We start from the raw sequence: 144,179 nt of genomic DNA, 5'->3' as shown, positions 1-144,179 counted from the left end.
GTCCTATTTTGCCACGAAGCTTCCAGAAGACCGGAGAGTCAACGAAGTGGGGCCACGAGGTGGCCAGGAGGGTGGCCGGCGCGGCCCCACCCTTGGCCGCGCCGACCTGTCTCCTGGGCCCCTCGCGACGCCCCCTGACCTACCATTCCGCCTCCAAATAGCCTTCGTCGCGAAACCCCCAGTACCGAGAGCCACGATACGGAAAACCTTCCAGAGACGCCGCCGCCGCCAATCCCATCTCGGGGGATTCAGGAGATCGCCTCCGGCACCCTGCCGGAGAGGGGAATCATCTCCCGGAGGACTCTACGCCGCCATGGTCGCCTCCAGAGTGATGTGTGAGTAGTCTACCCCTGGACTATGGGTCCATAGCAGTAGCTAGATGGTTGTCTTCTCCTCATTGTGCTTAATTGTCGGGTCTTGTGAGCTGCCGAACATGATCAAGATCATCTATCTGTAATTCCATATGTTGTGTTTGTTGGGATCTGATGAATAGAGAATACCATGTTATGTTGATTATCAATTTATATCTATGTGTTGTTTATGATCTTGCATGCTCTCCGTTACTAGTAGATGCTCTGGCCAAGTTGATGCTTGTAACTCCAAGAGGGAGTATTTATGCTCGATAGTGGGTTCATGTCTCCGTGAATCTGGGGGAGTGAGAGAAACCTCTAAGGTTATGGATGTGCTGTTGCCACTAGGGATAAAACATTGATGCTATGTCCGAGGATGTAGTTATTGATTACATTACGCGCAATACTTAATGCAATTGTCTGTTGTTAGCAACTTAATACTGGAGGGGGTTCGGATGATAACCTGAAGGTGGACTTTTTAGGCATAGATGCATGCTGGATAGCGGTCTATGTACTTTGTCGTAATGCCCAATTAAATCTCACTATACTCATCATATTATGTATGTGCATGGTCATGCCCTCTCTATTTGTCAATTGCCCAACTGTAATTTGTTCACCCAACATGCTATTTATCTTATGGGAGAGACACCTCTAGTGAACTGTGGACCCCGGTCCAATTCTCTATACTGAAATACAATCTACTGCAATACTTGTTCTACTGTTCTCTGCAAACAATCATCATCCACATTATACATCTAATCCTTTGCTACAGCAAGCCGGTGAGATTGACAACCTCACTGTTTCGTTGGGGCAAAGTACTTGGTTTGTGTTGTGCAGGTTCCACGTTGGCGCCGGAATCCCTGGTGTTGCGCCGCACTACATCTCGCCGCCATCAACCTTCAACGTGCTTCTTGGCTCCTACTGGTTCGATAAACCTTGGTTTCATACTGAGGGAAAACTTGCCGCTGTACGCATCACACCTTCCTCTTTGGGTTCCCAACGGACGCATGCTGTACGCGTATCAAGCTCTTTTTCTGGCGCCGTTGCCGGGAAGATCAAGACACGCTGCAAGGGGAGTCTCCACATCGCAATCTTTTTACTTTGTTTTTGTCTTGCTTTATTTTATTTACTACTTTGTTTGCTGCACTAAATCAAAATACAAAAAAATTAGTTGCTAGTTTTACTTTATTTGCTATCTTGTTTGCTATATCAAAAACACAAAAAAATTAGTTACTTGTATTTACTTTATCTAGTTTGCTTTATTTACTATTGCTAAAATGGGTACTCCTGAAAATACTAAGTTGTGTGACTTCACAACCACAAATAATAATGATTTCTTATGCACACCTATTGCTCCACCTGCTACTACAGCAGAATTCTTTGAAATTAAACCTGCTTTACTAAATCTTGTTATGCGAGAGCAATTTTCTGGTGTTAGTTCTGATGATGCTGCTGCCCATCTCAATAATTTTGTTGAACTTTGTGAAATGCAAAAGTATAAAGATGTAGATGGTGACATTATAAAATTAAAATTGTTCCCTTTCTCATTAAGAGGAAGAGCTAAAGATTGGTTGCTATCTCTGCCTAAGAATAGTATTGATTCATGGACTAAATGCAAGGATGCTTTTATTGGTAGATATTATCCCCCTGCTAAAATTATATCTTTGAGGAGTAGCATAATGAATTTTAAACAATTGGATACTGAGCATGTTGCACAAGCATGGGAAAGAATGAAATCTTTGGTTAAAAATTTCCCAACCCATGGACTGACTACTTGGATGATCATCCAAACCTTTTATGCAGGACTGAATTTTTCTTCGCGGAACCTATTGGATTCAGCTGCTGGAGGTACCTTTATGTCCATCACTCTTGGTGAAGCAACAAAGCTTATTGATAATATGATGATTAATTACTCTGAATGGCACACGGAAAGAGCTCCACAAGGTAAGAAGGTAAATTAAATGAAGAAACCTCTTCCTTGAATGATAAGATTGATGCTATTATGTCTATGCTTGTGAATGATAGGACTAATGTTGATCCTAATAATGTTCCGTTAGCTTCATTGGTTGCTCAAGAAGAACATGTTGATGTAAACTTCATTAAAAATAATAATTTCAACAACAATGCTTACCGGAACAATTCTAGTAACAACTATAGGCCATATCCTTATAATAATGGCAACGGCTATGGTAATTCTTATGCGAATTCTTACAACAATAATAGGAACACACCCCCTGGACTTGAAGCTATGCTTAAAGAATTTATTAGTACACAAACTGCTTTTAACAAATCTGTTGAAGAAACGCTTGGGAAAATTGATATACTTGCTTCTAAAGTCGATAGTCTTGTCAACGATGTTGATCTTTTGAAATCGAAAGTTATGCCTCATGAAAATCATAATAATAAAATTGTTACTACAGCAAATGCCATCCAAGTTAGAATTAATGAGAATATAAGATTGATGGCCGAATTGCGTGCTAGGTGGGAAAGAGAAGAAAATGAAAAAGAAGATAATATAGCTAAAGTTTGGACTATTACCACCACTAGTAATGCTAATGCTACACAAGTTGCTGCACCTCCTACTAATAATAATAAAAGAATTGGTGTTAGCAATGTTTCCACTTCTAATGCAAAGCGCGAAAAACTACCCGAAACTGCTAAAACTGCTGAAACTGTCTGTGATAAAACTGCTGAAATTTTTTCCAACATTGGGGATGATGATCCCATTGCTTTAGATTATAATGGTTTGAATTTTGATGATTGCCACATCTCTGAAGTTATAAAGTTATTGCAAAAACTTGATAAGAGTCCTAATGCTAGTGCTATAAATTTGGCTTTCACGAAACATATTACAAATGCTCTCATAAAAGCTAGAGAAGAGAAACTAGAACGCGAAGCTTCTATTCCTAGAAAGCTAGAGGATGGTTGGGAGCCCATCATTAAGATGAAGGTCAATGACTTTGATTGTAATGCTTTATCCACCGCTGAAAAATTGTTATTTGGATGTTAATCTTGCTGATCATTCTACAAAGAAACCTTTGGGGAAAGTTGATAATGTTCGCATTACCGTTAACAATAACCTTGTCCCCGTTGATTTTGTTGTCTTGGATATTGAATGCAATGCATCTTGTCCCATTATATTGGGAAGACCTTTTCTTCGAACTGTTGGTGCTATCATTGATATGAAGGAAGGTAATATTAAATATCAATTTCCTCTCAAGAAAGGTATGGAACACTTCCCTAGAAAGAGAATGAAGTTACCTTTTGATTCTATTATTAGAACAAATTATGATGTTGACACTTCGTCTCTTGATAATACTTGATACACACTTTCTGCGCCTAGCTGAAAGGCGTTAAAGAAAAGCGCTTATGGGAGACAACCCATGTTTTTACTACAGTACCTCTATTTTTATTTTGAGTCTTGGAAGTTGTTTACTACTGTAGCAACCTCTCCTTATCTTAGTTTTGTGTTTTGTTGTGCCAAGTAAAGTCGTTGATAGTAAGGTTCATACTAGATTTGGATTACTGCGCAGAAACAGATTTCTTTGCTGTCACGAATCTAGGAAAAATTATCTGTACGTAACTCAGAAAATTATGCCAATTTACGTGAGTGATCCTCAGATATGTACGCAACTTTCATTCAATTTGAGCATTTTCATTTGAGCAAGTCTGTGCCTCAATAAAATTCGTCTTTACGAACTGTTCTGTTTTGACAGATTCTGCCTTTTATTTCGCATTGCCTGTTTTGTTATGTTCGATGGGTATTTCGATTCCATTGACTTTCAGTAGCTTTGTGCAATATCCAGAAGTGTTAAGAATGATTATGTCACCTCTGAACATGTATATTTTGATTGTGCACTAACTCTCTAATGAGTTGTTTTGAGTTTGGTGTGGAGGAAGTTTTCAAGGATCAAGAGAGGGAGATGATACAACATGATCAAGGAGAGTGAAAGCTCTAAGCTTGGGGATGCCCCGGTGGTTCACCCCTGCATATATCAAGAAGACTCAAGCGTCTAAGCTTGGTATGCCCAAGGCATCCCCTTCTTCATCGACAACATTATCAGGTTCCTCCCCTGAAACTATATTTTTATTCCATCACATCTTATGTGCTTTGCTTGGAGCGTCGGTTTGTTTTTGTTTTTGTTTTGTTTGAATAAAATGGATCCTAGCATTCTTTGTGTGGGAGAGAGACACGCTCCGCTGTAGCATATGGACAAGTATGTCCTTAGGCTCTACTCATAATATTCATGGCGAAGTTTCTTCTTCGTTAAATTGTTATATGGTTGGAATTGGAAAATGATACATGTAGTAATTGCTAAAATGTCTTGGATAATGTGATACTTGGCAATTGTTGTGCTCATGTTTAAGCTCTTGCATCATATACTTTGCACCCATTAATGAAGAAATACATAGAGCATGCTAAAATTTGGTTTGCATATTTGGTCTCTCTAAAGTCTAGATAATTTCTAGTATTGAGTTTGAACAACAAGGAAGACGGTGTAGAGTCTTATAATGTTTACAATATGTCTTTTATGTGAGTTTTGCTGCACCGCTTCATCCTTGTGTTTGTTTCAAATAGCCTTGCTAGCCTAAACCTTGTATCGAGAGGGAATACTTCTCATGCATCCAAAATACTTGAGCCTACCACTATGCCATTTGTGTCCACCATACCTACCTACTACATGGTATTTCTCCGCCATTCCAAAGTAAATTGCTTGAGTGCTACCTTTAAATTTCTATCCTCTACCTTTACAATATATAGCTCATGGGACAAATAGCTTAAAAACTATTGTGGTATTGAATATTTACTTATGCACTTTATCTCTTATTAAGTTGCTTGTTGTGCGATAACCATGTTCCTGGGGACGCCATCAACTACTCTTTGTTGAATATCATGTGAGTTGCTATGCATGTTCGTCTTGTCTGAAGTAAGGGCGATTTACCACCTAATGGTTAGAGCATGCATGTTGTTAGAGAAGAACATTGGGCCGCTAACTAAAGTCATGATCCATGGTGGAAGTTTCAGTTTTGGACAATATCCTCAATCTCATATGAGAAAATTAATTGTTGCTACATGCTTATGCATTAAAGAGGAGTCCATTATCTGTTGTCTATGTTGTCCCGGTATGGATGTCTAAGTTGAGAATAATCAATAGCGAGAAATCCAATGCGAGCTTTCTCCTTAGACCTTTGTACAGGCGGCATAGAGGTACCCCTTTGTGACACTTGGTTAAAACATGTGCATTGCAATAATCCTGGTAATCCAAGCTAATTAGGACAAGGTGCGGGCACTATTAGTATACTATGCATGAGGCTTGCAACTTGTGAGATATAATTTACATAACACATATGCTTTATTACTACCGTTGACAAAATTGTTTCTTGTTTTCAAAACCAAAGCTCTAGCACAAATATAGCAATCGATGCTTTCCTCTTTGAAGGACCATTCTTTTACTTTTATGTTGAGTCAGTTCACCTATTTCTCTCCATCTCAAGAAGCAAACACTTGTGTGAACTGTGCATTGATTCCTACATACTTGCATATTGCACTTGTTATATTACTCTATGTTGACAATATCCATGAGATATACATGTTATAAGTTGAAAGCAACCGCTGAAACTTCATCTTCCTTTGTGTTGCTTCAATGCCTTTACTTTGAATTATTGCTTTACGAGTTAACTCTTATGCAAGACTTATTGATGCTTGTCTTGAAGTACTATTCATGAAAAGTCTTTGCTATATGATTCACTTGTTTACTCATGTCATTTACATTGTTTTGATCGCTGCATTCATTACATATGCTTACAATAGTATGATCAAGGTTATGATGGCATGTCACTCCAGAAATTATCTTTGTTATCGTTTACCTGCTCGGGACGAGCAGGAACTAAGCTTGGGGATGCTGATACGTCTCCAACGTATCGATAATTTCTTATGTTCCATGCCACATTATTGATGATATCTACATGTTTTATGCACACTTTATGTCATATTCGTGCATTTTCTGGAACTAACCTATTAACAAGATGCCGAAGAGCCAGTTGTTGTTTTCTGCTGTTTTTGGTTTCAGAAATCCTAGTAAGGAAATATTCTCGGAATTGGACGAAATCAACGCCCAGGGTCCTATTTTGCCACGAAGCTTCCAGAAGACCGGAGAGTCAACGAAGTGGGGCCACGAGGTGGCCAGGAGGGTGGCCAGCGCGGCCCCACCCTTGGCCGTGCCGACCTGTCTCCTGGGCCCCTCGCGACGCCCCTGACCTACCCTTCCGCCTACAAATAGCCTTCGTCGCGAAACCCCCAGTACCGAGAGCCACGATACGGAAAACCTTCCAGAGACGCCGCCGCCGCCAATCCCATCTCGGGGGATTCAGGAGATCGCCTCCGGCACTCTGCCGGAGAGGGGAATCATCTCCCGGAGGACTCTACGCCGCCATGGTCGCCTCCGGAGTGATGTGTGAGTAGTCTACCCCTGGACTATGGGTCCATAGCAGTAGCTAGATGGTTGTCTTCTCCTCATTGTGCTTAATTGTCGGGTCTTGTGAGCTGCCGAACATGATCAAGATCATCTATCTGTAATTCTATATGTTGTGTTTGTTGGGATCCGATGAATAGAGAATACCATGTTATGTTGATTATCAATTTATATCTATGTGTTGTTTATGATCTTGCATGCTCTCCGTTACTAGTAGATGCTCTGGCCAAGTTGATGCTTGTAACTCCAAGAGGGAGTATTTATGCTCGATAGTGGGTTCATGTCTCCGTGAATCTGGGGAGTGAGAGAAACCTCTAAGGTTATGGATGTGCTGTTGCCACTAGGGATAAAACATTGATGCTATGTCCGAGGATGTAGTTATTGATTACATTACGCGCAATACTTAATGCAATTGTCTGTTGTTAGCAACTTAATACTGGAGGGGGTTCGGGTGATAACCTGAAGGTGGACTTTTTAGGCATAGATGCATGCTGGATAGCGGTCTATGTACTTTGTCGTAATGCCCAATTAAATCTCACTATACTCATCATAATATGTATGTGCATGGTCATGCCCTCTCTATTTGTCAATTGCCCAACTGTAATTTGTTCACCCAACATGCTATTTATCTTATGGGAGAGACACCTCTAGTGAACTGTGGACCCCGGTCCAATTCTCTATACTGAAATACAATCTACTGCAATACTTGTTCTACTGTTCTCTGCAAATAATCATCATCCACACTATACATCTAATCCTTTGTTACAGCAAGCCGGTGAGATTGACAACCTCACTGTTTCGTTGGGGCAAAGTACTTGGTTTGTGTTGTGCAGGTTCCACGTTGGCGCCGGAATCCCTGGTGTTGCGCCGCACTACATCTCGCCGCCATCAACCTTCAACGTGCTTCTTGGCTCCTACTGGTTCGATAAACCTTGGTTTCATATTGAGGGAAAACTTGCCGCTGTACGCATCACACCTTCCTCTTGGGGTTCCCAACGGACGCGTGCTGTACGCGTATCAGGGCCTGCCGAAGATAGTACCCGGGGTTTACTGAAGGCCCACTACCCGAAGAATAAGAAGATTCGGAAGCCCAAGATATTATTAAAGAAAGCTAGAGTTGTAATAGGAAGCATTATTTGTAATCTTGCGGGATGAGTTAGAAACCTTCCCGGACTCTGTAACTTGTACAATACGAATCCCTCGGCTCCGCCTCCTATATAAGGGGGAGTCGAGGGACAAAGAAAGCATCGAATCATTGTTTCTCAAACCCTAGTTTCATAATTGTCGAGTACTTTTCGGCTGAAACCTTCGAGATCTACTTGCCCTCTACTTCCAACTAAACCCTAGTCTACAACCCGTAGGCATTGACAAGTTAATACCTTGTCAGGTGCGGATGCTAACCCGAATGTGGACTTTTTAGGCATAGATGCATGCTGGATAGCGGTCTATGTTATTTGTCGTAATGCCCTAAGTAAATCTCATATTAGTCATCATGATATGCATGTGCATTGTTATGCCCTCTCTATTTATCAATTGCCCAACTGTAACTTGTTCACCCAACATGCTATTTCTTATTGGAGAGACACCACTAGTGAACTGTGGACCCCGGTCCATTCTTTTACATCTGAATACAATCTACTGCAATCATTGTTCTCTGCTGTTCTTTGCAAACAAACATCATTCTCCACACCATATGTTTAATCCTTTGTTTACAGCAAGCCGGTGAGATTGACAACCTCACTATTAAGTTGGGGCAAAGTATTTTGATTGTGTTGTGCAGGTTCCACGTTGGCGCCGGAATCCCTGGTGTTGCGCCGCACTACACTCCTTCACCAACAACCTTCACGTGGCCTTCATCTCCTACTGGTTCGATAACCTTGGTTTCTTACTGAGGGAAACTTACTGTTGTACGCATCACACCTTCCACTTGGGGTTCCCAACGAACGTGTGCTTCACGCGTCATCAGCGATGCTTTGGAGATAAGAAACATCGTGCCATAGGAATGGAATTAGCAAAGTTACTAGAGGCAGGATTTGTAGTAGAAGTTATCCATACTGATTGGGTCGCAAACCCTGTCCTTGTACCAAAAAGAATTTTGAAATACTAAGAATGTGCATCAATTACTCCGGCTTGAATAAGCATTGTACGAAGGATCCGTTCCCCTTGCCGCGCATTGACCAAGGCATTGATTCGATGGCAGGGCCAGAATTTCTGTGTTTTCTTGACGCATATTCCGGGTATCATCAGATCCAGATGAAGAAGTCCAACCAAAAGGCGACCTCGTTCATCACATCTTTCGGCACTTACTGCTATGTCACCATGCCCTTTGGTTTGAAAAATGCAGGTGCCACCTATAACGTATGATGCAGCGGTGCCTGAAGGACCAGATTGGCCGGAACGTACACGCTTACATCGACGACATCGCGGTCATGACCCAGAAAGGATCCGACTTGATCAGCGACCTTAAGGAAACCTTTGAAAATCTCCAAAGGTACAAGATGATGTTGAATTTTCTAAAATGCGTCTTTGGCATACCAGCTGGAAAACTCCTTGGCTTCATTGTTTCTCACAGAGGCATTGAAGTAAACCCGAAAAAATCAAGGCTATCCTCAACATTAAACAGCCAACTTGTCTCAAAGATGTACAATGATTAACTGGTTGCGTCGCAGCAATCAGTAGATTTGTTAGTCGTCTTGGCGAGAAAATACTACCTTTGTACAGGCTACTGAAGAAAACAGACAAATTTGTCTGGGACGACGCAGCAGATGCAACACTTCAGGGGTTGAAGGACATACTCTCCTCCGTACCAATTTGGCGGCTCCGGAAGAGTCAGAGCTAATGCTCCTCAATTTGTCAGCTTCCAACAAAGTCATCAGCCTTGTCATCGTGGTGGAGCAAAAGGAAGAAGGACATGAGTACGGATTCCAAAGGCCCATCTATTATATGAGCGAGGTTCTAACGGAATCCAAACAACGATACCCTCACTTTTAGAAGCTAGCCTATGGAGTGTTCCTAGGTAGCCGAAAGCTGCGACACTACTTCCAAGAGCATCCTATGACGATCGTGAGCAAAGATCCATTTTCAACCATCATCAACAATTCCGACGCAACAGGGCGCGTAGCGAAGTGGGGAATAGAACTTTCCGCCTTCGACATCAACTACAAAGCCAGAACTTCAATAAAATCTCAAATACTGGCGGATTTTTTCATCGATTGGACTGAAGCGCCGGAGGGCACACCTGTGCTGAAACCAGAAGCTTGGTTCATGCACTTTGACGGATCCAAGCAACATCAAGGCTCGGGGGCTGGAGTTACCCTAAAGTCACCTACCGGAGAAGAACTGCATTACGTTCTGCAGATTCACTTCGAAGCTACCAATAACATGGCGGAATATGAGGCTCTACTACATAGACTGCACATCGCTAAGAAAATTGGGATCAAGCACATCATATGATGTGGAGATTCTGACCTGGTGGCACAACAAGTATTCGGAACCTGGAACGCCAGAAACTCTGTCATGGCGGCTTACATAGACGAAGTTGACGAGATCGCCAAGTGCTTCCTCGGATACAAAGTCAAGTACGTTAGGAGATATGAAAATACAACGATGGATATGCTGTCCAAGCTCGGATCCGTCAGGAAACCCATTCCACCAGTAATTTTCCTTGAGCACCTACAAACACCCTTTGTGAAGGGCGCTAACCCGGAAAACTCAGACGTGGCAACGCCTCCGGCTAAAGAGGTGATGGTTATCATTCTGACCTGGACCAAGCCTTACCTGGACTATCTCATCGATTAGGAGATGGTTACATCTCATGTTCTTCATAGTTCTTAGTTCCATATGAGCTACCCTACATGATTATGGCCATATTTGTAATACCTATGTGGTGGATCCTTATTATATCACAATGTGATATGAGATCTTATCATATTATGTGCAAGATGTATTGATAGATGCATATTATGTACCCAGTTCTTAAGTATTTGTTCTGATCCAACTTATATGCCACAACGTGTGTGGGGTGATGTGTGAATTAGATATAGTAGCACGGTTTTAGTGATTGAATAATGACATCAAATTCATGATCTATTATGGTTTTGCCTTTTTCTTTTCTTTTGCCACCTCACTAGAGATAAAGTGAATGCATGTGCTATGTTTGTCACGTGACAAAAGTGATGATCTTGTTTGTTCAAGGTACCATATTTGATATTCAAACATCATATCAAAGTACTCTTATGGCTCTGCTCTGTTAATTCTCAATACACGATTGCATGGAGTTTCCCTTTCTTGTGGAGTATAAGAGAGATGTGTTGCATCATCTCCATGTTAGGACGTGATGCCCATATGAATGTGTATCTTTCACATGTTATTATTTTGCATCTTTATATCTCATTGATGAATTGTTATTTTCCAGTACAACTTAAAAGAGAAAATAGTCAAGTGAACCCATGAACCCGGTCCATTTATTACCATAAAAACATCTTTATATTGCTTTTATCTTGCTTTCTATTTGCTGCACTATTTTAATCTGAAAATACAAAAAATATTTAATTTTCCTATTTGCATCCAAAACCCCCAAAACAATCAATCCTTTTACTATTTTTACTTAGTTACTTTATTTTATCTAGTTTACTTGTTTTATTACTACATATATTTTATTTACTTATGCGAAACCTTGTGCTTGACAACCACACGGTTGGGGATAAAATGGTTTATTTTACTTTGCAAGATTGCTAGAAGAAGAGAGAGAGACAACTCTTTGCTCAGTTCCCCGAGAGTTCGATATTAAACCTTGAGTCACCCTTGTGGGTAAAATTGTTTTCAGAACTACACACTTTGCACTTGGAGTTCCAACGTTTTAAGAGTTTTTGCTGGTATTGTTTAGCCCCATCAATTTTACATGCATCAAGGGGCAGCGGGGGGAGGGGATGAGAGCTCGGGAAGGAGGGCGCGCAACTGGTAGTGTACCTACCTCCCGGGTCCAGGGTGGATAAATACTCACTACGGGAAAACAGGGCTTTGCCGTGCAGCCTAAACGCACGGCAAAGGGGCAAATCGGCTCGGCAAAGCCTTTGCCGTGCGGCCGTGCACGGCAAAGATTGCTCGGCAAAGACTCGCCCGGCAAAGCCGTCTTTGTCGTGCGTCGCGCGAAAATCGCACGGCAAAGGCTTTGCCGTGCGACGCAGCGTTGCCGTGCGCAGTGGCCTCTTTGCCGTGCGGCAGTCTTTGCCGTGCGCTGTGCATCTTTGCTGTGCGGCAGTCTTTGCCGTGCGCTTCCACTCCAACCCGCACGGCAAAGACTTGGCTTTGTCGTGCGCTTCTCTTCCACCCTGCACGGCAAAGGTACGTACAGCAGCACCAGGTGGGCAGCGCGGGCGGCCTTTGCCGTGTGCATGTGGCCTTTGCCGTGTGCATGTGCACGGCAAAGAGTGCCTTTGCCGTGTGCTGTGGCCTTTTCCGTGTGCATGTGCACGGCAAAGGTGGTGCAAAATTTCCAGAATTTCCCTGCTTCCCCATTAATCCCTGCATATGCAATTCACAAATTCCAATAACAGTCCAGATACACATATAGCACAATATATAGAGTATTTGCATCATCAACAACATAGTTCATACACGAGTAGTCCAACAAAGTCCATACAATAGTTCCAAGTCGCATAATTAGTTCATACAAGCAACATCAACAATAAAGTCTCCAACATAGAATGTTCCAAGTCGCACAACAAGTTCATACACAAGCAACATCAACCTTCGCCACTTCCTTGTCCTTCTCCACTTCCTTGTCCTTCTTCACCTCCTTGTCCTCCTACAAGTTCATAGATGCATAAGTGGCATGGAATGGCTAAAATTGACATGTAAGAACTAGAATTGACATGGAAGAACTAGAATTGACATGGAATGGCTAAAATTGAACATAATCGCTAGAATAGACATGAAATGGCTAAAATTCAACATAGTGGCTAAGAATGACTTGGAATGGCTAAAATTGACATGTAAGAACTAGAATTGACATGAAAGAACTAGAATTGACATGGAATGGCTAAAATTGAACATAATCGCTAGAATTGACATGAAATGGATAAAATTCAACATAATGGCTAAGAATGACATGGAATGGCTAAAATTAACATGGAATAGCTAAAATTGACATGGTTGAATGGCTAAAATTCACAAGTGACATGGTATGGAAGAATTAGAAGTGTAGGAGAACTCACCTAGAAACTGCTGCAGGCTCCGGATGATGCCCGTATTGTTGACGGTCAAGCCAGGTGTCAGCGGGCTCTGACTTGGGCGTTGCTGGAGGAGCGCCATCACCTGCGGATCAGGCGCGGGGATCTTCAATATCCAAAGTTCGGTTAGACAGCAAACAAGATTGAGACGGAGATATTAAGTTTACCACTTACCCAGTTGGGGAACATAGTAGGACACGACGTGCTAGGAGCACTACTCCCCGGTGGGGAAGTCACCACGGCCTGGTTCATGAACATCTGCTGGAACATCTGCTGCTGTTGTTGCATCTGCTGCAACATCTGCTGCTGCATCTGCATGTTCTTCCTAAGCTGCTGATGCATCTGCATCTGCTCCTCTTGGTGCCTCCGTTCCCTTTCTTCCATCTCCGCCTACGTTGTGTTGCCGCGATGTCAGTAACATTGCAATGGAAAACATGTAATGAAGCGTAGAGGATCGACGAAGAACTTACCCGTAACTTCTCCACAGCTAGGTCCGAAGCCCGTGGGCGGGTCTCTACCCGAGGCTGCTCGCTCGTACGCCCAGGACGGATCTGGCGTAGAGATGGAATGGTCTTTGGGTCGACTAACCCGTCAGCAATCCATAGGCGGCCACCCTTCTTGCCTTGTCCCGCAAGCACCACAACCTCAACATCAAAGTCTTCGGTGGTTGGGTCGGCGTCTTCGCCGTGCTTGGACTTGAACGTCGAGTGGTACGCGCCACACTGGGCCTCCGCTAGCCCGTTGACCCACACGGACCCCGTTTCAGGATGCGGCTCCCTCCTGGTCTTGGACTTTTGGAAAAGGCCAAACAAGTTTGGTGTCACGCCTGTCTTCACTTCCTGCAAAAGAGTACATGCAAGTAAGTGAAGAGGGACACCCTTGCGGGGCTAACAATAACATGAAACGAAAGAATGAAGAAACCATTTGCTCACCTCTTGCTGCAAGGCAAGGGCTAAGTTCTTGCTGCCCAGGACATGTGATCCACCTCCCATCTCTAAACACTTCTGCTTGCCCTCCTCGTGCTTCCGGGCGTACTCGGGGGATGTCCACCATATGACCATCGCAAGAAAGCACGCCTTGTCTTCCCCGACGTACTGAGGAGGGTTCTACATACACAAGATAGACCCATTATTAGAACATAAACTACATGAAAATGCGGAAATAAATAACACATCGATGCTAATACCTGCAGGTACTGCCACGGTGCTATGAGCGTATCCCGACAATCAGCCTTACTCATCCAAACTTTGCGCTCAGCGTGCCAGTCGCGGACGCACTGGACGCGTGCCTCGTAGTGCATGCCAGTCACCCTCACCCTGCACAACTCGTGTAAGATAACGTCGCACGCAATTTCCTCGCCCTCAGCCCTCGTGAAGTATTTCTGCAACCATGCGCATAGGTAAAACAAGAGGAATTAGAGCAACTATTGGTAGTCAAGAAGTGTTTGAATGCTAAGAAGCCAAAAGTCACGTACCCAGAAGTGGCGGACAACCCGCTCTTGCATGTTGGTGCACTTGCCGCTAGGATCTTCCGCGTAGCTGTAGTGCTTCCAAGTCCAAGCCACATCGCGGCCACCACTAGGGAGATTGCCAATCCCAGGGAAAAATGCTTCCTAATTAGGCCTCCAAGGATGTTCGAGTACTCACGTGTCGGCTTCCTCCTCGGGTCACCATACTTGAACATGCTGCACAACGAAATGCCAAATTCAGTATGCATGTGATAAAAATTTGTATAATGATAAAAATTTCAATAATGGAATGCCAAAATCAGCATGTACCTCTTTCCAGCGGGCACGAGAACAACATCGTGGAAGGCCCAAGTTTTTAGCTTGGGGAGTTTCGTAATCCCGCGCTTATACGGCTTCTTGTCCCGTGGTTCCAGCCTAGGATCGGCTGCAACGTACACCTCCTCCTCGGGCGGATACCAAGCTAGTTCTGGGTTTAGCTCCTGCGGCAAACCCCCCAACCCCTCATCCTCCTCGAGGTCCTCCCCACCGTCCTCCTCGTCCTGCCCACCGTGCTCCTCACCGTCCTCCTCGTCCCCCCACCCCAGTGCTCCTCATCATCATCCTCGGCTGGGGGAGGACTAGGAGAAGGGGTACGAAGTCGCCGTGGCTGGGCATTCTTCCTCCGTGGTGGAGGGCTAGGAGGAGCGCTAGGAGGACGTGTCTGCGACGAACCACTCAAAAGTCCCACAAGCTCAGCCACGGCCTTGATCTTCTTTTTGAAACCTCCCTTTCTTTTTCTTGGCGGCATGTTTCAATCACCTGCAAACACAATGAAAAGAGTGGTTTATTAGTATGCAATGTAAACAGATGAATATTAGTGAAATCAACAATAATGCAAATATATAAGTAGATGAATATTAGTAGATAGATCATAGTTTATTACAAATAGCACATAGTTCAGTACATAGATCATAGTTTATTACAAATAACACATAGTTCAGTATATAGGATAGCCTCACAATTACAACTACATAGATCAGTAGCCTATGTCGACATCCGTAATCGGACCACATGTTTCATCATCATCAGGCTCAGCGAACCAATAATCATCGATGAAACCTGGAGGTGGTCCATTTGGATCTAGGTCAATGCCTGCTTTGAACGCCTCGAGCAAACTTAGGTCTTCTACGGCACACACATCCTCAACTTCATATTCTTCATTGTCTTCCTCCATAACCGCATCTTCTTCTTGCTCATCGTCTACGACCATGTTATCAACAACGGCCGACAAGTCGATAGTGAAATGACCGGGGAGCCCTTCTTCTTGATAAAAATCAACAGTCCTTGTTGAGGGGTCTACGCGGCGGTAATCGTCCTTGTTTGGCGGGGGTGGCCTAATGCGTGAAGGAACCGTCATCACAACATCCCATCCATGTAGACGTTTGGTCGGGTTTCGACACGCGTACGGGAGATAGAATACTTGGAAGGCTTGGGTGGCCAAAATGTACACGTCCTTTCCCTTATAAACAGAGCTTCTTTCAACTTCGACCAATCCAATTCCAGGATCCCGTCTCACGCGACGTGGGTCGAACCAATGGCATTTGAATACGACGGGATTTAGCCCTTTGTCAAACCCGTAATTCAGCTCGTATATACCCTCGACTCTTCCATAGTAATGGAGTCCATCATCACCTTGACATACCACCCCGCTATTTATTGTCTTCTTGTTTGGACGGCTTGTTGTGTATTGGTGGGTCTGGAAGCGATACCCGTTCACGTCATAAGAATTGAACGAGTCGACGGAATGGTTGAAGCCCCTAGCAATTTTTCGTAGCAAGGGATTCATGTCTTTGTCAGTTCTTGCCTACAAGATTAGGACGACAATTTTAGAACAAGAAATGACCGAGAAATGTCGACAGTGTACAAACAAATTTGGATAGGATAGTACCAAACCACAGAACCAGCTACTGAAACCGTGACCGCCGCCCTTATCGAAAATATCCTTGGATTCTTCCGAGGTAGGATCCCTGTGGGTATACCTCCAATATTTAGTCGTGAACTGTCTACAACAGTGAACGGAGGAAGAGTTAGCCACGAACATACGATGAATGTTTGCGAATAACTAAATGGTTAGCACTTACTTGATGTACGGCTTCACTTCCACCATGGTGTTCAAGACATATGAGTGGATCAACTCCCGCTCATGTAAATTCGTTGTGTACGGCTTCGAGCCACTTGACTTGCCGCCAAGCCCTATGAAGATGCTAAGCTTGGGTACATCTTCATTGTTGGCGGCATTGTAACGGAGGACCGGGTTGTGCTTTGTGGGAATGTTGGGATCATAGTGCTTAGTGGTGAAGTTTGCCACCTCCACGTTCAGGACTGCCTCGGCTATGGATGCTTCGATCTTGCATTTATTGCCAGTCATCTGACGAAGCTTTTGTGTTTCTCTCTCGGGACCAAACTGCCAACGGCCCCAATTCGGCCCCCCTTTAAGCATTCCTTCGCGAGGTGCAGGATCATATGTTGCATCGGATTAAAGAACGCTGGAGGAAAGATCTTCTCTAGATCACAAAGCAACATGGGTGCCTGTTCATCCAGCTTCTCAATCACTTTAGTGTCTAACTCCCTAGCACAAATCTGGCGGAAGAAAAAACTCAACCTCGCTAGCACTCGCCAAGTCTTCTCAGGGACATAGCCTCGAATCATTACCGGCATTATCCGCTCAAGCCACACGTGGTAGTCATGACTCTTCAGTCCTTGTACTCGCAACGTTTCAATGTTCAGACCCCTCATCCAATTGGCTGCGAACCCATCAGGGAAAAACAAGGAGTCCTTCATCCATTGGAAGACCTCCCTGTTTTGGGCCTTTGTGAGGCGTAACGGAGCGTGTGGCTTAGTCCAAGTTTTTTGGCACCTTGAGGTGGCTTCATGTTCAACTCGGCCTATCGCACAACTTTTTCTTGGTCAATTTGAGCCTTTATGTTATCCTTCGTCTTCTCGGTGTCCACTATGGTGCTCCAAATGGCTTCACTGATATTCTTCTCGGTGTGCATTACATCAATGTTATGCGGGAGCTCCAGAAACTCAAAGTAAGGAAGCTTCCAGAAGCACGGCTTGTGGGTCCATTGGTGTGTCTCCCCATATCCCAAGAAACCATTCCCATCAGGGTTAGGCTGGAGAGCGTCTAACTCGGCCTTGGTTTCCTGTCCGGTCTTCGGAATTGGCTTCGGTGCATGAACAACACGGCCTTTTTTGAAACTCTTTACATCACTCCTGTATTCATGACTCTGCTCAAGGAACTGTCAAGCTTCATCAAAGCAGGAATACTTGCCACCCTTGTTTAGCCAGAAGAAAGTCACGGCTTGCCTGCACTCCGGACAAGGCCACTTCCCATGTGTACACCACCCGCAGAACAAAGCACGTGCTGGCAAGTCATGCAGAGACGTGTGGTACCAGACATACATATCGAAGTGTTCCTTCTTTGCCGCGTCATAAGTTCGGATCCCGCGATCTTGCCAGCCAAGAAGCAAGTCATCAATCAGTGGTTCCAGATACACGTTCATGTTCTTACCCGGGTATTTCGGTCCTGGGATTATCATCGACACAAACATGTACTCTGATCTCGTGCAGACGCCAGGGGGTAGGTTCAGGGGAATAACAAACACTGGCCAACAACTGTATACCGCAGCCGACATACCATATGGATTGAACCCATCGGTTGATATCGCAATTGCTACGCTCCTCGGGTCACCGGCTTTCAGGGGATATTTCTTGACAAAGTTCTTCCATGCAGTACCATCCGACGGATGTATCATCTTGCCACTGTCTGGTCTGATCCCTTCTACAGCCCACCTCATCTGTTGGGCAGTATCCTCGGTCATGAAGAGCCGCTGGATCCTCGGTAGGACTGGAAGATAGCGGAGGATATTCTTGGCAACCGTGGTCTGCCTCTTCTGACCATCACCATTGGTGTCAACCTCAAAGTACCTAGAGCTTTTGCAATGGATGCAATAGTTTGTGTTAGCATGCTCCTCTCTGAATAGCATGCATCCCTTTGGACAAGCGTGTATCTGCTGAGATGACATCTTGAGGTCACTGAGCAATTTTTTCGAATAGTAGAAGTTTTGCGGCAAGAGGTGCCCTTTCGGCAGAATGCTACCAACGAGGACCAGAAGTTCATCGAACCCATCTCTGCATAGATTCCTGTGGCACTTAAAGGCCAAAAGGCGAGCGATGGCATCTAGTTGGGTAACATCTGTATTTACGTGTAGGGGTTTCTGCGAAGCAAACAAAGCCTCGTAATACTTCTTTGTGTTTTCCTCCGGCTCCTCACTTGTCTCCGCATCCCTAGATGTCTCCGCCTCTACATGAGGGCTTTCAGACACATTACCATTAGCCAAGTTCTCTAGGCACCTATCAAACCCAGTATCATATTCTCTCGTAGGCTGAATCTGCCGCACCTCCTTCCTAGCAAGTTTCTTCGCCTTTTCTCCATGAAAAGTCCAAATCTTGTAGGACGGTTTGAACCCAGACTTGATCAGGTGAAGACTCATAGTTTCCTTGTCCTGTGTTTTTTGGTTGTTGCACTTACTACAAGGGCAAAAAAATGTCATGGGTCTGCTAGGGATGTCAAACGCCCTGTCCACGAACTGCTTGGTCTTTTCTCCCCATTCCTCAGTATATTTCCACGGACCAATTCTGCCATCGTACATCCAGTCACGATTATCCATCCTCTAACCAGCACCAAAATAGACAAACTTAGAATTTATATCAAACATGATCAGCATTTTAATTTTTCCTTTTTTACGCATGCATCAACCTGAATCTCTACTAGGTGGGCTCCTAGCAGCCGCCGGATCCGTAGATTGAGTACGTTCTCCCTGCTCTACCCTGATCCGAGACAGAATTTCGGCAGCACCTCCCCGCTGCTCTCCCGATACACGTCTCGCCAAAAAGCCGAGAGGGGTGTGCATCCGGAGAACAACGGGGAGGCGCTGCCGAAATCCTGACTCGGATCGGGGTAGAGCAGGGAGAACGTACCCAACTACGCATCCGCCGACTGTTCCGATAAATGCCGTAAGAGTCACGCTTCATAATATGCGAGACCACTAATGCATATTTATCCGCGTAACCCTTACGGTCGGGAAAAGACGCCTAGGTAACGTGACATACTTGGTGATCTAGACCCAAAAAAAAACCTAGGTACACGAGAGGCGAACGGATTCTCACCCTCGAAGCGTGATCGACAGCCGGCGAAGAAGACCAACGACCCTCCGGCAAATTCCCCTCCGGGAAAACAGTCTCTCCGAGCAACGCTCCTGAAGCACCCCGACTATGCCGGCCCCTGTGTCCACCTCGAAACATCGTCTGCATAGCGAGAAAACTAATTAGCGATAAAGACCATTTGTTTCCTCTAAATCCGACTATTATAAATACACTATTTCTAATAAATTGTGCCCTAAATCCCATTTCTAAAATAATTTCTATACTGAACTACTCTATTTTTGATGCAATTTTATTTTAACTACAAATTAGCATGCATACTATGTTTTAACTACCCTAAATACAATAAGTAATATGCAAATTTCAAAAAAAAAGTACACATGCACTTACTGTGAGGCGGGCGAGCAGCGGCAGCTCTGCGGGCGAGCAGCAGCAGCTGCGGGCGGGGGAGGGCTGGGCGCAGCTAGCTGCGGGCGGGGGAGGGCCGGGTCGGGCGGGCGAGGAGCGGCGGGGAGGGCCGGGTGGGGCGGGCGAGGGAGCGGCGGGGAGGGCCGGGCGAGGGAGCGGCGGGAGGGTCGGGTGCGGCAGCGGCGGGGATGGCTGGGTCGGGCGGGCAAAGGAGCAGCGGCGGCGCGCAGGGGATGGCTGGGTCGGGCCGGCGAGGAGCGGCAGCGGCGGGGAGGGCCGGGCAGATCGAGGCGGCGCGTGCGGCGGCGGGCGTGCGGCGGCGCGGTGAGGGGCGATGTGCGCGTGGCGGCGGCGCGGTGAGGGGCGGCGTGCGTGCTAGCTGAGCGGCAGTGTTTGTGTGGAGGAGAAGGGGGTCGGGACCGACCGCGCACGTGCCCTTATCCCCTTTCTTTGCCGTGCGAGCTGCCTTTGCCGTGCGGCAAAGGAGCGTTGCCGTGCACAAGGGGGCTTTGTCGTGCGCTTTTGCACAGCAAAGATCTTTGCCGTGCGCTTTTACACGGCAGAGGTCTTTGCCGTGCGTTTGTGCACGGCAATGTTTTTTTTACCATTCAACTTATTTTACTAGTACAATATTCTACTTATTTTGACATAGGGACTAAAGATAGCTATAATATGAATAATATTATAAACTTCCTTCTTGACTTTGATAAATATTTCATCCGAGAAATGCAATCAGATCAATACAATTACTTCATTGATCATACAACTCACATAGAATCTCATCGTACACTAGTAGTGAAAAGGAGATATTCGATAATACAAATACTAGTGACCAGATCGAAATCATAGATAGAATTGGTAGTCTAATAGGCAAAGAAAGGATATGGTTTTAAACAGAAAGGAATCAAGCGCGCGACGTGGATGGCACCGCAGGATTGGGGGTCTATTTGGGATATCATTTGTGATAAGGGGGTGAACATGCTGAATTTGTATGCTACTTTCAAATTTTAACACATAATGTGACAAAATGTGCCAAACCTGGCTTTCCATGTGTATATGGACTAACCAAAACCAAACCTATCAAAAAGTATGTTGGTGGAACCTCGCGCGGTGAAATCTAGGGGGGTAGACCCCCCGAGGCACGCAGACCGCCGTTTTCGGGGGGGAACGACCGCCGGAGCACCGGAATGCCACCAAAACTTGCATGTGGACCTAGGATATGTGTGAAAGTGTGGTGGAAGGTGTGATTCACCAAATGGTGCAAGGCATAGGTCCCATGTGTGACATTCCTCTCTTTCGGGCGATAACACTTGGAAGATTCCTCGACTTGTAGGCTGAAGTGTCCCGCTGCGGGTATACCGGTGGCTACAATGTGACAAAGTGTGCCAAACCTAGCTTTCCATGTGTATATGTACTAAAAAAACTAAACCTACCAAAAAGTATGTTGGTGGAACCCCGCGCGGAGAAATCTAGGGGGGTAGACCCCCCGAGGCACGCAGACCGCCGTTTTCGGGGGGGGGGGGGGAACGATCGCCGGGGCAACGGAATGCCACCAAAACTTTCAAGTGGATCTAGGATATGTTTGAAAGTGTGTTGGAAGGTGTGATTCACCAAATGGTTCAAGGCATAGCTCCCATGTGTGAGATTCCTCTCTTTCGGGCGATAACACTTGGAAGATTCCTCGACTTGTAGGCTGAAGTGTCCCGCTGCGGGTATACCGGAGGCTATAGTGTGCCAAATGGTGTCAAACCTAGATTTCCATGTGTATATGGCCTAAACAAAACTAAACCTATCAAAAAGTATGTTGGTGGAACCTCGCGCGGTGAAATATAGGGGAGTAGACCCCCCGAGGCACGCAGACCGCCGTTTTCGGGGGGGAACGACCGCCGGAGCACCGGAATGCCACCAAAACTTGCATGTGGACCTAGGATATGTGTGAAAGTGTGGTGGAAGGTGTGATTCACCAAATGGTGCAAGGCATAGGTCCCATGTGTGACATTCCTCTCTTTCGGGCGATAACACTTGGAAGATTCCTCGACTTGTAGGCTGAAGTGTCCCGCTGCGGGTATACCGGTGGCTACAATGTGCCAAAGTGTGCCAAAACTAGCTTTCCATGTGTATATGTACTAAACAAAACTAAACCTACCAAAAAGTATGTTGGTGGAACCCCGCGCGGAGAAATCTAGGGGGGTAGACCCCCCGAGGCACGCAGACCGTCGTTTTCGGAGGGGAACGATCGCCGGGGCACCGGAATGCCACCAAAACTTGCAAGTGGACCTAGGATATGTTTGAAAGTGTGTTGGAAGGTGTGATTCACCAAATGGTGCAAGGCATAGCTCCCATGTGTGAGATTCCTCTCTTTCGGGCGATAACACTTGGAAGATTCCTCGACTTGTAGGCTGAAGTATCCCGCTGCGGGTATACCGGAGGCTATAGTGTGCCAAATGGTGTCAAACCTAGCTTTCCATGTGTATATGGCCTAAACAAAACTAAACCTATCAAAAAGTATGTTGGGGGAACCTCGCGCGGAGAAATCTAGGGGGTAGACCCCTCGAGGCACGCAGACCGCCGTTATCGGGGGGGAATGACCGCCGGGGCACCGGAATGCCACCAAAACTTGCAAGTGGACCTAGGATATGTGTCAAAGTGTGTTGGAAGGTGTGATTCACCAAATGGTGCAAGGCATAGCTCCCATGTGTGACATTCCTCTCTTTCGGGCGATAACACTTGGAAGATTCCTCGACTTGTAGGCTGAAGTGTCCCGCTGCGTGTATACCGGTGGCTACAATGTGCCAAAGTGTGCCAAACCTAGCTTTCCATGTGTATATGTCCTAAACAAAACTAAACCTATCAAAAAGTATGTTGGTGGAACCTCGCGCGGAGAAATCTAGGAGGGTAGACCCCCCGAGTCACGCAGACCGCCGTTTTCGGGGGGGGGGGGAACGACCGCCGGAGCACCGGAATACCACCAACACTTGCATGTGGACCTAGGATATGTGTGAAAGTGTGGTGGAAGGTATCACCAAATGGTGCAAGGCATAGCTCCCATGTGTGAGATTCCTCTCTTTCGGGCGATAACACCTTGAAGATTCCTCGACTTGTAGGCTGAAGTGTCCCGCTGCGGGTATACCGGAGGCTAGAGTGTGCCAAAGTGTGCCAAACCTAGCTTTCCATGTGTATATGGCCTAAACAAAACTAAACCTACCAAAATGTATGTTGGTGGAACCTCGCGCGTAGAAATCTAGGGGGGTAGACCCCCCGAGGCACGCAGATCGCCGTTTTCGGGGGAGAACGACCGTCGGAGCTCCGGAATGCCACCAAAACTTGCATGTGGACCTAGGATATGTGTGAAAGTCTGGTGGAAGGTGTGATTCACCAAATGGTTCAAGGCATTGCTCCCATGTGTCAGATTCCTCTCTTTCAGGCGATAACACTTGGAGATTCATCGACTTGTAGGCTGAAGTGTCCCGCTGCGGGTATACCGGTGGCTAATGTGCCAAAGTGTGCCAAACATAGCTTTCCATGTGTATATGGCCTAATCAAAACTAAACCTATCAAAAAGTATGTTGGTGGAACCTCGCGCGGAGAAATCTAGGGGGTAGACCCCCCGAGGCACGCAGACCGCCGTTTTCGGGAGAGAACGACCGCCGGAGCACCGGAATACCACCAAAACTTGCATGTGGACCTAGGATATGTGTGAAAGTGTGGTGGAAGGTGTGATTCACCAAATGGTGCAAGGAATTGCTCCCATGTGTGACATTCCTCTCTTTCAGGCGATAACACTTGGAAGATTCCTCGACTTGTAGGCTGAAGTGTCCCGCTGCGGGTATACCGGTGGCTACAATGTGCCAAAGTGTGCCAAACATAGCTTTCCATGTGTATATGGCCTAACCAAAACTAAACCTATCAAAAAGTATGTTGGTGGAACCTCCCGCGTAGAAATCTAGGGGGGTAGACCCCCCGAGGCACGCAGACCGCCGTTTTCGGGAGAGAACGACCGCCGGAGCACCGGAATACCACCAACACTTGCATGTGGACCTAGGATATGTGTGAAAGTGTGGTGGAAGGTGTGATTCACCAAATGGTGCAAGGCATTGCTCCCATGTGTGAGATTCCTCTCTTTCAGGCGATAACACTTGGAAGATTCATCGACTTGTAGGCTGAAGTGTCCCGCTGCGGGTATACCGGTGGCTACAATGTGCCAAAGTGTGCCAAACATTGCTTTCCATGTGTATATGGCCTAATAAAAACTAAACCTATCAAAAAGTATGTTGGTGGAACCTCGCGCGGAGAAATCTAGGGGGTAGACCCCCCGAGGCACGCAGACCGCCGTTTTCGGGAGAGAACGACCGCCGGAGCACCGGAATACCACCAACACTTGCATGTGGACCTAGGATATGTGTGAAAGTGTGGTGGAAGGTGTGATTCACCAAATGGTGCAAGGAATTGCTCCCATGTGTGACATTCCTCTCTTTCAGGCGATAACACTTGGAAGATTCCTTGACTTGTAGGCTGAAGTGTCCCGCTACGGGTATACCGGTGGCTACATTGTGCCAAAGTGTGCCAAACATAGCTTTCCATGTGTATATGGCCTAACCAAAACTAAACCTATCAAAAATTATGTTGGTGGAACCTCCCGCGTAGAAATCTAGGGGGGTAGACCCCCCGAGGCACGCAGACCGCCGTTTTCGGGAGAGAACGGCCGCCGGAGCACCGGAATACCACCAACACTTGCATGTGGACCTAGGATATGTGTGAAAGTGTGGTGAAAGGTGTGATTCACCAAATTGTGCAAGGCATTGCTCCCATGTGTGAGATTCCTCTCTTTCAGGCGATAACACTTGGAAAATTTATCGACTTGTAGGCTGAAGTGTCCCGCTGCGGGTATACCGGTGGCTACAATGTGCCAAAGTGTGCCAAACATAGCTTTCCATGTGTATATGGCCTAATCAAAACTAAACCTATCAAAAAGTATGTTGGTGGAACCTCGCGCGGAGAAATCTAGGGGGGTAGACCCCCCGAGGCACGCAGACCGCCGTTTTTGGGAGAGAACGACCGCCGGAGCACCGGAATACCACCAACACTTGCATGTGGACCTAGGATATGTGTGAAAGTGTGGTGGAAGGTGTGATTCACCAAATGGTGCAAGGCATTGCTCCCATGTGTGACATTCCTCTCTTTCAGGCGATAACACTTGGAAGATTCCTCGACTTGTAGGCTGAAGTGTCCCGCTGCGGGTATACCGGTGGCTACAATGTGCCAAAGTGTGCAAAACATAGCTTTCCATGTGTATATGGCCTAACCAAAACTAAACCTACCAAAAAGTATGTTGGTGGAACCTCCCGCGTAGAAATCTAGGGGGTAGACCCCCCGAGGCACGCAGACCGCCGTTTTCGGGAGAGAACGACCGCCGGAGCACCGGAATACCACCAACACTTGCATGTGGACCTAGGATATGTGTGAAAGTGTGGTGGAAGGTGTGATTCACCAAATGGTGCAAGGCATTGCTCCCATGTGTGCGATTCCTCTCTTTCAGGCGATAACACTTGGAAGATTCATCGACTTGTAGGCTGAAGTGTCCCGCTGCGGGTATACCGGTGGCTACAATGTGCCAAAGTGTGCCAAACATAGCTTTCCATGTGTATATGGCCTAACCAAAATTAAACCTATCAAAAAGTATGTTGGTGGAACCTCGCGCGGTGAAATCTAGGGGGGTAGACCCCCCGAGGCACGCAGACCGCCGTTTTCGGGAGAGAACGACCGTCGGAGCACCGGAATACCACCAACACTTGCATGTGGACCTAGGATATGTGTGAAAGTGTGGTGGAAGGTGTGATTCACCAAATGGTGCAAGGCATTGCTCCCATGTGTGACATTCCTCTCTTTCAGGCGATAACACTTGGAAGATTCCTTGACTTGTAGGCTGAAGTGTCCCGCTGCGGGTATACCGGTGGCTACAATGTGCCAAAGTGTGCCAAACATAGCTTTCCATGTGTATATGACCTATTCAAAACTAAACCTATCAAAAAGTATGTTCGTGGAACCTCCCGCGTAGAAATCTAGGGGGGTAGACCCCCCGAGGCACGCAGACCGCCGTTTTCGGGAGAGAACGACCGCCGGAGCACCGGAATACCACCAACACTTGCATGTGGACCTAGGATATGTGTGAAAGTGTGGTGGAAGGTGTGATTCACCAAATGGTGCAAGGCATTGCTCCCATGTGTGAGATTCCTCTCTTTCAGGCGATAGCACTTGGAACATTCCTCGACTTGTAGGCTGAAGTGTCCCGCTGCGGGTATACCGGTGGCTACAATGTGCCAAAGTGTGCCAAACATAGCTTTCCATGTATATATGACCTAACCAAAACCAAACCTATCAAAAAGTATGTTGGTGGAACCTCGCGCGGTGAAATCTATAGGGGTAGATCTCCCGACACGCAGACCGCCGTTTTCGTGGGGGGGGGGGGGGGGGGGGAACGACCGCCGGAGCACCGGAATGCCACAAAAACTTGCATGTGGATCTAGGATATGTGTGGAACTGTGGTGTAAGGTGTGATTCACCAAATGGTGCAAGACATAGCTCCCATGTGTGACCTTACCCTCTCTTTCGGGCGATAACACTTGGAAGATTCCCCGAACGCGGTTTATTTGCTCCGAAACCCTGATATGTTGGAGGGGGAGTGAGGACTTAGAGTACTTGTCATATTGTAAAAATATGGTATACAAATTGTATTAATGAAGATGTGTAGTACTTGTCATATTTCAAGAATAAATATAAGCATTAAAATAAGTACAATATAAAGAAAAAATAGAAAATGGAACAAGGCACACGGCAAAGGCAAAAACTACACGGCAAAGCGACCTTTGCCGTGCGACCTAGTCGCGCACGGCAAAGGATTTCACACGGCAACTGTTTGTCCTCTTTGCCGTGCGGGTTTTCATTGCCGTGTGCTTTCCTGTGTCTTTGCCGTGCCCTTCCTCTTTGCCGTGCGATGTACCTCCTCTTTGCCGTGCGCTTGCCTTTGCCGTGTGTTTTGATTTTTTTGCACGACAACGATTTCTTTGCCGTGCGCGAGCACACGGCAATAGGTGGTTGCACGGCAGCGGCTGTTTTTCCCGTAGTGACTCGCGCCTTGCGGACGCACGACCAAAGACCCGCTCCAAATTTGGGCTCAAATTGCTCCAAAACGGACACGTCCGCGGGGCGCGATCTATTTGCACTTACCTGTCGGACCTCATTTTTAGACCGCATGGACACCAACGAATACAAAGTGTCGGTTTACAAAGGCCTCCAGTGAAGATGCCCTTAGAGCAGCTATAGTAGACCCGGCATATCAGCCCCCACATGGCAATTTGGCTGATATGCGGTTTACGCCATCTTTTGGGCCAGACCAGACACCGCATACAGGGTCTGGGCTGAAAAGTGGATCTGGGATGCAACCCAAAAACTTCATCTGCCTATATATATCTTACACGGAGATGTCGATGCGGACCAAGCCCCATCCACATCGCCACCGCACAACCTCCCCGCCAACGACAAATCCACCTCCTCGCCGACGAGCAATTGATGCCCGCACGTAGATCCACCACCGCCGCAACATCATGGTGTTCGGACGCGGGGCTACCAGATTGGACGCGGCAGGAGCACGAGTGAGAGCGACGGGAGCTCGAGCGAGCGCGACGGGGACGAACGCGCCAACGAGAAATCGAAGGCGGAGAAGAAGTGCTCGGACGCAGCACACGTCCGCGGGTCGTACCGGTACACAAGGTACGGGAAAGCGCCGCCGCCCGCGTTCTCCAAGCGGGAGTCTAGCGCCTACCGCCGCCGCTTCGCCTTCCTGTCCTACCGCCTTCTCGTTCTCGAGCTCGCGCGTGCCGGTGAAGATGGAGGTCGACGACACGCCCGACGACTACGTTGACAATGCGGAGCTCACGCGGATCCTCCCTAAGGTTGACGAGGAGGCCAACTTCGCGCCCGACGACTTCATCAACGATCGTGCTCGTGTCGCAGACGAGCCGCCGTGGCGCGGAGAAAGCCGAGGAGAGGCGCCTGGTGGCAAAGGAGCAGGGGAAGGTGTATTGCGACCTCGGCAGCTACGACGAGTGAGGCCACCGCCGCGTCGCCCCCACGACACAAGGCTCCGGTGAGCATCCCGGAGCCGATATTTGGTACATAGTTTGCCGTGGCGGCGAAATTTAGCTCGATTTTTAGGCAAATTCGAGTGGTTTTTGTATGATCGCACTGAACTGTCGAATGAAATTCATGTTCTATCTCCCACGCTCAATCGTTTTTAAATATGCAATTCTGTTTACCGTATCTGGTCCGTGGACGCTTTAGTCGGCCTCCAAATCATGAATTCTTCGAACTGCAAATGCGTATTTGAGGTTTGCGGTTGGAGGATTCTGCTAGGAGTGCTCTTAGTTCCGAGCACACCTTCCAAGCACATCTTCACAACTCTAGGTAGATCGGTCGTAGCTGCATGATTGGTGTTGCTTGTCAGTATGAACAACAACGCTCTCGATCTACAGAACCTCGTTCGACGTCCGGGGTTGTGGAAGCTGCCGGGGCAAGCGGCGGCCGTTACCGGAAGCGATGCATGCCGATGAGGGTGCCGCCGGTAGCTATCTCCGGCGAGCATTCGACGGCCCGACCACCAATTCTCTCCGATACGTGTGATACCGGAACTGCTTGAAAACGGAAAGCAACAGGAAGAAGGGGAATCACAAGGCAAACATAAGTAAGATCAAACGTAAGGGAACCATGGAAGAAAATAACTAGAATGTCGATGGCGAACTGGAAGCTGCTCCTGGAACGAAACTGCAGATCCAGCTGCCCGAGCTCGCTGACCATTCGGAAAACCACTGGGCAAATCAGTTGAGGCTGAATCGGACGTGTGCTCGAGTCACTACCTACCGAATGCGGCGAAAACAATGCCCACGGCACATGGAATTGCGAACGCGATCGTTGTCGGTGGTGGCGCCGCGTCGGGCTCGGAAGCAAAGCCGGCGCCGTGCGCACGCCAGGCGGCCCGACCGACCGGCCGATCATCGGCGCCGCCGGCGAGCGGAGCGCCGCTCGCACAGTGTGTTGAGGGAAGAATGGGCAACGGGAGAGAAGAGGGTGTGGACTGGACGTGTACGCACATGGCTGATGGATTTTGCCACTTTGGCACCTCAGCTCTGTCTGTGTACCGTCTCCATGGACAGAGTACAGACACCTATCTCTGTCTAGCGTGTCTGCCGCCCCCCCAGTCCCCATGGCCGTTCCAAGCTACAAGACGAGCAAAGTAAAGTGCCTGATCACAAAAAGGAAGAAAGAACATCGCTCTTCCAGGATAAACTCCGGCGAGGAAGATCATGCTTTCAATTCTAGTAAATCTGTGAAGACGAAACCCTAACCTCACTGGAGCATTTGCATTTCGGATCTGACTGTGGATCTTATAAGGAAGAGAAATTCCCTGACAAAAGAAAAATAATAGTTATGAGGAAGGCTGCAAGTACAGGAACCAAGAGACATTCCCCCATACGGAGTAAATTTTTGTGCCGCCCCGTCGTCTCCGTCAGCTCCCTCGCCCTCGCTCCCCATGGCCATGAACAAAAGTCCTCTGCAAGTTTTGTACACGACAGACAAAACACACAAGTCTTGCTCCGGTGGCCATGGAAGCTCCATCTCCGACTACGGGTACCAGTACCAGTACAGGAACCTGGCCAACCGCAACCCGATAATCACCACGAGAATAGACCAAACCAGCCCAGAATTCAACGACGAGAAGTCCGTGACCGCGCCCTTGCGTGTTGGAGGTTGGCCTCCTAGGCTCCTACTCTCTCTCCCCCTTTGCCTACGCTCGCTACTCCGGCGAATCGTGGCCGAAGAAGGGACACGAATGCACGGCGGAGGGTTCCCGTCGTCGACCCCCGTCTACTCGCATCCGCCCAAACCTGTACGTCTTTCCGGCCGCCCGCGGATTCGAGCACGGCGACCACGATTATAACTTAGATTACTCCAAAAACAACGACTAATCCTTTCGTCTTGCTTGGATTCACACTCACTGCGACCAGGATCGACCACGACTGCTGCCACTACGTGCACGATTTTTCTTTTCTTTTCGTGATTCGCCCAAGGAGACCGGCATAGGAACTGCGAGAAATCCAAGCCGATCGAAGCCCTTTGCTCGCTCCTGGATCGAACACCGCTACTACCGGGACCGAGCTGCACGAACTCGAATCAAGAACAAGAAAATTTAAAAAAAAAACCCAAGAATCCAAATCCATTGTTACCACGCGACAAGAATGGCCAAATCATCCGTCGATCTTTCCCCTGCCGAGACGGTCGCAGCTGGGATCACCACCATCTGCATCCATCAGTACCTACTCGTCGTCGTAGGTCTTGCCTCTCCTACCTACACACTGCACAAAACTCGTTCACCTCGATCATCTCCTCCCCCGACCATGTCCAATACATCTCCAAAATTACAATTTCCGAAATCCGAAGCACATCCCGTCGCCCCGGAATACCCGAACAAAAATTCGGATTTGAGCTCCAAAATCACAGAAATCCCCACCACTGGCATCAGGAACCTACTGGTCGTGACATCGTCTCGAGGACGGAGGTCCTAGCTACCTACACTAAAAAAAAAAAACTCGTTCTTGGCCAGCTTGATTCCTCCTTCCGTTCATGTCGAAACCATCTCCAAATTTCGCAAAACTCCCATAGTCTCAGCCACAATCTCATCTCCCATTGCCCAAACAAACAAAAACTCCGGATTCGAGCTCAAATTCACGCAAATCCACAAGAAATTTTGTAGCAGGCACCATCATCAGTCCTTTCGTACCACGATGCCAAAACTCGTAACACCCATCCACACCGGCCATCGCTCCTCCGTCTCCATGGACGCGAACCATCGCCACCAGCAAAATCCAACGAACTCGAATCGAGACGGCAGCAGCTCCACCTGCACACACGACGAAGACGACGACGACTTCTTGCATCTCCTTGTAACCTATCCCACGCACGAAAACCTACCGAATCCCAAGAGAAAAATCAGGATCGCGTTTCCAACCGAGTCGCGCTCCTCCTTTCTCCTTGGACTTCGGAACCACATCAGATTAGAACACACAAAGAACAGCCTCCCAACCCCTCCCACAAAAATTCCCCAAATCCGATTCTTCTTCCTCGCCGAACGCATCTCCGTTCCAAGATTTCTTCTTTCCCTGCTCCCTTCCCTTCCGCCGTCTCCGGGACGGCTCGTGGGGAGGGAGACGGATTCCCCGCTTCCCCAATCCGCCGCCGCGAGGGGGCTAGGGTTTGCGGCCGGCCTCCGCCGAATTCGCCGTGATCTCGCCGCCGGGCCGGTGAAATTCGCCCGGGATGATATTCAAGCGGAGCCAGCGGCCGGAGATCCTCTCCCTCAAGCGCTGCAATGCCGGCCGCGGGGAGGAGCGGCCGCGGAAGAAGCAGAGGGGCGACGAGTTCTTCCCCGTCGAGCTGCTCGGCCACGTGCCGGACGCCGCCATCCCCTACGCCGCCGCCGGGTTCCGCTGGTGCGAGCAGCCAGAGGTCGCCTCTCCGGCCGTCGCCGAGCCCGCCGGCGCCGCCGCCACGCGCCCGCCGGTCGTTCGCACGTCGCGCGGCCGTGCCCTGGTGATGCCTTCGCGGTTCAGCGACTCGGTGCTCATGGACCCCTGCAAGCGGGAGAAGCCGGCGGCGGCCAAGCCGCCTGCGCCGCCCAAGCCCGTTCCCAAAGCCAAGGTCAAAGGTGCAGTTTTAGGTCTCCCGTTGCAAGAGGTGCTACACCGTAATAAGGGTCCAATCTCCAGCTCCGCATTGTCAGAGGAGGACGACGATGAAGAGACGGACCGTTACAGAGCGTGCCAGAGTTTTGTTGCCTCCAGGAAGTACTCCATGTCCCTCAGCACGCTCACCTCCTTGCACGACGACGACGATGAGCCCTACAGCAACGGCTACTGTAGAAAGGAGCTAACACGATACGACGAAGACGAGGAAGAACAAGAAGAAGAGAAGCAGAAGGAGTCCCTCCACTGGAGCAAAGCGTTCTTGTATGGCGACATTGTGTGGGCGCGTCTCGGTAAGCGGCAGCCGGTGTGGCCAGGAGTTGTAGTCGACCCAGCTCGGCAGGCTGATGCCGAGGCAATGCCGCCCCAGCCACGCGGGGGTTCGGTGCTTTGTGTGATGCTCTTCGGCTGGTGCCCAGAGTTCGACGATGAGAAGGTGCGTTTTAATTACTGCCTTGTTAGGGCTGCCTCACTTTTGAATTGATGCAACTTTCTCTTTTGAGCTATATTGCTGAATGATTAATTTTAATGATGTGGTGGGTTGCAGAAGTACGTCTGGGCGCGGCAAGGGGGGATATTTCCTTTTGTCGACTATATTGACCAGTAAGTACTAGTAATTCGCTAAAGATAATTTAATACTTCATTTAAAATGCCGCAAACGCATATGTGGAAGGACTTTTTTATCTGTAAGAAGTAGAAGTAATCGTGCCATGCTATAGAATAGCACCCACACGTGCGCTAAGAAATAGCTGTATTTCCGTTTCAGATTTCAAGGGCAGACTGATCTAAGCAGTTGCAAACCTGGTGATTTCCAGAGGGCACTAGAAGAGGCCTTTTTAGCTGATCACGGATTCTCACAAGTGCCGATGGATGACAGATCAGCAGGGCAGCCTGTCGTGTGTCAATCTTTTCCAGCCGATTTAGAAGAAGTGACTGGCTCAAATGAGCTAGAGTGCCAGACACAAATTCAGGCAAGTTGACGTTTTCTTTTTCAGTCTGATGCACAACTATGGATATCTGCATGCACACGAAATTTACCAGTATTTTAGGTCCAATCTTCTGTTGTCTATCTACTGGTTTCCTTGAGAAAGTTTTGGTGAATGGCCTTCTAAGAAACAAAATCTAGCAAATATTACTACTCTATGCATATAGGTAAAACGATGATATTCAGCATGTTTATCTATCACGGAGTACCAATGTCATTCTACTTATTAGCCCTAGATTTCTTAACTTCTAGGTCAGTTGATGACTTACACTTACTATTGTTAATTACCACCATAAGGTCCATAAGACTTCAGTGTTGTTCACGTACTATGATATCATAGTAAGCAAAATAGAACTGAAACTACTGCAGCTATCATGTATGCCCTAGTAGAGTAATTATGTTTGCCTATTTGTTGTACACAGCGGTGTAAAAGAGAATTGCAGTGTGAAAGTTGTGGAAATTGCTTTCCAGATAAAGAGTCAAACAAGTTGGTGTATGTTATGGAGCAACTTGTATGCAATCTTTGTGCTAGGGTACGTATTGGCAAACCTACTTCATTTGTAGTTTCGCGTACCCGCGCCTTACATTAGTTCTTGTATCTGCAGATCTTGAGATCAAAAGCGTACTGTGGGATATGCATGAAAAGTTGGGAACATAAATTTGGCCGAAGATGGGTAAGACCTAATGTAGCTATTGGAGCAATAAATTATTTTTTATGTTTCCAAGCCTGTAAGTTCTAAAGAAGGAGGTGATTAACCAGGTTTGCTGTCATGGTTGTGAAAGCTGGGTTCACGCAGAATGTGACAAAAAGTGCAGCAACCTAAAGGTTTTCCTTTTCTCATAATTGGCCTGGTTGCTTTAGTAATTTACCATCGCTAACATGCTGAATTTAATGCTATAGGATCTACGAGACAAAAGTTATTTCTGCCTTTACTGTAGGATTAAACGTAACTCAGATTTGTCCGGCAAGAAGACAAACTCTCATGATGACAGGTGAGTTAGAAGGCTAGAACCACTTGTTTATACTACAACTCCATATTTGAAAGTTCTAATTATGACTCAAGAGTAACATGCATAATCCCTTTTTGAAACAGAAAAGATAATTCTACACAGAAAGGAAAGCCTGACAGAGTTGCGGTTGTTTGTTTTGATATGGAAGGAAATTACATACCAAGTCTCGAACTGTAAGCACCACTTTTCTGAATTGCTTAGTAAAGTTATTCGCACTTGTGAATGACATTGCATGCCTGCACCACCCTAGTTATTTTTTGTTTTATCTCCCAATTATTATTATTAGCCAGTGAGATTGCTGATTCCTGTTTTTTGGCTTGAACTTATATTTCTGCTTGCCCTTGTTCATTGTTTAGGTTATTTTCACTGTCTGTATGTACCTGTGATATTTGGGTTTCATATATATTTGAACCTACTTATGACTTCTAGAATTTTTCCTTCTGCAGGATTTGTTGCAATTGTGCCCCTTGTAAGGGACAAAAGTTCTTGTTCAATGAATGGGAGAGACATGCTGGCTGCAGAAGTAAAAATTGGAAGTCTAGTATCAAAATGAAAGATACACTGATGCCATTTGGAAAATGGGTTCGTACAATAACCGCAGCATACTTTCGTTTCAACCTTTTCCACCGCACAGATAGATGATTTTAGTTCATGCCCTGTCGTATTGTAGTATTGTAGTATTGTAGTTTATGCTTTGCGCTTCTGTTTTACCTGATTTTACAGATCGATCAACATCAACCAAGTGTGAACTCTGCATATCCTTCAAAACGCTCCTCTCAGAAATTGAAGAAACAGCAGTTACTTGATTTGTTAAATGGTAAACGTGCACTTATTTATTTATTCTTGACGAAAAGCAGTCAGCGGTGCATTTCGTTGATATTTGAAGATCTGTCTCCAAGTTTTTGAAGTGATGGACTTTGAATTTGACATCTTACAGAACCTTATGATCCTGTACATGCAAAATGGACAACCGAAAGGTGTGCAGTGTGTAGATGGGTTGAAGACTGGGATTACAATAAGATTGTGATATGTAACAGGTAATTAAGCTTGTGGTGTTTACAATGTATATCTTCGGAGCGAATCATTTTGAGATATGTACTAAATTCTGCAATTAATAACATTCACATTCAGATGCCAGATAGGTGTTCACCAGGAGTGCTATGGCGTGAGTGGTAATGAAGATTTCACCTCATGGGTTTGTAGGGCTTGTGAAACACCTGAACAAAAGAGGGAGTGCTGCCTTTGCCCTGTAAAAGGTATGTACCTGTAACATCCTCTTATATTTGTGAACTCTTAGTTTTTTCTTCAATATTGACTAGACGAATTAGATACGTAACAGGATAATTCATTGGTACTGTTATCCATATTGAAACTAGGTCTCTTACTAAATAACAGTAGTGACAGCACCATGCCGAGTAAAATAAGTTTGTCAAATCTGATACCTGACAATATCTAGTTGTGAATATTCTGTTTGATTGAGCATTTTGGTAATCATTAACATGTTCTTTACTGACTTCAACACTTCTTTTAGGTGGTGCATTGAAGCCAACAAATGTTGATAACTTGTGGGTGCATGTGTCATGCGCATGGTTTCAACCACAGGTGGCATTTGCTGATGAGCTCATGGAACCTGCTATTGGAATACTGAGCATCACACCTTTGCTATTTATGAAGGTTATATATGTTGATGATATAGCTTAAGTGGCTTAAGATGATTGATCTTCAATAAATACTACATATCTGATAGAGTCATATTATCTTTAACTACATTGATCTTATTATGCTCCATCCTTGTCCATTGCTCCAGATGTGCGTCATTTGTAGGCAAATACATGGTTCTTGTACACAATGCTACAGGTGCTCGACTTATTACCATGCCACCTGCGCATCAAGGGCAGGCTATCGAATGGAGGTATGACTAATACTGTTTGATGCCAGCAGATATTACTTGTGCTATTTTTTGACGAAGTAAAGTTTGCAACTTCATTTATTCATTTTTTAAGGCAGCTGAACTTTACTATGTATCCATGTGTGCAGCTGCACTGCTTGGAGAAAAATGGCAAACAGACAACAAAGAAGATTTCGTATTGCGCTCATCATCGGTAAGTTTTAATAAGTGGAAGCAACCACAAAGTTATATTTTGCTCGCATCATTTCGTGCACCATATTGTCTTTAAAGCAAATAATTCGTTTTTTCTGTTTTTTTTTTTTTGTCTTACTGAAGGTTGGTGTCTTGGGTTTTACTTTTTTATGTGCAGGAGACCTAACCCTGATAATGTTTTGATAATTCAAACTCCTGCTGGAACTTTCTCTTCAAAAAGGCTTGTTCAGAATAGTGTTACTGTAGCTGCTTCAAGACTTATTAGGAAAGATCTTCCGAAGGATTCAGCAACCAAACTTGAAACTGCAGAGAATCTGTGTTCTTCAAGATGTCGGGTTTATGTTAAGAAAGAGTTAAAGGTATGCCCATATATTAGATTATATGTTCTGACCATTTTCTAATAGAATGTGTTACTTTACAGTTGAATGAATAATTGATGCAACTTTATGCTAGCTACAAGATTAGCCACAATACTTACATGTAGCATGGTCACAAGAAACTTTTTGTGATAAAGTTCGGGAAAGTACCTGTTTATTCTAAGGATCTTCCCAAGGTAGCGTAGGTGTTATCATTTCATGCTAATGCCAGTGCTACTAGCAGAAAATTTGTGTTACAACCAGAAGATTTGTGGTTGCTATTCTCTCTTCTGCTGCACTATGGAATTTAGTTGGCTGAAGGAAGTTTTATATTTCCATCCAACTGTTACCTCTAATAAAAATATTCTTTCAATCAACTTCTAACTATACAACCCCAATTCATCTTCTTTTCATGGTTGCACCCATATCGAGCACATAACTACAAGGTATCCAACTCTTGCTGCTGATTACTTTCTAATCCCAACACATCCCACTCGCCAGACTGCCCAGACTCGATTCGGCTTAGGACTCCTAACTCATGCCCCTGCTGCAACTCTACATGTCACTCCTACTGTTTCTCTGCCTGGTGCTTCTGCTGCACTCACTGCATTTCCGCTATTTTTACAAACTGGAAATTTAGTACTAAAGGCCACGGCGAAACTGATACAGCAACTACAAAATGTGTCCACAGCAGTACCTGGTCTAATTGTAATGCATGTTCCTGGCGGCCGGTTAATACGCTTACACCTTAATTCACCACTTGCTGATAACCTTGTCCTTCCGCTTCAGTTCCTCGAGGATAATTATATATTTAAATTAATTTTTGTGAAGTTCAGGATTTGCTCATGTGGTGTTGCTTAATACATAGTGCTCTAGCCACTTTGCTTCAAAAATAGAAATGCAGTTGCTGGTTGAGTTCTTGTGTCGATAACCTATTTGTTTTGCGCCTGATTGGAGTTTTATTGGGATGCAGAGATCTCGGGAGGCAGCAATGGCACACCATGTAAGGGGATCTTGTCAGCACCCCTGGAATGAAATTTACAGTCTGAATCCACCTAGGGTAATTTTATTATTTGTACTCAATGCATGCCTGCTTATTTGACAGCTGTTCCAGTCGTTTAGACAAGTTATTTATGAAGGAAACTTTGTACTCTGCAGGAAGAGAGGGATCCGGAATCCTTTTCTACTTTCAAGGAGCGTCTACGCTATCTTCAGGTTAGTATATATCTGTCCTTGGCTTTCCCTTGTACCCTTTATATTTGTAGTTTAGATCTAATTAATTTCTTCTTATTTCAGAAAACGGAACATAGTAGAGTATGCTTTGGTCATTCAGGAATTCATAGGTGGGGACTTTTTGCTCGTCGGGACATTCAGGAAGGAGAAATGGTACCCCCACAAACACTATTATATGCCATTGAAATATTTTTCAGAACTAGGCTGCACTTGAAATTTCGATGTGCTAGATTGCATGACATGGTTTAGTAGGTTCATCTATATTTCTGATACACGGTTGCCGTGTAACTACTTGAGCCAATTTTTGTACCCATATATGCCCCAATTCCCATATTTGCATTCCACAATACTACATGCGGGTTCTCGTTAATGCGCCGCTGATTTTATTCAACAATTTTCTCATGGTTAGCCTTTTCTATCAGGTTCTTGAGTACCGTGGTGAGCAGGTCAGACGAAGTGTTGCCGATTTGCGGGAAGCACAGTATCGTAGACAAGGAAAAGATTGTTATGTGAGTTGTCTTCCATATCAGTTCACCAGATCTATGGAGTGAACTATTTTATGAATGCTAATGTTTTTTCTATGAAATGAAGAATATGCTATTTGGCCATGCTAAATGCTAGATGTATTTCCTGGCTAGCTTGTTTTATTGATTTGATCACTATTCAAGCCAATGTAGACTATATGCAGTAACTGTACAGAAGGTTCCATGTCTGATTCTCCATTCTTCAGCTTTTATATGCATATCGAAGATGGCATGCCATTAGAAACATGCCCCATATACATCACTATGCATTTATGATGACTTATTTCAGTATCCTCTGATGTTTCATCTAACATAACCTACATCTGTGCTGTCATTTTTACTACACAGCTTTTCAAAATTAGCGAGGAAGTTGTTGTTGATGCCACGGACAAAGGAAACGTGGCACGCCTGATTAACCATTCTGTAAGGATCACATTTTTTTCTTCCAAATCTTATTAAGATTTTAAATAGAATGTGTATGTGATATATTTTTGTTTTCGTTGCAGTGCACGCCAAATTTCTATGCGAGGATTATGAGCGTGGGGCATGATCAGAGCCGCATTGTTCTGATTGCAAAGAGAAATGTTTGTGCCGGTGAAGAGCTAACGTATGTCATAAAGGATTGTTTTTTGTTATATTTGCAGAGGGTCGGTTAATCGTTGTTTTCTGCAAGGAGACTAATCATGTTTTATCTTGTGTGTATTTTCTAGGTATGATTACCTGTTTGACCCTGATGAGGCTGATGATTGCAAAGTTCCTTGCCTATGCCAGACTGCTGACTGTCGCAAATACATGAATTAGGTTAGAGTAGATGTCAATGGGCCATTGCCATTGCCATAGGTTTTCTTTTCTCCTTTACCATTTTCTTGGTTCATTGGTGATAAGCGGTATATATTTACTTGTTTCCCCTGCTCCCCCAGCTATTTTTGCTATAGCTTGTAGAAATAAGTTAGTCGGCTCAGAAGCGTGAGCTTCCATTCCTGTAAATGCTACTAATGTGTCAAATACAATCCTTTTAGTTTAATGTAACCCCAGTTTTGATTCTCTTTTGGTTATGAATACCACATACTACTTGTCATGTCTCTGTAATGGTGGAATGTGGCGGCGATAAAAAAAACAGCTGCACATGAGACGAATGGTGAATCGAGTAGGTATACGAGCAGAAGGGGCGCCTCCATGGAGAAGGAAGGGGCGCTTGTACTGACAACTGCATCCGTTCAGTGGTTTCGGATAGGAGGCAGTAAGCGGGGAAGCGAAGGGAGCGGCAGCACTCTACTCACTCACCAGCTTTTGCGGCGATGGACGTGGCGGGGGCTCAGACCAGCACGCTGCCCTTCCCCCTTGCGCAACCCTGCCGTCTCCCTCAGTCCGTCTCATTCTCCTGCGGCGGCGCCTGCCGGAGCTGGGCGGCGTCCGCGACAGCGGAAGGAGAAGACGGCCGAGGCTACGAGAGGGTGGGCAGGGCATGGACACCCCCAGACGCGCACCGTTCGTGGACCGGATCACCGAGCGCAGCGTCTATTATGTGGGGCGGCGTCAACGACGGCGACGAGCCGAGCGTGCGATCCTCTCCAGGAGCGACTGCGCCGCCGTTTAAAGGTTCGGCACTCGGCACAGATTTGCAATGGTTCCGTCTGAAGATGGACCCGTTTTATTTGGCACTGCAGACGCATGGGATGGGGGAAGTGCAGGTATTAGAAGCTTTAGAGCATCTCATAGGTACCGGCACATCATTCTCTATTTAAAGATGTTGTTTCCACATCGACACCTTTAATTTAATTTTAAATTTCTTTTAATAAAGCAACCGACGAAATTTCATTTAAATTTACATAAAAATTAAACTTCAAATTAGATTGAACCTTAATCTACTAGCCGTCGGTTAGGGCACGCGACGGGCATGTCTCATCATTGTTCTTCCCCTTTGCTGCCTACAGGCGTGCCCACCTCTCTACACTTGTTTCGTGCATCTGGCGGTGGAGCTTGCCGGCGGCGCTGCCCCCGCAGCGTTGCCAGCCATCGGCGAGACTCCTACCGCGAGAACGATGGCGGTGCATCTGCCGATGGCTGGCAACGCTGCGGGGGCAGCGCCGCCGGCAAGCTCCACCGCCAGATGCACGAAACAAGTGTAGAGAGGTGGGCACGCCTGCAGGCAGCAAAGGGGAAGAACAATGATGAGACATGCCCGTCGCGTGCCCTAACCGACGGCTAGTAGATTAAGGTTCAATCTAATTTGAAGTTTAATTTTTATGTAAATTTAAATGAAATTTCATCGGTTGCTTTATTAAAAGAAATTTAAAATTAAATTAAAGGTGTCGATGTGGAAACAACATCTTTAAATAGAGAATGATGTGCCGGTACCTATGAGATGCTCTAAAGCTTCTAATACCTGCACTTCCCCCATCCCATGCGTCTGCAGTGCCAAATAAAACGGGTCCATCTTCAGGCCCTGTTTGTTTGGGCTGCAGCTTTTGAAAAGCAGTTGTAGCTGTTGAGCTGTGAAAAAGCAGCTGTAGGAAGCAGCTGTGAGAAGCAGTAATTTGATGTTTGGTAGAAGTGCTGTGGATGGCTGCTGTTGCTGGTAAGAAGGATGAAATGTCTGAAATGCCCCTAAATGCTGATGAACTTCTATAAATGCCGATTTGAGACGAATTAGCTAATTCCGAGTGTTTGTAACATAATTGACATGCTTAAGGATTGAATTATGTCGATTTAATCATGTTGAAAGACTTCATATTAAATATACAAGACTTGTCCATATGAACCTAAAAGAGCAACAAGTTTGTAACCAAATTACCTCAATTTTGTTGTGTTTGATTAGAAATTATTTTTAGCTTTGGATTTGTTTTACAAATGATTTAAGTTTTCTAGACACAATGTTTGGAATTGATATAGATCGTTTCTTTACATCCATCCACGAAGTATATCGGTATTGTTGGTACCAAATATTGTTGAATTTTGGGTAAATATACCATATACATACACCAACAAATGTGTAGCATATTCGTATAGATGTGTAATACACTATCCTACACACAGATCTATACACACATATCTCAAAATTTCATTCCCATCCAATACACATCACCAATAAAATTTGGAATCATCCATGTACAGAAAATCAAAAAAAAATCAAAAAAGGAGAGATGGTGGGGCTGCCGGTGCCGGAAATAAACTTGATCCCGGTGAGCTTGCAGTGGCGCCCTGGGCCGAATCCATCGGTACAGAATGAGGCAGGGGGATCGTGAATTGGTCAGGAGCTAGGAGGACTCGCGTCGGACGAGGAAGGGAGAGGCGGCGGCTTCAAATCGACGGGCAGGGGCGGCGTCCAGAGCACTGCCGTCGGGGGAGAGCGGGCGCTGTCGATTGGAGGTCTGGCGAGGATGGCGGCGGACGAGGAAGGGAGAGGCGGTGGCATCAACTGCTCCCATCTCCGGCGGATTCAACTGCTCCCGTCTCCGGCGGCCGATGGGGTCGAGTTGTGCCCACTGCGTCCGGTCGATTCTGGACGGGAGGAGCAGGAGGGGAACGGTAGCGGAGCGACGAAGGAGGTCTTGCGCGCCGGCGGCGGGGAACGGCTCTGGCAGCGGCGGGGAAGGCTCTGGCAGCGGCGGGGAACGGCTCTGGCAGCGGCAGGGAAGGCTCTGGCGGCGGCCGGTTGGAACCCTAACCCGTCATATCGAGGACGGGGAGGGGAATTGTGTTCGGGGCTGTCGCTCGGTTGAGATTGCACGGGCCTGGTTTCTCTTATATTCAGTGGCAGTTTTTTGGTTAATAATCCGAAGTGTTGAGGCTAGTTTCGTCGCTGCCAACTCGGGAAGCAGCCAGAATCGCGGGAAGCACCTCTCGTGCTGCTTCCCGGCTGGGGGTCTAGCCCAGTGTAATTTCCTAAAGCGCTTTTTTACCGCGCTTCTCAATAGTTGCCTATTTGTTTGGGCTTTCACTTTTGGACCCTAAAAGCAGAAGCAGAAGTCCAAACAAACAGAGCCTTAGAAGGCTGACCTGCTGAAGGCACAGAAAGTGCAGGCTTAACTCAAGAGAGAGGGTACAAGACGAATCGTCTTTCGATGATTCTGATGAAGAGAAAAGTAGTAACTATGGAAGAAGAACAAAAGCTTGTTTGAGGATCAGACCCAGCGCGGCGTGCAAGACGAATAGAAACTATTGGGAAGAAAGAACCAGGAACGCACGAGTCTCTGAATCCTGTCCTGAGTCAATACAAAGGTTAGAAAGAAATTATTCACATTTTGCTGGTGAAGAGGCTACTTCCAGCCCCAAAGCTCGGGGTAAAGTCGCCGATGCTACATCCTATAGACGAGAGGATCGGAAGCAACAATCGCAGATCTTTTATTAAGGAGATTGGCTGCGGCGATGAGACTCTAGGTGCCTTGAGTAGCTTTTGGTTCCCTCAACCATTGCATATTCAGGTAAGCACCTTTCCTTTTCTTTTACTGCGACCAAAAACCTCTTAAATTGTTAGCATAGCATTCAAGAATTTCTTATAGCACTTGTTGGTCAGTATAACACAGTAGCCAGCATCTTAGTCAATCAATACCAAGTCACTACATCTGTACATGTATGGCCGATGTGCTAAAACGTCCTTTCGTTGACTGACGGCTCATAAAATCGTTTTAGGCTATGGCACACTACTGTTTTGGAGGGGAGGAGTTGCATCATTGCTGATCAAAGTGAGTCTGGCGAGACACTGCCATATCTTTGCCCTACAATTTAAAATTTAAGAAAGGAAGAAGCTATGGGGTTCCACAAATCATCTCCAAGAAACCCACGAGTCATAATATTTGTTATAAAAGTGACAACCAAATAACAAAGAACGAAAAGAAAATCATAGCGGAGCCACATGATTTTAACGTAGAAAACTCTTCCAACACAGAGTTGAAAAAACCACAGGCGACATACAACAAAACTTCACTACATCGGGAGGTATTTACAGACACCGTGAGTTATCTTATAATCTGATAAACCCTAGCCGGCGGCTTGCAAGAGGTATATATAGACGGTGACAAAGATCCGCTTCGGCCTAAGCCTCCGGTGACAGGTCTCGCTTCGCTCGTCAGAAGTTAGCCTCCCTTTAATATGAATTTAGATCAGAACATAACAAACTCCACCTTGAGATAAATTCTATCACGTAGCATGAACTCCAACAATCTCCCGAACAACAAAGAAAACACTTGTTGGCGCCAACAACCACTTGGATTAAACAGCTATACCAACCAAGCTCGAGCAAAGCTCAAACTTGACAACATAACAAGCTTTGTCATCATATCAACAAAATTATCATGAGTATTTATCTTGCATATCTTCAGTTTACCTTGAGCAACAATTGTAGGATAACGTTTTGCACAGAAAACAAAAAATTTCCTACCGCGAGAACGCAATCCAAACCAAGATGCAATCTAGAAGACGGGAGCAACGAGGGGATGATCAAGACTAACCCTTGAAGATTTCCAAAGCCTATAAGAGTAGGCTCTTATTGCTGCGGTAGACGATCACTTGCCGCTTGCAAAAGCGCGTAGAAGATCTTGATCACGGTGCCACAATCGGGCAGCACCTCCGTACTCGGTCACACGTTCGGTGTTGATGAAGACGACGTCCTTCTCCCCGTTCCAGCGGGCAGCGGAAGTAGTAGCTCCTCCTTGAATCCGGCAGCACGACGGCGTGGTGGGGGTGGCGGTGGAGATCTCCGGCGGAGCTTTGCTAAGCGTGCGGGAGAAGAGGAGGAGAGAGGGGGCGGCTAGGGTTTGGGAGAGGGGGTGGCCGGCCACCTATGGGTGCGGCCAAGCTATGGGCTTGTGGTGGTCAGCCCCCTCTCCTATGCCCCTCATTATATAGGTGGAAGCCCCAAGTGTTGGACTACAAGTCTTCGAATATGACCCGAACCAAAAACCTTCCATGTGTAGGGAAACCTACCCAAGGTGGGAATCCCACTTGGGGTGGGATTACCCCCTTCCATGAGGGGGGTTGGCCGGCCACCCTTGGGGAGTCCACCTTGGACTCCTCCCCTTTAGGGTTGGCTGGCCATGCAAGGTGGAGTCCCTCCGGGACTCTACTTTCCATGGTCATTTCTTCCGGACTTTTCTAGAACCTTCTAGAACCTGCCATAAATGCACCGGATCATTTCCAAACTTGGAATATGACTTCCTATATATGAATCTTATTCTCCGGACCATTCCGGAACTCCTCGTGATGTCCGGGATCTCATCCGGGACTCCGAACAAATATTCGAACTCCATTCCATATTCAAGTTCTACCATTTCAACATCAAACCTTAAGTGTGTCACCCTACGGTTCGCGAACTATGCGGACATGGTTGAGTACTCACTCCGACCAATAACCAATAGCGGGATCTGGAGATCCATAATGGCTCCCACATATTCAACGATGACTTCAGTGATCGAATGAACCATTCACATACGATACCAATTCCCTTTGTCACGCGATATTTTACTTATCCGAGGTTTGATCATCGGTATCACTCTATACCTTATTCAACCTCGTCTCCTGACAAGTACTCTTTACTCGTACCGTGGTATGTGGTCTCTTATGAACTTATTCATATGCTTGCAAGACATTAGACGACATTCCACCGAGAGGGCCCAGAGTATATCTATCCGTCATCGGGATGGACAAATCTCACTGTTGATCCATATGCCTCAACTCATACTTTCCGGATACTTAATCCCACCTTTATAACCACCCATTTACGCAGTGGCGTTTGGTGTAATCAAAGTACCTTTTCGGTATAAGTGATTTACATGATCTCATGGTCATAAGGACTAGGTAACTATGTATCGAAAGCTTATAGCAAATAACTCAATGACGTGATCTTATGCTATGCTTAATTGGGTGTGTCCATTACATCATTCATATAATGATATAACCTTGTTATTAATAACATCCAATGTTCATGATTATGAAACTAATCATCCATTAATCAACAAGCTAGTTAAGAGGCATACTAGGGACTCTTTGTTGTCTACATATCACACATGTACTAATGTTTCGGTTAATACAATTATAGCATGATATATAAACATTTATCATAAACATAAAGATATATAATAACCACTTTTATTATTGCCTCTTGGGCATATCTCCTTTAGTCTCCCACTTGCACTAGAGTCAATAATCTAGTTTACATTTGTAAAGATATAACACCTTGGCCTTCCGGTGCTTTATCATGTTTTGCTCACGGGAGAGGTTTTAGTCAACGGATCTGACATGCTCAGAACCGTATGTATTTTGTAATTCATTTGCGTCTCAACGCATCACTCATTTCCAAATGAGTCGGCATTAATTATGTTTGGTCTTCTGGTGGAACCTTAATTCCGCGGTCTGAAATATGTCACTAATATTGTCACACACAATATAGCTTCAAAGTTCTGACTCTGTCGGAACTACACCAAGTTCTCAAAGAACTTCTTGACTTAACATCCTCAGTCATTGTCAAAACAATGACATACTCTGCCTTTCGTTTGTAGAATCCGTCACAATATTTAGAACTCTTCTAAATCTAACATAGACAACTTCTAACTCATTGTGCTACCTTTTAAACAACACTTAGTCAAATTTGAGATTTGAAATTATATTTTATATGTGACAAAACCAATATCGGTGTAACACCTTACAGCGATTTGTTTGTCATTTCTCCATACAAAATTATATATATACTTGGTTCTTCTTAAGTACTCAAGAATATTCTTACTGTTTTTCAATGATCATCACATGAATCATTCTGGTACATGCTCATAACACTTTTAGAGCATAGGACATCTGATTGTGTACATATTATTCATGATCTATAATCACTCATGTGTTTTTACTCATTGAGTGTCAGATACACTCAAGTCTTGTTAAACCTTCACATGATAAGAATATTTTCTTAATATTTCTATATTGAACTACTTCAATATCCATCCTATGTACTTTGACTTAAACTTATTTATGTGTTTTAATCTATCTTCATAGATCTTGACACTAAATTTGTTTCAGTCCATATCCTTTCATTGAAGTTAATTCTCAATGAAATCTTTTAATCAAGTATATAATTTCATCATTTATAACCAACTATATGTCATCTACATAAAGTATTATAAATATGTCTCTGCGCTCCCACTTAATTTCTTGCAAATGCAAGCCTCTTCATCGTCTCTGATGAAATCAAAAAACTCTTTGACTATTTCATCTGGTGAAGATTCCAACTCCGTGATACTCACTTCATCCAATTGAAGTTCGTATACCTATCTAGTATTCTACGGACTAGCAAAACAATTGATTGTATCTTGTATACATTTTTAATACACACTTCTGTTAAGTAGTGTATTTTGCCATCCTATTAGCATATCTCATAAAGGAAATATGTAGTGATTACTAGAATAATCCATATAGACTTTAAGCATTGCTACGGAAGATCTAATCTTATCGTAGTCAACTCTTTGAACTTTGTCGTAAACAACTTTTCGACAAGTCAAGCTTCTTCAAGGATATTTCATCCAAGTCCATCAATTTTATAGATCTATTTACTTTCAAAAAGTATTCATCTATCTTGTATTTCATGGCGTATAGTCATTTTAACGGAGTCAGGGCCCATCATAACTTCTTTGTTTGTAGTTGGTTTATCATTGTTCACAATCAATCCTTTGTCCACAAATCATTTATTTGATCACAAAGTAAACCATACCTACAAGGTTCAATATGTACTTCGATCTCCATGGCTAAAACACTTTGTAGTCATGGGAGCCATGATCGTCGTGGTCGCTTCCGGAACCAATTTCCGATGCTGCGCTACTCTGATCATTATGCTCAGGTTCATAAACCTTATCAAGTTCTATTGTCCCCCCACTCAAATATTTCGCTAGAAAACAATTTCTTGGAAATAAGCAAGTAACATTAACAAACACTTTTGTCGTTTACTTCATAGTGGAAAGAATTCCCAATCAATTCTTTGGAATAACCAACAAAGACATTCATCCAATTTTGGTTGTAAACTTTTTGACCAAAATTTAAAGAAAGGACTATTAGGGTTTATACCCATTCCATAACTCATATGGTGTCATTTCTACGGATCATGATGATGCTCTATTTAGTGTAAAAGCGGTAGTCACTAAAGCATAATCCACAAAAATATAATGGCATCATAATATTTTATCTCATCATTAATCCAACAAGTTTTGGATACATCTCTCGGATACTATATCATCATTATGATACTCCAAGAAATGTGAGTTGTAGAACAATTTCATGACTCTCTTAGATGTTTGCTAAAACTCGTAATTCAAATATTTCCATCATGATCCAATCATAGATATTTGACTTTTCTATTACGATGATTTCCACTTCATATTGAAATTTATTTGAATCCATTCAAAAATTTCAAACTTCTTCCTTATCGAATATATCCACATATACTCAATTCATTGTTGAAAGTTTTCATGAAGTAGAAGAATCTCCCGCACACAACTATGCTCAGTGAACCACATACATCATCATGTATTTTTCCACTAAGTTAGTTGCCCGTTCAATTCTTGGCCTATGAACGGTATTTTAATCATTCTCTTTAGAAAAGATTTGCAAGCGTCAAATGATTCAAAAATCAAATGACTCCAAAAATCCATTTACATGGAGTTTCTTCATGCGTTCCTTTCTAACATGACCTAAATAGCGGTTCCACAAATAAGTGGAATTCAAATCATTTGCCTTATGGCATTTTAGCGTCAGTGTTATGTATGTGTGTTTCACCATTAAGATTTATAATAACTTATCCATCATACATGGAGTAATGTCATAATTTGAACAACTCATTGTTTTCATTTGACCAGAGCAAAATAACAATTATTAAGTTCTTTATTATAAATTCTAAGGGCTAGATAGAATGCTAACGACGAACATAATAACACTTTATTTTGTTCCAGACGTGCATTCCTATCATATTCCTTGTCAGTCACTTAGGCCATTGTATTCTTGTATTGCGTTGTTTTGTATGACACTTCATACCAACCAATATAGTACTAATACCCAAGAATTTCATAGTGTGACTTAACTAGGAATACAACCATAACATGTATATCATTTATATACACCTGAGCTAGACTTTCTAGTCTTTTCTTTTCTTTTTGCCAAAATATCTTTTGCAGTTTCTCTTTTAGCTTTCCTCATTATTCAGAAAAACACTTTAACATTATTAACTTCTAGGTTTGTTGGTCAACTACCAATAACCTTGAGGTTTTTACTTTAAGTTGATCATCATATGACAAGTGTTTCGGATTTCACTATTAGTAACTTTGTAATATGATGAATAATTTCACTCATAATTTTATCCATTATATCATGACGACTTTGCGAGACCATGTCTGTACATGCTAGGCTCGTAAAGTTTAACCTCAGTATTCGCATGTGCAAATCTGGCTTGCACCCGTTGTAAGCACACGTAGAATCTATAACACCCGATCATCACGTGATGCTTCGAAACGACGAGTCTTAGCAACGGTGCATACTAAGGATGATAACTTCATGGATATGCGAATATCGTTAGTGCCCCAATAGTTGGAGGATTGTGATGCCTGGCGTCTTCAACCTTCATACATTCCCATAAAACTTATGAGTTTATGTAGTCTCACCAAATTTATATTCTATCATCTTGCAATAAGGTCTTAGATATCACATATATCTCATACCTTGATTATTTCTGAAAACTAAATTTTCAGCTCCTTACTTTTCAAACAGATTTGAATTTCAAGTTTCACGGAGACAAGATAACTTTAGGTACTAATTGAAACCATAGCTCTTTGAATCAACAATGTGAGGTTTACTAAAAGTTTGCAATAGGACTTAATCAATACTTGATTCTTTAACAATACGGTACCAATCCATAAAGTTTCTTATCAGACTTAACAGTATTTCTATCTCAATTACAAGACTAGCGCATGGTAGAAAACGGATGCCAATACTACAAAATTAATTCAAAATGCTACTCAGACTATGTTTATGATAATTAGTTCATGTTTTAATCTAATTACTGATGAACTCCCACTTAATACAACATCCCTCATAGTTGTTAAGTGGTACACGATCCAAATCTACTACACCAAAACCGATCATCACGTGAGATGATGTAGCTTCAATGGTGAACATCAATCATGTTGATCATATCATCCATATGACTCGTGTTCAACCTTTCGGTTTCCGTTGTCCCAAGGCCATGTCTGTACATGCTAGGCTCGTCAAGCAAACCCAAGTATTTCCGCGTGTGCAACATGGCTTACACCCGTTGTATGTAATCGTTGAATCTATCACATCCGATCATCACGAGATGCTTCGAAACGACGAACTGTACAACGGTGCATACGAGGGGAGAACACTTTATTATCTTGATATTAATGTGAGGGATCATCTTATAATGCTACCGTCGCGATCTAAGCAAAATAAGATGCATAAAGGATTAACATCACATGCAATTCATATGTGATATGATATGGCCCTTTTGTCTTTGCGCCTTTGATCTTCATCTCCAAAGCACGGACATGATCTCCATCATCAATGGGCATGAATTCCATCATCGTCGGCGTAGCGTCAAGGTTCATGGCGCCGTCTTCATGGTTGTTCACCTCATGTAGCAACTATTACAACTACTTTGAAATACTACTCAACATGAAATTTAAAGACAACCATAAGGCTCCTGCCGGTTGCCACAATACAATAATGATCATCTCATACATATTCATCATCACATTATGGCCATATCACATCACCAAACCCTGCAAAAACAAGTTAGACGTCTCTAATTTGGTTTGCATATTTTACGTGGTTTAGGGTTTTCGAGTAAGATCTAATCTACCTACGAACATGAACCACAACGGTGATACTAGTGTTGTCAATAGAAGAGTAAATTGAATCTTCACTATAGTAGGAGAGACAGACACCCGCAAAGCCTCTTATGCAATACAAGTTGCATGTCGAACGAGGAACAAGTCTCATGAGCGCGGTCATGTAAAGTTAGTCCGAGCCGCTTCATCCCACTATGCCACAAAGATGCAAAGTACTCAAACTAAAGATAACAAGAGCATCAACGCCCACAAAACCATTGTGTTATACTCGTGCAACCATCTATGCATAGACACGGTCCTGATACCACTGTAGGATAACGTTGCATAGAAAACAAAAAATTTCCTACCGCGAGAACGCAATCCAAGCCAAGGTGCAATCTAGAAGACGGGAGCAACGAGGGGATGATCAAGACTAACCCTTGAAGATTTCCAAAGCCTATAAGAGTATGCTCTTATTGCTGCGGTAGACGATCAGTTGCCGCTTGCAAAAGCGCGTAGAAGATCTTGATCACGGTGCCACAATCGGGCAGCACCTCCGTACTCGGTCACACGTTCGGTGTTGATGAAGACGACGTCCTTCTCCCCGTTCCAGCGGGCAGCAGAAGTAGTAGCTCCTGCTTGAATCCGGCAGCACGACGGCGTGGTGGCGGTGGCGGTGGAGATCTCCGGCGGAGCTTCGCTAAGCGTGCGGGAGAAGAGGAGGAGAGAGGGGGCGGCTAGGGTTTGGGAGAGGGGGTGGCCGGCCACCTATGGGTGCGGCCAAGCTATGGGCTTGTGGTGGTCAGCCCTCTCTCCTATGCCCCTCATTATATAGGTGGAAGCCCCAAGTGTTGGACTACAAGTCTTCGAATATGACCCGAACCAAAAACCTTCCATGTGTAGGGAAACCTACCCAAGGTGGGAATCCCACTTGGGGTGGGATTCCCCCCTTCCATGAGGGGGGTTGGCCGGCCACCCTTGGGGAGTCCACCTTGGACTCCTCCCCTTTAGGGTTGGCTGGCCATGCAAGGTGGAGTCCCTCCGGGACTCTACTTTCCATGGTCATTTCTTCCGGACTTTTCTAGAACCTTCTAGAACCTGTCATAAATGCACCGGATCATTTCCAAACTTGGAATATGACTTTCTATATATGAATCTTATTCTCCGGACCATTCCGGAACTCCTCGTGATGTCCGGGATCTCATCCGGGACTCCGAACAAATATTCGAACTCCATTCCATATTCAAGTTCTACCATTTCAACATCAAACCTTAAGTGTGTCACCCTACGGTTCGCGAACTATGCGGACATGGTTGAGTACTCACTCCGACCAATAACCAATAGCGGGATCTGGAGATCCATAATGGCTCCCACATATTCAACGATGACTTCAGTGATCGAATGAACCATTCACATACGATACCAATTCCCTTTGTCACGCGATATTTTACTTGTCCGAGGTTTGATCATCGGTATCACTCTATACCTTGTTCAACCTCGTCTCCTGACAAGTACTCTTTACTCGTACCGTGGTATGTGGTCTCTTATGAACTTATTCATATGCTTGCAAGACATTAGACGACATTCCACCGAGAGGGCCCAGAGTATATCTATCCGTCATCGGGATGGACAAATCCCACTGTTGATCCATATGCCTCAACTCATACTTTCCGGATACTTAATCCCACCTTTATAACCACCCATTTACGCAGTGGCGTTTGGTGTAATCAAAGTACATTTCCGGTATAAGTGATTTACATGATCTCATGGTCATAAGGACTAGGTAACTATGTATCGAAAGCTTATAGCAAATAACTCAATGACGTGATCTTATGCTATGCTTAATTGGGTGTGTCCATTACATCATTCATATAATGATATAACCTTGTTATTAATAACATCCAATGTTCATGATTATGAAACTAATCATCCATTAATCAACAAGCTAGTTAAGAGGCATACTAGGGACTCTTTGTTGTCTACATATCACACATGTACTAATGTTTCGGTTAATACAATTATAGCATGATATATAAACATTTATCATAAACATAAAGATATATAATAACCACTTTTATTATTGCCTCTTGGGCATATCTCCTTCAACAATGTCGCAAACATAATGATAGTTGACATCAATGTGCTTTGTCCTCTCATGAAACATTTGATCTTTAGCGTATATGTCACTTTGACTGTCACAAAACAAGTTAATGTAAGAATCATCTCCATAAAGCTTAGCATACAAACCTTTGAACCAAATAGACTTTTTGCAAGCTTCAGCAATAGTCATATATTCTGCTTCGGTTGTAATTGGGCAACAAAAAGTTGTAATGTTGCCTTCCAACTCACAGCACATCCGTTAACAGCCTGTGAGGGACCTTCCCTTATCCAAATCGGCAGCAAAATCTAAATTCACATAGCCAATGAGTCCCACACCGTTCTTGCCAAACTTCAAGCAAGCTTTGGATTTTCCACAAAGCTACCTGAAAATCCACTTAACAACTTCCCAATGTTCTTTACCCTAGTTAGCTATGTATCGATCGACCAAACTCATAGCATATGATAAATCAAGACGAGAACAAACCATGTCATACATCAAGAAACCAACAACACTAGAATATGGAACACGTGACATGTAATCAATAACTCCATGAGTAGTAGGACATTGCAATGCTGACAATTTGAAGTGAAGAGCAATAGTTGTACTAACAGACTTTGCATCGTGCATATTAAAGCGATGAAGAACTTTCTTAATGTAATTTTGCTGACTAAGAAATAGCACACTGGATTTTTTGTCTCTCGTAATTTCCATACCTAGTATTTTCTTAGCAGCACCAAGATCCTTCATCTCAAACTCACTACTTAATTGTGCTTTCAAAGTAGTGATCTATTTCTTTTCATTGGCAGCAATCAACATAGCATCAACATATAACAGCAAGTATATAGGTGATCAATTAACAAACTTGATGTAAACACAGTTATCATACCGATATCACTTAAAATCATGTGCAAGCATAAATGAATTAAACCTTTTGTACCACTGTCTTGGGGACTGTTTTAGACTATAAAGGTACCTCTTGAACTTGCAAACAAGATCCTCCTTACCAGGCACAAAAACTTTCAGGTTGGTCCATGTATATCTCCTCCTCAAGTTCTCCACGCAGAAAAGCAATCTTCACATCTAACTGCTCAAGCTAAAGATCATGCATAGCCACAATACCAAAGAATGCACGAATGAAACTATGCTTCACAACCGGAGAGAATATATCATTACAATCAATACCTGGAATTTGGTTGAAACGTTTTGCTACTAACCTTGCCTTAGATCTTAGAGGCTCATTAGAAGACAAACATTCATTTCTTTCAAATATCTACTTAGAGCGGACAACTTTCTTTTGTTTAGGCAAGCACACAACATCCCATGTGCGATTCTTGTCAAGCGATTGCATCTTCTCTTGCATAGAAGAAATCCAGTTCTCGTGGTCAATGGATGCAATGGCATCAACATATGTTGCATGTTCAGTATCATGCTCTACTTATTCAGCACAACTCAAAGCATAATGAAAAAGATTACACTCTTCAATTAAATGAGGATGTGAACATTTGTTACGCCTCGATCTATCATCAGCAATGGAACTATTTGTTTGCTGCAAAACAGGTGGTGAGTGTTGAACAACAGCGAAACAACATTATTTTCTTTCTCCTCCGCTTTGGCCCAAGCGTCCGGCGACGGGCCTCGCTCCGCTCGTCAAAAGTTAGCCTCCTTTTAATATGAATTTGGATCACAACATAACAATATTGACACCTAATTCTGAACTTCTTCTAAGATACACTACTTGCTGAATGTGATGTTGATGTTTTATTGTGGTTCTGGTGTCAACTTGGGGAAAATAAATAGGGAATAACCTGTTTTGGTCATTTTCTAATTACAGATCCTTCAGAATTGCCGTTCCATATCATAATCTGGGGTTCCCTTCACTCCATCATGTCTATGGTTGCGGATGTACTTATTGCAATATCAGGTCATTTCTTGTATCTGCTTCAGAAAGGTTTTGTGCAATTCTTCCTTTTCCGGATATTTTGAAGAAAAAATAAGTCGATGCCACTACATAGCCTAAGACCTAAGTTAATAAGTTTTTCCCTCTAGTTGCAGTGTTTTTTATGAAGTATTCTACTTAGTGAAGAAGGTTTTGAACAAGTGCTTCATCAACTGATTACTATTTCACGTGTGACCATACAATATCTTTTTGTCACCGCCACTCTTCCTCTTGATACGTATAACAAGGTCGTTGAAACATTTCCTGAGTGAGAATATGGGACCTAGTGCCCACCAACAATTGAACGTCTTGAAGAGGTGGGTCATTTCTCACCTTCTTCATTTAGCTGACTTGTTACTATGCTACATATACTGGCTGAAAAAGTTTGCAAGAAATACGCTTGCAAGTCACATGTCTCTCTCTTGCCTGATATCATAAACATATTTCAGAATTGCTTGCATATGAGTGACTCATAGATACTCCCCCTATCCTCGAATAAGTGGACGTTTATTCTTAAACTTTGTTTATAAAAGAGTGTACTTCTATATTTTTAATGCACTTTAAAGGAGTAGCAGAAATTGCTTCTCTCTCATCACACGGAAATCAAACCCAGTAATATTAAGCACGTGTTATCTTTATTTTCTACATACAATTAGCTCATTGGAGGTGCAAGAATTAAAAAGGAGAGAGATGTTGATTTGCATTTTCCCAATGCAATTGTCTCTCCACTTGAAAATCTTTTTTGAAAAGTCCGCACGTCCACTTATTTATGGATGGAGGGGTATATAGCTGCTTAAAACATGAAGTCCATAGTATGGTATTGGTACCATGTGTCGTCGTCTATTCGACGGTACCTCGGAGGAGGGATCCTCACGAGGGGAAGAAGAAGTAGGGGCCATCAGGCGGAAAGTTCTCGGGACTGTGGTACGCGATTTACCCAGCTTCAGAACACCTACACGATGACATGGCTTACTGATGCTTGTCTAAAATTATCTGGGCGCTTTCGCGTTGTTACAATGAGTTGTGGTTGTGCCTCTAGGGCTCCCAGGATCCGGCTTATAAAGGCGCTCGGATCTGGGGTTTACACGGAGAGTCCTAGCCGGAATACAAGATGCCTAACTATGAAATATTACATTGCCGTGCACGTCAAGCATCCACCTTTCCTTACTCGCCGTAGTGGATCCGGATACTTCATGGGCCTTCACGGATCCGACTTCCGCATAGGTCGGTTGAGATCCGGCTCATGTTCCTGGGCTGGAGTTCATCCATCTTCTATCAACAGCAACTGGGCCGCCCGATGGGCCATATGCCACCATCACCATCTGTGGGCCACCCGGGCTTGCCGGATCTAGACCACGTCGTTGATATACCCATAAAGTATACCCACAACAGTAGCCCCCGAAGTTCTCCAAGATTCATCATTCCTCCGTCTAGCTTTGTGCGGATCTGAAGAGAATCTTGAAGAGCTTCCGAAACTTCCTCGTTTCTGACTTCAATCAACCAGAGTTCTTCTGTAACGGTAACTTAGCAGATTTTTCGCCCACACCGCGCACAACTTCCTTTCTTCCCGCGCTAAATTTTCAGAGATGCGAATCTTCAGCCGGAAATTTCGGTGATGCACAGTTAGGTCACCACTGCATCAATTTCACCGCGTTGACCTAAGACACGTGGCGGTCATCCAACGGTGCGACCGTTCCGCTCCCACCGTTGGATCCGGCTCACGAATGTCCGCGCAGAGTCTATAAATACCCCTCGCGTTCGATAAGTTTCATTTTTTCACCGCATTCACCACTTCATTCCCTACCTCGCGCCAGCACCGCCCGACGGATCTCATCTCCGGCGAACTTTTCCCAGGAAACTTCATCCGCCGTCGCTCCAAGGCCACCCTCGACCTGAGCTACGCACGGTTGATCGGGAAACTTTGTCCGCTGCCGATTTGTGGTCAGGCGGAGCTCTGCACACCAAGTCCGACGACCTCGACCTCGCCGGCGCCACGGGGAACCGCCACGCCATTGCTGGTAAGTCCACCGGACCCGTAGAAGATGACCTATCTAGTTAGTTTACTTCCGGCTACTCAAACCATTTCACCATATGCATGCAGCCGGAAACATGTCCACTGATTCACCTAAGTGCACCGGTAGTTCTCCGAGTAGCCCAGACCCAAACTCATCGGATCCAAGTTGCCCTGAGCCATTAGCTTTCCTTCCGCCCACATTTCCGATACCAGATTAGCTCAACCGTTCTCCGCCTCTTCCAGCAACATCTTAGGTCGGATCCCCACAGTTGAAGAGATACAGGAAGAGCTAGAAGGACTAGCGCGAATGGCCTCTAAGGTACTGGAAGTAGAACAAAAGAAAGGATCGAAGGCCCGGAACCGCGAAGGAGAAAAGGGTCAGTGGTGGCCATGTGAAGTAACAGACTCAGAGCTCAGAGCTTTCCAGAACGAGGGCATGATTGCTCCGGATTGGAGTTTTATGAAGGATTCCATCACCCCCAAGCCGGATCCCGACGAACGCGTCTTCACCAAGGCTTGGGTGGAGCGCGGCCTGTCGCTTACCTGCTCCGAGTTCTTCCTCTCCGTCCTCGACACATATGGCCTCCAGCGTCATAACATATGCCCCAATTCCTATCTTCTTCTCTCCAACTTCGTGACGCTCTGCGAAGGGCATCTCGGAATCCACCCCGACATTCGTCTTTGGCAGTTTTTCTTCCGCATCAAGAAGGAGACCAAAGACAAGATGATGGTAAACTGCGGAAGCATGACATTTATGCTCCGCCCTCAGAGGATGTATCCGCCTCATTCGTCACACGAGTCCGTCCAGTATTGGAATGCCGGATGGTTCTATGTGAAGAATATCAAGGTTCTGGACATCCACGAGGGTCTTCCAAAATTCATCAACAAGCCCCCGGAAGAATTAGCCAGCTGGAGCTTCATCCCTGCCCTCGCCCAGTACCCGGAATTGGATAGGGTAGCGCGAAGGATTTCCTGGTTAGTCCACGACAGGTTAACCGGAATAGACCTAACCCTCAGGTGGTTCACTCGCCGGATCCAGCGGCTGATCTGCGAATATTCCAGGGTCGAAGACCAATTGCGAGTGACCCGCGACAATCTGCCGACGGATTCTCGGAACAAGAGGATCCGAACACTTGTGAAGATTACCCGGGGCCAACCGGTCTCGGAGATTGGAAAAGACATCATCACCGACAACAAGTGTCCTCCGGTACGTATTCATACTTCAGTCATTTTAACTTCTCATTCTTGAAGTGTTTTAACTTTTCCATATTTCACTCTTCAACTTAATACTTTGGCGGAGGAGGACTTTAGGAATGTGATCCAAGCACCCGCTAGCGCCGAAGGGGCAGAGGAGGATTCGGAGGACGACGACGAGGAGGAGGAGCAAGCTCCCAAGAAAGCTGCTTCTCGAACCGCCAAGCATCCCCATGCCAAGGTTTCTAGCTCCGAAGCCGGAGCCAGCGGCGAGGCCTCCGCCAAAAAGGCCAAGACCAAGCTACTCCCACGCCTCGACTCCAAGAAGGCGGAGCGTGAACGCCTCAAACTGCTATCCACAACAGGGAAAGGGTCGCGCCCGCTGATCCCCGGCACCACGTAAGTATCCGGGAACACATCTCACTTTAACTGCGCAACTTTTTTACTTATCTTTCCTTTGTTTTTTACAGGAGCCAAAAAGTCCCGGCTTCACGGGTTAACACCCAGAAGTCAATCATGAAATATCCGAGGACGTCTCCGGCCGTGGGCCCAATTACCCCGACACCACCAAGTACCTCCAACCCAGCTCCCCACTCAACTCCGCCTGAGGCCCAGCCCTCCCCCGACCCAGCTTCCCAAGCTCAACCGGAGATTATTCCCGTGAGCAGTGAGAAGGGAGGCGGAAGCTGTTCCGCTACGAAGCAAGCTGCTCCAGAGGAGCCTCAAGACAAGATCCCGTAAGAGGCAGAAGTGACCTCCAACGACAAGGATGAAGCTCCAGCTAAGGATGTCGTCGATTTTCCGGCCAATTTCGGTGATCCATCGAACCTGTACTCCACTCCGAAGGCTTATTCACATAAGTTCTTCCACAAGCTGACGGAGTTGGAAAAGTGGGAGCTTGAGCAAGACCTGCTGAACTCCATGCTGAGCAACGCATGGGGCAAAGCTGATGTTGATTCTTCCGAGATTCAACTCCACAAGAAGGAAATCAATGACTTTTTCAACCAGCTGCTCGTCAAGCGCAAGGTAAATCAATATTTCCAGTAGCCCCCAAGTATCTAGGCGGAAACTAGCAATAGTTAGCACCTTGATACTTTGAGTAAACCAAACAGAAATTTTTTAAAGTGTCGTGGTAGCCCCCAAGAGTCATGCCGGAATTTTTTCGGCAATGATGCTTCGAAAGAGTCCACATGTAAAACTTATATGCATCCGAAAACTTATCCATGTTTCATCTTTTACAGGAACAACAGGCGCTGCATCATGAACAGTACAAGAACATCTCCCTACAGCTCCGCGTCACCTTGAGCCAGGCGGATAATATCAAAGCACAAAAAGAGAAAACTGCGGATCTGGAAAAGCAGCTAGCGGAAGCCCAAGGTATGTTTCCGACCAAGCTTACCATTAGTCCAAATTTCCGACTATTGAAATGATTTTAACTTAACTTTAACAGGTGCATCTTCTTCCCTTGCCACTGATTCCTCCGAACTTGAGACCCTGCACTCCTCTCGTAAAGATTTAGAGACAAAGCTCATGGAGGCGGATCAGAAGCGGGAATCTGCAGAGAAGCAGCTGGCGGAAAAGAAGTCTGAGTTCCTAAAAAAAAGAGGCTGATTTTGTGACCAAGCAGAAAGTTGACAGCGACACACTGCAGAAACTTCAGAATGAAGTCCATGGGCTCCGGAACTACATGAATACATCGGAGAAAGGCTGGGACCTTCTCAACACAGATGTCATGGGTAAGTATCCGGAACTCCAAAGTCAAACTAATCCCCTGAACTCAAACTGATGCTCAGCTCGGACCATTTTGTGCAGCGCCGCTTGGGTATGACGAAGACCGCCACAACCAGTTCCCGCGCGATGATCTGATCTGGCTCGCTGGAGAAGATTGCAACGATCTGATCTCCGCGTGTCGGAAAATCTGCTACAACTTGGCAATTAAGGAGAGCAGGACCTGCAACGTCCGGGATCTTATCAAAATAATGGACGCTCTCCCGGAATTGGTTGTGGATCTTCAGGCCTCATCTGCCAGGGGTGCTTCCCATATGTCCTTGGCTATGTTCCTAGCACGCGCTCCGGATCTGGACATCGATCTTACCACTACCGGAGTTCCTCCGAATGCAAATGTAGACGCAATATTAAATGCATGCAGTGGTTACGATACCCGGATTGCGTGCCGCATTCGCCACGACGAATTTTACGACAAGGTGGTGCTTCCTGCTGACGAAGCCCTTGAAGCAGAATATGACAAGGAGCGAGAAGCGGAAGCACGTCCTGTCGGACCCGGTGACGAAGGCCAGTTTACCAGAACCAGTTCCAAGGACAAATCCAAGGATGGTGCCACTTCTCCGATAGAAGAAGTTGAAGATGATGATGATGAAGGTGTTGCCTCTTCTCCGGCCAAACAAACGGAGGATGAACAAGCACAAACTGAAGATGAAGCTCGCTCTTCTCCGGCTAAGGAGAAGTAGAAGACTTATTCCTGCAGAAAAACAATGCATCATTTTGGCCCCATCAGGGTTTGTAATATATAACTTAAATATTCTTAAGTAGCTAGGACGAAACAATTGCATGAGCGGAAAAAACTTATCCTGCTATCCGTTCAATATTATATATGCATGTTTCGTTTGTTGGAAAAGCAAGTGCTAGTTTCTAAGTTTTTCGGCTTGCTTATTTAACGTTCCGCGAGCCGGAAGACCTTTAGCCGGAAACGCTCGCCTGCGGCGATGAAGCCAATTGGCGATCCGTCAATAACCGCGGAAACAAGCCCCCAGCTAAGGTGCCGGAATTCGCTACCAGGAATCCATAAGTTCACCACAAAAAACTCTTCCACCATAAAACTTAAGCGTACGTCCTAAAGGACGATTTTTTTTAAATCACAACTGTTATACACGCCTAGGCGGAAAAAATCCAGCTCTGCGGTTTTAGTCGAAAACATACACGATCCAAAAATAAACAACTAAATGAGGTAAAAGACTCAAAGAGTGAACTATATGCTTTATTTCATTGATCATGTATAACTATTACAATGTATGTAATGTGAAAATTGCTAAGTGTGGAAAGGACGTAGTTGTGCTATATTCCAGGGACGATCTGTTTCATCATATATGTCATCCGGATCCTCTCGCTTTCGTTTCCGGTGCCAATTGTCAGGTCTGTCTTTTAACTCGCGGAAATCAATGAGGTAGTAAGATCCGTTGTGTAGCACTTTGCTGATGATGAAGGGTCCTTCCCACGGAGACTACAACTTATGTTGTTTCACCTGTCAAAGGCGGAGGACCAAGTCACCTTCCTTAAACGAGCGATTCCGAACTCGACGGCTGTGATAGCGTCGGAGTTTCTGCTGGTAAATGCTGGAGCATTGGTCAGCTAAATTCCGAGCTTCTTCGATCAGGTCCACAGATAGTTGTTTGGCCTCGTTAGCGGTATCTTCATTGTAGGTGGAAACTCGCGGGGAATCATGGATGATGTCAGAGGGAAGCACAACTTCTGATCCGTATACTAGGAAGAAGGGGCTAAACCATGTTGATCTGTTAGGGGTAGTTCGTAAACTCCACAAACCAAAATCTAACTCCTCAGCCCAGGCTCCGGCTGCGCGGCGCAGCGGTTCTTCAAGGTGAGGTTTAACTCCGGCTAGTATGAGGCTATTGGCTCGCTCGACCTGTCCATTGGATTGTGGATGCGCCAACGATGCAAGGTCAAGCTGGATCCCTACGTCATTGCAATAATCCTTTAATTCTCCTTGAGCGAAGTTTGTGCCATTGTCTATGATTATGTTGTCTGGGATGCCGTATCTCACTACGAGGCTGCAGATGAATTTTAGTGTCGTAGCACCATCGGCTTTTCTCACTGGCTTTGCCTCGATCCACTTAATGAACTTGTCAATAGCGACCAAAAGGTACTCAAAACCGCCAGGAGACGATCTCTTCAATTTTCCGACCATGTCAAGCCCCCAGACCGCGAACGGCCAAGTGATAGGGTGGTCTTCAGCTCCTGAGCCGGAGCATTTGGCTGAGTAGCGTAGTACTGGTAGCCTCGGCAGGTTTTCACTATTTTCTCAGCATCATCTTTAGCTGTGAGCCAGTAAAATCCTTGCCGGAAAGCTTTTGCAACAAGGGACCTGGGAGCGGCGTGATGCACGCAATCCCCTGCATGGATCTCTCTGAGGATCTCGATGCCATCTTGGTTTGAGACGAATTTCAGAAATACCCCGTTTGCGCTTCGTTTGTAGAGCTATCCATCAACTATTGTGTAGGATCTTACTCGTCTGATGACCTGTCGTGCGAGGACTTCATCCTCCGGCAACTTATTGCGGTCAATGAGGTAGTTCAGGAAAGGTTTGGTCCAAGCCGGGGTGATTACCATCACCTCCTTAGCCGGAGACACTTCCACATCTGGGTTTTCCGGGTTAGCGCCCTTCACCGAGGGTATCCGTAGGTGCTCAAGGAAAATTCCGGGAAGAATGGGTTTCCTGTAGGATCCGAGCTTGGACAGCATATCTGCCGCTGTGTTATCATCTCTCATGACGTACTTGACTTCATATCCGAGAAAGCACTTGGCGATGTCATCAACTTCGTCTCTCTAAGCCGCCATGATGGAGTTTCTAGCGTTCCAGGTTCCGACTACTTGTTGTGCCACCAAGTCAGAATCTCCACAGCATATGATGTGTTTGATCCCAATTTCCTTAGCGATGCGCAGACCGTGTAGTAAAGCCTCGTATTGCGCCATGTTATTTGTAGCTTCGAAGTGAATCTGCAGAACATACTGCAGTTCTTCTCCGGTAGGGGACTTCACAGTAACTCCAGCCCCCGAGCCTTGATGCTGCTTGGATCCGTCGAAGTGCATGCCCCAAGTTTCAGGTTCTGGCTCAGGTTCGCCATCCGGAGCCTCGGTCCAATCAGCGACGAAATCCGCCAAAATTTGGGACTTGATCGAGGTTCTAGCTTTGTAGTTGATGTCGAAGGAGGATAATTCTATGCCCCATTTTGCTATGCATCCTGTTGCATCAGCGTTGTTAAGAATGGTTGACAATGGAGCTTTGCTCACAACTATCATGGGATGCTCTTGGAAGTAGTGTCTCAGCTTCCAGCTACCTAGTAACACACCGTAGGCTAGCTTCTGAAAGTGAGGGTATCGCTGTTTGGATTCCGTCAGTACCTCGCTAATGTAATAGACTGGCCTCTGGACTCCGTATTCATGACCTTCTTCCTTTTGCTCCACCACGATAACGAGACTGATGACCTTGTTGGAAGCTGCTAGGTAGAGGAGCATAGGATATGACTCTTCCGGAGTTGCTAAAATAGGTGGGGAGGTGAGTATTTCCTTCAACCCATGAAGTGCTGCATCTGATGCGTCATCCCAAACAATTTTTTCTGTTTTCTTCAGTAGGTTGTATAGAGGTAGCGCCTTCTCGCCAAGACGGCTAACAAACCTACTGATTGCTGCGACGCAATCAGTAAGTCATTGCACATCTTTGAGACAAGTTGGCCTTTTGATGCACAGGATTTCCTTGTTTTTCTCCGGCTTCACTTCGATGCCTCTATGAGACACGATGAAGCCAAGGAGTTTTCCGGCTGGTACGCTAAAGACGCACTTTAGCGGATTCAACATCATCCTGTACCGTCGGAGATTTTCAAAGGTTTATGTGAGTTCGCTGATCAGATCGGATCCTTTCCGGGTCATGATCGCGATGTCATCGATGTATGCGTGTACGTTCCGACCAATCTGGTCTTTCAAGCACCGATGCATCGTACGTTGGTATGTGGCACCTGCATTTTTGAAACCAAAAGGCATGGTGACGTAGCAGTAAGTGCCAAAAGGTGTGATGAATGAGGTCGCCTTTTGGTTGGACTTCTTCATCCAGATCTGGTGATACCCGGAATATGCGTCAAGAAAACACAGAAGTTCCGCCCATGCCGTCAAATCAATGACTTGGTCAATGCGCGGCAAGGGGAACGGATCCTTCGGAAAATGCTTATTCAAGCCGGAGTAATCGATGCACATTCTTAGTATTTCAGAATTCTTTTTGGGTACAAGGACGGGGTTTGCGACCCAATCGGTATGGATAACTTCTACTACAAAACCTGCCTCTTGTAACTTTGCTAATTCCATCCCTATGGCGCGGCGCTTCTTGTCTCCAAAGCAACGCATAGCTTGCTTCACCGGTTTTGCACCCGGATTTATGTTGAGGTAATGCTCGGCGAGTTCCCTTGGTACTCCGGACATGTCACAATGTTGCCATGCGAAGATATCCATGTTAGGGTGGAGGAACTTGACGAGTGCGTCTTCTATTTGGGGTCCATGCTGGCTCCGACCAACACCTTCTTGGAGATGTCTCCTACCTTGAGGTCGACTTTCTTGGTGTCTATCGTGGCCTTGAACAAATTTTTCTGTTCGGAGATCTGCTTCTTGGTGGTATGCATCTCTTTTTGATCCACCGCGGCTCTGTAGCCTTGCAGCTCCTCTCCAGATATCACAGATTCTGCAAAGGCAGCTTCACCTATCTCACACTCTCGAGCCTTCTTGTAATCTCTGGATACGGTCATCATACCGTTAGGACCCAGAATCTTGAGTTTATTGTAGATGTAGCACGCCCTTATGTGGAACTTGTGGTAGGTGGGCCTGCCGAAAATGACGTGGTAGGAGCTCTTGACGGGCACGACCTCAAACATGATCATCTCTTCGCGAAAATTATTAACATCGCCGAAGGCCACGGGAAGTCTGATGCTGCCGAGGGAATTTGCTTTTTTACCCGGAACCACACCATGAAACTCAATGGTGCTGTGTTTGAGTTGTTCCTTGGTGAGCTGCATTTTCTCCAGAGTCTCCAGATACGTGATATTTAGGCTGGCTCCGCCATCCATGAGGCACTTGGAGAAGTCAAACCCATCGATGCGGGGACTCACAACCAAGGCGTAGCACTCCTTCAGAATGATGGTGGGGTGATCCACCCTATCGAACGTGCAGGGATTTTCCGACCACCTGACATACTACGGCATAGCCGGAACTATGGCGTTCAGGATCCGGAGGGCTGACTTGTTGGCACAGACTGTTGGTGTTCCGAGGAAGGTGTGGTATGCACGAACAATCTTTTTGCCGAAGGGGTTGTATTTGTTAGTTGCGGAAGCCTCTTTGGGGTCCGGCGAAGCGTCATCCTCATCCATCGCCTCGGAACTACCGTCGTCCTTTTCCTTGTTCTTGCTCTTGCCTCCTTTGCCGCGTGGGCGGTGCTTCCGGGCTCGCTTGTATCCTCCTTCCGGGTCGCCTTTTAGGTCATTGACCCACATGCAGTTGCGGTTAGTATGTGAGGATTTGCCGGTAGCAAGATCCATGTGGGCCAGGCATGGCATGTCCCTATACTCTTCGTAAGTTTGGGGAGCGTGGAACCCAGCAGCTGTGACTTCGTCAGCGCGCTGTTAGCCCCTGCCGGCTCCGCCTCCACGTCCGCGGCCTCTTCCGACTCCTTGACCTCCGCGTTGGAACGCCATGGCGACCATGTCGGATCCGCCGCTCTTCTGGTCATCGGGGGGATTCTTCTGCTTCTTGCTGTTGCTGCTACTACCATTGTCACGGTTTTTCTTCTGTTGGTGCAAAGGTATGGCTGTAGCAGTGAGTTCTCCACCTGCATCGTCATCAGCGGCGGTGTGAGTACTTGCAATACCGATCATGTCATCCAATGTCATATTGTTTTCGTTGATCAAGCAAGTAAGCTTGTGCCGGAGCAGTCCTCCCCTCTGCAGTCCACCGATGAAGGCGTGCATAGCTGTGCGATTATCCACGTTCTCACACTCGTTCCTAGTTGCTAACCATCGGGTGAGGAAGTTCCGCGATGTTTAGCCTTTCTTCTAGATACATGCTTGTAGGTCGCTTATGTAGCAGGTCTCTTGTAGGTGCCCCTGAAATGTTTCTCGAAGGCGATCTTCATGTCAAACCAACAAAAGATGGAGTTTTCTGGGAGGTCGCCTGATGCGGGGTGGCCTTTGGACACCTCCTCCTCAAGACCGTCAAGCCCTCCTCGTGGTCCAATGACACGAGCTCGGGCCAAAGCCATACACCAAGAGGTGAACTCGCTCCTCTCCACACTTACCTTGAACTCTTCATTGGATGGAATGCTACCTCATGCCGATATGCTTTGTGTCATTAGGTACGAGGTGCGTCAAGGCCCCGGAGTGGAGGACACACCATGGTCAAGAGGAGGAGAGGAGCAGCTGGACGTGAAGATGGGCATGGAGTTGGACTCGACGTCATCCGAAGCGCGCGAAGGAAGGAAGGGAGCCAGCCGGCCCAGGACCCGGCCGACCGGATCCATGACCGGGCCACCCGGTCCCAGGCCCGGCCGACCGGATTCCCAACCGACCAGCCGGTCCAAACCGGACCCCAGACCGGTGCCAACCGGACGCGTTACTGAGGCACTTCCGGTCACCGCCCGGCGCTGGACCCGGTCTGGACCGGACGCTCCGGCCCCAGGTCCGGTCTGACCGGGCCCCTGACCGGATTCGTCGACCTGTCTCTACCAAATCTACCTAAGTCGTTCACTTATCTACCTTTCCGACTTGCGGGCCACGTAGACCTATATAAGTACTCAGGACGCCCCTTTTACTCTTTAGACATAATCTGAGCTTAAAACTACTTTTGAGTTTTGTCTCCCTAGAGTTAGATCCCCTTTGGAACCAAGGCAACTCTTGTTGAGGATTTGGGTATTTGTGAGTGAGATTCAAGTGTGCTCCACTCTCTCTCTCTCTCTCTCACCTGTCTCCGTCTCCAACCCCGATCTCTCACACGGAATTCTACCTCGCGTCTCTTCTGGGTGATTCTATTGGCGTGGTCCGTCGAGCCACGAGAGTAAGATTCGATTGTATCGGGTTGGTGTGCGTGTGTTTGTTCTTCGTGTTCTTCGCGTTCTTCATCCTCTCCCTCTTTTCCCCTTTGGATTTCGGGTCAATCGCGAGATCGGGCCACAACCTAGGTCTTAGACCGCATCATCGCCGAGCATAGTACGAGCTGGACCAATAAGGTACAACTGAAGCATGCGGCATGATATTCTCTGGTTCCCTCCGGCAAAGCTTACTGCATTGAAGTAGTCTTCGATCCAGGTATCAGGCCTTTCGCTGCCATCATAGTGCTTCAGATTTCCGGGTAGCTTAAGGTTCAAGCCTTTTGGATAGGGCTCCTCGGATCATCGTGCCAAAGCATTTTGTGCCAATGTAATTAGATCTGTACTCGTTGAGCCGTCCCCTTGCATCGCGTGGGATGTTGCGGGGAGATTTTGAACGGGAGCGAGATCTCCGGCCTCCGCCTCCACCTCCTCCACTGGGTGGTGGGGAGGGAGATCTGCAAGGGGGCCCATGGGACATTTTGCTTCCTCCTTCGCATTCGTTGCGCCCTTCACGTTGCTGACTCCGGCTTCGGTGGCTACCTTCCCCGTGATGGCGGTCGCCTCCATCGTTCCGGCTTCTGCGGGGCTCAGGCTCACGTTCTTCATTCCGGCTCCGACAAGGATCCGGCGTACGCTAAGTGTTCTGATTCCCTCTGAGGAACCACGTTGTCGCGGATGTTGATTCCACCAGGCCCATGGGGTCTGGTGTTTCCGACTGGACTACGGCGGCGAGGAGGCAGAGGAGGTGGCCAGGGCCGCGGCGGAGGTGATGGGTTTCGGTACTTGTCCCTTCCAGTGTACATCGGATCATTTTCCTTCCCTGGGTCCGTCGGAGGTGTTTTCGAGGGTACCGGGATCGGATGTGGATGTTCTCTGGTTCTTCTTCTGTGCTCCGTGATCCGGTGCGCGATTCAACGTCACGATGCTGCCTTCCGGAGGTGTCCTTCTGCGCTGTGGATACACATAGTTCCGGGTTGGATTCCAACCTGCGCGAAGTGTTTGCCTTACTCTGTTGCTTCATTGCTGAAGCTACCAGTGTGCAGAGGTGTGCGATGTCGATTTCCTCATCTTGCTTGGCCAGGATCTCCGCGGCTTTCTTCATATTATCCTTTGGAGTGACGAGTGGCTGCTGGTTTGTAGGGGTTGCACAGTTGATCTTTCGGGGGCCAATGGCCTCCCGGCGGATTCTATCTGCTTCCTTACCAGCATCCTCCATCATGGTTTCCCATTGTGCTCGGAGTTTCTTAGTTTCTGCCAAGCATTTTGCGGTTTCACGTTCTCTCTTGAGGAAACTTTCCATCACTTCTTCTGCTTCTTGCCTCTCCTCCAGCATTGCTGCTGCGGTGTTGGCAAATACTTTAGCTGTGACGAGCATCTCCTTCCTTTTTGCTTCTAGAGCTTTAGGATCTGCGGCATCATCCGGAGTTATTGGTTTGTTGAGGATTTCCGAGCTTCAGGATCTACCTTTTCGACGAGCTCTTCTGCGGACAAGTTTCCCCTATTCCCGGAGATATGCCCCTCTCCAGAATCCGGCGCGACGCGGTAGCGAGAACGAGAAGGCGGAGTCTCCGAAGTGGACGGGCCTAGGAGTCTAATATCGGTCGGAGTTGCTTCTTCGTCAGCGTCCTGCTCTAGCCCGGTTATGGTTGCAATGACCTGCTTGGGAGGAGCGGATTCTGCTTCAGCTTCCTCATCACCTTCCAGCTCCTTCGTGAGGCGATTGTACTCCTCTGTGTCCAAGGTGGTGGCATCGTCTGAGGTTGGGCTCAGATTGCCCAGGATCGATTCCTCTTTGTCTCTGACATCCTCTTGCTGATCCGGAAGGTCGCTGTCTCCGGCAGCCTCCTGCTGATTCGGGGCGTCGTTGTCTCCGGTAGGCTCAACCTGCATGGGTACGGCTCCTTCCTGGGGAGGAGTGGTTCCTGCGGTATGTGCGAGGAAGTGCACGAAGTGGCACCTTTGCTTCTCTAACACCTGGGAGACCCAGACGGATCTGCATTGGTCTTCCATCGTAATTTCCTGCTCAGGGGCGGATTGGGTGGGTTTTGAAATCCCAGATCCAAGGCGGAATCTTCCTTAAGAAGTTCATGCGTCTCAGATCGGATCTTCGCGACAGCGTCCAGGTCAGCGGCGGTCGCGTCAGCGTGACTTACCAGGGCGTTTCCGTCGGGATCGACGGTCTCGCCGATGAAGATGTGAATGTCGCCGATTGGGACGATGGAGAGCTTGAGGTCGGTACTAGCTGGAATCCAGCACTCGTCTGGAGGGACGATCGGAAAGTTTTTGGCGTAAAGAACACGCCCCAGAGCGATGGATTCGTCGTAGCTTCCCATGGCGGAACCCTCCTGGTTCTGGCCTCCAGACGCCGCTGGCCCACGGTGGGTGCCAACTGTCGTTGCCTATTCGACGGTACCTCGGAGGAGGGATCCTCACGAGGGGAAGAAGAAGTAGAGGCCATCGGACGGAGAGTCCTCGGGACGGTGGTACGCGATTTACCCAGCTTCGGAACACCTGCACGATGACAGGGCCTACTGCTGCTTGTCTGGAATTATCTGGGCGCTTTCGCGTTGTTAAAATGAGTTGTGGTTGTGCCTCTAGGGCTCCCAGGATCCGGCTTATAAAGGCGCTCGGATCTAGGATTTACACGGAGAGTCCTAGCCGGAATACAAGATGTCTAACTACGAAATATTACATTGCTGTGCACGTCAAGGATTCACCTTTCCTTACTCGCCGTAGTGGATCCGGATACTTCATAGACCTTCACGGATCCGACTTCCGCATAAATCGGTTTAGATCCGGCTCCTGTTCCTGGGCTGGATTTCATCCATCTTCTATCAACAGCAACTGGGCCACCCGATGGGCCATATGTCACCATCACCATCTGTGGGCCACCCGGACTTGCCGGATCTAGTCCACGTTGTTGATATACCCATAAAGTATACCCACAACACCATATGCCATTGTTCTGCTAGTGCTTAGAGTTATATGGTTCAACTGCGGATTCTTGTGGACTGCAGTCTGCAGTGGAGATGACAATGATGAAAAGAATCCAGAACCTTCGAACAAGAAAATAACACTTTACAGATTATCGAGGAATCTCTTTCGTAAAAAATATCTGCATTAAGGTTATTCCTCTCCTGTGTATCTGTGGGTATCATCAATATCAGAAAATAACAAAAAGAACCAGTGTCTGACAACTAGTGAATGCTTTCTGTTCCCAGATTGAGCCATGTAAACAGGGTGAAAATGTGCTGACCCATCGCAAACATGAAAGAGTTCCTGAAGAAACAGACTACTGAGTACTGACTCGATGCTCCTCATGTGCAGACAGGTGTGTGCATCAACTAAACAACACTTGTGTTCTCTTTAGTTTCTTGGTCAAAGCGAGTATTTTCTGTGTTGGCAGGACAGCAGCGTCGCATAGGGCAACAGCAAGGCTTTCGTGTTCGCGGTGGGCAAGCAGATGTCTCTAGCCACGAGGTTGATGGAGAGGAACCTCAAGGGGCACCAGCTGCACGATGTCCCGTGCTTCTAGAAACAACAGTAGTTTGGGCAATAGCCATATGGTGTATAAGAGCATCTCCACTCGTCTCCCCGACTAGGCCTCCGGATGTTTTTCCAATCCGGATGGCGTTATTTGGTCCAGTCGCGCCACCGGTTCCTCGATTTCGTTCGGATTTGGGCCTAAATTCATCCGGCGAGCCCACGCCATCCCCGGCCCCCTGGGGAGCGCTCGGGGACTCCGGACGAAACGAAAGCACGCGAAACGTCGAGGAAACTTCCCGTGCGTCTGGTGGCCCCAACTTGTCGGCGAGAGAGATCGATCGTCGTCCTCATCGCATCGTCATCCGCGCGCTGTAAAAGTCTGCCGCCGGTCAGCATTCGCCGGCCGCGTAGCTTCCACGCGGCGAGTTAATGCCGTCGCCTCGGTTTCACGCGCGCCTACCTCTATTTATCGCCGAACTACCGCGTCTGCCCCGCATTCACCTCGCTCGCCTTCCCCCAAATCTTCCCCCAACTTGGACGAACCAGCAATGGCGAACGACGGTGCGGCCAACAACGGCTTCGACCGCCGCTCTCTCCACCAATGGGAGGGACGGCTCCTCCACGCTGCGGGCTACCCGGCGCCGCCGGACTTCCGCGCGCCGGGAGGATGGAGGCTGAGCGCAGGCGGCGTGCCGATCCCGCCGCCGCCAACGGGTGGGGGCGCACTCGAAGCGGCGATCGACGAGGTGCTCGTCACTCTCAGTGACGAGCAGCGCGCGGATCAACGATTCTTCCCCGAGAACTACAAATCGTGGATCGCGTTCTTCCGGCGAAGGTATGAACGCGAACTCGCGGCGTACGACGGCCCTCCTCCTCCTCCGGCAAGGAACAACGCCGCCGGCCGCCGCCGATGGTGGAGCGCGTCTGGCCGCAACCTCGCAAATGTGCTCGCGCACATCGAGGCCGGGAACTCCCCTGTCCTGGGGTTGCCGCCGCCGGAGGCGGCTACCGTGTCGCGCCGGCACGGTAGTTCCTGGATGCCGAGGAGGATGGACCCATCCTCCTCCTCGTCTGGCTCGCGGTCGGCGTCCAGGTCAGGCGGGTCGACGTCGGCCACTATCAAGAAGGAGTGGCCGTCTCCTTCGACCGTCAAGAAGGAACCGGTGTCGCCACCGACGACCAAAGGGAGAAGCAGCGGTGCCCTCGTCATCCGCGACCAGCCTTCCTCTCCGCAGCACGGGCGGAAGAGGAAGTCGTCGAAGAAGGAGGCCGCCGCGGCCGCCATCAACGACGCCGCAAACAAGCTCGCCGAGGAGGAGGCGAAGCGCGCGGAGGATGCCGCCGTGGCGGAGGCGATCGCCAGGTCGCTCAAGGACCTGGTGCCCGCCGACAACGCCCTCCCTGAGGACGCCGCATTGGAGTGGTCGAGGCGCGACTGGGAGCGCGAGGAGGCGGAGCAGCAGCAGCGGCTGCTGGATCTGGCCGCCGCACGTCAACTCACCGCCCGCGCCACTGCTCCAACCGCCGACAACACCCTGCGCGAGGACGTCGCTCGCTACCGCCGGCCTGCGACTCCTCCATCCGGCGTCGCCATCCCCGTCATCGACCTCAAAGCCTCCGACGACGAAAGGTACAAGCCATCACCGTCCCCGCCTCGCACCAGCGGCCGGTGGGGAGACGCCGGCCAGGGCAGCAGCCAGGCCGCGCCGCCGCAGTTTGACGACGACGGCTCCGACGACGATGGCAGCGACGGCGGCGACTACACGGTGTTCTACCGCCATTTGGGCATGTAGAGCGCCGTGTTTTAAAATTTAGAGTTGTATTCCCCTAGCCGAATTCGAAATATAGTCGAATTCGGCCTCTATGTATGAACTTCGCCCTCTATATAGTAAATATCATTAAAGTTAGTCTAAATTCAGTCGTTTTTGCCGAATTTCGTTAGGTTTTTGCCGTATTTCGTCAAGTTTACGTTTTTCAAAATTAAATCAACGGCTAGGCCTGGGATCGCGGCTGGGAAACTGGCCCTCCCCACGCCATTTTTTCGTCCTATCCGGACGAAATTATCGCCGGATTTGGGCGTGGGGAGCGCCAACGAGTGGGGATGCTCTAAGCAGTGTCACATCTGGGATCTGAAAAAATCTTTTTGTGCTTTTTTTTTCGAGAGCACGCGAAAAACGTGCCTTATCTTTATAGAAGAAGAAGCATAACAAGTACAAGAGAGCACTCCAGTGCTAAGACACACTCATGTAGGATAACGTTGCATAGAAAACAAAAATTTTCCTACCGCGAACACGCAATCCAAGCCAAGATGCAATCTAGAAGACGGTAGCAACGAGGGGATTATCGAGTCTCACCCTTGAAGAGATTCCAAAGCCTACAAGATGAGGCTCTTGTTGCTGCGGTAGACGTTCACTTGCCGCTTGCAAAAGCGCGTAGAAGATCTTGATCACGATCCCTCCGGCGCCACGAACGGGCAGCACCTCCGTACTCGGTCACACGTTCGGTTGTTGATGAAGACGACGTCCACCTCCCCGTTCCAGCGGGCAGCGAAAGTAGTAGCTCCTCTTGAATCCGACAGCACGACGGCGTGGTGTCGGTGGTGGTGGAGAAATCCGGCGGAGCTTCGCTAAGCGTGCGGGATGCGATGGAGGAGAGAGGCCGCTAGGGTTTGGGGAGAGGGGGCGCCGGCCACTATAGGGGTGCGGCCACCTTGTGGTTCTTGGGTTGCCGGCCCCCTCCCCTTGGCCCCTCATTATATAGGTGGAAGCCCCAAGTGTTGGACTACAAGTCTCCGAATAAGACCCGAACCCAAAACCTTCCATGTGATAGGGAAACCTACCCAAGGTGGGAATCCCACTCCCCTTTCCATGTGGGGGGTGGCCGGCCCCATAGGGGGAGTCCACTTGGGACTCCTCCCCCTCTAGGGTTGGCCGGCCATGGAGGTGGAGTCCCTCCGGGATTCCACCTTCCTTGGTGGTTTCTTCCGGACTTTTCTAGAACCTTCTAGAACCTTCCATAGAACCTTCCGGATCATTTTAATTCACATAAAATGACATCCTATATATGAATCTTATTCTCCGGACCATTCCGGAACTCCTCGTGATGTCTGGGATCTCATCCGGGACTCCGAACAAATATTCGAACTCCATTCCATATTCAAGTTCTACCATTTCAACATCCAACTTTAAGTGTGTCACCCTACGGTTCGCGAACTATGCGGACATGGTTGAGTACTCACTCCGACCAATAACCAATAGCGGGATCTGGAGATCCATAATGGCTCCCACATATTCAACGATAAATTTAGTGATCGAATGAACAATTCACATACGATACCAATTCCCTTTGTCACGCGATATTTTACTTGTCCGAGGTTTGATCTTCGGTATCACTCTATACCTTGTTCAACCTCGTCTCCTGATAAGTACTCTTTACTCGTACCGTGGTATGTGGTCTCTTATGAACTTATTCATATGCTTGCAAGACATTAGACGACATTCCACCGAGAGGGCCCAGAGTATATCTATCCGTCATCGGGATGGACAAATCCCACTGTTGATCCATATGCCTCAACTCATACTTTCCGGATACTTAATCCCACCTTTATAACCACCCATTTACGCAGTGGCGTTTGGTGTAATCAAAGTACCTTTCCGGTATAAGTGATTTACATGATCTCATGGTCATAAGGACTAGGTAACTATGTATCGAAAGCTTATAGCAAATAACTTAATGACGAGATCTTATGCTACGCTTAATTGGGTGTGTCCATTACATCATTCATACAATGATATAACCTTATTATTAATAACATCCAATGTTCATAATTATGAAACTAATCATCCATTAATCAACAAGCTAGTTAAGAGGCATACTAGGGACTCTTTGTTTGTCTACATATCACACATGTACTAATGTTTCGGTTAATACAATTATAGCATGATATATAAACATTTATCATAAACATAAAGATATAAATAATAACCACTTTATTATTGCCTCTAGGGCATATCTCCTTCAGTCTCCCACTTGCACTAGAGTCAATAATCTAGATTACATTGTAATATACCTAACACCCATGGCATTCTAGTGTTGGTCATGCTTTGCCCTAGGGAGAGCTTTAGTCAACGGATCTGCTATATTCAGATCAGTGTGTACTTTGCAAATCTTTACTTCTCCATCTTCGATGTACTCGCGAATCGAGTGGTAACGCAGCTTGATATGCTTCAGCCTCTTGTGTGACCTTGGCTCTTGTGCATTGGCGATGGCACCCACGTTATCACAGTAAATGATTAATGGGTCCAATGCACTAGGAACCACACCGAGCTCTACAATGAACCTCTTCATCCATACCGCTTCTGATGAAGCCTCTGAAGCTGCTATGTACTCTGATTCTGTTGAAGACTTTGCCACCGTGCACTGCTTTGAGCTTGCCCAGCTTACTGCAGCACCATTCAATATAAACACGTACCCAGACTGTGACTTAGAGTCATCAGGATCAGTGTTCCAACTTGCATCGGTGTAACCGCTTACAACGAGCTCTTGGTCACCTCCATAACAAAGAAACATATCCTTAGTTCTTTTCAAGTACTTCAGGATATTCTTGACCGCTGTCCAGTGTTCCATTCCTGGATCACTTTGATATCTGCTAGTCAAACTAACAGCATGCGCTATATCCGGTCTAGTACATAGCATGGCATACATGATAGATCCTACTGCCGAGGCATAGGGGATATTACTCATCCTTTCTCTTTCTTCTGCCGTAGCCGGTCCTTGAGTCTTACTCAAGACCTTGCCTGGTAACATAGGTAAGAACCCTTTCTTACTTTCGTCCATTCTAAACTTCTTTAGAATCTTGTCCAGATATATACTCTGTGATAGCCCTATTAGGCATCTTGATCTATCTCTATAAATCTTGATGCCTAATATATATGATGCTTCACCAATTTCTTTCATTGAAAAACTATTATTCAAATAACCTTTTACACTACTTAATAGTTCTATATCATTCCCGATCAATAATATGTCATCTACATATAATATTAGGAATGCTACAGAGCTCCCACTCACTTTCTTGTAAATACAGGCCTCTCCATGACACTGTATAAACCCGAAGTCTTTGATCACCTTATCAAAGCGTCGGTTCCAACTTCTTAATGCTTGCTTCAGTCCATAGATTGAACGCTGAAGTTTGCATACTTTGTCAGCATTTTTAGGATCGACAAAACCTTTGGGTTGTACCATATACAACTCTTCCTCAATGTCTCCATTAAGGAACACCGTTTTGACATCCATCTGCCAAATCTCATAATCGAAAAATGCAGCTATTGCTAACAAAATCCTCACAGATTTTAGCTTCGCTACAGGTGAGAAAGTCTCATCGTAGTCAACTCCTTGAATTTGTCGGAAACCCTTTGCGACAAGTCGAGCTTTATAGACAGTAATATTACCATCAGCATCTGTTTTTCTCTTGAAGATCCATTTATTCTCGACAGCCTTTCGGCTATCAGGTAAGTCTACCAAAGTCCATACTTTGTTATCATACATGGATCCCATTTCGGATTTCATGGCTTCTTGCCATTTGTTGGAATCTGGGCTCATCATCGCTTCTTCATACGTCGCAGGGTCCTCATCATTGTTATCCACAATCATGACATTTAGACAAGGATCATACCAACCAGGAGTGGCACGTTCCCTTGTCGATCTGCGAGGTTCAGTAGTTCCCTCGTTCGAAGTTTCATGATCATTATCATTAGCTTCCTCTGTTGCCGGTGCAGGTGGTACAGGAACAGTTTTCGGTACTGCGCTATTCTGATCAACGAGTATAGATTCATCAATCTCATCGAGTTCTACTTTTCTTCCAGTCACTTCTTTAGTGAGAAATTCTTTCTCAAGAAAGGTTCCGTTCTTAGCAACAAAGATTTTGCCTTCGGATTTGTGATAGAAAGTGTACCCTATAGTTTCCTTAGGGTATCCTATGAAGACGCATTTCTCCGCTTTGGGTTCTAGCTTGTCCGGTTGTAACTTCTTTACATAGGCTTCGCAACCCCAAACTTTCAGAACGATGACTTAGGTTTCTTATTAAACCATAATTCATACGGTGTCGTTTCTACGGATTTTGATGATGCTCTATTTAAAGTGAATGCGGCTGTCTCTAATGCATAACTCCAAAATGATAACGGCAAATCAGTAAGAGACATCATAGAACGAACCATATCTAAGAGAGTTCGATTACGACGTTCGGACACACCGTTTCGTTGTGGTGTTCCCGGCGGTGTCAATTGTGAAAGTATTCCGCATTTCTTTAAATGCATGCCAAATTCATAACTCAGATATTCACCTCCATGATCAGATCGTAGAAATTTAATCTTCTTGTTACGTTGATTTTCTACTTCACTTTGGAATTCCTTAAACTTCTCGAAAGTTTCAGATTTATGTTTCATGAAATAGATATACCCATATCTACTCAGATCATCTGTGAAGGTTAGAACATAACGATAACCACCGCGCGATGCTACACTCATTGGTCCGCATACATTGGTATGTATGATTTCCAATAAGTCAGTAGCTCGCTCCATCATACCAGAAAATGGAGTCTTAGTCATTTTTACCATTAGACATGCTTCGCATCTATCAAGTGACTCAAAGTCAAGTGATTCAAGTAATCCATCAGTATGGAGTTTCTTCATGCGTTTCACTCCAATATGACCAAGACGACAGTGCCACATATAAGTAGAATTATCATTCAATTTAATTCGCTTAGCATCAATGTTATTTATATGCGTATCACTACTATCGAGATCTAACAGAAATAAGCCATTCTTTTCTGGTGCTCGACCATAAAATATATTATTCATAAAAATAGAACAACCATTATTCTCAGACTTGAATGAATAACCGTCTTGCATTAAACAAGATCCAGATATAATGTTCATGCTCAACGCAGGTACAAAATAACAATTATTTAGGCTTAAAACTAATCCTGAAGGTAGATGTACAGGAAGTGTGCCGACAGCGATCACATTGACCTTGGATCCATTTCCAACGCGCATCGTCACTTCATCTTTCAGTAGTCTTCGTTTATTCTTTAGTTCCTGTTTCGAGTTACAAATATGAGCAACCGAACCAGTATCAAATACCCAGGTACTAGAACGAGAACCAGTGAGATAAACATCTATAACATGTATATCAGATATACCTTCTTTCTTCTTCTTGACAAGGCCGCTCTTCAGATCAGCCAGATACTTGGAGCAATTACGCTTCCAGTGTCCCTTCTCCTTGCAGTAATAGCACTCAGCATCAGGCTTAGGGCTGTTCTTAGGTTTCATAGGAGGCGTGGCAGCTTTCTTGCCACCCTTCTTGAATTTTCCCTTAGACTTGCCCTGTTTCTTGAAACTGGTGGTCTTGTTGACCATCAACACTTGGTGCTCTTTCTTGATCTCAATCTCAGCAGCTTTTGGCATGCCAAAAAGTTCAGGTAACTCCTTGTTCATGTTCTGCATATTGTAGTTCATCACAAAGTTCTTGTAACTTGGTGGCAGTGATTGAAGGACACGATTAATCCCCAGTCTGTTAGGAATCACTATTCCCAAGTCACTGAGTTTCTTTGCATGCCCGGTCATGGCGAGCATGTGCTCACTAACGGAGCTGCCTTCTTCCATCATACAGCTGAAGAAATGTTTCGTTGCTTCATAGCACTCCACGGCCGCATGAGTCTCAAAAATAGCTTTCAGCTCTTTCATCAACTCATGAGGATCGTGGTGCTCAAAATGTTTTTAAAGATCAGATTCCAGACTGCACAGGATGGCACACTGAACTTGAGAGTACCGAGTTTTCCGAGTCTCGTGAACAGCTTTTACTTCATCGGTTTCAGTTTCTGCAGGAGGGTCACCTAGCGGTGCATCAAGCACATATTGCAGATTTCCGCCAGAGAGGAAGATCCTCACATGACGGAACCAGTCGGTGAAGTTGCTACCGTTGCTCTTAAGTTTTTCTTTCTCTAGGAACTGGTTAAAATTGATTGGGGACGCCATCTCTACAACATATATTTGCAAAAGTTTAGACTAAGTTTATGACAAATTGAGTTCAAATTTTAATTCAACATAATTAAAAATCTAGATGAACTCCCACTCAAAACAATATCCCTCGCATTGTCTTAGTGATCACACGAACCAAATCCACCGCACCTAAGTCCGATCATCACGAGACAAGGTGTGATTTTAATGGTGAAACTCAAAGTGTTCATCATATCAACCATATGATTCATGCTCTACCTTTCGGTATCACGTGTTCCGAGACCATGTCTGTACATGCTAGGCTCGTCAAGGCCACCTTAGTATCCGCATGTGCAAAACTGTCTTGCACCCGTTGTATGTACTTGTTGATTCTATCACACCCGATCATCACGAGATGCTTCGAACCGACAAGTCTTGGTAACGGTGCTACTAAGGATGAACACTTTATTATCTTGAGATTTTAGTGAGGGATCATCTTATAATGCTACCGTCGCGATCTAAGCAAAATAAGATGCATAAAAGGATTAACATCACATGCAGTTCATATGCGATATGATATGGCCCTTTTTTGTCTTTGCGCCTTTGATCTTCATCTCCAAAGCACGGACATGATCTCCATCATCTTCGGGCATGATCTCCATCATCGTCGGCGTAGCGTCAAGGTCAATGGCGCCGTCTTCATGATTGTCCTCCATGTAGCAACTATTACAACTACTTTGAAATACTACTCAACATGAAATTTAAAGACAACCATAAGGCTCCTTCCGGTTGCCACAATACAATAATGATCATCTCATACATATTCATCATCACATTATGGCCATATCACATCACCAAACCCTGCAAAAACAAGTTAGACGTCTCTAATTTGGTTTGCATATTTTACGTGGTTTAGGGTTTTCGAGAGAGATCTAATCTACCTACGAACATGAACCACAACGTTGATACTAATGTTTTCAATAGAAGAGTAAATTGAATCTTCACTATAGTAGGAGAGACAGACACCCGCAAAGCCTCTTATGCAATACAAGTTGCATGTCGAACGAGGAACAAGTCTCATGAACGCGGTCATGTAAAGTTAGTCCGAGCCGCTTCATCCCACTATGCCACAAAGATGCAAAGTACTCAAACTAAAGATAACAAGAGCATCAACGCCCACAAAACCATTGTGTTCTACTCGTGCAACCATCTATGCATAGACACGGCTCTGATACCACTATAGGATAACGTTGCATAGAAAACAAAAAATTTCCTACCGCGAACACGCAATCCAAGCCAAGATGCAATCTAGAAGACGGTAGCAACGAGGGGATTATCGAGTCTCACCCTTGAAGAGATTCCAAAGCCTACAAGATGAGGCTCTTGTTGCTGCGGTAGACGTTCACTTGCCGCTTGCAAAAGCGCGTAGAAGATCTTGATCACGATCCCTCCGGCGCCACGAACGGGCAGCACCTCCGTACTCGGTCACACGTTCGGTTGTTGATGAAGACGACGTCCACCTCCCCGTTCCAGCGGGCAGCGGAAGTAGTAGCTCCTCTTGAATCCGACAGCATGACGGCGTGGTGTCGGTGGTGGTGGAGAAATCCGGCGGAGCTTCGCTAAGCGTGCGGGATGCGGTGGAGGAGAGAGGCCGCTAGGGTTTGGGGAGAGGGGGCGCCGGCCACTATAGGGGTGCGGCCACCTTGTGGTTCTTGGGTAGCCGGCCCCCTCCCCTTGGCCCCTCATTATATAGGTGGAAGCCCCAAGTGTTGGACTACAAGTCTCCAATAAGACCCGAACCCAAAACCTTCCATGTGATAGGGAAACCTACCCAAGGTGGGAATCCCACTTGGGGTGGGATTCCCCCTTTCCATGTGGGGGGGTGGCCGGCCCCATAGGGGGGATCCACTTGGGACTCCTCCCCCTCTAGGGTTGGTCGGCCATGGAGGTGGAGTCCCTCCGGGATTCCACCTTCCTTGGTGGTTTCTTCCGAACTTTTCTAGAACCTTCTAGAACCTTCCATAGAACCTTCCGGATCATTTTAATTCACATAAAATGACATCCTATATATGAATCTTATTCTCCGGACCATTCCAGAACTCCTCGTGATGTCCGGGATCTCATCCGGGACTCCGAACAAATATTCGAACTCCATTCCATATTCAAGTTCTACCATTTCAACATCCAACTTTAAGTGTGTCACCCTACGGTTCGCGAACTATGCGGACATGGTTGAGTACTCACTCCGACCAATAACCAATAGCGGGATCTGGAGATCCATAATGGCTCCCACATATTCAACGATAACTTTAGTGATCGAATGAACCATTCACATACGATACCAATTCCCTTTGTCACGCGATATTTTACTTGTCCGAGGTTTGATCTTCGGTATCACTCTATACCTTGTTCATCCTCGTCTCCTGACAAGTACTCTTTACTCGTACCGTGGTATGTGGTCTCTTATGAACTTATTCATATGCTTGCAAGACATTAGACGACATTCCACCGAGAGGGCCCAGAGTATATCTATCCGTCATCGGGATGGACAAATCCCACTGTTGATCCATATGCCTCAACTCATACTTTCCGGATACTTAATCCCACCTTTATAACCACCCATTTACGCAGTGGCGTTTGGTGTAATCAAAGTACCTTTCCGGTATAAGTGATTTACATGATCTCATGGTCATAAGGACTAGGTAACTATGTATCGAAAGCTTATAGCAAATAACTTAATGACGAGATCTTATGCTACGCTTAATTGGGTGTGTCCATTACATCATTCATACAATGATATAACCTTGTTATTAATAACATCCAATGTTCATGATTATGAAACTAATCATCCATTAATCAACAAGCTAGTTAAGAGGCATACTAGGGACTCTTTGTTTGTCTACATATCACACATGTACTAATGTTTCGGTTAATACAATTATAGCATGATATATAAACATTTATCATAAACATAAAGATATAAATAATAACCACTTTATTATTGCCTCTAGGGCATATCTCCTTCAACGCACACACTCCTCGCTCCGCCTAGGCCTACTCTCTCGCTAGACCTAGCCTCCCTCCTCTCTTTGCTCTCTCCCAAAGAAGGAACGCCTCTCTAATCTCCACTAACATTTGGTCTACCGTCTTCTGCTCCCTCACACTCCCAAAAGCTCTAGCGTTCCTTTGCTTCCAGAGCGTCCATCGAGTCGAAACGCTTCCTGTCAATCCTCCGCACTCGTTTGCGGGCCTCCGTCCACCAGCGCTGCAAATTCCCTGTGTACCCTGGATCCGCTATCTGAAGGTTCGCGCTTCGTAAAACCTTGCACCACACCTGTCTAGCATAGGGGCAATTGACTAGGATATGATCGACGTTGTCCTCCTCCTGCAAACAGGTATAGCACGCGTCCGGGTGCTCCTGGAGCCCATGTCTTGCCCTCCTGTCTGAAGTCCAAAGCCTATACTTCAGGGCCAGCCAAGCAAAAAATTTGCACTTCATGGGAGAGAAGGATCCCCACACCGGCTCGCTCATACTCCACCGTATACTCCCGAGACAGAGCATCTTATATGTGCCCTTCGCCGTATACACTCCCGACTCCACCCCTTTCCAAGAGATGCGGTCTGGCCTCGTGTCATCTCTCTCCACCGTCTCCACGGCCTCCCACAGGGTCAGGCATTACCTCCAAAGCTCAACAGTCATTTCCCCCTGTATGTCATCCATCCATCCATCCTCATGCAGCGCTTCCGCCACCAGGCGGGTGTTCTTCCTCCTGGTGGGCACCAAGGCAAAAACCTCTGGCGCCAACTCCTCCGCTGTGAACCCATCGATCCATCTGCCCCTCCAAAAACAGGTCAAACGCCCGTCTCCCACTGTGAATTTTGCAAGGCTCTGGAACACTCCTGCTGCTTCTGGATCATTCAGCCCAGGCAACCCTTGCCATGGCCTCTCCGGGTCTGTGCGTTTAAGCCGGAGCCAGCGCACTCTAAGGGCAAGGCCCTGCAATCCGAGGTCCTTGACCCCCAGACCCCCAAACCTCTTTGGCTTACAAATGCTCCTCCAAGCAACCAAACATTGACCACCCTGTACTTCATCCTTGCCCGCCCAAAAGAACGCCCTCATCCATTTGCTTATCTCCTCCAATATCCAAACCGGAGCCTCCACCACCACCATTTGGTGCACCGCTCTAGCCGCCACTACTGAATTAATCAGAACAAGCCTTCCCTCTCTCCTCACCAGCCCCCTCTGCCAGGCTGGTACACTCTTGGTGATCTGATCTAGCATCGGCTGCCACTCTGCCTTGGTGAGAGGTCGGAGTGCAAGCTGGAGCCCCAAGTATCGTATCGGGAAGGCTGCCAGCTCACACCCCAGGATCCTAGCCGTCCTCTCCTCCTCCTCTATAGCGCCATGAATCAGAGTGGCAGTAGTTTTTCGAAAGTTCACATGCAGACCTGAAGCTTCTCCAAACAGACTCATGATGTGTTTCACAGCCCACAACTCCCTGCACTCCGGCCTGAGGAAGAGGACCACATCATCCGCGTATACGGAGATTCTCTGTATGGGAGAGATGGAGGCCAGGTCCCCAAATAAGCCTTCCTCCACGGCCTTAGTGACCATCGCGGTCAAGGCCTCCATGGCCGCCAGAAAAAGCATGGATGATGTGGGGTCGCCCTGTCTCAAGCCCCTAGCATGATATATGCGGTCGCCTGGCATTCCATTTACCATCACTTTTGTGTTGGCCGTATATAGTAACATCGCCACCCACTTCAAGTACCTCTCTCCAAAACCCATTCTCCTCAGCACCTCAAAGAGGAAACTCCAAGAGATGGAATCAAAAGCTCGTGCAATGTCAAGTTTTAGGAGCACTCCGGTTTGCCTCCTCATGTTAATCTTCCTGGCCACTTGCCTAACAAGCACAAAGTTATCATGCAAACTCCGACACTTGATGAAAGCCAATTGGTTCATGCTCACAATCTCTCCCAGCCTAGGGCGGAGCCTATTCGCGATGATCTTCGAGAAAAGCTTCGCAAAGCTGTGCACAAGGCTAATGGGTCTATAGTCTTTAATCTCTAAGGCATCCGGTTTCTTGGGGATCAAAGTGATCAGCGCTCGGTTAAGCCTGGCGAAGCCTCTCCCATCTCCCACTCCAAGCTTCATCAGGCCTGCTAGAATATCAAGTTTTATAACTGGCCATGCCCTCTGGTAGAAGGCTCCGGTGAAACCATCCGGCCCCGGCGCCCGATCACTAGGCATCTCACGTATCGTGTTCCAGATCTCCTCCTCAGTGAACATGGAATCTAAATCACTCAGATCCACAGCAGGGATGTTTAGAGTCTCCAGGTTGATAGTGTGCTCTCTAGGATGGATGCTCCCAATCAGCTCCTCATAGGCCTCTGTGAACACTTCATTCTTTCGCTCCTGCGCTGTTACCATCACGTCCTCTACCCTCATGGCCGCAATGAAGTTCATGGTTCTCCTACCGTTCGCCACTGCGTGGAAGAGTTTGGTGTTTGCATCCCCCTCTTGGAGCCATCTTATCCTCGACCTCTGTCTAGCAATAGTGCGCTCAAGGGACGCCATCCCCAGCACCGCATGCTTTAGCGTACTCCTGAACCACCTCTCCGCCGGCGATAAATTCCTCGACTCTTGCGCCACATCCAATCTTAAAATCAGGATGTTAGCCATGGCCATCCTGATCTTAATGTTTCCTACTTTCCTCTCACTCCAAGCCTGAAAATATTCCGCAGCGTTACGGAACAGTGCGTCCAACCGTCTCAAAGGGTCTACAATGCTAGGGTCGCATACCCAAGCCTCCTTCAGAGCCTCATCGAAACCCTCAAGGTTCAACCAGAAAGCCTCAAACTTGAACCTCCTCTTTGGCTTAAAAGCCGCACTCAAAGAAAGGTGGATCGGGGCGTGATCTGAGACCGATGAGGACAACGCCTGCAAGAAGGCGTCCGGGTGCAAAAGGTCCCAATCCACCGAAACTATGGCCCGGTCTATGCGCGTAAGAGTTGGCACCTCTCTCTCGCTACTCCAAATGAATCTCCTGCCGTGGAGGTAGAGATCTTTGATCTCATGCTCCTGTACAAAATGTCTAAATCTCGACATCATAGACCTGTCTAGCCGATTATTGCTTTTCTCCTCCGCAAACATGATCATATTGAAGTCTCCAAGCAAAAGCCATGGCCCCGGACATAAACTCCTCCTTTCACCAAGCTCATGAAGGAAGTTAACCTTTTCCCCTTGCGTTTGTGGCGCATAGACGGTGGTGATCCACCATCTATTATTATCTCTAGGAATCACTTCCCCGGTGATCGCATAGGTATCAAAACTCGCTCTCTCAATGTCCACCATGGACTTATTCCAAGCAAGAAGGATCCCTCCTCTTGTCTCCACCGCAGGCACATACAAATAACCATCAAACGATGGTCCCAAACATTGCATAACCAAAAAGTCATCAATTACATTCAGCTTGGTCTCCTGGAGGCAAACTATACTAACTCTAAGACTAGCTATGAACTCACGCACCGCATCTCTTTTGGCTGGGTCGTTCAGACCACGAACGTTCCAGCACAGAATCTCGAACAAACAAACCATGGAAAGCTAGCTACGCTCCTCCAACCTCAGCACACTACTGCACCGGCATCACGCAGTGCGACTCCCTCTCGAAGCTCGCGGGCAACTCCTTGCCAAAAATGGCCGCTAGGACTCGAAGGTGCGCCTCCCGGATCGGCGAGTCAAAGAACTCCTTGAAGCGTCGAAGATCATCATCGCTAACGGAGAGGTTCTCTGGGCAGAAACCCAAAGCCTTGAGCAAAGAACTCTCCGCCGCCGAGGCCATCTTGACTTGTGTGCCCGCCTTCGCAGCTACCGACCTCCTCGTCACCCTCTTCGGCGTGAAGGGCTCCGCATCCGCCCTCAGACCAGTGGTCCTCTCGAACTCGCTCAACAACGGAGGCGCGAGGGTTTTGAGGATCGAAGCGCAGAAGCTCTTCACTCGAGCCAGCTCCAAACCTTCCCCCTGGCACACCTCAACTGCCTCCACACACTCCTGTGCCGACTCAGTCTGGATCCTCAGCGACTCCTCCTTGCTCGATGTCGACGTGGACCGCTCTGCATCCTCCAACTGACGACCCAGATCCCTAGGGTACATCTGCATCTGGCTGTTAGGCCCTGTATAGACCGTGGTCTCTTTGCTCAGAGCCTCCTGACTGTTGTCCCTCGCTGCCCGCCCAGCCTCGCTCTCAGATGGGACCAAAACAAACTCCTCCTGCGGCCTCCCGTTTGAAACCGAGACACAGAAAAAACCTTCCGGAGCCTCCTGTTGTTTCTCAACCACGCTGCCACGCTCCTCTGCTCCCGCGCCAGACCCCACACCAGGCGACAAAAGGCTGGGCCCGCTGGCAAAAACGGTCGGAGACCAGGAGCTCCCGCTCGCCTCCAACTCCTTGTCCAGAAGCGACATCCGTACCGGTCCCACAGCCTCTGGATCGGCGCCAGGTAGGTGGTCAGACGCATCGGCCCACTCCACCTGCTCAACCACTGCCGCGCGCGAGTCCGGAACTTCCACGTCGCCCCCGTCCCGCAGCGCACTTGCACGCTCCTGGCCCACTTCCTCCGCGCGCGTCTGCGAAACTGCCACGCTCTCCACACTCGGCGGCTCTCTCTCCTCTGCCAGGCCCACCTGCACCACTGCATGCAGCTTGGTCTGTCCTATCCCTATCTCCTGCGGGTCAAAAGAGACTTTCCTTTTTCCCCTCTCAGAGAAAACCTGCTGCACACCGTCAGCCACAACTCCTTTGGCAGAAACGCCCAGGCCCGCCTTTTGACTGGCAACCGCAGTTTGAACCAACGGAGCAGGGCTATCCATGTCCGGCAGGCGCCCCCTCGTCTCCGGCGCCGGCGCCGCCGCGGCCGCCGCCAAACTCCAGCTGGACGCACGATGAACCGCGCCGCCCGGCCCGCGCCTCTGATCAGGGACACCCCGGCGCCACTCGAGGATCCTAGAGGTTCTCCGAGGCATACCGCCCCAGCCTCCTCCGCCATTGCCACCTCCGCTTCCATCAAACTCCCCCAGCCCACCGTGCCCGCCTCCATGCGAGCCCTGGACACGGCCAAGCTCCTGTGGCACATCCTCCTCCACTCGCGCAATGTGAATGAGCACTCGATAATTCAGGGTCCTGATCTCCTCCGACTTCTTAGCTGCCGCAGAAACCACGGCCGCCGCCCTACGCACCGGCGCCGCGCGCGCCCCAGCTCCAGCACCACCAGGGATCGGCTCCGGCACCGCCAACACTCTCGCCACGGGAATAGCCTCCAGGTCTGAGGTCCAAGCAGACAGCTTGAACATCGCCATGTCCGACCTCGCCTTCGTCTCCGGCGCGACCTCCTCCACCGCACAGCTCCTGCCAAGCAGATCCTCCACCATAGAGATGTCCCACGCATGCGGCGGCACCCCTTCAAGCACTAGCGACACCCTGCTTCTCATGGGAACGAGCTCCGCCTGCGCTTGGCGAGTCCAAGGACGGAAAGCCAGAGGCGCGCCAGCGACCAGCACGGGCGGCATCGCCGCCACATGGTTACGGAGCTCCGGCGACTCAAACACAACCAAGAAATCTTCCGGCGCGAAAGCATGCACCGATACCGCTCCCTCTGGCACCCCGCGCCACGTGAGCGCCGCCAACACTTGCTCACCGGAGACGCGAGGCCTTCTCCCTCCGACGGTGGCCACCATGGTGAGCTGGAGCCTCTGCTCCAGGTCGCACATGGCCGCCGTCCTCCGAACCACACACAACAACGGCGCCTCAGCCACCTCTTCCACACCAGCCACACGCACAGGCTCCCGGATCGGCTCAACTGCAAGCGGCGGCCATTCCTCCATGGGCGGCAGCATGGAGACTCCGCGCGTCGGTGGCGGGGGCGGGGGCGGAGCCTGTGCCCGAGGTGGTGGCGGCGGCCGTGGCGGTGAAGGAGGCCTCATGCCCCTCCCAACCTGACGATCTTGCATCTCCCTCTCCGGCGACCTGCGACGGGCCATCTTGGCGAGCGCAAGCTGCCGGAGCTCGTCTTCCCCCGACGGGCTCCTCGGCCGCTTACACTCCATGGCCGGGTGGCCCTTCTGCCAGCATCTCATGCACACCTCCGCGTTGGAGCAGTCCTTCTTGCGGTGGCCCGGCAGATAGCAGCGGAAACAGAGCCCCCTCATCTCCGGCGCCGGCGCGCCCCAGCCCGAGCCACCCGCCTCGTTCCTTGCCTCAAGACGGCGAGTCCACATCTTGCCCCGCGAGGGCTTGGGCAACTCCCAGACCAAGCGGTCCTGCACCCGCGCCCGCCCCTCCGGCTGCACCGGCTCCCTCACCTCCGGCCTCGGAGCGACGCTACCTCCCGACGACGCCGACGAGATCCCCAGGCCGGAGACATGGTCGTCCCGCCGTGGCGACGCCGACGAGGCCTCCGGGCTCTCCGGGGCCCAACGATGCGAGAAACCGGGCGGGTGGGACGCCGTGGAGTCCATGGATGATGGGGAAAGCAGCGCCGGCGCGACGCAGCGGCGGCGACGGCGGCGAGGGTGGAAACCTACCTGCGCTCTCTCTCGCTCCCTACTCATCAGCTTGTAGGTAATGTGTGCTATGAGAAGTGCAAGGCACTTAGCATTCAGAATAAGTGTAAAGCATTCATGTTCAGATTCAGTAGTGGCACCTCACAGTTGGTGGCAGATTTCATACGGGCATACAGTACTAGTAACATCAAACTGGACTTGTTAATGCTGCTCTGCTGATAAGTTCAGGAAGGTATAACAAGCATAATCTTAATCTGGGAGTTGCTGCATGCAGAACGACGGGTTTTTTGCCTGAACTGAACTGAACTGAAGATGTTGTGGAACGGCTAGGTGAAGCAGATAAGATGAGATGAGAGGGAAGCAGCTGCACTACTGGCGGATGTGGAAGAGCTGGAGCTGGGCGTTGTGGAGGATGGCGCGGGTCTGCTCGTTGGCGGCGTCGCGGGCGCGCAGCTCCCTGATCTCCTCCTCCCACTTCTCCACCCTCTCCTTGTGAATCCTGCAGTTTCAGCACCAGCAGCAGATGAGTGAGCAGCCAAAACAAGTGCAGATGATAGGAAGATGCTGCTTGCATTGCATTGCATTGCTGTGGCGAGGATCATTTTGTTTCTTACGTGCAGAGGCGGTCCTCAAAGTCGGCGGCGAGGTCCTTGAACATGGCGCGCCCGGACTCCAGCATCTCCGACACCTGCCATGCCAGCAGCCATTCATAATTCATTCATGTCACCTCACTTCTCCAGCCATCACTTTCAGATCACAGGCTGACTAAGATGGGATCGATGTGGGGTGAAGAGGCGGACCTTGCGGGTGAAGTTGTCGATGGCGAGGAGGATGCGCTGGACGTTCTCTTCCGTCTCCGCCGAACCCACCACCTCAGCCTCCGACGCCGCCACCATGGCCATCTCCTCCCCGTCCGCCTCCGTCGCGGCCATGCTCAAGGCGACCGCGGAGGACGCCGCCGCTCCCCCTCCCGCGCTCCCCTGGCTCGCCGTGTCGTCATCGTTGCTCTGCACAAACGCGTGAGCACAGATTTTACTCGCAAACTAGTAGATAAGAGTTAGTCCAGATAAACTTCACGCTCTAAAACCTGAATTAAATTCCACATGCCACGAGTAGTTTCTGATGCACGGAACAAAAAAATCTCAAGTGCCAGGCTTCCATTACTAACCCCAAACCAAATCGCAAGTGTGAACTGTGAAATTTCGAGCACGAACTGGAAGCCCCAATTCGACTCGAACGCACTCCATCAGCAGCCCCATCCACCCAAAATTCGAAATCCCCCAAAGGCCGAAAACTAAATCGAAAGCCCTGGCCGACCAGGAAATCAACGAACAGCTCGGGACCGAACCGCGTGGCCGACGCGGCCGGCACGCAGAGCAAATCAGCGAAGCAAGTCGAACCTCTCCGGGGAACAACCACACCTCGCGCCGCGCGCGGCGCCAAACCCCTAACCCGAAAAGTGTTCCCGGCGCACGAGACCACCGGGCCCCAAATCCGCAGACGGGTCGGGAACACGAATCGAACAGCGAGATGGGGAGGGGGAGGGGGTGGCTAGTAGAGCTCTCACCGTGGCGGCGGCGCGCATCCGCTTGCTGATCTCCCGCCTCGCCTCCATCTCCCGCAACTTTTCCCGCCTGCTCGCTCGCACACGCCGGAAGCAGCAAGAGTGAATGACAAAGATGGGAAGGTAGAATGGGGGCGTCCGTGTATATATACCAGCGGAAGCGGACTGGCGAGCTCTTGGGCTGGGCCTATTTCTGACGGGCCTTCTTCGGGGTACAGGTTTCAAAGTTTCAAATGATTTTTTGGCCAACTTACACAACACTAACGACTGAATTCTCAAAAAATAAAAAAACACTAACGAATTCGAAAACTAACTAGACAAGCTCTGCTAACCACCCGCCACCGAGAATAAATAATGCACTTTTTAGCTCCAGAATTTTTTACTCTATTATCTTAATACATTTTGAGTTATGCTAAGGTCTTGGCCAGTATAGTTAGAAATTTATTTTAGCAACGAATGACTATGTGGTAGTGGTACAGTATTTGATCTGAAAATTTCTTAGTTGTAAGACACGAGCAATTTGCTATCTCGGTGAGTTTATTTTTTTTCATGGTATAGAAGAAAATATTTGACCAGTTTATTGGTATATGTATTTATTGAGCAACACTAACGATATTAGTCCCGTGATGCACCCTTTGGCTCAAGTTGGTGCCAAGACTAGCAGTGACCGCGAGAGGGGAGCGTACTGTATGGAACGACGGTCTTAACAAGATTATTCACATGGCAGTGACGGGTTGGCTAGCCAGGCTTCAAGTGCATGGAGATGCAGGTGAAAAAAGTGCATACATGCATATGAAAAAAAAAATCCCGGGAAGACGGAAGTATGACAACTGCAACAAAATTATTTATATACACAAAATGAAAGCATGTAGAGGGAGGAGCGACTCTAGGCCTCTAGCATCCTGAAAAATGATATTCTGGGCACACATTATGTTCTGGATAATTATATAGGTAGAAACTTGCTTCATGTCACCCCAAGTTGACCCAGCACACAACAAGGATAAATTCGCACCTGCATGTTGCGAAAACATGTACAGAACTTCCCAAATTTTTGGAAGTCCAAGCTGGTTTTTAAAATGAGCTTCTGGCTAAGGACTGACAGTTCACTCAGCTAGTAGCTAGGCTAACGAAACATCAATCATTACTTTGGGTCACAAGACAAACTAAGAATCAGCTGGCATTTTATAGTGGTCACTTCATGTGCATGCCATGGAACCTCAGGCTTGAAAGAATTTTGAAATGTAACAAAATACATATTATTGCTATCTGGGCATCATCAGAGGTTTGGATGAAAAACCATAGACTACGGCAAACTATCTGACCTAAAGGAAATGAGACTAAAACTCGACAGAGGTTTCAGCTGAATTTTCAAGGTAACATTGCGGTCCTTTCGCGGTACACCATATCTAAGGTACTAGAGGTGATTGGCGGCTTGATAGTTCATCTTCCTCCTACTTAGGATTTTGGGAGGATCAAAATTCACAACTTCCGTAATATTAGGGCCAGTATTGAACATGAGATAGAACGCAAAAAAATGCATCGCTGCCAACTGATTTTGTCTCTTGCATCCTTATGCTGGGATGTAAGATTCTAACATGATCTGTGCAGGACGCGGTGATGTGACCTCGACAAGAAGAAATGTGAACTTCCATGTCCTGTCAGAGTCGTCTTTAAACATCTCAGCAAACACCTTTCCAGCTCCATGTGGCCCTCGGATAAAAAAGGCTACCTGAAATGATGCATGTGAATTTCAACTGATCAGCCAAGTTAAAAGAGCTGCAACACAACTATGTAAAGTGCATAAATTCGTATCAAATGCCATCCTAGTTCCCCTTTCCCAATTAGCAAAGCATCATCTGAAAGCATATAAACTTGCCAAGGCCCATTACATATGAGAACTCTCTTTACTTTTAAACATTATTACTGTTGATCATGACTTTGGACTCCTTTTAGTAAAATCCTGTTAGCTCTCATCTTAGTTCCTCTCCTTATGTTGCCATTTGCAAGCAGGTCGTTCGCTCATTACCATAATGCTGCTAACGCACCATCAGAGAGGAAGTGTCACACTAACTATTGCAGCTCCTCACAGCAAACCATGTCCGTTTTCATTGACTTAGCTGCCGTAATCTTGATGCACAAGGAAGCACATAATTGAAGGGCGCACAGCAGTAGAGAGTAGAGACAGGAATTTATGCTACCTCCACATGTTCAACACCGTCCTCATCTGTCCAAACCCTGTTTTGTATGCGCTGCCGAGCTGCACGGTTTCTGGATTCCGTACCATAACCAGTTACTGGGTAACCAATTTTTGCCGTAACCTAAAAAATCATGCGAATATACAAAGTACAATAAGAGAGGAACAACAGCATGCCAGGGGAAAATAGAAATAACATTAACACCCACAAACCTGACTATCACTCTGAACTCTTGCTAGAGCTTTCCCAAAAATCTTGTACCTGTGCAAGAATAGCAACGTTAAGCAATCTCCCATTCAGATTGCACAGGGCTACATGCATTTTCCAGAAAGATGAATGCCGTAAACCACATAGGGAAATTAGCCATAAGGCAACAAGAACAACCATGCCATGTACAAAGATCGAGATGTTTAAGCATACAAAAACTTCTTATGTGATACACAAGATAATAAGAATATCAGGCAGCACGATTATCAATAAGTATGCAAAGATTAACAACGTGCTAAAAAAGAGTTAACAATCAAGTTATTGCTTTGTCATCTTCAAGGAGAACCCAAGTACTGGTTAAAGTATGCCAAGAGATGCAAACGACGTAGCTTTGGTTATCAAAGAGCGCATAGTTTGCTGCAAGTCTGAAGCGTCTAGTATATCAACCAAGTGACGAGGGGTGGCACAAAAGTACAAAACCAAGAGAAGAAATAGTTACATGTTGGTAATAAACAATCAGAGGCAACCAGATTAACACATAACATTAGCTGCCATAAAATTGTAGAATTCAGAGATGTAGTGTTACATATTTTAATATGAGAAAGGCTGCTACATAATTCAATTAAAAGAGTATATTTGGTAGACATAAGGTGATGTGCGATGTGCCATTGAAGACGATAACAGGGACAAGGTAAACTGATGTACCAGCAAGAGCATGGTGGAGGGTTGGGGAAGTGAGATAGGAAAAGGAGAAAAAAGATTAGTTATTTAGTTGTGGGTCCCACCTTGGAGTGTTGTACGATAGATGATAAAAACTGAAGACAAAGCAAATTTAGCGTCTGCCTGATGTGGCACTTCATACTTCATAGGGCTTGGACATATTCCCAACACTTCAGATGCTCTTGCTAGATAGCTTGTAGTGCTTCTCTAAATATAGTAACTACTGTCTTCTCTAAAGTTGTGGCAAGCCATAAAAAGTGTGGCCAAGAAATTGCCCCAAGATTTGGCAAAAGTATGGGCCTATGACAGGTGGGGCAGGCTACTAAGAAGGCGTTTCATGCCACAACTGTGGCAGTGAAATAAACAGCTGCCACACTTGCGGCAAAGTTTGGCAAATGTGTGCTATGAACTAAACATGCTCATATGTATTGCCATGTTTCTCACAAATCATGTCATTTGGCATCCTTAAGCTCAATTGAAAGAATGCAAAATACATACTCTTTCGGTTCAAAAATAAGCTCTTTGAAAACAGCATATCCCGCCATCGCAGCAACTCCAAGCCCAGCGAGTATTACAACACTGTAAGAGGCCCCCTCAGCAAATGTCACTGGCTTCTCAGGTATATTATAGGTAGGGGCATCAAAGGGATCTTCAGTTGTTGTCAAGTCTGTTTTCTCCTGAGGATAAAGAGGGCAGTGTTCTATAAGCAGTAGGAAAATGATCCAGCATGACATGCACCGTAAGGAAAATATATTCATGACATAGGGAACAAAAAACAACTAATAAAATATAAAAATATAGTTTACAGATAATTTACAGTTTAGATGTAGTTATGCACGAAAATGGGCCTCAAAAGAAGAAAATGAAGGTGTTAGGTGATTAATATTGTTGATGGAGAGCGAATACACAATACTCAGCTCTTGTACACCAAAATGTTGTCGGATAACAAGAAGAGGGAACACACAAGACTCGAGACTTTCTGATAAACCATAGTCTATAAGTAACCCAATTAGTTTGTCCTATGAGATCAATAATTCATGCCTCAAGAAATCTGGTGTAGGTAAAATGAAAGATAATAAACCAAAAAAGACGATAAAGCACCAAGCAATTACCTACACTGATAACACAAATGACAAATGCAGAGATTCTACTCAGTACATGCATTCCAGTGGCAATAGATTAATCCGTAACAATCTATTCTGGAAAATGTAAGGTCAAAACCCTAACTCATGTACATTAATCAATAGCGATGCAGGAGCTTCCTGATGCACTGATCCCAACAGAATCAAACTTATGAAACGAAAAGAAACATAGTAAAGCTTATGCATGTATGCGAGAGTGATCATTAGTCACTACTACAAATGGTCACAACGTGGCATAGACGCATGGTTAATAATATGGCATACTCCACAGTACACAGACAAATCATAGTACCATATTAAAAAAACGGACAACATTGTCAATGCTCAAAATTATAACAAGAGTCACCACAACCAAGAAAACATAGAAGAAACCCGTATTGCATAATTAGAATAATTAAATCAGCAAACAGAAATAGAACTAGCAAACCTGCTTTGGTTTGTTTTCTGAAGCTTGTGTGGAGTAAGATGCACATGGCCTTATTGAAGAAGGAAGAACTTTGCGGTACTCTTTACGCACTGCCAGAGAACCTGAACGGTTTGAACTGATCATATACCACCTTGAATTTTGTAAAGATGATGCTGGAATGTTTACCCAAAAAGAACCCCATCAGCATTAAATAAGGTCATAGGATGCACAATATTGAAAAAATCCGTCAGTCCAGATTTAACAACAGAGTACACGATTTTTTTTGTTACTTTAACACCTTTATAATCAGAACAGAGAGAAATTAACATGGACGACCCAACTTAATTGAAGGACACAAGTAGAATAATCATAGTATGTTGGTATCCAACTATCAGTAGCTCACTGGAGAAGGCAAATAGATTTGATGAATGGAAGATTATTTTATACTTGTAGTATTGCAACCATCAAATAGTTCCAATGAAGATTCACTAATCAGGTATACAGAAGCTATTTGTACTGATTCTTTTGGTGAAATTAAAAGATTAAACACACATATAAGGAATAAATTATGCATAGACACATGGTAATAGCCGAATATTCCATTATATCCTAGATCATTTAAAGCTAAGAGGTGTTAGCAGAAAACAATAAAATCCTGACTAGAAGATGTATTTGTTCAATAGTTCTTCTGGCAGAAATGAGTAGTATGTATTGCATGACCACAAGACAAAAAATTACTGTGTCCATGTGCTTCTTGCTATAGTTTAGCCTTCAGTTAAATCAGAAGAAATACTGCACGAATGCAAGCATGCGAAGAATAACAATTCTCACATGTATAAGAAAAACATACCATGTGCATTTTGGCCAGACTTCAGAAAAGCTTCCCTAAGTCCACCAACTGTTGTCTGCTTGCCTAACCCTATAAATCATTAGTAATAATATGAGAATCCAGCTGTTGAGTACACCAGAAGGTTATCATGAAAGGAAACAGCCCAAAAGGGCAACAAATATAAACTTCTAACCGTAACAGTTGGCAGTAAATAGGGAATGGGGAACTATAGTCTCTCTTTTTGCTGATCGAACAAGAATATGTGCAACAAGATCGATAACATTCAACAATTCAGTTACGCCTAATGATAAACTGAAGAATCGCAGCAGTATAATAGTATAACTGCAATAACTTTGAATGGTGCTTACCAGGGTGTTAATATAACTGTACTTGGCTTTCTTTAATCTGTACTTGGTAAAGATTAAAGTTCATTATTTTCATGTTATAAAGTTTCTCGTGTGTACAGGTAGAGCAAGCAAGAACCAAGATGGGGAAATCGACGGCCCCAGATCAGGTTAAATCGAATATTTGGGCTGATAAATAAGCCCTGGCTAAAGAACCCCCAGCAAAATACAGGGAAGGGAGACTGCTACCATGCTACTAGGACCTAAATCTGTAGAGGCGACCAACGCCTGAGAGTGGTTACAGGGAAGAAAGGGGCGAGGGGAAAGGGGAAGGGGGAAGGGGAAGCAAGAATCGTACCGGGGACGAAGAGGTTGGGCAGGGCGTCGGCCTTGGCGGGAGGGGTCAGCAGCTTCCGTGGCACGAGGGCCGAGATGGAGGACAGGCGCCGGGATCCGGCCCTTGCCGCAGCCGCCGCCATCGCCGCCGGGATGTCTTCGCCGTGGACGGGGGTTAGGGATTTCCTGCTCTGTTCTTCTGTTCCTTGGAAGGGGGGTTTAGAGCGTATTCCGGGTTTTTTTTTTTCTTTTGAGGGAGGTTGAGCCCTGCAAAAGCCGTAAGCCCAGACAAAAAGCGCAAAGCCAAGCCCATGTCTTGGCCCAGATTGAAGAGGGCCGCTGCTACCCGTCGTCTTCATCGCTGCCTCTGCTCACACATAAATTAGATCGTGATGAAAGCTTAGGATAGAGTTGAGTGGGACTTTTCTAGGCAGTGGGTGGATACGGTGATGAGGGGAGTAAGATCGGTTTCATTCTCGATCTTATTTAATGGAGGAAGAACGGAGAATTTTAATCCTACAAGGGGTATCCGGCAAGGACATCCCATATTTTTGCTTGCAGTGGAGGAATTATCGTGTTTCCTCCAACACAGAGAGACATCGGGCAAGGGTTTAGTGGTGGCGGATTCAGCGCCATCCATTAATCATCTGTTATTTGCATACGACAGTCTTCTTTTCTTCAAAGCAAATCAAGAAGCAGTTGTTGAATTGGATGAGACACTACAATTATACTGTGGTGCATCCGGACAGCGGATCAATAGAGATAAGTCCTGGATTTTTTTTCAGTAAGGGGTGCCGCTGAATTGAGGGAGGAGGCGAAAGGAATTCTTCAAGTTACAAATGAGTCTCTTAATGATAAGTATGTGGGTTTACCATCTGATGTTGGGAAGTCCAAAAATGGTGCTTTTAAATATTTGAAGGATAGAATATGGACGACAATACAGGGATGGATAGAATTAATTTTATCTGTGGGGGCAAAGAAGTGCTTATTAAATCTGTTGTACAAGCAGTCCCGGTCTTTGCTATGTCCCGTTTCAAGCTTCCTCGAGGCCTTTGTGAGCATATCAACACAATGATCAGAAAGTTTTCGTGGGGGAGTAAAGATGGAAAAAGGAACCGACATGGGTGGCATGGGATACCAGCCAAAATATATGGGAGGCCTTGGCTTTAGAGATTTGGAGATTTTCAATCTTGCAATGCTTGCTCGACAAGCGTGAAGAATTTTACAAGATCCACAAAGCTTAAGTGCATACATCTTAAGCTTAAATACATATGAGGGAATTGGGGTATTAAAACAAGGGCTCACCAAACGGATTGGTAATGGAGCTTCTACCAACATCTGGTCTCATAACTGGATCCCCCGTGATGAGCATCTGCGTATGACAATGAGTAGAGGTAACTCAAATCTCGTCAAAGTACATGAACTGATAGATCACTCATCGGCCTGTTAGCGTGATGAGGTTCTGCATGCCTCATTTTTTCCTTTTGATGCCCGGATAATCAAGTCAATTCCGTTGAGTTCCATAAATCAAGAGGACTATTGAGCCTAGCACTTTGAGCGCACGGGTCTTTATACTGTCAAATCTGCATATCGTATGTTGATTCAAACGAAGAAGAGGCGGGAAGATTGGATGAACCACAGGTCATCCTCTTCTACAAATGTGGAGGAGGGGAATAATTGGTGTATGCTTTGGAATGTAAAGGCCGTCCAAAATTCACAACTTTGCATGGAGACTAGCTAATCATAGTTTACCCTCTGCTGATGTTCTCCATAGCCGGCATATGTCAGTGACGTCAAGATGCAGTATTTGTAATGCGATGGAGGATACAAGGAGTCATTCTCTTATGGACTGTACTATGGCCAGATGCGTGTGGGCTCTTGCAGATGAGGAGGTGACGGAGCACATGATTTCTAATCAAGATTGTGATCCTAAAGGGTGGCTATTTTCCATGATGGAGACAATGGATCATGACAAATTTATATGGATGTTGGTGACATTCTGGGCAATATGGTCGGTGCGCAGAAAGGCAATTCATGAACATATTTTTCAGTCCTCTCTAAGTACATATGAGTTCATAAGGAGGTTTATGTCTGATCTTGGTGTTATTCCAAAGGAAGAAGATGAAGGCTCAGGGAAGGGAAGTGTTGAAGAGATGGGTGGCTCCACCTAATGCTATTCTGAAGTTGAATGTGGATGCAACTGTTGATAAGCACAATGATCATGGGGTTATCAGTGCGGTATGTAGGAATTCTGAGGGCTAGTTTATGGGAGCATCGGCAAGGACAATTGATGGTCTCTCTGATCCTACTGTGTTGGAAGCAATGGCTTGTGTTGAGGCTCTCTGTTTACCTGAAGATTCAGGTGTGACCAATTTATTGGTCTCGTCTGATTGCCAGGAGGTGATTGAGATGATGAAGATAAATAATCTTTGCAGATATAGTGCAATCCTGAAGGAGATTGTGGATAGATCTAGTTATTTTGAGTCTGTTAATTTTATTTTTTAAAGTAGGTGTAAGGGTATTTTACCCTTATCCATTATTTTGGTAACGATGACACCGTGCTAAAGTATTTGGCCTAATATGTTTATAAGGATAATCTCAGGTATTAGGCAATGAGGCGTAAATGGTGTATCAAAGGAACAAGAAGGCTAAAGGAGACCCCCCACTTCAACAACAATCAAAAAGGGGTTACAGGAGAAATCCGGTCTGCAGCCCGGTCCAACCGGGCCAGCAACTGGCCAGTCCGGCGTGCTGGCCGGTCAACCGGGCGCCAACCGAGGTCCAAACGAAGAGCCAGCAGATCCGGTTGCCGCCCGGTCAGCCGGACTACAGACCGGCGCATCCGGCGCTCCGTCCGGTCGACCGGGCGCCAACCGGGCGCCAACCGGCCTCCAACCGAAGGAGCTCCAGGACGTCGCAAAGGGAATTCGGTCGCTGGTCCGGTCCAACCGGTCTGTGGTCCGGTCAACCGGGTTTGTCGAGGAAAATGCTGAGGTGGCAAGTTGCAACGGCCAGATTTCGAAGAATACTATAAATACCCCTTCTCCTACCTTGGAAGGAGTAGGCAACACACTACAAGCTGTTCTTGAGCTCTCTCTCTCTTACTCCATTATTAGAAACACCAAAAGCCTCCGATCTCCCTCCTCCTCCATCCAAACTCAAATCCCTCCGGGGAATCACTAGAGGAGGACCCGATCTACTGTTCTACCAAGCCAAATCTCATTCCCCCTTGTATTCATCGAGAAGCTTGCTTCCTAGGGTTCCTTGGAAACCCTAGGTGGGCAAGAGGAGTCCGGAAGCATCCGGGTTGTGGATTTGCTCCGGGCAAGATTGTGAAGGTTTGGAGGCTACCTCAAAGTCTACCACAAGTGAGTGTGCTATTCCTTCGTGGGATAGGCTCCGGAGAATAGGGTGAGCCTTCGTGGCGTGGAGAATCCTTCGTGGGACCTCCACCCCTCCAAACGTGACGTACCTTGTTGCAAAGCAAGGGAACACGGGAATACATCCTCGTCTCCGCGTGCTATCGGTTATCTCTAACCGAACTCCTTACTTGTGATTTAAACTGCCTGAGAGAGCCTTCGTGCTCGAGATAGTTGTATCTTCATATAGGTTGCTTCACCTAGTTTGCATTAGGCTCACCTTTATATTCCGCAAAGCCTAATATTGCAAAGAAAGGATTAAAATCTGTAGAAACCTATTCACCCCCCCTCTAGGTTTACCATCTCTATACTTTCAATTGGTATCAGAGCCTGGACTCTTCTTAAGGGCTTCACCGCCTTAAGAGTGAGATGGAAAAGCTATTCGAGGGTCTAGATGAAAACTCTAACCTTTCGGTTAAAGAGATGAAATCTAGATTCTTGGCATATGATGCCGAGAAGAAGAAAAAGGAGGATGAGCTACAAAGCCAAATGGCAGAGATGTCTACCATGCTTAAGAACTTGACTAGTGGGCCTCCTAGTACGGCTTCGGCCTCACTAGGGAGCTATCGCGAAGTCAACCATGACTATCCCAAAAACGCTTCACCCATGCCTCATATGAACCATAGTGGGAATGTTCCCCATTTTGATGGAACTCACTTTCCTTTTTGGAAATCTTCTATGGAATCTCATATTCGCAGCTGCAGCGTGGAGTTGTGGGAGATCATTGTTCATGGATACCGGGAGCCACAAGATCCCATTCGGTTGACCTCCACCGAATTCTACAACCGTCAACTCAACGCCTCCGCCCGTGACAAGATTAGGAGTGGCATCAACCGCAAGCTCCTTGATCAAGTCAATTGCATAGAGTCCGCTAAAGAGTTGTGGGATCGAATCGTAGTACTCCAAGAGGGAACCGATTTGATCCAATCCGCTCTTTATGAGACCGCAAAGCAAGAGACTCATCAATTCATGATTCGAGAAGGAGAGTCCGTGGCCGATGCTTATGCAAGACTCGGTGCTCTTAGAGTAAGGGTCAAGGGACTCGGTGTTGAGAAGTACAATGACGGCTTCGAGATGAATGAAGCATTCATAAAGTCCAAGGTCATTGCTATGATTGCCGTCAAACAAAAGACACCAACCTTGCACTCAACTTGCAAATCATGACCAAGAGTGCCGACCTCAACTCCGATGATCTAGTCTCCTATGTGGCCGCCAATGAAAACATGGCCAAAGCGGGAAAGAGGCTCATGGCAATGAACCGTGTTGATGAAGCCTCACACAACCATGAAGCGCCACACAACCTTGCTCTCAAAGCTAGGGCCGATCATGAAAGCAAGGAAGACTATGAGATTGAAGAAGAGGAAGAGATGACTTCAACTAGTGACATGGCTACCGACTTTGCTTTCTTTGCCAAGAAGTACAAGGCTAAGTTCCCTATGCTCCTCAATGACAAGAAGAAGAAGAGAACTTGCTACAATTGTGATGAAGATAGCCACTTTGCAAATGAGTGCCCTTATGAGAAAAGGGTGGACAAGCCAAGATTCATCAAAGGGGTCAAGCCAAGATTGAAGCCAAACCCAATCAATGATCGATACAAGAAGAACAAGGGAAGAGCCTTTGTTGGGGCCGAGTACTTGTCCGATGATGAAGAGGAAGATGAGGAGAAGGAGGCTGGGGTGGCCGGTTTGGCTTTCTCTAAGCCCGGGTCACTCTTCACATATGACTACTGCAAGGACTACTCCACGGAGAATGATGTTGGATCCTCCTTCATGGCAAGGATAACTCAAGATGATGACTCCGATGACTCTACCTCATCTACAACCATTGGCTCTTGTCTTATGGCAAGGGAAACCAAGGTAATGGAACCTCCACCTTCCCTATCTAGTGTTCTTGATGATGAGAACGAAAATCAAGATGAATTAATTGTGCTTAAGGAACTCTATGATGTTAGATGCACCCTTCGTGGTGAAGCTCTTGTCAAGTTTGATTTCTTGATGGACTCACTCAAAGAAAAGGATGAGTCCATTGAGGAATTAGAATATCATTTGAATGAGAAGGAACGGAGATTCAATCTCCTAAGACAAGAGCTAAAAATCGAAAGGTGCATATCTCAAGGCCTTAAGCAACAAATTGAAACTTATGAACTTGATAAAGTTAAGGACCTAGAAACTATTGATAGGGCTCAATTATTGACCCAAGAGCTCAATGCCTCAAAGGAGGAGCTTGAAGTTGCTCATGCTTCTCTCACTAGGGATCTTGACCACCTTGAAAGAGCTAACAAGCTTGTCAAGGATGAGCTCAAGAAACTTGGAGAGAACCATGATCTACTTCAAGAATCCTACAAAAAGGCTCTTGGATCAATGAAGGATCCCATTGATGTTGAAAAGCTTGCTTGTTCCTCCACTTCCTTTACTAGTGAGCATGCTAAACTTGTTGAGAAACATGTTCGTTTACAAGAGGAACTTTCTTTGCATATTGAGACCCATGCATATCTTGAGTCCTTGGTGACCAAATATGGTCTTGACTATCATCCTAATGAATCTTTTTGTGAGCAAGCATCTATTCTTGAGGAAAATGTTAGGCTAACAAAGGAACTTGCAAAGTTCACCACCGCCAAGAACAAGATGGGATTGGATGACCTCTTGAGTAAGCAAAGGTCAAACAATCAAAAGTATGGACTTGGATATGCTCCCAAGTCCCACAAGAAGGAGAAACCCGCTCAAGATAAGAACAAGAAGGTCACTAACAATGGCAAAGCCTCAAAGGGCAAAGCCACTAGTGGTGACCGCACGGGGCCAAACGATCACTATGCATTATTTGTTGATTATTATGGTGATGTCTATGCTAACTATGTTGGCCCTCCTAATGGCTATGCTTATAGAGAGTACTCAATTTGGGTACCAAAAGATATTGTTGCCATTGCAAAGGAACCCATTAATCGATGGGTTCCTAAATCCTCTACTTGATTTTGTAGGGGTATTCCTCCGGTGGTCCAAAATGGGTGTTTGATAGTGGATGCACCAATCATATGACCGGAGGAAAAGGTGTGCTTGATCAATTCATTGAAGATATCAACAAGAAGTCAAGCATCACCTTTGGTGACAACTCAAAGGGAAAGGTACTTGGGTATGGCAAGGTAGCAATCTCTAAGGACTTGTGCCTTGAGACGGTTATGCTTGTTGAACACCTTGGCTATAACTTACTTTCTATATATCATCTTGCCGATGCCGGTTACAATTCATATTTCACTAAATATTATGTGCAAGTCTTTAGGAGTGACAATCTCAAATTGGTCCTTGTTGGATATGTGGAGAACAACCTTTACGTGGTTGACCTCTCGAAAGAGAGCCCCTCCTTCTCCACATGTCTAATGGCGGCCAAGCATGACGAAGGTTGGTTGTGGCATCGCCGCCTTGGTCATGTTAACATGAGGAATCTTAAACAACTCCTAAAGGGTGAGCATATTGTGGGACTAACCGGCATTTCTTTTGAGAAAGATCGTGTTTGTAGTGCATGTGTAGCCGGAAAGCAACTCAAGAAGAAGCATCCCATCAAGAGTATTGTTACCACAACTAGGCCTTTGGAGCTCCTTCATTTGGATATCTTTGGGCCATCACATTATGATACTCTTGGTGGGAGCAAGTATGGACTTGTCATTGTTGATGATTACTCAAGATACTCTTGGGTCTTTCTCCTTAAGTCTAAGGACGAGACCCATAGAGAGTTCATCACCTTCGCCAAGAAAGCTCAACGTATGTATGAATCCGAGATCAAGGCAATTAGGACCGACAATGGCACTGAGTTCAAGAACTACACTATGCAAGAGTTTGTTGATGATGAGGGCATCAAGCATGAGTTTTCGGCGCCATACACCTCTCAACAAAACGGTGTTGTTGAAAGGAAGAACCGGACTATCATTGAGATGGCAAGAACCATGTTGAGTGAATTCAACTCACCCCACAACTTTTGGGGAGAAGCCATCTCTACGGCCGTCCACTACTCCAACCGGCTCTTCCTCCGTCCCCTCCACAACAAAACCCCATACGAGCTCCTTACCGGTAACAAGCCTAACGTCATGTACATTCGTGTTTTTGGATGCAAGTGTCTTGTTAAAAACAACAAAGGAAAGCTCGGTAAATTTGAAACTAGAACCATAGAGGGTATATTTGTTGGATATGCGGAGAACTCTCACGCCTATAGATACTACAACCGGTCCACCGGGACCATTGAAGTATCTTGTGACGTGGTGTTCTTGGAGGATAATGGCTCCCAAGTGGAGCAAGTTGTTCCATGTGTTGCAGGTAATGATGATGATCCATCTAGTGCCATCAAGCATATGGGCATTGGACACATCCGGCCCATGGAGGTTCATAATGATGATCAAGATGATGGAGTAGATGTTTCAAGCACGCCACAAGTGGAGCCTAGCTCAACTCAAGTCGAACCATCAAGTGCAACTCAAGAACCATCCTCTACTAAAGATGAGTCACAATCCGAAGAACAAGAAGAAGATCCTCATTCCACGGAGCAAGACCATGATGATGATCAAGAAACATCCTCAACTCATTATCAAGCTCAAGTGGTCCCTCATGATCAAGTACTAGCAAGAGATGAATTCATTGATCATGAAGGGACCGTTCGGAAGATCAAGGCCGCTACAAGGGCAAGTGACATGAAAGTGGATCAAGTCCTTGGTAGCATCTCAAGAGGAGTGGTAACTCGTAGACACCATGCATTACTTATCACTTATTGTCAACATCATGCTTTTGTGTCTAGTTTTGAACCACTTAAGGTACATGAAGCCTTGGTCGATCCGGATTGGGTAATTGCCATGCAAGAAGAATTGGAGTGTTTCACTCGTAATGAAGTATGGTCTCTAGTTGAGAGACCCAAGGATCATCGCATCAATGTCATTGGGACCAAATGGGTATTCAAGAACAAGCAAGATGAGAATGGCATTGTCATACGAAACAAAGCAAGGTTAGTGGCGCAAGGGTTTGCCCAAATAGAAGGTATGGATTTTGAGGATACCTTTGCGCCAGTAGTCCGTCTTGAAGCTATTCGTCTTTTGCTTGCATTTGCATCTTTCCACAATTTCAAATTATATTAAATGGATGTGAAAAGTGCATTTTTGAATGGTCCCCTAAAAGAAACCGCATATGTGGCTCAACCCCCGGGTTTCGAAGACCCATGCCGACCCAACCACGTGTATTTACTCCATAAGGCACTCTACGGTCTCAAGCAAGCTCCACGTGCTTGGTATGAGTTCCTTAGGGATTTCTTACTACATGATGGGTTTTGCATGGGTACGGTCGATTCCACCCTTTTCACCAAGCGGGTTAAAGGGGGTGGCCTCTTTATATGTCAAATATATGTTGATGATATTATCTTTGGTGGAACTAACCCCAATCATAACAAAGCTTTTGAGCTATTGATGACTAGGAAATTTGAGATGTACATGATGGGAGAGTTGAAGTTCTTTCTAGGCTTCCAAGTGAGGCAACTTGCAAAAGGCACCTTCATCTCTCAAGAAAAGTATGTGAGGGACATGCTCAAGAAATTCAACATTACCAATGCGAGTCCAATGAAGACACCCATGCCCGTAAAGGGGCAACTTGGTTCATGTGACGGTGAGAAGGATGTGGACATAAAGGTATACCGCTCCATGATAGGATCCTTGCTCTACCTTTGTGCCTCTAGGCCGGATATCATGCTAAGTGTAGGGATGTGTGCTCGTTTTCAATCCGCTCCCAAGGAGAGCCATTTAGTGGCGGTCAAACGGATATTAAGATACCTTGTTCTCACTCCTACTCTCGGGCTATGGTATCCAAAGGGGTCAACCTTTGAACTCATTGGCTATTCGGATTCCGATTGGGCCGGTGATAAGATTGATCGGAAGTCTACCTCCGGGGCTTGCCAATTTATTGGCCGGTCATTGGTGAGTTGGTCATCCAAGAAACAAAACTCCACCGCCATATCCACCGCCGAAGCCGAATACATATCCGCGGCATCTTGTTGCACTCAATTGTTATGGATGAAGCAAACCTTGAAAGACTATGGTGTGTCTCTTGGTACGGTGCCTCCTCTTTGTGACAATGAAAGTGCAATAAAGATCGCCAATAACCCGGTTCAACATTGTCGCACCAAACATATTGACATTCGCCATCACTTCCTACGTGATCATGTTGCCAATAAGGATATTGATCTCACTCATGTGGGAACAACCTACCAATTGGCGGATATTTTCACTAAGCCTTTGGATGAAGCCCGCTTTGTTAACTTGAGAGGAGAACTTGGTATCCTTGATCCTAAAAACTTGGATTGATTAACTTCTTGCACTATATTCTTGCATTTATCTTGCTATCTAGCTTAGAGGTATAGCACATATGGGGATAGTCATCCTACCATGTCTTGGTATGATGCATACCTATGTGTGCAACATAAATAGACCCAATGTCATTATATGGACCCAAGCATGTCTCTTCGCGGTCACATGACATTTGCACTTTCACATAGGGGGAGTAATCCCCCGCCCCTCATTGAGCCTTCATTACAACTTGATTTGACTATATAAGGCCAAATGATCTTATTGCGAACATCATTTCCAAAATAACTTATGATTCTTGATGTATACTTCGAATCATGCCCATTGTTGCTATTCACATTTTGTTTGGATTTTCTCTCCAATGGGTATGCCTAGATAAACTTTGTGTTTCCAACCCCATGTCTATGTGAAAGAACATCTCTCATATTATGTTTTGTGTGTTTGATGTCAATATATATGATTCACTAATGTTTGTTTAAGTGGTACAGGGATTACATAGATATCTATTCATGTGTGTTGGATTTGATCGTGTGTCAAAAAGGATTCAGAAAAAGTTTGGCCAGGCCGGATAATCCGGGCCGGATATTGTCGAAATATCCGGCCCCCCTGTTTTTGGCTAAGTGTTTCAGGTTTTTTGGATCTGGAAGGGGGCCGGACATTTGGTCGGATAATGTCCCGGTATTGTACCAGGGCCGGATTATCCGGGCCGGATATTTTGGAAATATCCGGCCCCCCCGTTTTTCGCTAAGGACTGGAAGAAAATCAACTCTGGAAGGAGGCCGGACATTTGGCCGGACATTGTCACTCTTTTGCCCCGAAGACCGGATTATCCGGGGGGGGGCGGATTATCCGGCCCTTACTTAGGCCGGATTATCCGGCCCCCCGGAAACTGCAACGGCTCCATTTTGAGTGGGGGTATAAATACCCCCCTTCTTCCTCCTTGCCTCTTTGCTCAATCATTGCACAAGAATTCTGCCAAGCCACCTCCATTAGAGCCAACTCAAAGAAAGTCAAGATTTGCAAGATCTCCTTCCTCCCCCAACCAAATCTCTTGATCTTTGGAGATTCGAAGGAGAAGACACCGATCTACATCCTCACCGAAGCGTTCTTCATTTCCCCCTCTCTTGTTTGAGGGATCTCATGCTAGTGTTCCTATTTGGTTCCCTAGTTGATTTGTGTTGATGTATTGTTGTTGATTGTTGTGTTGTAACAGATTTGGGAGCCTCCAATTTGGTTGTGGATGTGTGCCCCAAGAACCTTGTAAAGGCCCGGTTTCCGCCTCGAGGAAATCCCTTAGTGGATGTGGGCTAGGCCTTCGTGGCGTTGCTCACCGGAGATCTGAGTGAAGCCTTCGTGGCTGTTGGTTTGGCTTTCGTAGCAACCACACTCCTCCAAACGTAGACGTACCTTCTTGCAAAGGAAGGGAACTACGGGAATCATCTCCGTGTCATCGCGTGCTCCACTCTCGGTTACCTCTATCCTATTCTCTCTCTATTGCTTAGTTATCTTGCTTAGTTAGTAGGCTTGTCATATAGGTAAATTCACTTAGTTGCATATCTAGAGAATTTACCATTTGTGTCAAGCCTAAATTGAAAAAGAACTAAAAATTTGTTAGCACCTATTCACCCCCCCCCCCCTCTAGGTGCGGCATACGATCCTTTCAATTGGTATCAGAGCCTCGGCTCTTATTTCGGGCTTAACCGCCTAAGAGTATGCCGGACGAGGAGTCCTCGGAAGGGGCCGCCAAGATGGTCTCCGTGGAAGACTTCAATTCGTTGAAGTCCTCCGTGGAAGCCCAAATGGAAAGCATGAAAAAGATGATTGCCGAGCTTTTGGCTCCGGCCCTTCCCAAGGCTCCTAGTGTAGAGGTAAAAGACACGGGTGTGTTACATGAGGGAGAGGCTTCGGACTTACCCTCATCTACCAAACCCGTGGAAGGTGATAACTTAAACTCTAATAAATCTCCCATTGCATCTCCTAGGGGAACCAATGGAAGTGAGAGCTACAATCGAGTACCTCCACCTTTCCAATCACCCGACATACCGGTTCCCATGCCTCATTTGAATATTAGGGGCGACCCACCTAAGTTTTCTATTGAAAATTTTGATACTTGGCGATTTGAGTTCCGCTCTCATGTTTGTAGTGCCTCCAATGAATTATGGAGAATCATCATGGAGGGCTTCAAGCCATACAACCCCGACAAGTTGACTAGAAGAGAAGCGGTTGATAGTCAACTCAACGTCACCGCCTTGCACATGATTCAAACTAGTGTGGGGACAAAGGAATTGCATCGTGTCCGGAACTACACCACCGCCAAGGAAGCTTGGGATGGCTTGACCTCGAGTTGCATTGGAAGTGAGAGCACAAGAAGGAACAAGTATAATGCTCTCAAGAATAAAGCCGAAGGGTTCATGAGGCTCCCGGATGAAGATCATGAAGATATGTATGGAAGACTTCTCACCGTTGCCGATGCTTTCCGGCTTGTTGGTGCCACCCACATCAATGATTCTTGGATCAAGGAGAAGTACATTGAATGCATGATGCCATTTGTACCCATTGATGTCAAGACCCTTGTGGGAAGGGAATGCTATTCCTCTCTCACCTCTCAACAAGTTGTGCACGAGTTGCAAGCTCTCAAGGTGCTTGAGGAAACCTCTCATGACTCTCGCAATCGTGCTATTGGGATGGCAAAAGGTTCCAACCTTGCCTTGGTGGTCAACTCCGGTGAAGAAGTGGTTCCTCAAGAATCTTATAGAGCCTCTTGGAGTATGACCTATCCGGAAGATTTGCAATGCCACTACCATGACCACATGGCCTTCCATGCAAAGTCGTTTTGGATTGATCCTTCCAAGGCCAAGGAAGACAACATCAAGAGGAACAACAAAAGTGGGTTCACTAGCTTTGGCCCAAAGACAAGATCATGCTACAATTGTGATGACAAGCGCCACTTCATTGCCGAATGCCCCTATGAGAATAGAGAGCTTCATAATGGGAGGCTCATTCCCAAGGACAAGAGCAAAGATTCAAAGGGCAAATATTCAAAGCCCCTCAACAAGAAGTTCTACAACAACAAGACCAAGAAGGGCAAGAGGCCCTCAAGAGTTGTGCTAGTGACAAGGGAAGAATATTCTACCGATGAAGTTGAAAGTTCTAGTGGTGATGAAGATGAAGAAAGCTCAAAGGAATTGGCCGCCATCGCCACCACCAACACACCCTCTTCATCTCTCTTTGAATCTCCCAATGAGAACCCTCATATCAAGAATGCACATTGCTTCATGGCAAGGTCCTCCTTGGACACACCTATTGTGCTATCAACTCAAGAAGAGTATACCTCCGGAGATGATGATGTTGATGATGAAGAAGATGCAACCTCTAATGGATTGGTCGCTCTTGCCTCCCTCTCCACTAACTCTTCATCACCAAGTGAATCCCCCAATAAGGTCATTCATGTGGAGGAAGAAAGTTGCCTTATGGCTAAATCCTCCGAGGTATCATCCCCTAACCCCTCTATGCCTAACTTATCTAGTGATCTAGGGGTTGATGATGAGAGTCTAAAAGTGAAACAAGAAATGCTAGAGTTCGATGATTTCATTCTTAACCTACAAGGTAACACTAAGAAGCATGTTTCTAGCCTCATGGTTCGTATAGCTCAACAAGGTGATATGCTTGAGAAAAAGGGTCAAATAGAGAGAGAAGACTCTCTTGAAATCCATGCTCTTAAAAATGCTCTTGAGGAAAGTCAAGAAACTATAGCCTCTCTTGAGGAGAGGCTAGAAACTCTTGAAGAGCCTCAAGATAAAATTAACAAGCTCACAAAAGCTAGAGATCTTGCTAGGGCTAAGTCTAAAGTGCTTAAAAAGGAAAAGGCCAAATTTGAGGTTGATCATGAGAAACTTGTGAAAGGTCTAGATGAACTAGACAAAGCTCACAAAGCTTTGAAGAGTGAATACACTCTCTTATCCAAGTCTTATGAGCAACTTCAAATTAGGCTTGCCTCATATGATGTGCCTAGCTCCTCTACTCCTTCATGTGATCATGCAAATGTTATTGAGGAAAATGCTAGGTTGAAAGATGAACTTGCTAGGACCTCCTCTCCCCAAAGTAAACTTTCGTTGGATGATCTTTTGAGTAAGCAAAGATCAAACAATGGGAAGGAGGGACTTGGTTTTAATTCCAAGGCTAAAAAGGCAAACAAGAAAAAGACCAAGCCCGCACATGAGAAAGCTAATGGTGAACCCCGAAAGGGCAACACCATTAATGATGATGGTGCGGGAATAGATAATCCTCACTATGTTCTCTTTAAAGATTATTATGGTGATGTTTATGCTAAGTATGTTGGTCCATATGATGGTTATGTTGCTTGGTCTATTTGGGTTCCAAAGACCCTTGTTGCTAACAAAAGAGGACCCATTGAAAAATGGGTACCTAAATCCAAGAATTGATCTCATGTAGGACTATGCCGCGCGGAGGTTCAAAATGGGTACTTGATAGTGGATGTACAAGTCATATGACCGGCGGCAAGAACCTCGTCAAGGAGTTGAGGCCTAACATAAATGATATCACCGTCTCCTTTGGCGATAATTCTACATCCGAGGTATTGGGTTTTGGCAAGGTTGTGGTTGCACACAACATTACTCTTGTGGATGTCATGCTTGTCAAAACCCTTGGTTACAATTTGCTTTCCGTTTCCGCCCTTGGCAAGATGGGTTTCGCCGTCTTTATTGATAATGATATTGTGGTCCTCTTGTGGAGCAAGACTCTAAAAGTCGCATTCGTTGGGTATCGCGAACACAACTTGTATGTGGTGGACTTTTCGGGGACCACCACGTCAAGTGCGATGTGCCTATTCGGAAAGGCGGACGTGGGTTGGTTGTGGCATCGCCGCCTAGCCCATGTCAACATGAGAACTTTGCAAAGTCTTCACAAGGGGAACCATATTGTGGGACTAATGGAAAATGTGTCTTTTGCCAAAGATCGTGTTTGTAGGGCTTGTGTTGAAGGCAAAATGCATGACTCTCCGCATCCAAGCAAGACCATCATCTCTTCCAAGAGGATCTTGGAGCTCCTTCATGTGGATCTCTTTGGTCCCGTTACTCATGCAAGTCTTGGTGCGAAGAAACATTGCTTGGTGATTGTTGATGATTACTCAAGATACACTTGGGTCTACTTTCTCAAGACGAAAGATGAGACTCAACAAATATTCATTGACTTTGCTACCGAGGTGCAACGCCAACACAACCTCCTCATTATGGCAATAAGAAGTGACAACGGCTCCGAGTTCAAGAACTACACACTCATTGATTTTCTTAGTGATGAGGGGATTCGTCATCAATATTCCGCTGCTTACACCCCTCAACAAAATGGTGTTGCGGAGAGGAAGAACCGGACTCTTATGGATATGGCAAGGTCTATGATGGCGGAGTATAAATCCCGCTATAACTTTTGGGCCGAAGCCATCTCCACCGCATGTCACTCCTCCAACCGGCTCTATCTCCGCAAGGGCTTGAACAAGACTCCATATGAAATACTCACCGGCAACAAGCCCAACATCTCATACTTCAAGGTGTTCGGGTGTAAGTGTTTCTACAAAATAAAAGGAGTTCGTCTGTCTAAATTTGCTCCTAAAGCTTTGGAGGGTATATTTGTTGGTTACGGTGCCGAATCTCACACTTATAGAATCTTTGATGTATCCTCCGGGATTATCATTGAATCTTGTAGTGTGAAGTTCGAAGAAAATGATGGCTCCCAAGTGGGGCAAGTTGATGTTTGTGCAGGTGATGAAATACCTCAAGATGCCATAGTAAGAATGGGTGTGGGATTTTTCCGCCCCATTGAGGGACACGGTGTGGCGTCTCGGGAAGGACTATGCTCTACCACGGTGGAGCCCTCATCTTCTCAACATCAACAAACCCCATCAAGTGAAGCAAATGATGCACCAACCCAAGAACAAGAACAAAACCCTCCCCCTTGTGTGCAAGATCAAGGACAAGATCAAGGACAAGATCAAGAACATGATCAACCAAGAATTCATGATGGTTCCGACGAGTATCCATTTGATATTTGCTCCGCACCAAATGATGTCCAAGATCAAGCACATGATGTTGAGCAACCTCAAGTAATTGAGGAAGCTCAAATTGAAGGTCAAGACGGGGACCCAAATGGTCAAGATGATCAAGTGACACCTCCAAGGCCAAGAAGAACCAAGGAGGAGATCGAGGCCCGTCGTTTAGCAAGAAGAGATAGGACCCTTGAAATTCGTGGACACACTCATGATAAGGTCCTCGGTGATGTTCGAGCAAAAGTCTCCACAAGAAGGCAATTGGCTAACTTTAGCAATCATCATGCCTATATCTCCGTAGTGGAACCCAAGAAAGTGTTTGAAGCTCTTGAAGATTCGGATTGGGTGGAAGCTATGCATGAGGAACTCAACAACTTCAAGCGCAACAAAGTGTGGACTTTAGTAGAGAAGCCAAAGGAGTGTCGCAATGTTATAGGCACTAAATGGATATTCAAGAACAAGCAAGATGAGTTTGGAAACATTGTGAGGAACAAGGCAAGATTGGTGGCTCAAGGTTTCTCTCAAGTTGAAGGGATTGATTTTGGAGAGACCTATGCTCCCGTGGCTCGTCTTGAGTCCATCCGTATCCTTCTTGCTTATGCATCGCATCATAACTTTAAGCTTCAACAAATGGATGTGAAAAGTGCTTTTCTTAATGGTCCTTTGCATGAAGAGGTGTATGTTAAGCAACCCCCGGGGTTCGAGGATCTCAACTTTCCTAACCATGTCTACAAGCTTGATAAAGCACTTTATGGTCTCAAGCAAGCTCCTAGAGCTTGGTATGAGCACCTTAAGGAATTGTTGGTAGACCGTGGGTTTGATGTTGGGCTAATCGACCCCACTCTTTTTACTAAGAGGGTCAATGGGGAGCTTTTCGTGTGCCAATTATATGTTGATGATATTATATTTGGCTCTACTAACAAAGCTTTCAATGATGAATTCTCAAAGCTTATGACCGATAGGTTTGAGATGTCTATGATGGGAGAGATGAAGTTTTTCCTTGGTTTTGAGATCAAGCAATTGAGAGAAGGAACCTTCATCAACCAAGCAAAATATCTCCAAGACATGCTCAAGAGGTTCAAGATGACCGAGTTGAAGGGTGTGGCCACTCCTATGGTTACCAAATGTCATCTTGCACTTGATCCCAATGGTAAAGAAGTGGATCAAAAGGTATATCGCTCCATGATTGGATCCTTGCTTTACCTTTGCGCATCTAGACCGGACATAGTGTTGAGTGTTGGTGTGTGTGCAAGGTATCAAGCTTCTCCTAAGGAGAGCCACATGATGGCTCTCAAAAGAATCTTTCGATATTTGGTTGATACCCCAAGATATGGTATTTGGTACCCCAAAGGCTCAAGTTTTATTCTCAATGGATATACCGATGCGGATTGGGCGGGTGACAAGGATGATAGGAAATCAACTTCCGGGGCTTGCCAATTCCTTGGTAGGTCCTTGGTGTGTTGGTCTTCTAAGAAGCAAAATTGCATATCTCTCTCCACCGCCGAAGCCGAATATGTTGCCGCCGCAAGTGGATGCACTCAATTGTTATGGATGAGGCAAACTTTAAAGGAATACGGTGTCATTTGTGACAAAGTGCCTCTATTATGTGACAATGAAAGTGCTATCAAGATTGCCTATAATCCGGTGCAACATTCAAGAACGAAGCATATTGAGATTCGGAATCATTTCATTAGGGATCATGTTGCCCGGGGTGATATTGAGCTTATCTATGTTCCTACCAAGGATCAACTTGCCGATATATTCACGAAGCCTCTTGATGAAGCAAGGTTCACTTATTTGAGGAATGAGCTAAATATCATTGATTCAAGGAGTATAGCTTGACCATCTTGCAAACACACCTTCGTCTCAAAACTTTATTTGGTTTAGATGTGGGCATGGAAATAGGGGGAGTGCGGTTTAAATTATTGAGCTATCCCTCCCCCCATAATGCCAACATTAAGAAATCATTCTCTTTATATCATATGTTGATATGTGAGCTTCAATGATGAGTAGTGGCTTGGACCCAAGATATATCTTCGCGGTGCCATGCCACAACACTCATATATGGTGGCCTAGGCCACCACACTCTTCTTTGTGAAGAGTTGGAGTTATTTGGATCTTATTGCCTCTTATTTGACAACTCCATGTTCTTATGGGAAATCACTCAAGTTTGGCCGTATTTGCCCATATCTTGCAAACTTGAATGATCATGTACCATTAACAGTTTGAACTCTCTAAACCTAAGCCTACACTCTCCTATAAGCCATTTCCATCTTGCTCATTTGTCATGTTTGGTAAAAACTTGGAGTTTGAGGTTTCTCGGTCGGATGATCTAGGTTGCCCCATCTTATTGGTAAATATGCATCTCATATGTGGCGTGATAGTTCATTACATCACATATGGTTTCGCAAATATCCAACTAAAAATAGGCTGGATTTACGGTATTCTGGAATCTTCCAGAACACCGGATAATCCGCCCCCTGGCACCCCGGAATATCCGGCCGGGCCGGATTATCCGCCCCCACTTTGGGCCGGATTATCCGGCCTGGGCGTTTTGCGGGATGACTAAGGGAGGCCGCGGGGTGAACGGTTGGCACACCAATCAGTTCCCCCACGCGCCCCCCTTCTTCCTCCTCAAGACGCCGGAGATCCTCCTCCTCGCCGGAGCCGCTCCGTCCGCCCCCTCTCGGAGTTCTTGGGTGGATCGGGTGCATCTCCTCCCTAGCTACCTTCTCCACCAAGCGGTTTCCACAATGGATGTGGGTATGATTCACAATCTCTAACCCTAGATGTTGTGTTTTATATGTGCTATTTTCTTGGTGGAATTGGTGTCTAGTTGTTCCAACTCATGAGTAGTGTACTCCTCTTGCATGCTATGAAGCCGATCTAGTGTTAGACAAGTTTTTGATTGGAAAATCTGCACATCTCGCAGGGCCGGATTATCCGCCCCCCGAGTAGGCCGGATTATCCGGCCGGGCCGGATTATCCGCCCCCAGGGGCACCGGATTATCCGGCCTGGAGCTTCATCGCTGCTGCAGTTTTGCTTCAATCTATCATGTCTAGACTTGCACCAACTTATAGCATGCTTCTCGAGTATTTTACTATATCTTACATGACTTATGAGCATTACCTTCTCTTTGCTACCCGCCTTTGCTTCTCACAGGTGGTGCTTCCCGGGGTGGTCGGAGACGCCAGAGGCATGATCGATCTAGTGACGAGTTTGCACCCAATGCACCTCGCAAGTCGGTCACTTCAAGGAGGAAGAACAAGGAAGTGAGGGAGAACTACAAGGCCATGGATCCAGTTTCTTATTCCGCTATTCGCTTGAAGAACTGGTATGAAGATGTTCCAAGGGATGAAGAGATTGAGGGCAGGAGATATTGGTGCATGGAGCAAATGTACATCTACAAGGACATCTATGAACCTATGAAGAATCTGAGACCCATGCAAGCCATTGATGTGGACATTCTAGCTGAGAACAATCATTTTGAAGATGCTATCTGGGTTGTTGGAAGAATGGGCTTGAAAGATATCATGAAGATTCAATGTGACTTTAGCCCAGATTTGGTGAAGCAATTCTTTGCCACCTTGGCAATCAAGACTGATGAGGAACGCACTATGGAATGGATGTCTGGCTCCACACACTGCACTGCCACTCTGCGCCGCTTTGCTGGTATCCTTGGAGTTCCTATTGATGAGGGTCGTCGTCTTCATGGACCTCAACAGACTGACAAGAATGCTCTTGCAAATCTCTATACCTCAGCTGGAAGGATTGGTTACACTAAGGGGCTGCTTTCCATATACAGTCAGTTGCTCCGGTTCTTTCGGGCAACCATTTGCCCAAGTGGTGGTAACAATGATGCTATCCGGGGAGTACTTGTGGATCTTATGCACCTCAGCTATAAGTGTGCTCGTGATGGTGATGAGTTGCGGGACTACACTCTTGATATCATGGACTTCATCTTCCATGAGATCCGTGATGCCATGGTCTCCCGGACCACTATACCTTATGCCCCCTACATCCAGCTTCTCATCAACAACTCTGTGTCTGTGAGTGAAGATTTGAGTGGGTATCCGCTTGTGAAGCACCATGTCAAGAAGGCCTACAAGCTTAAGCCAGTTTCTTCAGCTGCACCTGCACCTGACTCTTTCATGCATGATGCTCGTTCTAGTGGTGTTGCTCCTGCTCGTCATCCTGATGTCCCGGCTCTGAGGAAGGAAGTGACTCGGCTTAGTTGGTTTCAGCGTCACATCCTTTGCATGAATATTGAGATTCACAAGGAGAACTATGCAGCTAGCCGTGAGCGTTCTGAGATCAAGCATACTCAGGCGGTTATCCTTCACAAGCTTAGTGGTGATCAAGGTCCCCCGCCTCAGCCTCCAGCTCACCCGGGTTACTCTAGGTGGCACTCTGCACAGGTTCCATGGAGTGATCTTGATGATTGCCTTCAGAGGTCCAACACCTCTCGTCGCTCTCCGGATGCTCCTGACACTGATGAAGAGGAAGAAGAAGAAGAAGAGGTGCAAGAGTCCGATGATGATTATGCCTCCGAGTGATTCCCATGGGACGTGTAGCATCGCGCTTGTCCCCTTTTTGGCGTCTCGATGCCAAAGGGGGAGAAGTGTTCTATTAGGATTCTCGGGGATTTGCATGGTTTGGGCTCAAGCATATGCGTTTATCATTCTTATATTGCTTGTGTTCCCGCTTATTTGAACTATTTGGTTTATTTGTGTGCCGTTCAAAACTATGTGCTATGAGGTGTGAGACATTGTTATGGTTTTCGGATTTCTATTTGTTGAGATCAAGGATATTTCATTATGTGTGATGCTATATCTCCGTATTATATATCTACACATGGGTATGACTTCCTTCATCCTATCTCAACTTCATATGTGTCAATGTCTTTTGTTAGAGCTCATGTTGGATATCTCTTGTGTTGAGGCACCATACTTCTATGTGTTGTGTATTTGTATTCAAATGCAAATTACTTATATGCACACATGTAGGGGGAGTGCCTCTATGTTTTGCCATCATGCTTGTCTCTATAGTGATTCTATTGCAAATCCGTATATTGTCATCAAACACCAAAAAGGGGGAGATTGAAAGAACATCTCTCATATTATGTTTTGTGTGTTTGATGTCAATATATATGATTCACTAATGTTTGTTTAAGTGGTACAGGGATTACATAGATATCTATTCATGTGTGTTGGATTTGATCGTGTGTCAAAAAGGATTCAGAAAAAGTTTGGCCAGGCCGGATAATCCGGGCCGGATATTGTCGAAATATCCGGCCCCCCTGTTTTTGGCTAAGTGTTTCAGGTTTTTTGGATCTGGAAGGGGGCCGGACATTTGGCCGAATAATGTCCCGGTATTGTACCAGGGCCGGATTATCCGGGCCGGATATTTTGGAAATATCCGGCCCCCCCGTTTTTCGCTAAGGACTGGAAGAAAATCAACTCTGGAAGGAGGCCGGACATTTGGCCGGACATTGTCACTCTTTTGCCCCGAAGACCGGATTATCCGGGGGGGGGCGGATTATCCGGCCCTTACTTAGGCCGGATTATCCGGCCCCCCGGAAACTGCAACGGCTCCATTTTGAGTGGGGGTATAAATACCCCCCTTCTTCCTCCTTGCCTCTTTGCTCAATCATTGCACAAGAATTCTGCCAAGCCACCTCCATTAGAGCCAACTCAAAGAAAGTCAAGATTTGCAAGATCTCCTTCCTCCCCCAACCAAATCTCTTGATCTTTGGAGATTCGAAGGAGAAGACACCGATCTACATCCTCACCGAAGCGTTCTTCATTTCCCCCTCTCTTGTTTGAGGGATCTCATGCTAGTGTTCCTATTTGGTTCCCTAGTTGATTTGTGTTGATGTATTGTTGTTGATTGTTGTGTTGTAACAGATTTGGGAGCCTCCAATTTGGTTGTGGATGTGTGCCCCAAGAACCTTGTAAAGGCCCGGTTTCCGCCTCGAGGAAATCCCTTAGTGGATGTGGGCTAGGCCTTCGTGGCGTTGCTCACCGGAGATCTGAGTGAAGCCTTCGTGGCTGTTGGTTTGGCTTTCGTAGCAACCACACTCCTCCAAACGTAGACGTACCTTCTTGCAAAGGAAGGGAACTACGGGAATCATCTCCGTGTCATCGCGTGCTCCACTCTCGGTTACCTCTATCCTATTCTCTCTCTATTGCTTAGTTATCTTGCTTAGTTAGTAGGCTTGTCATATAGGTAAATTCACTTAGTTGCATATCTAGAGAATTTACCATTTGTGTCAAGCCTAAATTGAAAAAGAACTAAAAATTGGTTAGCACCTATTCACCCCCCCCCCTCTAGGTGCGGCATACGATCCTTTCACTATGCTCATCTCATCATCATCTATCTATCTATATGTACATGTCATCATTTGAGCACTCACACACGTTTACACAAAGCATAGGGGCAAAAACGAGGCAAAATTAGACAAATCTGGGTTGGCCGGTCCCTGGCCCGCTTGGACCGGGTCCCTGACCGGATGGTCCGGTTGACCGGGCGCCAACCGGGACCTGGGTCGGGTCAGCCGGCGCCAGGTCCGGTCGACCGGGCGCCCGACCGGCCGCGCAGCCTACTATAAATTGGGGAAGGGATACCCCTTGGGGTCATCTTCCCCATTGTTCCCCAACCTCCACACTCCATGGCCGGCGCCCTGGTCACTCCCACCAAGATCTAGGCCGTTCCCACCACAAGAACCCCCCAAACTCCACCAAAACATAGATCGGGCTCTTTGGGACATCTCCACCGAAGGAATTGAGCCCTCTCAAGCTCATTTGGGAATTTTTGGTGTTCTTGGTTTTCAAGCCTTACCTTGTGTTCTTCTTGTTCTCTTGATCAAGGAGGACAATGTCTTCGGGTAATGTACTCTTCCTTTCTCCCTATCCTCTAGTCCCCCTCACACATTGCAACTTTTTGACAAGATTTGGAGAAATTTTAGGGTTAGGGTTAGGGTTTGTAAGTCCTCATGCCTTTAGAGTGTCTCACAACACAATGCACTTACTCCACTATATTGCTATAGTCTATATTCAAGTTTATGAGTTTTTGCATGAATTTGTGGTAGAAAATCTGGGCAAAACTTCACACCTCGACATATCCGGTCACCAGCCCGGTCGACCGGCCGCTCAACCGGCCGGCACCGCGTACGGCCCGGTCAACCGGGCGCCAACCGGCTCGTCCGGTCTGCTGCCCGGTTGGACCGGCCTGTGCGCCGGCTTGCCCAGTTTTCGCACAATCTCATCACTACACTTGGATATATGCTATGCTCTTTTGGCTTCCCTCTTACTGATGACATGTACACTTACCCTACTGCTATCCTTGCTCTATTTTCTCATTCACAGGTAGTTGGAGTGGTGAGCCACCACGTGGCAATGTTGCCAAGAGAGGAAGGACTGCTGATCCTCCCCGCCATTCTAGTAGTCGCGCACCCCCTCAAGCGCATCAAGGTACTGACATTGGCAGCTCAGCTCGGGGTAGAACCAAGTCTGTTGGTGGCAAGAAAAAGGATAAGCATGCCGCCCAAGAGGATGATGAGATAGTGCCAACTGTCAATGTTGGGAATGCAAACCGTGTTGAGTGGCAGGAATGGAGGACAGTGAATCCGTATCGCTTTGAGCAACGGACTTACACTCGTGGGGACAAGCTCTTCTGGACCAAGACACAAGCAGCCCTATGGGATGGTTACTATGATTCTCATGAGTTTATGAAGAATGGTGATATTGTATCACCCAAGGCCATCAATCCTGACGAGCTTGCCTTGCATGACGCCACAAAGTACCGCTTTGTGGTTCAAACCTTGAAGGGTATGGGATTGTATGACCTTGTGTGCCTCAAGCCTGATGATCAACAAGACGATCCTACCTTCTGTCCCCTCCTTGTCCGTCAGTTCCACTGCACCATCTTCTTCCATGATGATGCGGACTGCACCATCACCTGGATGACTGGCAAGGAGAAGTACTCATGCTCCTACTCTCAGTTCCGTGCAGCCATGGGTTGTGGTGATGACAGTGTTCCAGGGTACAAGATTCATTCACGGTCCAAGCTCACTAAGGGTGACATCTCCTTCTGCTATCCTGCGAACCCTACGCCTGGACCTCCCACTATCTCTGGGATGTACTACTCCTATCTTGTACTTGCCAAGATGTTCCGTGAGAGCCTCATCAGCAAGTCTGGCGACACCAGTGAAGTCCGGAACTATCACCTCAACCTGATGTACTATTGTCATCCTGACAGGGTAAGGAAGATTGATGGCTGTGATATTATCTACTGTGAACTGAAGAGAGCAATTATGGACCGCATGACTCCCAACTACGCTCAGTATGTTCAGCGGCTCATCAACTACATTGTTCCCGCTCCTCAAAACGTTCTTGGTGAACGAGTCATCATGGACCCATTCAGGATACCCATTCAGGAGCCCACTCGTCCAGACGTTCCCTCCATGATGCCCTCCACTGAGCGCCGTTCCAAGGAACACCATGATCATGATGCTAGCTCCAGCTACTCTCAGCGCTCCAAGCATGGGGCCGCTCGCTTCTTCTCCAGCATGTGGCAAATGTGCAAGAACAGCAATGATGTTGCACATCAGACCCTTACTATGACCCAGGAGACACGGAGGCGCCAGACTGAGTTCATGGCCTCAAGGAACCACCCTGTTCCTCCTCCTGGACCTAAGATGGAGCCTGTGGTAGCACCTCAGTGGGAGATGCCTCCTCTTACCAATGAGATGATCCAGAACTTCGACTTCTCCGTGTACGCTCATGGTGCTCTCCCTCCTAGGACTGCTCGTGCTCCCACTCCTGATGATGATGATGATGATGATGATGATGGTGATGACGATGAGGTTGATGCGGCTGCACGCGATGGTGATGGCGAGAGCTCCTCCTCGATCGGGCTTGGTCACTACTGATGGGTGCGATAGAATCTCTCCTCTTTTCTTCGCCTTTTTGGTGTTCCGATGCCAAAGGGGGAGAAGAGAGTAGAGTCTAGGACCACGGGGTTCTTTGTTTGCCACAAGCCATGGGAATTGCTTTATTTGGATTTTATATGGCTTGTGCTTGTTTACTTTGAGTTTTTTCAAGAACCATTTGCTATCTCCAATAATTCGTGTATGGATGTGTATGGACGACTATTATGTGTGCTACTCTATGTTAGGATGATTATGTGTGCTATGCTTATATATCTTGATATGCACATCTCCATACCATGCTTGTTTCCTAAAGATATTGGGGGAGCTTCTCATGTTCCACAAATGGTGCACTTTGCATTCAAACGCAAATTCTCCAAGTGCACACATTATGGGGGAGCTGTCGTAATATCTTATATGGAATCAAGGTTTAGAGCTTATCATAATATCTATTTGTGACTCTAGCTCGGTTTGTCATCGTATACCAAAAAGGGGGAGATTGTAAGGGTATTTTACCCTTATCCATTATTTTGGTAACGATGACACCGTGCTAAAGTATTTGGCCTAATATGTTTATAAGGATAATCTCAGGTATTAGGCAATGAGGCGTAAATAGTGTATCAAAGGAACAAGAAGGCTAAAGGAGACCCCCCACTTCAACAACAATCAAAAAGGGGTTACAGGAGAAATCCGGTCTGCAGCCCGGTCCAACCGAGTCAGCAACCGGCCAGTCCGGCGTGCTGGCCGGTCAACCGGGCGCCAACCGGGGTCCAAACGAAGAGCCAGCAGATCCGGTTGCCGCCCGGTCAGCCGGACTACAGACCGGCGCGTCCGGCGCTCCGTCCGGTCGACCGGGCGCCAACCGGCCTCCAACCGAAGGAGCTCCAGGACGTCGCAAAGGGAATCCGGTCGCTGGTCCGGTCCAACCGGCCTCAGCACCGGGCTGTCCGGTCTGTGGTCCGGTCAACCGGGTTTGTCGAGGAAAATGCTGAGGTGGCAAGTTGCAACGGCCAGATTTCGAAGAATACTATAAATACCCCTTCTCCTACCTTGGAAGGAGTAGGCAACACACTACAAGCTGTTCTTCAGCTCTCCCTCTCTCTTACTCCATTATTAGAAACACCAAAAGCCTCCGATCTCCCTCCTCCTCCACCCAAACTCAAATCCCTCCGGGGAATCACTAGAGGAGGACCCGATCTACTGTTCTACCAAGCCAAATCTCATTCCCCCTTGTATTCATCGAGAAGCTTGCTTCCTAGGGTTCCTTGGAAACCCTAGGTGGGCAAGAGGAGTCCGGAAGCATCCGGGTTGTGGATTTGCTCCGGGCAAGATTGTGAAGGTTTGGAGGCTACCTCAAAGTCTATCACAAGTGAGTGAGCTATTCCTTCGTGGGATAGGCTCCGGAGAATAGGGTGAGCCTTCGTGGCGTGGGGAATCCTTCGTGGGACCTCCACCCCTCCAAACGTGACGTACCTTGTTGCAAAGCAAGGGAACACGGGAATACATCCTCGTCTCCGCGTGCTATCGGTTATCTCTAACCGAACTCCTTACTTGTGATTTAAACTGCCTGAGAGAGCCTTCGTGCTCGAGATAGTTGTATCTTCATATAGGTTGCTTCACCTAGTTTGCATTAGGCTCACCTTTATATTCCGCAAAGCCTAATATTGCAAAGAAAGGATTAAAATCTGTAGAAACCTATTCAACCCCCCCCCCCCCCCCTCTAGGTTTACCATCTCTATACTTTCAGTAGGGAGTCTACTTGCAACCTCCACACAATGTACCTTTCGTTGATTTTGTTGAATAAAGACCCTACTTTCCCCCTCAAAAAAACATAAATTAGATCATTGCTCGTGTGCTCGATGTACATGTCTGGTTCTGCTTTGCTTGTTTACAACACAGGGAGAAAAACCAATTTGTCAGTATTTTACTGAGAGAAGTACAATTTATCTTGGAACCGGAAAAGAGACGTATATCTCTCTCTTCCCCTCTATTTGTGTTCCACCGACCATGAAGCAGGACGGGAGATCGTTGGTCGAAGAGCGGCTCCACCAGCCATGAAGCACACGACGCCGGCGCCACACCCCGCCCTTGCGTGCCCCCTGAGCAGCCTGCCACCCGCTACTAATGCTTGGTCGCCCTTGGTTGTATTGGATGTCGGCGGGCGCCTGGGAAAGGGCTGGATGTCGGCGGTCTAGGTGGCGAAGTGTATGGGTGACGGCATGGGATCTGGCTCACCGGCAACCGATACGGGTCAAATTGTGCCCTCAGATCATCGTGTTCCATAGAAGAACATCTCACGAGAAGATAGAGAGGGGTATGCTATGGCAAGTATGTACTAGGAGGTAAAAATACATGTGAGATCTATTTTCAATACATGTACCTGTATGCTGAGATTCGAATTCCTCCTCGCTCATAGCCTTCCAAAGGGGAAGGGCATTTACTTTCTCCCTGAGGAAATCATGATCTGGATAGCGGACGTAAATCTATTGAATTTAGGTATGCTCTTTCCTTTGTCGAAGTGAAATCGTAGAACGCAATATGATACGGTGAGATAGAATGTAATAGAAATAGAAATAAGGATAACAAACGGGTTACCTACTTCTAAGTCAAAGCAAGCCCTTTAATTCAATTCTTTATTCTTACATTAAAGAATGAATCAAATCTCCCAAAGTAGGATTCAAACCTACAACCACTCGGTTAAGAGCTGATCACTCTACCTATGTCTTAGAAGATACATGTGAAGATAAATTCAAAGAAGAAATATATCCTCACCTTCGCCCATTTGCCAAATGCGAAAATATAACCATGGAAAAGGCTTGGAGTGTAATGAACGATAAAATTAATGCTATGTTTCATCTCCCACTCTCAACCATTGGTCATCAAGAAATTCATGATCTCCAGGAGGGATTTAACAACATAAAAATGAGTGAGGATCCTGGTCAATGCAAATTCCTATGGGGGAATGCAGACTTCTCCACCATAAGGCTGGCCGTAGTGGTAGTATCTTAGGTTGTATCATGCATCATGAGCTTACAAAAATGCTGATGTGACATCTAATTAAGAAGGAGAGATATGATTAGAGTAACATGGATAGATATTGTATCATAGCGCATGTTACCAGAAAAATTAATGCCAAATAGATCTTATACACATATTTGCATTGAGATTCTACAAAACAATAAATTTATAAAAATATGATACTACTCTATAATACTACCCACCATACATATAGTATCATAGACAAGTATCATATGCATGATACTGAGTCTACCAACGCTTGAGGACATGTTCAGCACTAAAGATTTAATAATGAGGTAGAATTTTTTGTGTGGAGTTTTTGATTGCATCATGAGATTCGAAGTCATTCCTCTGTTTGAGGATGCAAAGAGCTAAACCTAGCCTTAAAGAGGCTTGTAATCTTGGCTAAATACTATACGAGGGCTTGTTCCGTTAATCCCACGCCAAGTGGATTGGAGGGTATTGGAGTGTGTATCGGGAGAATTTTAACTTGCAAGCGATTTAATACCCCTCAATCTCCTTCAATCCACCTCATATCTCACCAAACTGAACAAGGTCAATGTAAAATAATTTATTAGGAACATTGTAAATGTTTTCCTATGATTTTATAAAAATAAAAATTACGCTTTAGAGTAAAGTAGAAAAAAAAATACTTTCTCCGATCCATATTAATTGACTCAACTTTGTATAGATTTGTGTGTCTAGTCTAAGTATCTAGTTTACATGGAGTCAATTAATTTGGATCCCATGGAGTACCTAAAAATGGCTTTTATTTCTTCATGAATCAACAACAGAAAATTAACGTTACATGCATTATGAGTGGTAAACATCTATAGAAGTCTAGATGTGAGTATTAAAACAAGAAAAACGGAGTATTAACATTGGATATAATTTGTGCCAGCCATGGTAGAAAACAAGAAACGATAACGTAGCAACCTCTCCTTAATTCCATGTAGATGTAGAATCCACTGTGTGCTAAGACTATAGGGGACGTTCCGTCGATCAATACTGTGACTCTTAATAACCACTTATTTTACATTTCAAAATCTTTATTTTCTCTGTCATCAGTTTAACATACTCCGAAAATTCTGAACTGCTTGTCAATATTAGCTTCATATAAATCAATTCTCAGTCAGAACATGCCAACAAATAGAAAATTTATTCCAGATTGCAAAAGTGGAAAACTCCTACGTTTGCTTCCGAGAAGAACTATATTATCAAAATGTATTTATGTTGTTTATAACAATAGGCTGAAAACCGTTTGACTGGAACAAATTGTAAAATTAATTGTAATCTGAACCAAAACGTGTAAGTAGATTTTTATTAATACCTATCTTTTGTGCTAAGTGTTGCAATATTTAGCCCATACTAGCTTATTCCCCACAAAATACTGACAGGCAAGCAAACTATGAAGGAAATTTTACCCATAACATGTTGTGCAATGAAAAGCGCTTGCCTATGATTACTAGTACGAGCACGCCGAAAGACATGGAGCAACGCTGAAAGAGCATATGCAGCGCCTGAACGCCGACACATGCCCCACCAGCAGCTCCTGTATATCACACGCACGTTAAGCTCCCACCACCACATGCAAACACTGCACTAGACGGGGAAAACACTGGATGGTAAATAAAAAACGATGCAACTCAAAGTAACTCCAGGCGGAAGGCATAAAACCCTCCGAGAAAAAAGAATTAAAAATGAAATAAAAGGAGTTTCAATGTGTACTTTCTGGAGAATTAGGTATCCGGCTTAAATTTACCCTACCCTCCACCAACAAACCTTCACAATCCTGAGCCCCACTTGCAATAACATCCAACTCCGACACAAAGCTAGATGCATTCAGCGAAGCGTCATCAGGGCTATCATCGGTACCTCCTTGCATATCTTTCGCAACTCCTGCATGCATGATGGAGACAGTCTCTTGTTCGTTAGGAGGGCAAGCAACAGCAGGAGCATCATCCTTTACTTGAATAGATTGTTCTGTGACCGCTGGTGGCACAACCTCCTTTGTACCACCTGATTCTTCAATGGCTGAAGGAGCCTCCTGCAAGACATCACTAGGTTCTATGATTAATTCTGGTGCACCATCTGCTGGGCAATCAACAGGTACTGCGATTGCTGGAGGTGCCACATCCTCCATGTTCTCATCAGGTTCTGTGATTGCTGGAGAGGCCACCACTTCCATATCTTCATCAGGTCCTTTGGTCACCACATTGGTGTCTTCAGGTCCTGATATTGCTGGAGGTGTTTCCACGTAACAAGATTCTGTGATTGCTGGAGGTGCATCCACATCTCCAGATTTTGTTATTGCTGGAGGTGCATCCACATCACCAGATAATGTAGTTGCTACAGGTGTTGTCATCACCAAGCAATCACCAGGCACCGGTTTTAACGGTGGCCCTTCAATAATGTCAGCACAATGGTGCAAAACAGGTTTACTCACCATCAATTCCTCCGGTGGAGTATGGTCAAGCATTTCTGTGGCTTCGTGACTTTCTTCTGCTAAATCCATTTTCTCGTCAGTTTGCTCAAATGCTTGAATAATAGGAGCCACAGCCTTTTCTGTCTGATTCTTGTGGAGGGCCATAGCTCTCTGTTATGGTAAAAGAGATAAACACACCCATGTTAATACATTGATGGTCAAGACTAGCTCTAAGAATAAAATGAACCACTACTTCGAAATTTTGAATAAGATGTTCAAGAGGAGAGTAGCTAAAACTTGCCTGAAAAATAGAATCATTGTTTTTTAGATAAAAGAAACCCAACATCGGGCTTTCATGTTCTCTAGTTATCTTTCCAGCATTTCCAGCATTCTGTTAAAAATGCAATAATCATCATCAGGGAAAAGGAAAACCATATTAGAGGAAACGGATAAAACAAATTATAACCACTTAATACCTGAATAAGCCCATTCTTAATCCCCTGAGGGCCACCATTTGCTATGCCCAGCTCTCCCAGCAGGGATGTACATCTTTTGTACAACTCTGACTCCACAAGATCATGCGAAACACTAATTCTAGATAAATAGTTCTTAGAAAATACTGCAGTACCATTACTTGATGACACGGAAGCCCTGAGTGTTGTGCCTTGGGGAGCTTCCAAATTTTTCGCAGCACTTTTAGCATCACCCTTTGCTTCATGTTTTTCTGAATTCAAATGGTTTGCATCTTTCTGCTCAGGATGAGGATTAAGATTGTATTGTCCGCCAGAAGACTCTGAAACAGGGGTTGCTAAACAGTCAGGCTCCTTTTTAGCAGCAGGAAATTCAGTGTCAGGCAATTCACTCTGCCCCTTCAATGCATCACCAGTTGCCTCCCAGCCTCTACTGCCAGCATGCATCTTGTTCTGATCCCATTCTTGCCTACCATACATATAGGGTTCACCCCCAAATACACCACTGCCACCATTCCAAACTTGTAGGTGAGGGGGGCATGATTCATCCAGCGAATTAGGCCACCCAAACGGGCGCATGTGGGGCGAAAACCTGTCAACTGCGTCATGCATAGGATATGAAACTCCAGCTTGGTTCAACTTCATTTGGGGCCTAAGGTTGAACATTGGTGGGGGGTGAAACTGATGTACAGGTGGATGAAATCCAGGAGCACCATGCTGCATGGGGACAAAACCATTTGCAACTTGAGAAGGCCAGCCCGGTGCATTATTCCATGCATGCCCATGGCCTCGTCCAGAATTCATATCATTCCTCTTCTGATGGCCATGGAACCTTCTATCTCCACTTTGAGGTCTACGGTCATCATCATGTGAACCCAAGAAGGAAGAATCATCACTTCTGTGCCTCGCAGGTGGCATCAGTGAATGACTTGGAGATGAACCTGGAAAATGACCACCTCTGCTTATGGATGAAGCAGAAGGTGTTGGTTCTCTGTATGGAATTTTAGCTGGTGTTCGATCTTGATGAAGTGACCTTTCCAAGGATAAATCACCATCTCGATCTCTGTATTTAGGCGGGACACCCCTTTCCCCTTTATTATCAAGACTACGACCACCACTAGGCCTACCTGAAAACCTTTGGTCGTTTGAAGATGGGGATTTATCAGATAGCTGTTTCGGTGAAGGATGTGTATCTTTCCTTGGTGTTCGATCATATTGTGAGGATGTAGAGATTTCCAATGGTGTGTCACGTGACTGGAGATCATCCTTTTGTTTGAGCCTTTCTGAAGACCAATTGTCTGTATCCCTGTCACGCAGTCTAGAAGCAGGTGTCCGTTCTCGGCCTGAAGATGTTCTTGGTCGAATACTTCTTTCATCATACGGTGTCTCTCTCTTTGCATGATCTGTCGGTTTAGATCCATGCCTGCAGACAAATTGTTCGATCAGTTCAATGCTAGAAGAGCGAGCATTAAAAAGAAATGCAGACAGCATGAATTGCGTCAGAATGTTCTTATTAGTTGCAAATCCTACAATATTTATCAACCAAAGAAAAAAATTATAGTCGAGATCACAGCACAAGCAATCCTAGACATATTCCTCAGTCTGCAACCTTTAGATAACTAAATGGGCAGACAAACACAAACAGTTAAAACAACACAGATTTTACTTAGATACAAAAAAGGGTAAATTCCACCCCACAAATGTTCTTCAGTTCGCATTGTAGATAAACTATATCCATGTCTCACCTTACTAAATGCAATAAAATAAAACCTTTATTCGTACTCCTACAAGCCCATCCTTGACGAATATTAAATTAACTCAGAGCTGTAAGGATTAATTTCACTGTGAAGGACACCAACTAATGCTACTAATCAGCAACCAAATCCATATAGAAATCTTACTGCCACCGTGCAATATGTTATTTTTTACTGAGTGATATACACTAACTCATTGCGCACCTATATATGAAGTTAGTAATGCCAAAAAAATCCATGGTAAACTTAAATATAATCTACATTTGTACATCACAAAATACATATCACCTCACTATTTAAGTTAGTTATGATGCTAAAGTGGAACATGATATTTCCACAGCCGGGAGAAGGTACGACTACAAAGCTAAAGTCTACCAAGAGTCAAAGACGACTGCATACTTTTCAGTTTTCACGTGTCTAGCAATAAAGAAGAAATGTTACCAGCTTTGATCTTTTTCATGATGAGGGTTTGAGCCAGGTGAAGTTCTTGCATTGGCTTTACTCGGACTAGAATCAACATTTTCTGCATGTCGATGTTCAGACCTTGCTCTTTCAATCAGAGAATCGAGTCGTCCGCTGCCTGAAGACTTCTCCAAATTTCCACGTTGCTCACGTGTGCTTGGAGTTTTCAGATCATATTGATCATCACTTTCTTCAGGTGGCCTTTTTCTCCCTCTGTTCTCCTTATACCTACTGCCATAATCATCATAACGATCACCATCTTCCTTTCTGTAATGGCCCTCTGAATTTTTGTGGCCATCTTTTGTGCCCTTATAATCAGCCCTATCACTTCCATGATCCCGGGTCACGCGCTCATCCAGAGACTTGTCATCTTGCTGCCTTTTCTCCCTCTCATAATCATCCTTGTACTTTTGTTTGTACTTGTCATCGTCAAACCTTTGTTCCTTGGAGCTCCTAACCTTGCCATGATCATACCTAGACAGGGTCTTCCGGTCATCACCGTCTCTATTGTCGGCTGGCCACTTATCTTTGTCTTCAGCGTCGTCTTTTCTTCGGCTGTGTTTATCTGTCTCCCTGTCGGGATTACTGTGTCTCTCTTTGGCAGGAGTTTCTGTTTCCAAAATATCCACTTTAGAAACACAGAGAAGAATGAAGGATAACAAGGAACCAAATAAACATGTAGAGGCAAGCAGGAATGAATAGACAAAAAAGTTAATAAATTAACTAGATGAGTAATTTGTCCACTCTTGTTTCAAAATGAAGTAATGTGTTCACTACTTCACAATTCACACAGTATAACATGTGCTTACCCATTCAGAAAAAGCTAGACCAGACGTAGAGAGATATGAATTCAAGCTGAATTACATCATATGAATATAAAAAAACTTGTTGAGAAAGTATGGTATGGGTATCAGTGCTGCAATGCTAAATAACTATATGAAATTAGGCAATCATAATTCCTATGGTTGCACAGGTAGTATTTTCAGCAGTTTGCTTAGTAGCCCAACAGGTAAGATGGAATCAGCGCTCAAGAAACTAGGATGACAAATGGCTCTTCAACAATAAGAAAAGACACTGCACGGCACAACCAACTAGAAAGATGACAAACAAGTTCATGCGCAAGAAGCTAGTAATATTAATTATACATTAAAATGACGGTGCAGCAAAGAACTAAGACCAAATGTAACCAGAGTATCATTCAGACCAAGTAATAATGTAGTAATGATGCATAACTAAACACACAGGTGGCAGGAATATCATCAGCACACTCCAACCAAGGGTTACCTTACCATTGGTCTCAGCAGTGTGCCTCTTGTGCGAGTAGCCGTCCTCGTCCACTCTACTGCTAGACTTGGAGCCATTCTTCCTGGCACCGCCATCTTCATACCGCTCATGCTTGGAATCATAGTCCTTCTTGTCCCTCTCCCGATCCTTCTGCCTCTCGCGCTCCCGTTCCCTGTCGCGCTCCCGCTCTCGCTCCCTGTCACGCTCCTTATCGCGCTCCCGATCCCGTTCCCTCTCCTTCTCGCGTTCTCTGTCCTTCTCCTTCTCCCTATCCCGTCCCCTCTCCCTCTCCTTGAGCCTCTCCCACTCCCTCTCCTTCTCCCTGTCCCTCTCCCTATCCCTGTCCTCCTTGTACTGGCCACCACTCTCCCTCCTCCCCACCTCCTTGTCCTTCTCCGAGCGCCGCTTCCCGGAATCGCTCTTGGACGGCACCACGACCTCCTCGGCCCTCTCATCCCGCTTGCTCGGCCTCTTGGGCTCGTCCTTGGGCTTGTCCACGACGTCGACGGGCCCGAACACGTCGGCCTTGGACCGCTTGTCGGCCACCAGGTGGTCCTCGCAGACGCCGCTGTTCCATCGGTCGCTGACCACGTCCACCACGGCCTCCTCGGCCCTGTCCTTCCGCTTCCGCCCGTGCTCCGCCGCGTGGCCGTTCCCCGAGCTCGCCACGTCCTTCCCGGACGAGGACCTGCGCCGCTCCGGAGGGTCGGGATCTCGCGGAACCCTAGCGGGCTCCTCGCGCGCGGCCGCGTCGTCGCCGCCGTCGGAGTCGGACCGCTCGGCCGAACCGCCCCGCCGATGCGAGCGGTGCGACCTGTGGCGCGAGGCGCGGGGCATGGTGGTGGGGCCGGCCAGGAGAACCCGCCGCGGCGGCGAGGGTGGGTGCGGGGGGAGGCTGGGGCGGGCGAGATCCGGGGGATCTAGGCGGCGGTCGTCGCGGCGGCGGGGAGGGGGGGCGGGGGAGTGGACCCTGGACGGTGGGCGGCTAGGGTTTTGGTGTGGTGGGGAAACAGGAGGGGAGGCAGGGGGTGGAGGGCGGCGGCGGCGACGAGTCCTTCGTGGCGTGGGTGGGGAGAAAATGGTTCAGTTTTGCTTCGCCAGGCTTTGGATTTCGGGTGTGGTGCGCCTCGTCCTTTTGGCTTCGGCCCGGGTGGTTGCGGGGATTGGACACGACAGTCGATGCGCGTCGCCCGCGGGTCCTTCGCACTGCAGTAAACGGGTTGGAACAGGGTCGGAGTGTAGTGCTTCCAGCTCCATGAGCTCGATTTGGAGAGACACGGCATGGTGAAGGGCAGTGCTGAGCGTCCCCGGGGATCCGAAATCAGATCCCCGGGTCGCCAGCCGTCTGATCGAGTCAACGGATCACGCGCGTCCGTCCGATGTCCATCATGCACGGGAGACTTTTCTCCACCACGTGGGTGGTCCCCGCCATCCACATGCCCCAGCTTGCATCGCATCTGAAAGCCATGGCTGGGAGTGGACGCCACCGGGGAGTACGCCGCTGGAGTGGACGACGCCGGAGTGGACGCAGCCGAGTAGACGACACCGGGAAGGACGCCGTCGGAGAAGACCACTTGTAGCAGCGTCGGCGCCGTTTGTAGCAACGACAACGACCTTGTGTAGCAGCCATGGCGGCCTTCCGTAGCAGCGCCACCGACAACTTGTAGCAGCGCCGCCGGCCACTCGTAGCAGCGCCGCCGGTAGCTTGTAGCAGCCTCGACCGGCGATTGTAGCAGCGCTGCCGGCCCCTCGTAGCAGCCTCGACGGCTGACTGTAGCAGCGCCGCCGATAACTTGTAGCAGCCTTGACGGGTGATTGTAGCAGCGCCGCCGGCCACTCGTAGCATCACCACCCGTAGCTTGTAGCAGCGCCGCCGGCCATTTGTAGCAGGGCGCACAAGCAATTGTAGCAAGGCAGACGGACGATTGTAGCAGCATCGCCTGACAGCTTGTAGCAGCGGCGGCGGAGATAGAATTCCTCCGAGGTTGAGAGGGGGTGGCCGGAGCTAGGCGAGCAGAGATGAGGTTGAGAGGGAGGCGCGCCGGCTTGGAACGCACCGATGGCGGCGGCGCGGAGGCCGGCCATGAGCCCGGTGGCGGCGCGTCGCCCTACCGGCGGGGAGGAAGAGAGCTGGGCCGGCCAGGCGGGCCAGCGGCGCGGGGGACGGAGCAGAACTCCAGGTTGTCGTCCTGCTCGTGCGGAGAAGAAGAGTGCGCGGTGGGGAGGAGATGGGGAACGAACGGAGGAAAATTCTCCTCAGACGATAAGGTGGGCCTCACCTGGGCACGTGGTGGTCGGTCGCAGGACACGCGTCCGCGGATGGACCCGGACGATCCAAGACGTAATCCCTCGGGGGAACAGCAGCGTTTCCCCATGGTGAAAGGTAGGGCACGCCTCCGGTTTGTGTTGAGCCCTCTCCAAATTGTTGCCATATTTCACTAGTACGATACAATGTGTATCTATGAAATTTAATCACTATTAGTGAAATATTGTTGTTTCATAAACATAAGCATATATTTCACAAAATATTTTGAGCATTTTACTTATTTCCCCTTTAAATTATTGTTAATCTTCGTCCATATAAAAAAATCTATGGGGTTTCACTAAAACATCATTTAAATTATAGAGATATGCTATATGGAGATGACATGAACTAAATATAGGGAAGGGATCTAGCACGGATCCTGAGGAGCTGAAGGGTGAATGCCTACCCGGTAGGACGCGGCTCCGTTACCAAATTGTGTCTCTCTACTCCGGCACGTGGCTTGGTTCTCTTGCATAGCCCGACGGAAAACCGATGGCGGGGCCAGGCTGCCTTTGTGGCTCGGTTGTTGCCAGGTGGCCTTTTTTATAGCGTCGTTGTTGCCAGGCTACCATTTTGGCTCCGATCTTGCCAGACTGCCTTTTTGGCTCGACTATTGCCAGACAGCCTTTTTGGCTCGGTTGTTGCGAGGTTGTTTGGCCAGATGGCACCAGGCTAGCCGACCAATCCGCCAGGATAGTCGATTAGCCGACATTGCAACAATATTTTATTGTTTTTATTGCCATGCGTGTTTCGAGAGACTGAATGGAACTTTCGGGAATGGGTCCAGCCGAGGAACCACTTATGCAATCGTGTACAAGCTGCCTTTATTTTTGCAGCATACGTTTGGAAAAGCTAAAATGTTTTAGTGTCTAACACGAATGGAAGATGAACTTGGTCCGTTCTTCTCATCTGCTTCTCTGTGGCCGTCTGTTTCATCTCCGTTGTTTGTGAAGAGGTCGTTCCTTGCACGAGACGCATATGCAACACATGAGATGGCCTACCTCCATAACCTTGCGTTGTCACCCACATGAAGGATCGGAACATATGACGATTAGAAAGGGGTGAATATGAGTTGTCTAAAAACTATAGTCAATTTAATTTTACGTGTAGCAAAAACGCACAGATATATTGGCAGAGAGATACGCAACGATAAGTGCTCTGATCCAAATGGTTAAGAAGGCGACGATATAAAGAGCAGATTGAGATATTGGGATAGAAATGATATATGCTGGAAAATAGGCAATATACAAGCAACAAGTTGTCAAAGTGACAAATTAACAAATTATATTTGCAATCCTTCTACTCGTTGGGCATATCAAAATAGAGTTCGAAAAAAAAGGTAAATCTGCGAAAAGTATATGAGTCGGTCAAGGGAAGAACAAAGACTTAAGCTAGATGATTGTGTTATGATTCCGAATGAATCAGTAAACATGTACCATTACTTTCCTCTTTCTGTCACTGAGGTTTCGCGGTAGCACACCTTTCTCCACTCATCGCACACCTTCCCTTGATCGACTCGAATGATATGGGTACCTGCTGACAAGGATTAACTTGCCAATGCATACGATTGTAGACTTAGGGTTTCGTAAGAAGTAGAGGGCAAGTAGATCTCGAAGGTTCAGCAGAACAAAGGTGCTCAACTCGAAATTATGGTGGCAGAGGTACATGTACTTCGCTCCTTAGTCCTTGCACATATCCTCTCTTTACAACTTCTGCATGTGTGCTTTTGTCACTCTTCGAAGAGCTTGGAACGTTCGGCAGTCCTTCTGGAGGTGACCCAATTGTCTCCTTCCATCACTGTCGACGTAAAAGCGTATCTGACACGGCCCGTTCAGCAAATCCTCGGGTGACGCATTGTATGGCCTCGCGAACCTTGGTCGATTGTTTTGCCTACTGGAACTTGGTGCATCTCTGTGATCACTTCGTTGGTCATTGTTCCTGTGATAGTCATCACGATGATTTTCTCCAATGTTTCCTCGGAAGCCAGTCGATACTTGGTCGGGACCGTCATATTCCGCAAAGTTGCAGAAACGTCGTCTATTCTGGTTGTTTTTCTATTGCGATTCTCTTCGGGTGACCTCTGTCGTTTATTGTGAACAACATCTTCTCCGTCGACCCACCGATTTGCTATTTCCATGAGCTCTGCTATTGTCCTTGGGTTGGGCATCCCCAATTCTTCGACTAGATCGCTTCTTTGGATCCCTGCAACAAACGTGTCTATTGCTCTTTCATCGGACATGTGCCTAGCCAATTTTTTGATGATGCTCCAGCGCTGAATATACGTTCTCATCGTTTCATCCGCTTCTATTTGCAAGTCCCCAGCTGCTCTATCGATGCTAGTTTTTTGCAAGTGGACCTAAAATTCCACACGAACAGGTCCTCGAAAGTTTCCGAGCTGTCAATGGATCCCTCTGGTAGCTTCTTCATCCAAGACCTTGCGGCTCCACTAAGGTGGACTTGGATGCTTTGCATAGATGTTGCCCTTGTTCCACCCATCAACTTTACTGTCTCCAGATAATCGACTAGCCAATCATCTGGATCTTGCAACCCGTCGAACTTTTTATAGTTGTTGGGTAACTTGAAGCTGGTGGGCACTCGAGTTTTGCGAACCTTTAGGTAAAGCAAGGGAGTCTACACAAGTCTTCGTCGCTATCCTCCGGTGTGTGCCGATGTTCACGTGTTCTGGTTTCGCCAGTCCTTTCCTCACGTGCTCTGCCGATTCTAACTTGAGCTACTGTGTTTCTTGCGTCGCCTTCTCTTGGAGCATCTCACGCTGCCGCCACAGTGTGTCGGGGACTATTTTGCCTTGGGATATTTCGTCGTGGAGCACTTTCGGGTTATGGTGCGATTTCTCTTCCTGCTATCGCTACACCCATAACACCGACTCATGTCCATCTGGTATAGTGATGATCTAGGATCTCGTTGAGGTGGCCTGGACGCTATTAAGAATGCGTGTGTCGCCATATACCCTGCCTCTGGTGTTTTTGGTATGATGTGCCCTCTCATGTCTATTGACATGAAGGACATGCAAATGTTTATGCAAAATGTTGCCATATTTCACTGCGATACAATATAGTATATCTATGAAATTTAATCAATGTTAATGAAATCTTGTTGCTTCATGAACATTTGCATGTATTTCACACATATTTTGACTATTTTACTTATTTCCCCTTTATATTATTGTTTGTATAAAATTAATATATGGGGTTTCGCTAAAACATCATTTAGACTATATAGATATGCTATATGGAGATGACATGAACTAAATATAGGGAAGGGATCTAGCACGGATCCTGAGGAGCTGAAGGGTGGATGCCTACCCGTAGGACGCGGCTCCGTTACCAAATTGTATCCCTCTAGTCCGGCACGTGCCTTGGTTCTCTTCCATAGCCCGACTGAAAACCGATGGCGGGCCAGGCTGCCTGCGTGGCTCGGTTGTTGCCAGGTGGCCTTTTTTATAGCGTCGTTGTTCCCAGGCTACCATTTTGGCTCCGATCTTGCCAGACTGCCTTTTTGGCTCGGTTGTTGCGAGGTTGTTTGGCCAGATGGCACCAGGCTAGCCGACCAATCCGCCAGGATAGTCGATTAGCCGACATTGCAACAATATTTTATTGTTTTCATTGCCATGCGTGTTTCGAGAGACTGAATGGAACTTTCGGGAATGGGTCCAGCCGAGGAACCACTTATGCAATCGTGTACGAGCTGCCTTTATTTTTGCAGCATACGTTTGGAAAAGCTAAAATGTTTTTGTGTCTAACACGAATGGAAGATGAACTTGGTCCGTTCTTCTCATCTGCTTCTCTGTGGCCGTCTGTTTCATCTCCGTTGTTTGTGAAGAGGTCGTTCCTTGCACGAGACGCATATGCAACACATGAGATGGCCTACCTCCAGAACCTTGCGTTGTCACCCACATGAAGGATCGGAACATATGACGATTAGAAAGGGGTGAATATGAGTTGTCTAAAAACTATAGTCAATTTAATTTTACGTGTAGCAAAAACGCACAGATATATTGGCAGAGAGATACGCAACGATAAGTGCTCTGATCCAAATGGTTAAGAAGGCGACGATATAGAGAGCAGATTGAGATATTGGGATAGAACTGATATATGCTGGAAAATAGGCAATATACAAGCAACAAGTTGTCAAAGTGACAAATTAACAAATTATATTTGCAATCCTTCTACTCGTTGGGCATATCAAAATAGAGTTCGAAAAAAAGGTAAATCTGCGAAAAGTATATGAGTCGGTCAAGGGAAGAACAAAGACTTAAGCTAGATGATTGTGTTATGATTCCGAATGAATCAGTAAACATGTACCATTACTTTCCCCTTTCTGTCACTGAGGTTTCGCGGTAGCACACCTTTCTCCACTCATCGCACACCTTCCCTTGATCGACTCGAATGATATGGGTACCTGCTGACAAGGATTAACTTGCCAATGCATACGATTGTAGACTTAGGGTTTCGTAAGAAGTAGAGGGCAAGTAGATCTCGAAGGTTCAGCCGAACAAAGGTGCTCGACTCGAAATTATGGTGGCAGAGGTACATGTACTTCGCTCCTTAGTCCTTGCACATATCCTCTCTTTACAGCTTCTGCATGTGTGCTTTTGTCACTCTTCGAAGAGCTTGGAACGTTCGGCAGTCCTTCTGGAGGTGACCCAATTGTCTCCTTCCATCACTGTCGACGTAAAAGCGTATCTGACACGGCCCGTTCAGCAAATCCTCGGGTGACACATTGTATGGCCTCGCGAACCTTGGTCGATTGTTTTGCCTACTGGAACTTGGTGCATCTCTGTGATCACTTCGTTGGTCATTGTTCCTGTGATAGTCATCACGATGATTTTCTCCAATGTTTCCTCAGAAGCCAGTCGATACTTGGTCGGGACCGTCATATTCCGCAAAGCTGCAGAAACGTCGTCTATTCTGGTTGTTTTTCTATTGCGATTCTCTTCGGGTGACCTCTGCCGTTTATTGTGAACAACATCTTCTCCGTCGACCCACCGATTTTCTATTTCCATGAGCTCTGCTATTGTCCTTGGGTTGGGCATCCCCAATTCTTCGACTAGATCTCTTCTTCGGATCCCTGCAACAAACGTGTCTATTCCTCTTTCATCGGACATGTGCCCAGCCAAATTTTTGATGATGCTCCAGCGCTGAATGTACGTTCCCATCGATTCATCCGCTTCTATTTGCAAGTCCCCAACTGCTCTATTGATGCTGGTTTTTTGCAAGTGGACCTAAAATTCCACACGAACAGGTCCTCGAAAGTTTCCGAGCTGTCAATGGATCCCTCTGGTAGCTTCTTCATCCAAGACCTTGCGGCTCCACTAAGGTGGACTTGGATGCTTTGCATAGATGTTGCCCTTGTTCCACCCATCAACTTTACTGTCTCCAGATAATCGACTAGCCAATCCTCTGGATCTTGCAACCCGTCGAACGTTTTATATTTGTTGGGTAACTTGAAGCTGGTGGGCACTCGAGTTTTGCGAACCTTTGGGTAAAGCAAGGGAGTCTACACAAGTCTTCATCGCTATCCTCCGGTGTGTGCCGATGTTCACGTGTTCTGGTTTCGCCAGTCCTTTCCTCACGTGCTCTGCCGATTCTAACTTGAGCTACTGTGTTTCTTGCGTCGCCTTCTCTTGGAGCATCTCACGCTGCCGCCACAGTGTGTCGGGGACTATTTTGCCTTGGGATATTTCGTCGTGGAGCACTTTCGGGTTATGGTGCGATTTCTCTTCCTGCTATCGCTACACCCATAACACCGACTCATGTCCATCTGGTATAGTGATGATCTAGGATCTCGTTGAGGTGGCCTGGACGCTATTAAGAATGCGTGTGTCGCCATATACCCTGCCTCTGGTGTTTTTGGTATGATGTGCCCTCTCATGTCTATTGACATGAAGGACATGCAAATGTTTATGCAAAATGTTGCCATATTTCACTGCGATACAATATAGTATATCTATGAAATTTAATCAATGTTAATGAAATCTTGTTGCTTCATAAACATTTGCATGTATTTCACACATATTTTGACTATTTTACTTATTTCCCCTTTATATTATTGTTCGTATAAAAATAATATATGGGGTTTCGCTAAAACATCATTTAGACTATATAGATATGCTATATGGAGATGACATGAACTAAATATAGGGAAGGGATCTAGCACGGATCCTGAGGAGCTGAAGGGTGGATGCCTACCCGGTAGGACGCGGCTCCGTTACCAAATTGTATCCCTCTAGTCCGGCACGTGCCTTGGTTCTCTTCCATAGCCCGACTGAAAACCGATGGCGGGCCAGGCTGCCTGCGTGGCTCGGTTGTTGCCAGGTGGCCTTTTTTATAGCGTCGTTGTTGCCAGGCTACCATTTTGGCTCCGATCTTGCCAGACTGCCTTTTTGGCTCGACTATTGCCAGACTGCCTTTTTGGCTCGGTTGTTGCGAGGTTGTTTGGCCAGATGGCACCAAGCTAGCCGACCAATCCGCCAGGATAGTCGATTAGCCGACATTGCAACAATATTTTATTGTTTTCATTGCCATGCGTGTTTCGAGAGACTGAATGGAACTTTCGGGAATGGGTCCAGCCGAGGAACCACTTATGCAATCGTGTACGAGCTGCCTTTATTTTTGCAGCATACGTTTGGAAAAGCTAAAATGTTTTCGTGTCTAACACGAATGGAAGATGAACTTGGTCCGTTCTTCTCATCTGCTTCTCTGTGGCCGTCTGTTTCATCTCCGTTGTTTGTGAAGAGGTCGTTCCTTGCACGAGACGCATATGCAACACATGAGATGGCCTACCTCCAGAACCTTGCGTTGTCACCCACATGAAGGATCGGAACATATGACGATTAGAAAGGGGTGAATATGAGTTGTCTAAAAACTATAGTCAATTTAATTTTACGTGTAGCAAAAACGCACAGATATATTGGCAGGGAGATACGCAACGATAAGTGCTCTGATCCAAATGGTTAAGAAGGCGACGATATAGAGAGCAGATTGAGATATTGGGATAGAAATGATATATGCTGGAAAATAGGCAATATACAAGCAACAAGTTGTCAAAGTGACAAATTAACAAATTATATTTGCAATCCTTCTACTCGTTGGGCATATCAAAATAGAGTTCGAAAAAAAAGGTAAATCTGCGAAAAGTATATGAGTCGGTCAAGGGAAGAACAAAGACTTAAGCTAGATGATTGTGTTATGATTCCGAATGAATCAGTAAATATGTACCATTACTTTCCCCTTTCTGTCACTGAGGTTTTGCGGTAGCACACCTTTCTCCACTCATCGCACACCTTCCCTTGATCGACTCGAATGATATGGGTACCTGCTGACAAGGATTAACTTGCCAATGCATACGATTGTAGACTTAGGGTTTCGTAAGAAGTAGAGGGCAAGTAGATCTCGAAGGTTCAGCCGAACAAAGGTGCTCGACTCGAAATTATGGTGACAGAGGTACATGTACTTCGCTCCTTAGTCCTTGCACATATCCTCTCTTTACAGCTTCTGCATGTGTGCTTTTGTCACTCTTCGAAGAGCTTGGAACGTTCGGCAGTCCTTCTGGAGGTGACCCAATTGTCTCCTTCCATCACTGTCGACGTAAAAGCGTATCTGACACAGCCCGTTCAGAAAATCCTCGGGTGACACATTGTATGGCCTCGCGAACCTTGGTCGATTGTTTTGCCTACTGGAACTTGGTGCATCTCTGTGATCACTTCGTTGGTCATTGTTCCTGTGATAGTCATCACGATGATTTTCTCCAATGTTTCCTCAGAAGCCAGTCGATACTTGGTCGGGACCGTCATATTCCGCGAAGTTGCAGAAACGTCGTCTATTCTGGTTGTTTTTCTATTGCGATTCTCTTCGGGTGACCTCTGCCGTTTATTGTGAACAACATCTTCTCCGTCGACCCACCGATTTGCTATTTCCATGAGCTCTGCTATTGTCCTTGGGTTGGGCATCCCCAATTCTTCGACTAGATCTCTTCTTCGGATCCCTGCAACAAACGTGTCTATTTCTCTTTCATCGGACATGTGCCCAGCCAAATTTTTGATGATGCTCCAGCGCTGAATGTACGTTCTGCTCGATTCATCCGCTTCTATTTGCAAGTCCTCAGCTGCTCTATTGATGCTGGTTTTTTGCAAGTGGACCTAAAATTCCACACGAACAGGTCCTCGAAAGTTTCCGAGCTGTCAATGGATCCCTCTGGTAGCTTCTTCATCCAAGACCTTGCGGCTCCACTAAGGTGGACTTGGATGCTTTGCATAGATGTTGCCCTTGTTCCACCCATCAACTTTACTGTCTCCAGATAATCGACTAGCCAATCCTCTGGATCTTGCAACCCGTCGAACTTTTTATAGTTGTTGGGTAACTTGAAGCTGGTGGGCACTCGAGTTTTGTGAACCTTTGGGTAAAGCAAGGGAGTCTACACAAGTCTTCGTCGCTATCCTCCGGTGTGTGCCGATGTTCACGTGTTCTGGTTTCGCCAGTCCTTTCCTCACGTGCTCTGCCGATTCTAACTTGAGCTACTGTGTTTCTTGCGTCGCCTTCTCTTGGAGCATCTCACGCTGCCGCCACAGTGTGTCAGGGACTATTTTGCCTTGGGATATTTCGTCGTGGAGCACTTTCGGGTTATGGTGCGATTTCTCTTCCTGCTATCACTACACCCATAACACCGACTCATGTCCATCTGGTATAGTGATGATCTAGGATCTCGTTGAGGTGGCCTGGACGCTATTAAGAATGCGTGTGTCTCCATATACCCTGCCTCTGGTGTTTTTGGTATGATGTGCCCTCTCATGTCTATTGACATGAAGGACATGTCAAAGTTTTGAATCAGGTTCTCCCTTTCTTGTTCGGGTATACCTGCCAACCTAGATCTTGCTCTTGTGCGGGTGTCCATGTGACTATCTCCTGAGGTTCTTGAGTGTCGACTTAGGTTGGCCATGCGCTCGCTTGATGCATCATTTGCAACCTTTCTTTCGTTGAGTTTTCGCTGCATTTTTTCTAACTCACGTCTGGAGCGAGCGATTTTATACTGATATGCTTGCAGCGCTTGTGTAGTCATTGGCTCAGTGCCGTTCGATCATAGCTCTTGCGGCTTTGTCCCACGCTTCCTGCGGTACCTGTACTTTTTCTCGCGGCACAGTTTTGATGTATTTGTTTCCTGTTCCTCGAGTGAGATCTGCGGGATCGATGTAAGGGTTGCCCAAATCATCGAAAGCCTCAGACTCTTCGTCAGCTTCACGGCCTGATCTTGTGATTACACAGATCTGGTGTTATGTTGCCATTGAGTTTTCATCAGCCTCAGGGGCGGTGACACCGTCAAATAGATCGGTGAAGACCTCCCTACTAGCAGTAGAGTTGTTGGTGTTGGTGAAGTCGAAGTTGTTGAACCTTTCCGAGTCGTTGTCCACATCGGATTCTGTGAATGACCCGGAAGTCATGTCACCGAACAGATCGGCGAGCACCCCGCCGTCGGCGGGCTTGGTGAAGCGTGGCAGCGAAACTTCTTCGTTGCCTGACTCGACATATGATGTTGACGATCCCAAAAAATCGGGCTCGACCGCCAACGGTCCCGAAAAAATCGGTGTCGCGAGACGATGCGATCCTTCTTTTCCGACGAGGAAGCGGAAGCTCCCGAACGTCATCTCCGTCGACTCCTCCAGATCAGCGTATGCATGCAAACGGGCGGGAGGGTGAGGAACAAAATTGGCGAGATCAGGTTGGACTTGTTTACCTCCTTCCATCGCGTTGCTTGCAGTTGACGATGATGTTTATGATGCCATCAAGATCAGGACCTTGCAACCTCCAGTTCCCACATACGGCGCCAATTGACAAGGGATTAACTTGTCAATGCCTACGGATTGTAGACTTAGGGTTTCGTAAGAAGTAGAGGGCAAGTAGATCTTAAAGATTCAGCCGAATAAAGGTGCTCAACTCGAAATTATGGTGGCTAGGGTTACAATTGATTCGATCCCCTCTTTCTCCCTCGGCTCCCCTCTATATAGGAGGTGGAGCCGAGGCTTTTCCGTGTCGTACAAGTTACAAACTGTCGAGCCATGCTGGCCTTTCCTATATTGATACAGGTTTCCTATTACAACTCTACTTTCCTAACTCGCATATCCTTAATCTCCTGAGCCTCCAAAGCTTCGGGTCCATGGGCTTCGTGCTTCTATATAGAACCAAGGTACTTTATTCGACATGCCTGCTAGGCATACCTATGTCAGTAGCCCCGAGATTTTGCTTGAATCGTAGAGTCGAGTATAATCTCCATCGTAAATCCGAGTAAAGATCTTCATTGTATATCTATCTTTCGTAATGAATTTTTTACTTAATGTCTATTTTGTACAGGGATGACGGTAAATGAGGCTGGTTCATCTGACGGATCAGGTACCAGTTAATTGCTCTCGTGGCAAACCCGCATAAACCTACTTCAAGCTCAAGTCCCTAGACTCGAACCTGGGATACATGCGTAATTCGACACGTGCCGCTTCAGGACTTATCGTGAATCGAATTCCAGATTTATTTTATCGAGTACCCAACGCGTTCGTCAGGATTTTTCTTCGCATTTGTTGAGGCAGATAAAGTGGGAGAGTGCATTCATGTGTGATGCCACGCCATGCAGGACAGATCCTGGGGTCTTACCTTCGTGTACTCTTTTTCGAGTCACGGCATCCAGAGTTTTTACCGCGACAGACACGCTCTGAGGATATATTGTTGAGTGCCTTTGTGCGGCTGCTGGAATTCTTCATTTTTTCGAGATGACACGTAAAACAACATCTTGACCTCCCGATGGGAGTACATGACGAGTTATATGTACCTCGAAGATGTACGAAAAAGTTCTTCAACTGCAACTCTATGTTGACTTGTTATTTTGCTTCTCCTTCTTCTCTCTATATTTCATCGGATGCGTGCCCAGCGCTCCCGATGGGAGTAGCTCCCGAGGCTACAACCGAGTGTTTGCACTTGGTTGTAGGCTGAACTTCTGTTATTTAACCAACTCTGTATTTTTATCATCACCTCATCATCTTATCAGAAGTATACGCAATACTTCTGATAAGAGTAGCCCCCGAGCATATGAACAGGTGCTTGCATCTGTACATAGGCTACCGAAGTTTTCTTCCAACTATGTATTGCACCATCTTTCGAAGTTTTTACGACACCATAACGTCGTTGCTGACAAAGGCCATGTGTGGCCACCTTGGGAAGACACGACTGCTGGTAGATCACTATTTTGTGGGTTCAAAACTGCTGCTCGTCCTCAACATCACGCAAGTGGGGCGCGCACGTCCTCCGATATTCCCGGCACACGCGTAGTAACTTCCTCCCGTAAAAAATAAAGTGTAAAAACTATTTACCACACAAGCACGCGTAAGGTCCAGGATCCTCTCCTTTTCATCCAACGGTTGAGCCTCATCGTCTTCCATCTATAAGCTTTGACCATGCGCCTCTTTTTTCCCCTTCGCTGCGCCGCATATTCATTGCTCCTGCATCTGTTCTTCTTCCACCTCGAGCACCTCCTGCGCTCATCTTCTTCCTCTCTTTGATCCGCCACTTCGTCACCATGCCTCCACGAACCAAGCTCACCAAGCACATCGCTCCCGGCACCGCCGAACGCGTGGAGAAGGAACGGATCTCTGGCTAGGAGAGATCCAATATCTCATCGTAGGATAAACGGCTGCTCAAGAAATTGGGAATGTTCAACAAGGAGGCCATGCAGATGCCAGGGGATGAATGTTCCCCTCGTCCTCCTTCAGGTTTCCGGGTAACTTTTGTTGACTTCCTCATCCGCGGGTTTTCTATTCCTGCGCATGAGTTCCTCCGCGCTCTCCTCTTCATCTATTAGATTCAGCTTCACCAGCTGACCCCTAACTCTCTCCTTCACATTTCCATCTTTGTCACCCTATGCGAGTGCTTCCTGGGCATCCACCCTCACTGGGGCCTGTGGAAGCGCATTTTTTACCTCCATCGCAACAACTCGAAGAACGCCATCTACAATGTAGGTGCTATTTGTATTTGCGTGCGTTCTGAAGCCGGATATTTCGATTTGAAATTTGCTGACTCCGTCCAAGGTTGGCTCAACAAATGGCTATACGTTAAGGATGAATCTTTGGATTCCCAAGAGTATGGACTTGCGTCTTTCGATTCTTCAGAAGACATTCAGAGGCGCAAATCCTGGGATGCAGAAGCTACAACCGAAGAAATATAGGCTACCGAGTCTCTAATTGCTTGTATCCAGGAGCTGCAGAACACTGAAGGCAAAGAATTGTCGGGTGTGCAAATCATCGCCCACTTTCTGCGGATTCGAGTCCAACCTCTTCAAGATCGCAAGAATCCTCTTTGGTTTTATTCGGGCGTTGAAGACTCTAACAGGGTTTCCATCGATATTCCCATGAAAGATTTGGAGAAGCTTGTACGCCGCTTCACCTCTTTGAGCAAAAAGAGTGAAGTCCCATCTTCCTGTCGCGTGGAGCCCTACAGTGGTGTCCATGCACTTCGAGCTGTAAGTGTTTTCCTTCGAATTTTACTCTTGCTTTTTAACTGTAACTATTTTTTCTTCGGGTCTAACGATTTTGCATTTTTTTTCTCACTCTTTCTTATTGCAGGACCACCAAACTCTTTCTTCTCTTCCTCCCCATCCTGAAGGTGGATATGTATCTGAGCGAGCGGTCGTTACTGACAACTCGCAAGAAACTTCTGTTCGCGAGAGAAAACCGCAGAATCTAATAAAAGTGTGGGTTCCTCTGACAAAGGCTCGGAGTCAGTACAACCTTCTGACTCTGCTCACTCGATTTCTCCTCCCCCTGCTTCTTCTCCGGATACACGTAAGAGGAAAAGAAGCGTTGATGAAGAAGATTCCGACGTGT

At 46.6% G+C, this 144,179-nt stretch overlaps 4 protein-coding genes across 5 annotated transcripts; 1 reads left to right on the top strand and 3 right to left on the bottom strand.

Annotated features, from left to right (window-relative positions):
* The first annotated feature begins 31,193 nt into the window (after positions 1 to 31,193).
* LOC127343150 (histone-lysine N-methyltransferase ATX4) lies at positions 31,194 to 39,180 on the top strand. Its single transcript, XM_051369264.2, has 23 exons — positions 31,194 to 32,362; positions 32,474 to 32,529; positions 32,693 to 32,897; positions 33,334 to 33,444; positions 33,517 to 33,585; positions 33,672 to 33,737; positions 33,813 to 33,904; positions 34,006 to 34,095; positions 34,369 to 34,504; positions 34,646 to 34,739; positions 34,860 to 34,959; positions 35,054 to 35,178; positions 35,454 to 35,596; positions 35,730 to 35,834; positions 35,960 to 36,024; positions 36,181 to 36,382; positions 37,353 to 37,439; positions 37,538 to 37,594; positions 37,676 to 37,765; positions 38,035 to 38,121; positions 38,485 to 38,559; positions 38,643 to 38,743; positions 38,847 to 39,180. The coding sequence occupies exons 1-23, from the start codon at positions 31,502 to 31,504 to the stop codon at positions 38,935 to 38,937; spliced, it is 3,108 nt and encodes a 1,035-aa protein (XP_051225224.1). The 5' UTR covers positions 31,194 to 31,501; the 3' UTR covers positions 38,938 to 39,180.
* A 48,227-nt stretch (positions 39,181 to 87,407) lies between these two features.
* Positions 87,408 to 88,784, bottom strand: LOC127338507 (uncharacterized). The gene is made up of 4 exons (XM_051364590.2): positions 88,677 to 88,784; positions 87,910 to 88,116; positions 87,724 to 87,797; positions 87,408 to 87,608 (listed from the first exon to the last, which is right to left on the bottom strand). Exons 1-4 carry the CDS (start codon positions 88,722 to 88,724, stop codon positions 87,479 to 87,481), a joined length of 459 nt encoding a protein of 152 aa, XP_051220550.1. The 5' UTR covers positions 88,725 to 88,784; the 3' UTR covers positions 87,408 to 87,478.
* Positions 88,785 to 89,905: 1,121 nt separating this feature from the next.
* Positions 89,906 to 95,088, bottom strand: LOC127343149 (probable mitochondrial import inner membrane translocase subunit TIM21). The gene is made up of 7 exons (XM_051369263.1): positions 94,875 to 95,088; positions 94,194 to 94,262; positions 93,365 to 93,516; positions 92,294 to 92,472; positions 91,081 to 91,129; positions 90,872 to 90,991; positions 89,906 to 90,402 (listed from the first exon to the last, which is right to left on the bottom strand). Exons 1-7 carry the CDS (start codon positions 94,993 to 94,995, stop codon positions 90,244 to 90,246), a joined length of 849 nt encoding a protein of 282 aa, XP_051225223.1. The 5' UTR covers positions 94,996 to 95,088; the 3' UTR covers positions 89,906 to 90,243.
* A 29,117-nt stretch (positions 95,089 to 124,205) lies between these two features.
* LOC127343148 (uncharacterized) lies at positions 124,206 to 129,834 on the bottom strand. Of its 2 annotated transcripts, none has more exons than XM_071828306.1 (5): positions 129,003 to 129,834; positions 127,693 to 128,323; positions 125,504 to 126,920; positions 125,329 to 125,418; positions 124,206 to 125,198 (listed from the first exon to the last, which is right to left on the bottom strand). In XM_071828306.1, the coding sequence occupies exons 1-5, from the start codon at positions 129,832 to 129,834 to the stop codon at positions 124,320 to 124,322; spliced, it is 3,849 nt and encodes a 1,282-aa protein (XP_071684407.1). In that variant the 3' UTR covers positions 124,206 to 124,319. The 2 variants fall into 2 exon arrangements, 1 of the variants encoding a protein (XP_071684407.1); XR_011755669.1 differs by having other exon boundaries at positions 124,511 to 124,649; positions 125,049 to 125,418.
* Positions 129,835 to 144,179: the final 14,345 nt, after the last annotated feature.

Source organism: Lolium perenne, chromosome 3 (genome assembly GCF_019359855.2).
Source record: "Lolium perenne isolate Kyuss_39 chromosome 3, Kyuss_2.0, whole genome shotgun sequence".
NCBI classification, from domain to species: Eukaryota; Viridiplantae; Streptophyta; class Magnoliopsida; order Poales; family Poaceae; genus Lolium; species Lolium perenne.
Note: the sequence above shows the minus strand (reverse complement) of the source record. Positions and strands in the feature narration are given on the sequence as shown.

What these genes read in the sequence shown, in the direction of transcription:
- LOC127343149 (XM_051369263.1), bottom strand. Translation starts at nt 94,995, where the DNA reads ATGGCGGCGGCTGCGGCAAGGGCCGGATCCCGGCGCCTGTCCTCCATC. An exon ending in CTTATTTTTGAACCGAAAGA is followed by an intron (nt 91,130 to 92,293) that starts GTATGTATTTTG and finishes ATTCTTGCACAG; the next exon opens with GTACAAGATTTTTGGGAAAG. An exon ending in GAGTTCAGAGTGATAGTCAG is followed by an intron (nt 90,992 to 91,080) that starts GTTTGTGGGTGT and finishes ATGATTTTTTAG; the next exon opens with GTTACGGCAAAAATTGGTTA.
- LOC127338507 (XM_051364590.2), bottom strand. Translation starts at nt 88,724, where the DNA reads ATGGAGGCGAGGCGGGAGATCAGCAAGCGGATGCGCGCCGCCGCCACG. An exon ending in TCGACAACTTCACCCGCAAG is followed by an intron (nt 87,798 to 87,909) that starts GTCCGCCTCTTC and finishes CTGGCATGGCAG; the next exon opens with GTGTCGGAGATGCTGGAGTC. An exon ending in TTTGAGGACCGCCTCTGCAC is followed by an intron (nt 87,609 to 87,723) that starts GTAAGAAACAAA and finishes CTGAAACTGCAG; the next exon opens with GATTCACAAGGAGAGGGTGG.
- LOC127343148 (XM_071828306.1), bottom strand. Translation starts at nt 129,834, where the DNA reads ATGCCCCGCGCCTCGCGCCACAGGTCGCACCGCTCGCATCGGCGGGGC. An exon ending in GCACACTGCTGAGACCAATG is followed by an intron (nt 128,324 to 129,002) that starts GTAAGGTAACCC and finishes TTTTGGAAACAG; the next exon opens with AAACTCCTGCCAAAGAGAGA. An exon ending in CATGAAAAAGATCAAAGCTG is followed by an intron (nt 126,921 to 127,692) that starts GTAACATTTCTT and finishes ATTTGTCTGCAG; the next exon opens with GCATGGATCTAAACCGACAG.
- LOC127343150 (XM_051369264.2), top strand. Translation starts at nt 31,502, where the DNA reads ATGATATTCAAGCGGAGCCAGCGGCCGGAGATCCTCTCCCTCAAGCGC. An exon ending in TACATACCAAGTCTCGAACT is followed by an intron (nt 34,096 to 34,368) that starts GTAAGCACCACT and finishes TTCCTTCTGCAG; the next exon opens with GATTTGTTGCAATTGTGCCC. An exon ending in GACAAGGAAAAGATTGTTAT is followed by an intron (nt 38,122 to 38,484) that starts GTGAGTTGTCTT and finishes TTTACTACACAG; the next exon opens with CTTTTCAAAATTAGCGAGGA.